Source organism: Ascidiella aspersa, chromosome 8, assembly GCF_963924565.1.
Source record: "Ascidiella aspersa chromosome 8, kaAscAspe10.2, whole genome shotgun sequence".
NCBI lineage: Eukaryota > Metazoa > Chordata > Ascidiacea > Phlebobranchia > Ascidiidae > Ascidiella > Ascidiella aspersa.
Window position 1 is genome coordinate 17,927,453 of NC_139454.1, and position 144,179 is coordinate 18,071,631.

At 37.7% G+C, this 144,179-nt stretch overlaps 5 protein-coding genes and 1 long non-coding RNA gene across 7 annotated transcripts in view; 2 read left to right on the forward strand and 4 right to left on the reverse strand.

The window, feature by feature from the left end:
- The first annotated feature begins 8,969 nt into the window (after positions 1–8,969).
- On the forward strand, positions 8,970–21,249 carry LOC146136634 (uncharacterized). Of its 2 annotated transcripts, none has more exons than XM_083395235.1 (11): positions 8,970–9,628; positions 10,178–10,504; positions 11,989–12,070; positions 13,248–13,532; positions 14,229–14,289; positions 14,577–14,707; positions 14,936–15,105; positions 16,630–16,837; positions 18,340–19,402; positions 19,518–19,614; positions 19,972–21,249. In XM_083395235.1, exons 1-11 carry the CDS (start codon positions 9,557–9,559, stop codon positions 19,975–19,977), a joined length of 2,502 nt encoding a protein of 833 aa, XP_083251361.1. In that variant the 5' UTR covers positions 8,970–9,556; the 3' UTR covers positions 19,978–21,249. The 2 variants fall into 2 exon arrangements, with proteins under 2 accessions (XP_083251361.1, XP_083251362.1); XM_083395236.1 differs by having other exon boundaries at positions 19,521–19,614.
- A 2,643-nt stretch (positions 21,250–23,892) lies between these two features.
- Positions 23,893–89,801, reverse strand: LOC146136635 (uncharacterized). The gene is made up of 58 exons (XM_083396227.1): positions 89,583–89,801; positions 88,890–89,091; positions 88,161–88,291; positions 87,453–87,527; positions 86,496–86,543; positions 86,191–86,346; positions 85,539–85,691; positions 84,878–84,988; positions 84,358–84,501; positions 81,130–81,286; positions 80,588–80,739; positions 80,150–80,259; positions 79,850–79,972; positions 67,684–67,798; positions 67,158–67,334; positions 66,241–66,851; positions 64,821–65,762; positions 64,522–64,635; positions 63,131–64,409; positions 61,815–61,970; positions 61,239–61,429; positions 59,676–59,814; positions 59,333–59,422; positions 58,952–59,076; positions 57,990–58,173; positions 57,357–57,531; positions 56,788–56,919; positions 55,172–55,367; positions 53,994–54,147; positions 53,339–53,491; positions 52,527–52,708; positions 51,053–51,287; positions 49,722–49,991; positions 49,617–49,685; positions 46,896–47,015; positions 46,165–46,289; positions 45,540–45,687; positions 41,467–41,602; positions 40,741–40,908; positions 40,163–40,341; positions 37,973–38,119; positions 36,917–37,039; positions 36,317–36,500; positions 36,088–36,257; positions 35,658–35,792; positions 33,675–35,410; positions 33,149–33,368; positions 32,183–32,371; positions 31,486–31,542; positions 30,594–30,873; positions 29,643–29,887; positions 28,428–28,547; positions 28,156–28,241; positions 27,312–27,993; positions 26,770–26,862; positions 25,884–26,066; positions 24,898–25,071; positions 23,893–24,189 (listed from the first exon to the last, which is right to left on the reverse strand). Exons 1-58 carry the CDS (start codon positions 89,799–89,801, stop codon positions 24,061–24,063), a joined length of 13,299 nt encoding a protein of 4,432 aa, XP_083252353.1. The 3' UTR covers positions 23,893–24,060.
- A 1,848-nt stretch (positions 89,802–91,649) lies between these two features.
- LOC146136636 (uncharacterized) lies at positions 91,650–94,101 on the reverse strand. Its single transcript, XM_083395306.1, has 3 exons — positions 93,585–94,101; positions 93,146–93,203; positions 91,650–92,617 (listed from the first exon to the last, which is right to left on the reverse strand). Exons 1-3 carry the CDS (start codon positions 93,691–93,693, stop codon positions 92,413–92,415), a joined length of 372 nt encoding a protein of 123 aa, XP_083251432.1. The 5' UTR covers positions 93,694–94,101; the 3' UTR covers positions 91,650–92,412.
- A 7,255-nt stretch (positions 94,102–101,356) lies between these two features.
- Positions 101,357–105,284, forward strand: LOC146136637 (uncharacterized). Its single transcript, XR_014501566.1, has 3 exons — positions 101,357–101,485; positions 104,520–104,727; positions 105,154–105,284. It is a non-coding gene; the product is annotated as an uncharacterized LOC146136637 (long non-coding RNA).
- LOC146136638 (cold shock domain-containing protein E1-like) lies at positions 102,083–131,253 on the reverse strand. The gene is made up of 28 exons (XM_083395185.1): positions 131,117–131,253; positions 128,960–129,042; positions 128,413–128,495; positions 126,647–126,765; positions 126,115–126,212; positions 124,755–124,859; positions 123,571–123,841; positions 123,039–123,328; positions 121,609–121,709; positions 120,383–120,509; positions 117,450–117,536; positions 116,954–117,088; positions 116,013–116,219; positions 115,339–115,446; positions 114,337–114,503; positions 113,749–113,877; positions 112,851–113,025; positions 111,955–112,177; positions 111,596–111,668; positions 110,726–110,903; positions 107,482–107,659; positions 107,094–107,180; positions 106,684–106,770; positions 106,015–106,106; positions 105,810–105,905; positions 105,137–105,287; positions 104,447–104,607; positions 102,083–104,156 (listed from the first exon to the last, which is right to left on the reverse strand). Exons 3-28 carry the CDS (start codon positions 128,418–128,420, stop codon positions 104,079–104,081), a joined length of 3,531 nt encoding a protein of 1,176 aa, XP_083251311.1. The 5' UTR covers positions 128,421–128,495; positions 128,960–129,042; positions 131,117–131,253; the 3' UTR covers positions 102,083–104,078.
- Positions 131,254–142,447: 11,194 nt separating this feature from the next.
- Positions 142,448–144,179, reverse strand: part of LOC146136639 (aromatic-L-amino-acid decarboxylase-like) — an 8,982-nt gene continuing 7,250 nt past the window's right edge. The window contains exons 7-11 of the mRNA XM_083395217.1: positions 144,140–144,179; positions 143,836–143,903; positions 143,420–143,510; positions 143,002–143,223; positions 142,448–142,721 (exon numbers count right to left, since the gene is read on the reverse strand). The exon at positions 144,140–144,179 is cut by the window's right edge and continues 55 nt beyond it. Coding sequence (XP_083251343.1) covers positions 142,521–142,721; positions 143,002–143,223; positions 143,420–143,510; positions 143,836–143,903; positions 144,140–144,179 — 622 coding nt within the window. The 3' untranslated portion in view covers positions 142,448–142,520. The remainder of the gene's footprint in view (positions 142,722–143,001; positions 143,224–143,419; positions 143,511–143,835; positions 143,904–144,139) is intronic.

Genomic DNA, 144,179 nt, shown 5'->3' on the forward strand with positions numbered 1-144,179 from the left:
CCCCCGGAACACATATTTTGATTGCAGACGAAGCACATGACACTAAACCTCACAGTTTAAAAATAACTCCTATTTAGTCTTAATCACAATGTGTTAAGCGGAACGAAGAACAAGATAAACTGAAGTTTCCCTTTTTCGTTCGTTGTCAGCATGTGTCAATGTAATAATTACTGTTGGCATAAGAGTGGTCGCCTATAGAAGTGACTAGATATACAAGTGTTTATTTATCCGTAATCGATTCGGCTTTATATCTTTATCTTCCACGATGTGGTTGGTCTGTTATTTCGGAAAAATTAGTCAGACAAAAGCGCATTATGACCCAAAATGCAGCAACAGTAAGACGCAGGAAGAATTATGACAAAGTAAATGTAATAAGCATCTTGAAAGAAATACTATTTTATCAACCGTAACTCGTAATACTACATTAGGCAGTTACAAAAAACAATAAAAACTCCTTCATAACAATCATCCAAATTTACAGGTATAAATGTTTTATTACCTGAACGCCTTAGAATAAAACACGCCCGGGCATTCATTATGCGTTTTATTGCATTTATTTATTATGTCTTTTCCCGCACAGCAGACTGCATGGTAATTGCGAATTCTTAGAGTGACTATAGAAATTTGGCCGGACGAATGTAATTTGCCTTATATTAAAATGCCGCAACCATATAACTTCATTATGCCTTCCCGCGTAAATAATTATGGTGTTTTAATGAGTTGTGCTGTGCCCTTAAATGACCCATTAAATATAATATTACTGCGATACCAATGGAAAAAAATGAAGAAATAGTGTCCGCTAACCAGAAACATTGTTGCAACTACGTGAAACACTGTAGTATCTGGCCTTGTCATATAACAGTTTTGTAGTGACTTAAATTAATAACTTGGCGCACTTTACTTTTCTTTTTAAATAACTTGAAATAACTTATTTTTTTAAGTAAAGTGACTTAACTTAAACCATTATGTAGAAAGGATTTACTTGAACTTAAGGCAATTTGGCAAACGACATAAATTAAAAGAAAGTGCTTTAGTACAATAAAATTTGGTGAAATTGGGTTGTTTACTTAACATAAAAAATGTTTGTTTGCTACTTGTTTTGTTTTTGTCGTTTTAAAAGTGAAATATTCCTAGAGATGGAAGAAGTTCGCCATGTTGTTTTAGGTTAAATCTTTGCGTAATAAAGCTAGATTTTCTATCGGTGGTCTAGGTTTGTGATTTATAGGCAATGAGTTGACTTGGAATGATATCCTAAACATCACAACTTAGTCTCGATACAATATTATACATTATACGAGATGTATTTGGTGTCAAGATCAGTTTATTGAACAGCATTTGTGTAGCCTATGTCTGCTTGCAACGTCCCTGTTTTGGCCTGTGTTATATGTATATAAACCTAATATACTGAGCAATATTTATGTATGGATGTCATTTCGCCATCCTTTTCTGCTGACACCACTACAGTAAGAACGAATGTGTACAATTGTTTGCATGCGTTAAAAATGGTTGTACATATAAGGTCGGAATAAAATGGCGGGAAGTATCATTCATATCATACGGGCAGCTGCCATGGGAGAATTTAAAGTGTATGTTTCCCTATATACTGCCTCACCTATACGTAGTTCCGCTTGTTTGCATTCACGGCCTCACCAAAGACTTTAATTACAAGCTTCATTAACATAGTAGCGTTTATGGTCAACATTTCGTCATAACCACAAACCGTTCCCGATGCTTAATGGCGTTCGCGTGTTTGCTAACAATGCCGGCATCGGGAAACATGAAGGGAACTGGGCTGTCGCGACATTCACACAGTCTCTGCGGCGACGTGAATTGTGTTGTTTACAAGCGCGTCGATTCTTCTGGTAATCAGCCGATTGTTTACGTCGGATTCGCGTTGGACATGTGAGTTGCTGCCGAATAATCGAGAATATTGGCGACATCGAGTGCACGTTACCTATACCGGGCGCCTCCAGCCTGATTAGAAACGGCGCCGATTTTTTTGGTGCTGACATTTTGTTGTTGTACATACCCTTGTACATGGGCGCCAAAATAAGAAAAGCCTGGCGTGTGATTTATGTGCATGTGTGTGACTGTGTGTGTTTTGACGAATTGAAGGGAAAATATAAGCGCGGCTCTACAAAGGGGCGATTAGACTTGCTCCGGCCTGAAGTTAGGTCAACTTTTATATCCTACTGCACTTTCTGGTAATAAACCTTGCGTTAATTGCTTGTGTTTAAGTATTCCTAATCGCGTTTACATATAACTTGAAAATATCGAAAAAATTTATTGGGAGATTACTTTCACAAAGCATACATAGGATCTACATTTTAAGAAGTTTATTGAGTAGTGCATAAACTAATATTTTAACGTTTTGTGCATACTATAGAACAGGGGTTTCCAACCTGGGAGCCATGACCCCATGTATTAAATTTAATAAAAATACTAGTACAGCAGTAAGTACTTATGATAAAAGTTATCTATGTTATATTTATATTATTTTAACTACCGGTTACTGCATAAACCATTTTTTTCATTAAAATGACGTTTATTATTTTTTTCAAAAGATTGAAAAAATTAAGTGGGGGCATTGATTTCTCAAAATTGGGGGCCACGGTGTAAAAAAAGTTTGGGAACTCCTGCTATAGAACAATTTTAAGACACGGGAATTTCAAACATGAAGTACTGCGACAGCATGTATGGCTTTGTACGCTTGTTTAATTTCTCGTAGTGATACCCTATTTCAGTGGTTCCCAACATTTTGGCTCTTGCTAATCCATTTGGGTTGTTAGAAACTTTGCGATCCTCTATTGACTTTTGAGAATTAAACATAACTAGAGTTTTTTACAATGATATTCATTGTTAAAGCGTTGCCACTCTGGGTTTGGAAAGAACGTAAGGATGCACGACAGGAGGCAGCGGTTAAAGCCTTAACTCTTCATTCGTTGACGATTTGGTTCCGAATCGACAAAATTGATCGTGTACTTTGTATTAAATTTAACGTAAATAACCTCAATTAAACGAACAACTTTAAAACCACTTTATACTGTTGGATTTTCTTTTGATACAAGGCCATTGTGGAGACAAGCCTATATTTTAAGGCAATCGGTGCTTCTCAATCAATTAAATCAAACCAAGTGTAATGGTGACGTGATAAATATAATTACTTTACCGGCCCCTGCAACACAATTTATTAAATTTGTATGTGTTTTTGCTTCCTCTATTGCTAATTTTGAACTTCTACACTTTTGCCACTTGTGTTCCTTTTTTCACATATATGGGCTCTTGACCCCCAGGTTCCAATGATCTAAATGTTTCTGACAGTTTGGGTATTTTACAACTTTGCGTTGCTGATGTGTTTCGAAATCTAAAAACCTCCTACAAAAAAAAATTTGCTTTCATTGCGTGTGTAAAGGCCTAGCCAGCGCTACCCGAGGTTATATCCCCATTTATTGGTATGTTTTAGCTTTGTATTGCCTTCAAACACGATATGTCCCCGGCAAAAATCAGCTGCTAAACGGGGTCGTTGTCATGAATATTGAATTGGACGGGCATGGCTTACGCGTGGGCATGAAATATGCAAAGGGGATGGTTGGGCTGACCATTACTGATGGGCGACTTTCGAGAGATGCTCCCCCGTCTCTCGTCCCTCAAAAGACGACATTAAACATTAAAGCAGCGCATTTCAGGCTTTGTCGCAGTCAGACGATCTTTTTAATTTTCCACTTTTGTTTCGCATCCCATTTACTCCAATTGTATATTTGCAATCAAGAATCACGGTTCAGCGCAGTGTACGATTAAGTCTGTTATAGAGTTGGTTGTTATAATATAGTTTTACAAGACTTAAATCTTATAGAGATGGTTAAACTATCAATTTCAGCATTTTTGTACGTTGAAGCAGGATAAATCAAATCTAAGAAATCTTGGTTTAAAACAGTAATAAAGCCTTTCAACAATGCGCTTTTAAATAGGTTTTACATTTTTGCTCGACTTCATCAGAGAACTAAAACCGTTTAATTTAAAACACTTGATTTAGCGTGGAAATAATCCTTATTCCCGTTTACGGAGGAATTGTCGACATCAGTATCTTTACTTGCATATCCGCTACCGTTGTACTGAGCCGTTAATGACCACACGGAGTACGAGGTTAAGAACGACGGTGAACGTACGTCGTTGTTTAACGCGTGTTCTTTAAACGCGTTTCCGCTCCTTCCAAACGGGAAGTTTTACGGCGCTTTTCGCTCTGTGACATCATAATTACGCGACGTGCTGACGTGTCGGCCGGCAGCTGCAATTTGCCGCGCTGAAAAAATAAATCGGATATCTGGTTGCTTTGGCGATCGCCGGCGAAAACATCCCGCGCGTCTATAAAGCGTGTAACTGTATAAGCGTTCGATTCTATGGGATTTAAACGGCCGTCGTTGCTCTTCCATTGCCTGTCCTTGTTCGTTCTCCCCGCGTCATATCAGCACGTGCGCCTAATCCGGTTAAAACAGCAAAGAATAACAGGCATCATCAGGCTGTCGCGGATGGAACAGATGCGCCGAATAGTCGACTCCGCTGCTGCCAGGTCTGCGGCCGCTCGTTACACAAATCACCGGCACTAATGTTCGCTTTGTTTCGACTGTTTGTTCTGCGTGCAACCGCATGGGCAGTTTAAGCAGGACAACGACAACTCCGTGAGTTTTATGGACCAGTCGATAACTGTAGCACGATTATTCGAGCGTATAATGCATGTGGCTTTAAGAGTTGACCTTCTGTGTACGATCGCTGGATCCTACGAACAACAAATGAGAAACTTACTATGAGGTTACCATCATTCATGCGCTCCTAAGTTGCAATAGCTCCAAACGTTTGCATTTGACATGATTTAAAACAGTTCTTTTGGTGCATGTTTTATTCTGGATCCGACTTGAACTTTATGTAAAATACTAAGGACACAGCGCGTAAAATGGCGACATGAAACTCTTCTTTGTTTTAACCTTATGGGGCGAATAGTCATCGTAAAACCATAAGTTTCACAAGCATCTTGTTACCTTTAATTGACCCATCTGTTAAATTTAAAAATTGTACATTACATGTAAAATAAATATATGCAGGTTTACAATAAAAAAATGTTCAAAATTGTTGCGCCTGAACCCCACTTTACATTATCTTTGCTAAAATTAAATATTACCTTTTAGATTTATAGTTGAAATACAAATAAAAAATTCTGCAGTGCAACTTCGTTTTAAAGCTGGTTCATCGTACAATTAAATCGCATAGCAGCTGCCGCGACAAGCCGTCGTGTTTGAATAGCCATTCTTTGATCGAGAGCGATAACAAATCACTCCGGTCCGCAAACCGAGTCATAGTAAGTCCGCGGCACTTTTTCGCTGATCAACGAAATCTTATTTTTCCGCATTGGCAGTGTTGGTTGTACTCACACTTGTTACAAGGGTTGCTGCCTTTTCCATTTCGACAGTTTAGGCATCAGAATATTTTAACGAAAAATGGCACTTCCACATAACAGGAGATATAATACAAGCTTCGAAACGCGATTGTAAGATCGAGTGCGTTCAATCTGGTATGGTCGTATTGGTCAACATTTTTTGTCTAAACTCTTTAAAAATGTAAAATTAAAGTACATTAAAAAAAAATATTTTGGCTACGACAATTGGTATTACTAGGCGGTCAACGCCGGTCACCCATCCAAGTACTAACCAATCACAAATTGGCTTAACTTTCTAAATCGGACAAGATCGGGTGCATTCAACTTTCTTAAATTTCCACAACAAAAGTCAAAAGTTTTCATGACGGCCAAGTGTTGGCGAACTTCGATGCTCGATTAGCGAAAGGGAGCGAGCGCTTTTGAGCGGCCCGCCCCTCTTGCCTGAATATGGGACGCCGTATGCTGTTCGTCGCGTGCCCGGCGGGTGGCTAGCGCTTGCCGGCTGTCGGCGTACGCGTTTGGGCTTGGGCAAACAACGGCCGCTTGCCTTTCGCGCGCGCCCACACCGCGCCATGCCTTGTAGCACTTTTTGCCGCACGCGCGATATCGCGTCGGCGATCATTAACCAACGCTCGTTAAAGGTACGCGGCACCTCCTTTGCGAAGACGAAATGCGTCCCAGCTGCCGTTTCTGCAGCACCGCTTTTTATTTCCTTTTTTATTTTATTTTGGCGAAAAGGCAGCTGCCGACAGCGGCGATTTCAATAGCGGCGGACATTTTTTTGGGAGGCGAAGTTGTAATAGGCGAAGCGCGCTATTGCCATACGCATTAATGTAATCGCGTCGGGTCGCCGTCGCGCCTGACGATCACGTTCGCCATTGCCCGTCGTGTATCCCGGCTGGCGTATTGCGAAAACACAACGCCATTTCTGTTAACGGGACACTGCGGGCCGGTGTATGTTGCATTGGCGATTGACTGGCCAAGGCATTGCAAGCACACTGTTTGCGTCGCCAACTATTAAAATGCAACGATACCTGTTGAACCTGCCGCATTGACATCCAGAATCAATTTTAGACTCATTTATCGGGCCAAGGGTTGCTAATTGACCATAGCGACGAATGTAAAGATGGACACTATTATCAGCAATAGTGCCTTTATGAAGAGCAATTCGCCCCGGGGATTGAGCAAACAACCGTATAATATACATCCTTCCAAATTGCCAGGCTTATTCTTGCACACGTATTACTGATTACACGGTACAACCTGGTTTTTAAGTCTATTTTCGAAAGCATAGCGGAACGCAGCCGACATTGTTTATGTTTACCTAGATAATGACAATGGAATAAAAAATTGTCAAGCTAACTGCGTGATTTGTGTTCCATTCACACAAAAATGTTGTCGACTGTGGAAACGTTCGATTGTATTTAGGGTAGAACACGGCCAGCAGATAAACTTTAATGGGTATCTTAGTTCCGGTCGTTAATTAAATGGTTTTATCGTTGTAATACCAAGACTGATGATACTTAAAATAAACTCGTGCCACAAACCAACATCGATATGCTACTGCAAGCCCGATATCTAAATTGCGGATACTTCAGACTTTGTGATGATTCGGTAGATACACAGTTTAATCGAGTAAAATTGATTTTTTTACACCGGTTATGGCAGACAAACGTACGTTTATTTCGTGTTTTGAAGGTAATTATTTTTATAGTCACTTGGTTACCTTCTGCCAAAGGTCATTGTTAAGTCCTGATTTTGCGTGACACTTCATATTACTCGGTGTTGTGGCGCATATAAACACCGACGCTTGTATATTTTCAATTGCCGAGAAACAAAAGCTTCGTCGGCGAACGGCGGCGAACTGCAACATGTGACACCTGTGTTGCCCCGAACGAAAACTTTTTGTTGACACTGCGCGGCAAATCCGTAAATATTTTATTTTCGCCTTTGCCACAATTGCAAAACATAGCCGGTCGCGGAATGTCGTGTCCCGAATAATCTCCCAAAACAACACGAGTTTACTGGGGATCGCGTATCGGCCCACGCGCCGCGATAAAAGCGTCTGAAAGAAATAAAACAGGTTGCGTCCACGGCCCTGCGGTCGACTTCCTGTGTGTAGCAGGTTCGCAAAAAAGCAAGAAAAATAAAACGCGCGATACTAGAGGCGCGGCGTGAGATTCTACCTCCGGTCGAACCAAAACGCAGACTTTTCAGTCGCCATTGTTTCTGTTTGTTTGCTAATAACGGTGGCGCGCGCGCAAGTGCTATAGGGGGCTAGACTGTCGTTGTTGCTGCGGCGACGGCAGAACTTTTTTTATTTGGCCACTCCGCCACGAGACTGCCACGGGTTTGCGGCAAGGCGTCTGGAGACCGAAACAAAGCCCACCGGCAAAAATAAAAAGCTATCAGCAATCAGCGCCTCATTTATAACGACCTGCGCCGACGTTCTGCTCTGCACCTTTCTGCCTCTTGCAAGCGCGGTAGCTGGGTTGCTTGCTAGTTGTCAGTTGTGGATACTTCTTGTAGACAACGGATCACAGCGTTTTGCTTGTTACTTTCAGGCTTGGCAGTGTAACGAGTTGATCTAGCGTTTGCTGGAATGCACTGCGTTATCGTATTTAGATAAATCATAAAACATATAGTTGTATGTTTGTCAAGAGATCAAGTTAAATACAGAAACGGGTTTATTATGAATTGTAGCGAATTGGCGCCCTTTTAGGATTAACTATATTCATGTTTCAAAATGAGTTTAGTTTGAAATAAATTTTGTATTTACCGATTGTATTAAGATATTACTTTGAACAGGTATATGATTAGGCATTTTTTGGTTTTAAAATCAAACATGAAAGTCAGATAAAGTACATCTAAACAGAGTGGAGCAAATACAGAGTGTCAAAGTTATCTTGTTACGCTGACAAGTCGCGCCTTTTTTGTTTTACTATTCTTGCCCCTCACCTTGTGGGCGCGAGAAATTTTGTCATGCCGTACACCCCAGTGACTGATTGCCGACGACTCAATAGACAGGCCGGCGTCAATAAACAATGCAAATTGGGCGAATGTAAAGAAGGCGTGGCTTGGAAAAAAGGAGAGAGGCGGGCATTAGATGGTCGCATTCGCCGGCGACGCGAGCCGGGCACATTCGGCCTTCTGGTCCCTTGACAAGTCGGGGCGTTTCTCCAAGGTTCTTGGTTGGTTCGTAAACTGGGCGGCATATTTAGATTACTCGTGACTGTTGATTGCGGCCATCGCCGCTTCAGAGGGCAAACCTTTAGCAGCGCCGCCCTGTTTTATGGTCCAGGATTTATTGGATGCCTTCAGTGAGTTTACTGTAGATTTCAATCGTCAGTGGCAGTTTACACGGTTTATCATTTCGTAATTTTTCAAGGCAGATCAACTGTCCAATTCCAGGATTTTTTATGTAAGCCAAGATTTGAGAAAGCAGATTTAATGTTATCGGACTGCCTACATTTTTCTTTATTTATATTAAAGCCGCGTTTTCAGAATTTTTGTGTTTACAAGAACGAGACTTTCTAATGGTTTTTAGATGCCTTTAAAATTTTGGATTTTTATTAATGTTACGCGTCAGATTCAACAAGTCGTCCTAAAAGTTTTGCCGGAACTTGTGTTTGTCATTACATTTTGTTAATCCGTATAAAAACGAAATTGTGTGACAAGCAATCGACGTACCAATTACTATAGCTTTGAAACAATGACTAAAAACCGTTAAAAACAGCGCCGCGGATGGCGATTGTGTGTATAAGGAGGGCGGTTTGTTTTCTCAATTGTTGTCTCCTATTGTTTCAGCCCTTCGGTTGCTCGCCATTGTAAGTCGCTGCAGGCTTCGCTCGCTAACACAACACTTCTTCTATGTTCCCAGGACACGCCAGATAGCAACGCAAGATAATCGTGCGGCTGGAGAGAGTAAACAATTATAAGTGATTTTTCCTCGACTCTTTAGTATAACCTCTCTAGCCTTAAAAGTGAGGAGTGTGCGCCTGGCAGCTGTCGCCACCTGATAGCACGCTACAAGTCGCCGAGTGTTTCTTGGACATAATTCCCAGCGGCTTTGAGCCAGATCCCTTTGCACAGGCGTAAAGAACTTTACATATTTTCCGCTCGCCGCACATGTCCGGCATGGAATCGCGAGTTCTCGCTTTCGCCTTCGGATTATGTTTGCTCTGCACTTTCTGCAGATCGGTGAGTAGTTTGCCTTCTTGGTTCTTGTTTAGTTTTAATGTATAGATAAGTAAAGCTTTGAAGATCGGTAGTTTATTTGTTACCCATCTCTTGGCTAAATCGTACAATTGGTAAAAGTTTTTATGAATTATTGATATTGGAAAGTTTTGTTGATTTACGTAGTCAATGTCCCAAATTTCATTTCTCTAGACAAGACATTAACGCGGCTTTATGCTAAGCAGTAAGCATAAGTGTGAATACCCATTTAGCAAGACCTTAGCATGATAACAACGCCTAATCCAACTACGCACACAAAAGTAACACGTGTTTTCGATTACTTTTAAATAGAGCTTAAATATCCAATCGTGATCAAATGGTGACGAATTACGTCCCAAATATCCCCATATTTTGTTCAAGAGTGCTAAAAATGTTTGTGTCAAAAACAGAAATGTTAAGTACGCGTTTCGGGCGATTTTCATAAAGCACAACTTAACATATTGTTATATTCTACACACCAAACTTTAATATGGAACATGATCTTCTCTAAACAAATCGTATCACTGTATACAGACAAGCGGCAGCCAAGTTTTAGGAACCTTCGAGCTTCGACTGGACCGATTCATCAACGATCAGGGTCTGGATGAGCGGGGACGTTGCTGCTCCACGGATGAGCCCCACTTCGATTCCGGGAGCCCCACGGCGCCCCAGTGCACCCGGCCGTGCCTGACTGCCTTCTGGGTGTGCCTGACCCACTTTCAGCGGCGCGTCGACCTCAAACGCGAGTGCACCTTCGGGGAAGTCCGCACCCCGGTCCTGGGTGAGAACAGCTTTGTGCCCAAGGCCTCGCCTTTCTTGAAAAACCAGCCGATCCAGTTCAACCTTTCCTACCGATGGCCGGTAAGTTTAATTTCTCGCATTTATGACCCTGGATTATAGCTATCATGGAAAGGTACTATTGAACACGTGTTTCAAACTAAAGCCAGTTTTCTTTGTTATATACCAAAATAGCCAACTATTGCCCACTAAAGCTGAAATTGAAGTTATATATGCATACGGTATAACGAACAAGGCCAACTTATGAGTTAAATTACTTTGAATTAAACATGAACATAAAATTACTTCAATATATAGCTGATTTTGTTAGTGATGGCTTTTGGGTCAGTCAATCTTTTTTCCACGGGTATTGCGTCTGCTTTTCATCTTAAACCTAGTTGTTAACCTTTTTTAAATCGAGAAATTAATTAAATCGGTGTAATTGCTCACCCCATGTTGCGCCGTTTATTCCTCTAATAGAAATCAATAGCTCTTTAATTTATTTTAGTCATTTATAGCAAATGTTTAGTTACTATAAGCAAAATTGTGCTAAGCTAGTGGTCCTCAACAAGCAACATAAATAAATACGGCTATAAAGTCGACTGAATGAAAAGGTGTCCATCGCCACCAACACTATACCATGCTTCGTTGTCGACATTCTAGTCCAAAAATAACACTTCCCCCTAATTCGTGTAATACAAATCAAGCTCTTAAGATTAGTTAGGCGTGGAATGTCACTGTTGGCGTTTCCACAAGGTTAAGTACGAGAGAATTAATAGTTAGGCATCGAATCCAGAAGAGGTAGTCTCAGGAGTGTTCTTAAGAAACGCTACAAGCAACCGTTACCGGGTCTGGGCGCAATAATACCCGGTTAATCCATGGACAAAGACTGGTGGCTTGTTTTCGTCGCAGTCCACCCTCGCCGATGAATATTTCATAGCTGTGTTCGTGTGTACAGAGCTCAGTTGGAGGCGTCGCGTGCGCTTATAGGCAAACTATTCCAATCTTCTTACTGGCTAAGGGTTCCAAATGGCCTTTCCACTTTCAGGAGGGTTATTGAGAGAAAAATGCAAACCGTGCAACCAATAAAATGTTTCGAATTAAATTAATCACGCAAACCTTAAACAAACAGTTGGTTCCAGGCGCCTGTTCAACAAATATAATTTTATGTTTTTACGATTAAGTTTTTAAATTTTACGCCTCGAGTGCAAATCTTTAGATTTTGCTTGCTACCAATTTTTGCCAATATTTTATACTATGGTTAACTAATTCTTTAGCAAAGACATCGAAATACAAAGTATGTGGAAAGTCAAAAATGGCACTTGTAACTACAATGATTAGTACAAATAACTTTATAATTTGCACCATTTGTATTAAGTAACACATTCTAGACAACAGTGAAGAATGTTGTGTGCTAAACTGACAAACATTTACTTCTCGTTGTTAAACATTTTACTTCGTAGTCCACTAACGCATTAAACGTTGTGTTGTTATCTCGTTAAATATTTACCAAAATTTCCGTGTTTGCATTGTTTAAACTCTAAAACCTGTTTGAAATGTTCTTACAGAAGCACTTTTCGTTGTTGGTCGAAATTATCCACATCGGCAATCGAACAAGCAGCCCGTTCGCCATTGGAAGTCGAAGGAGATGTAAGTGATAGAACTTTTTATTGGCTGTCCTAGAGGTTAAGCGTATATAACATATTTCATTAACCAAAAGCGATCCACGTTATTTCTTAATTTACATATTTAATTTATATTACTGGATTTAGGCAACTATGTCTTCAATACAAAAGCAACCCACAACGTTTCAAAATGAACATCAAATCCAAACAATGGACCTTTTTTGTTGTTGAAGAATATCGTTCGTAGGAATGTACTCTCCTTATTCAGCAAACGCATATGTGTAGAAGGTTAACGCATTCGTTGCGTTGATGTAATAAAAGGCACGCGGGAATTCGAATGTTCCTTGCAGTGGATCGCAAAACGCGGCTAGAAACGCTTTCGAATCGATTGAGTAATTAAATGCGCCCAAAACGTCCCTCGACGACCATTATTTGCTGATAAAATGTAGCTCCGCCTCGTCCAAAACCCGTGCCACAATAAGGCCGGAATGCCGTGTAAGCGCTTCCCTGAACATTGACTGCAAGTTCACCCAAGGCGAGGTAAGCGATGGGACAACGACAGCCATTGCGGCTACTCGAAATCGATTTGTCCGAGTCGAAGCACAATGATGCCATATGCCCGTCTAATTCAATAATAGATTTTTGCCCGCACCCTCCAGCTGGTCTATGGGGAAAATCGCGGCCGGCGCTTTTGTTTGTCAAAGTGCCGCCACCGCCGCTGCCGATTTAAGAGCGCCGCATAATCTCATAGCGGGACGTTGTGGCGCTCTTGCCGGTTTACGACTTGTTCGTATACTTATTGGTTCGCGAGCGATTTTCAATGCGGCTGCGCGATTGCATATTTCTCAAAAGTTAAATTTCCTATTTCTCCCAAATGTATCTAAGTAAGAACCAAACGGGCGGTCTTTACATAATATTAATATTAGCCCGTTTACTAAATTGGAGAGCAAAGCGATGTCAATGATGAGCAATTATTTTGTTAAACAAACATGTCTGTCTTTCTAAACCTTATGATATCCTTCGACACAAAAACATAAAAACAGCGTTGCCCAAACGCCAAACGTAGTTGATTTGTCACCTCCGCTATAAATAATGCTTTTGGATCGCACGAAAGCAATTGTTCAACTAGAGTATAACGTGAATACCAAAACTTTAATGAAATCACGATCCATACTATTCATTCTTCCCTTCCCTGTCCACAGCCTCTGGCCAAGTGGTCATTTCCAGTCTGGTGAAGAGCGGCATGGAACTGCCCAAAAAGGGAGACGAGGAGGACACCTGGACTGTGGGCGATCCATATATTCACCGCTCAAGCGTCCTGCATTACGCCTACAGGGTCCGGTGCCACCAGAACCAGTACGGCGATGATTGCGGCATCTACTGTAAGCCCCGGGACGACGCCTTTGGCCACTTCACGTGCGATGACCAGGGCACTAAGGTCTGTCTGCCCGGCTGGACAGGCGTCAAGGATAATCAATGCAAAAAGCGTAAGTTGGCCTCCACTTACGTGTTTGGGGTTTATTCTAGTTAAAGCTTCGTGTCTTTAAAGCCTTATGTTTAACGCCTCGTTCGGGTTTGTGTCGGTCTCTCGCTTTGTTTAGTTTTCAAACAACAAGCGGTGTTTTGTTTACAAAGTTGTAAAATAATCCGCAATATCTCGCGTCATATACCAATCGGATTTCAAAATGAAACCTGTTTGAAAGTCACTTTTCTTTCTCGCGGGTATACTTCGGTCTTCATTGAAAATCTATCACATCACAATGTAACGCGATATTAGAATCACGTGCGTGGGTCGATACAAAACCAGTCTAATCCAAGTATACGAAATCGCCTTAAGGCTTCTATTTAATCCTGTTGTGAACTAACGCCAGTGCGACACCCGCTTTTGACGCGGCGTGATTCGACAAATATCAAGGCACCGGCAAACCGACAGGCCACGAGTTGTTTTTATCATCTCCCTGTTTAATCGGCTTTATTCCGCTCCAGTTCGCACCCTACCATTGCTTTCCACTGCTGCAGTGGTTCCTTGATTCGCCGCCTCTGCCTTGTAGCAGCTTCGTTTTGTCCCATTTCGATTGGCACCGGGGGACTCGTTATTCTGACACAAGGCGGCCTTGCTTGTCTCTGTGTCCCAGATCCTCAGTCTCGCGACTAATGCTTTATTCTCTCTCTTGTTTCTGCAGCGATCTGCGCCAAAGGATGCCACCCCGAGCACGGCACGTGCCAGAAGCCCAACGAGTGCAGGTAAGCGTAAAAGCGTGCCACATTACCACGTGTTTAAGCGTTTAAAACTATGTTTCCTGAAGCTGTCCCCATTTTAAGTGTTAAGTAGGAGGTGCCTTTAGTAGGAGGTGCCTTTCCAGCCCATGAATACAGATTTATAAATTTCCTACCCCTCATGTGCAACTTTTCTATTTAATGTTTAAGATTGTTATGTTTTTGTTCTGGGCGTGGTATGTCCACAGTTGTTTTACTTGACTTTCTCGATTGTGCGATTAACTGACCTCCGGACTTTTCTCCCCACCCTACAGTTGCAAGCATGGTTGGACAGGAAGCTTGTGCGATCGCTGTGAAACGCTCCCGGGATGCGCCAACGGCAAGTGCACCGAACCGTGGCAGTGCAACTGTCAGGAAAGCTGGGGTGGCACCTACTGCAACCAGGGTAAGATTTCTATGCTGGCCACAAAAAATGCCTTAACCCACGATCAAAAATATCTTCAAGGGAGTAACGGGGCCTATGTTACGCCTTGAAGTTCTTAAGTAGATTGTAATTGTTCTGTTGTAGTTTGTAAAGAATCGTTCTGGTGGGATTGCAATTTACCTCAACGTTGTGTGACATTTTTTCATTCTTAACTATTGATGAGTAACATGCGATTCAATTCTGCTTCAGATCTGATTTACTGCACCCGGCATAAGCCCTGCTACAATGGTGCCATTTGCGTGAACAAGCCATTGGGCAGTTACACTTGCCAGTGTCGACCTGGATTTGAAGGGAAAGATTGCGAAAACGAGGTTAACGAATGCGCTTCGAGTCCTTGCAACAACGGCACCGAGTGTGTGGTAAGCGAAACTTGAACGTTTTTTTTTTTCGAAACTTGAACGTTTTTCACTTTGATTTAATGTGATGTCCGCTTGTTTGTGTGGTAAAAATTTGCGATAAGTAACCTCAGGTTGTGTTGGTGCCGAATGGTCCCCATGACATGAATTTACAAATGATCATAGGTCGTTATTGGTTGGTATACTTATAACACGTTACATTTAAAGACACGCATAAACAGACTAGGCTTATAAATATGTTTTTTAAAATCAGTTCGGGTCAATTGCACATTTCCCTTTGTGGCCAACCTTGTGAAAGCGCACTCTTTCCGAAATCACTTGAAGCCCTAAACTAACCCTTTAAATCGCAAAGAAACGCAAATTCGCCAATGGCGGCCGCCGGGTGTTTTATGATATCTTTCACCCCTGTGCTCGTGCAGACAGAGACAGATAGTGGGAGATAAAAGCGATAGCGGACAGCTGCCGCTTGCTATTGCCTTACCGGCAAATCTCTTGCGACAGTGAAAACCCGGCGCCCTTTCTAGCATTCCTTCCCGTTTTCCCACGATCGTTTTCGTGGGCAGTATACTAGTAAAAGCGATTGGGCGGCGATTTAAATGACTGCTCATTTTCTTCGCACCTCTCGTCGCCTGTGGCTTAACACGGGTCGCAAAAGGGCCCCGACCCTTCTTTGGGAGGTATTGTCATTTTTGCAGGACTTAAGTCTCGCCTATGCGCTTTATCGCCCTGGCCAGCCAGTTTACGTAAGTTTAGACTTCAAAACGTGATTATTTGAAGATCTATGCGATGCAAGCATAATGACGGCATTTTGAACTTCTGTTTGTTCGCACCCCATCTTAAAACTGCAAAATGTCGTAATGTAAATGGTTTTCTTTCTTCAAGTTTCATAGCGAATTGTATTTCTAATGAAAGTTTGATAAGATAGTTTTGTCCACACTAACTTTGTTTAAATTGCTTCGGCAATTTTATAGTTTTATTGCCAAAAACAGTGTTCTTCAGAAGCACTAAGGGTCTACATTAAAAGGCCCATTTACTCTTCCGTCGACCGCTTTGATTGGAAAAAAGTATACAGGCGCCATTTATTTTTGTTTCCTCTCGTTTCGGCGGTTTCCCTTTCCTTTAGCGTTGGGTTTCCCTCTTTGTCCCTGCGGATGGTGGGTCGACCAGGCGACCCTAGAAATGACGTCACAGCCTGTGTGTGCGTATATGCGTGTGGGTGTCGAATAGCCTGGTGTTGTCTGCGTCATTTCAGATCCCAGGCATATAGTAGTCCAATAATACGGCTCAGGTTTGCTATTCTGGTATTAACATTAGTCAAGTTAGTTCCTAATTGAAATAACTACCAACGTTTTTTAGCGGTTTATTAACAAAAATACCGTACAGAAAAGATTTGCCTTATCGAAAGCTTCTTAGTCAAGAAATGTCCAATCATTTTGCTCTTCCCATTATTATATACTTATTATATATTTAAATTTACGTTCCGTATTGCCCCTCATTAACGTTGTCTATGACTTTGCTTTGTGCTAGGACCTGATCAATGCGTATCAGTGCATCTGCCCGAACGGCATGTACGGCGAGAACTGTGACGCCGCCTTGAAATGCGCCGACCTTCCATGCAAGAACGGGGGTACTTGCCTCAAGGAACGCGCTGGCTACCGGTGTATGTGCGCTCCCGGATGGAGCGGCCGTCGTTGCCAGAAAGTGGACCCTTGTCACAGCCAGCCCTGCCAAAACGGTGAGTTGAGTTAGTTTGCGTCTACGTCGCTTTATTAACATTCTCGCTTTCTATTCTGTATGAAGATATTTTTTGTTGTAACGTTGACAGGGCTGTTGTACCAATTGCTCTAATAAATGTCTCGCCTTACATATCAGTTAAAATGTAATTATTTGTTAGATGGAAATTTTAATCAAGCAGTTTAGGATTTTTAATGGACCCATTTTTAATTTTGGTCTTTATCTGATATGGTTTACAATCTGTTTTACTAGCTAAATTAACGAATCCCGCGTAACCTGCATCTGCGCTGAAGCGACAGCATTTTGTTTGCTTGTTAAGCGCTACACGCGAGGTCCTTTATGTTAGCTACTTTTTGAACCATTTTGTGAAATAAAACTCTCGACAGTTCGCTGTAATGCGATCCCAACTTGCACTTTTTCGCGCCCGAATTGCACCAGAAAGAAAAACAAGACGGGTATACAAAGGCAACAGGGAGAAATAAGATTGCAGGGGCCCCCACTTAACTTCGGTCACTTTCCATTCTGAGCGGTTGGCATTTGTAAAGAGTCCAACAAAGTCTTTTGTGCGTCGTGAGCCTATGTTGATGACGCCGGACTGGAGTGGGTACGATAGGACACACGACCCGCGCTAAGTCGGGGGGACAAAACTCCCGGCGTCCATTGTGGCCGTTCGGGTTACATTTTCCCACGTTCGCTTCTTTATACCGGGCTGGGTCAGGCCCCAGTCCATCACAGGTACAGCGAATATAAACCTAATGGAAGTTTTTTGTAAGCGCCCAGCGCCGCCTTTTGTTCTTTGCGCCGGCGTGGGTTTATCCAGTTTGGATTTACACGGCCTACCAATTAGCGCGCTTTTGTCTTTGGTCCGGGCGCGCAGGCCCCTATTCGGCGCAACGGGATACCCTCAATTCAGGTGGGCGCCCGTGAGAAAGTTGATACGTCATCGTCGCCCGATTGCTTGCTTTGGCCGCGCTCCATAAAGAAACTGCCGATTTGTGGTTGGTCGGCCTATTTGTTTTGCCCTGTGTTTATTATTGCCGGCCCGTGATTAAATGAACGACGAATGAAAGAACGACCTCGTTTTCGTGCGCGAAACAAAATTTTGGCGTGTCTTGTTTTCGTCGCAAAGATTTAATCGAACGAGTTCCAGTCAGCAGCGCCCAGAAAAGTCACGAACAGACAATTTCGCCAATGCTTTTAACGCAAAATAATCCACGTTGACCGTCGTTGCATGTTTAACTGTTTTAGAAATCCGATCCCTTGTTTAAGGCCACTTATAAAGCTGAACATCTGTGCCTAGCTGTTTTGTCTATAAATAAGTTGTCTCAAAATTCCACCTTGCTGTTTATATACCGGGTCCAAGAAACTTATCTGACTTGCTCTATCGAGAAAAGCTATCGTCTATTGATTTTGTGTAACTTTTTACTATCACTTCGCTTCCAATAAGCTCATCAACTCTTCAGGCGCCCGTGTTTACTAAACAATTGTATGTTTTTATTCCAGGTGGATCGTGCAACTCCCTCCCGGATGGCGTGTACGAGTGTAGATGTCGGACTGGATTTACAGGATCCCTTTGCGAAGTCAGAGTCGGCGACTGCTCTGTGTTTCCCTGCGTTAACGGGGGATCCTGTCGTCTGGGCAGCGACGGCTACAGATGCCGCTGTGCCCCCGGATACGGCGGTGACCGTTGCGACGTAAACATCAATGATTGCGCTGCGTCGCCTTGCCGAAATGACGGCGGCTGCACAGACCTTGTGAACGGCTACAGGTGCCTATGTTCGCCCGGCTTTACCGGCAGGAACTGCGAAGTATACGCCGACGACTGCAGAGCCTCGAAGCCTTGCCTGAACGGGGGTAGTTGCGTCGACGGCGAAAAAATGGCTGTGTGCCTTTGCCAGGCAGGCTTTGCCGGGATGCACTGCGAAATCGCCAGCGCAAAGCAGAGCGACAGCTTCTCGGCCACGCAATGGGTGCTCATATGCCTCGGGGCCGGCATTCTGGTGCTTATTCTGATAGTGGCGGCCACTTGCCTTCTTTATCAGCGAAAGCGAAATGCGCTTTTCGGCCTGAAGTGCGCCGAAGACTCCCCACGAAGGCGCAGCAGCATCTACAGGGTTCAGCCGCCTCCTGGCCACATCGTCCCCACGACAACAACGCCGGACTCGAGCTGCGACAGCTGCACTAGCACTCTCTGCGAGAACTGCTCTGACTTCGGCAGTCCGCTGAAGGCCTACTGCGAATCCAGTTTGAAAGACATCAAGAATCCGCGACACTCGAGGAGTTTCTTCCTCGAGGAAAAATCCGTCGCCTCCACCTCCGCTCTTCCCAAAGCTCCGCTAAGGCACGACAAGAGAAGGAACAGTCGCTGCAGCGGCGTTGTTATGCGTCACGACTCATCCTCCTCCTCGGCCGTCCATGAACTTCCGTCTTCTCCCCCAACACGTCACAATGCCAGCATTCATTGCGTCACAAACCGACATTCTTCATCGCACTCCCACTCAGGAGCTAACGGTCTTCCAACGTACGAAGAGGCGTGCAAGGAGCAAGACACGCTGTTACAAAAGAGGTAGTTGTTTGTTTCCCACAATTTTGCTAATAACACAAGCCAAAATAAAGTTCCAATTGAAATACATTTGTATTAGCCTTCAGATCAATCTTACTTTACCGTTTCATTTTTGCAGCAGCAACGTGGTCGACCTTTCCGCCGCATCAGCGCTCACCGAGAAACGACTTTCGCGATACTCCCGGACTGATGATGTCACTACCTACTCGTGTGACGTAAGTTTAATTTTCCGTTTATTGCACAGTGTCGATATTTTTATAAGTAAATAAGTTTTTCATGCTTAATTTCTAAATGAAAACCCTTTTTATACTTCCGGAACTTTGATGGTTCAGGGTCGATGGATTAATTTGTTTTCAAAAAAACTTAATTAATAGATCCCTTTTTCACCGAATGAAATGTAGAATCGGTAAACTTTTCCCTGTTTTATCTATTTCTGTACTAAAGCTATTTTTTCACTTTTGTTATCATCTTTAACTGTTGATTATTGTATACCTTATACAATGATGTTCTTACTTTAATTACTTTTATTTGATGACTTAAAGTAAACTGATCATTATACTCTTCTGTTGCAGATTTGAGTTGATTCGACTTCTTGTTTCTGGCCTGTAAGAAGCCCAGCAAGATTTCAGCTTAACGCTTTCATCACCAAACCGCACTTAAAGGGAAGCTGCGGCTGCAAAACCAGCATGCGGAGAGTTTAGAAGGCAAAGGGAAGCCACACGAGGAATCGTGGCGTGTTATTGTGTTGCCAGAAAACCCACAATTTCTGCGGCATCAAAATTAAAACAAGCACTGATCTTATATCGTTTGTTTCTTGTTTGTTCGTTCTTCTTTTTCTAATTACCACTTACTGTATTCTCGATATTATATATGTTATTATAATTATATATAGCACTGTTAGCGCTTTAAAAGTAACAATGTTTTGCTACACACCCCACATATATATAAGCTCATAAATAAATATATATATGTACACACTGTTTAAGCAGCTAGATCTCCTTCCGCCAACGGGGCTGGTCGGACTGTTTTCTAATAAGTTTTGTAATACTACATTTGAAATGGTTTGGATACAAATGTGTATCTATAAAGAAACTTATGGTGCAAACGACATGCTTGACTTTCATCACCCTAGTACGAAAAGCAAATAGATTAAAGGTTGCCAATCATTTTTGCGCGTGCCTAAGGATCAGGGTTTCGCATGTTAGTTAACGAAAGGAATTTATAAAAACGTTTTATATTCTGAAAATATACATTTCAACCTATTATGTTTTCAAAGAAAAATGACAAGTCAAACTTTCCTGTTTAGGCAAGGACCACCAAGGCACTCATCATTGTGAAACATGATTTTTTACCCTTAAAATAAAATTGCTTGAAAAGGATTTCGGGGTGACAATTGTCAGTCAACCGAAAGCGATCCTTTACTGATGTATACACTGCCGAAAGCCCATCGTGCCAAACAGAGTATTTTTATTTTCCTCTGCTGATTTTTCATTGCGTATATTTGCTGCTGCTTACGAAACGTGACTCTCGCGATAGAGGGTTCGTTTTTCACCGCATTTTGCCGTTGCCCCTTTGTTGTCGTTTTTTGCCATCGTTTTTTTTTCCTTTTTGTCACGTTTTTCGCGATTTCTTTTTCCTATTTAGTTGTCTTGCTTTCCTATTTTGATTTCCAGCGCGGAAATTGTGAAGGCCAAAGCGTGTGTTAAGTACTACGGCACTTTTCCGTAGCGAAAGAGCAAGCGTCCAATACATGGTTATGTTGTTGCAAATATTGCGTTCGTTTGCCCGTTTATTTGCAGATGTTTCCTTTTTTCCCGGATCGCAACCGTACAAACACAGTTAAAATAAAACAAAACACGATCTTCTTTGGAACGTGCTGCTCTTTTAGGCCTACAGATGGTCAGTTATAAAAAATTATGATTTTTATCGAGATAGTGTCACAAATGCATAGCTTGGTTAATCTGCAAATTTTGAAGTGTTTTTACCTTTTTTTACCGCGGAGCCCCAATTTTTTTTGATGAGCTAGGTTCGAACAGCCCAGTATAGGTTCTAAAAATGTGCTTAATTGAAGGCCAAATCGATTTATAGCGAATGCAACAAAAGCCTTGGTTTCAGTTAAATTCTTAGTTTAAAAAATTCATTCCATTAGAATGATTAGATGGTGATTTAGGGATAGGCTAATATAGAGCTATTTTGACTAAAATTTGCCAAACAGTGACCGCCTCAAAATTAATACTCAGGAACAGCTTTTTTTAGATAATATATTTCTGATCTATTCGACATTAGACTGATTTATTTCATCTAATTCAGTATAGTTGACAAAAACACGACATATTTGTTTCAATTTAATACTTTGCTTATCGTAATGCATTACAATCTCTACTAAGAGAAAATTATATTTGAAAATTATGAACGATCTTATGAATTTTCGATTAGGAAAAACTTTATTAATATCAGTAAAAAAACGTCACTAAGCGAAGTTGGTTAGTTGACTTTTAGAGCTAAGCAATTTCACTGCCTTTGTAGAGATTTAGTTTAATGTCATTTATTCATCATCAGAATTTGGACAAGGGTTGTTGCACGCCATTTCAAAAACTTCTTAATACAGCTGCCGTAGATCCTTTTGCTTATTTTCTTTCAAGATAACAATGTGAACTTTTAATGTTGCGACAGACCTTGCATGTTCCATCTTCGTTTTATTGTTGACACTTTCGGAAAAAGACATTTTTAAACTGTCAATTTCGTTAAGCCGTGACGTAAACAGACGTAAAACATATACCCTCGCACATTTTGTCTTTATTATACGACTTGCTGTCACAACAACACCAGCAGTGAAATTTCTTTTGGTCGTTGTTACAAGTGTTGAGAATTTTGTTCCAATGCTGCACATAAAAAAGCGAAATACTTTTGCATAGCTCCTTCTATTTTTTGAATTTTGTAGTTTGATACCGAGTAGCTAAAATGTAAGCAGGTTGCACAGTCGTGACGTATGACGATTGCCAAACATGCGGCGCTACGTTATGTAACGTTGAAAGGCGGAGGAGCAATATTGTTTTATATTTAATCAATATGTTTGCGCTCTGTTTGGCGTTTAGCCCACTGTTGCTTTCAGTGTTAACGCAGTGAGGTTGATACATAGTCGCTTATTTGACGCATTACGAGTATTTCATATACCCTACTTCATCGAGATTCACCGTAACATTAACCTTAGGTTACGTGTTAAATTGTTGTTATAATAATTTATTTTAATACACAGAGCCTTTAATATTATTGGCGTTTAATTACAAACCATCTGTTATCTGTTCTGTTTGTATAAACATATGTCAGTAAACATTTTGGGCGATTAATTGCATTTTTGTCGTTTGTATGTCCGATCAAAAAGAAATAGCAATTAGATGAATAAATATAAAAGTAATAATACATACATGAATTCATTTTACTAATTTTTTTCCGGACCTAAATACCTAGGCATCTTGTATGTGTGTTTGGCGACCTGTCTACAGTATCTGTTAGTTAGCTGTGGGTTCTATTTAATTAGGGGAAACGGCCGAGTATTTCCTCTGGAGTAGGCATAATATCGAGTTTACGTAACACCACAATATCCTCAGCGTTCTCCCTAACACTGTAGTCTTATGCTTTGGAAAGATGAAATGTTGTATAATATGCTAAAGTAAGACCTGTCCCATATTCACCTGTGATTATTGAAAAAAAAAACGTTTTGAGAAATGTCGCTCAAGTGCTAACTTTCAGCGTTTTGTTTTACGGGGGTCATAAAAATTATTACACATGTCGTCCCAAAATTGCGCATAACATGACGTTAAACAATGAAACATATGTACATTGTACACACATATATGTGTGCTTACAACTGAGATTTAGACCTTCTGAAGCTGCTTTTTGACCAACGATTACGGCTTACATATCATTAGTATACCGAAAAGCCATTGCAGACTCGCCGAATCTGTCGATCAATGATGCAAGCAGAGCAGACTAAAAAAACAACTAGCCTGCAGTGAGGTTCGAACTGACGACCTCCGGTCAAGCCGGGACCGTCGCTCTGCCAACTGAGCTATGCAGGCTCAGAAGGGAACGAGTCGAGAAACAACCATACGCCAATGCTTGCTCAATCTGTTAGCACAAGCAACTTCATAATAAAGGGGATCGCCAGTATCAATGAAACATATGTACACATTTTTAGGGTGATGTTGTTGTTGGTCTTTAAGTACTAACCCAACAACCGTACAGTAGTTGCACAAAACACCTGGGGGTCCATGGACCCCGTTTGAGAACTACCGCGGTATAGGAAATGCGTGCAAACAGAATTTAAAAACGCGTTAATCACGTCAGAATTTACTTCACCCTTGCAAAACTTTCCTTCAAACTTGGGTGAACCTTTTACGATAAACACTGATTTGTAGTATTACTTTATACACAGATACCACCCAATAAAATTCTCAGCCGTGCAAGTTCATATATAATATATATTTTGACGAAGTAAAAATGACGAATATAACATCTACAGCCATTTGATAATAAAGTGTGAAGGTACAAATATAAAAATAGAACATTTCAAAGGGATTACACTTTTGAGTATTATAAAAATAAAACTTTAAGGCGTAAAATAGAAACCAAAATAAGTACAACAAAACACAATGCGGGCATTACTGCCTTAATTTTCGATTCACTTGGGAACGATGACATGTCGATGACCTCACACTACTGCTGTCCGTATCATCGTCGTTTTCCCTGAGAAGAAATGCAACGGGAGCCAGGCCCCTTCTGTTTCCTGCCTGTGAACAAAGTCAAACGTTGAAAGTAGGATTAGGCATATCTTTCTTGAGTTATTATTAACTTTAATTAAATAGGGGTCGTTATTAAATAAACCTGAAATGTAGGCCTACATGGGTGGAGGAGGGTACGGTAGTTGGTAAACAATAAACTTGTTGTTAATATGTGAGGTGTAGTTCGAAAACAAAATCAATACAGTCAGGCTATATTAGTGATAACATGTGACACAGTACAGCCGGTTTTGAAGCAGGTAATGAGGATGAAAGGAGGCGAGGTACCCACACATCGAGCACGGACTTATACGACGTACACATTTCGTATCTAAACTGATCACAGTTAACTGCAAAAGGGCGATAATTTTTCTTGATGGATTCTGTATATTGAGTGCAGTTGGATTAAAGTTTATTATATATTTTAAGTATGATTATACGTCTTGTTGTTATATGTGGATGTTTAGGCTAAATTTTTGCTAAGCCCGTTATATATTTTATAAAAACTGTTTATTTTGTTACGTTAGTTTTTAAATAAGGGACCTATTCTAGCTTTGGCAAAAAATGGCTCTAAATTTTTACGACGATCTCAAGAAAGTTTAGCTAATAATATTAGACATAAATTGCGGCACGATTTTTTCCATTTCTACTTTTCACATTTTTTAAGCCAAATAGCGTTAATATATCGTAAAAGACTATACAATACATCGATTGGCGAACCTGGACGTCACAAAAGCCGTCGGGTCGCGGTGACCCGAGAACAATGACCTTTGACCCCTTGTTGAGACTGACTTCTTCTTCGTGTGACTTGTACGGGCTGTCCACTGCCGGATCGTAATCGTACAGTACTCTCGCGCTGCGGATTGGACTGCTAAAGTCCGGACTTGGTCGATTCTAGAAAGTTTGATTACGAAATATATTGATGATTATTGTTGAATATTTAAAATAAAACAGGACTATCAATTCAAAATATCTATGTCACTGCGCATAACTGCATTTAAGTATTCTTTTGATACATAGTGTTTTTTATGTAACACACATTTTGGTCCAAAAGACATTTGCTTCAAATGTCACGTAAAGCAAACCAGAATGAGTGCCTTATTTAATAAAGTATTCAAAATAAGGTAATTTATTTTTATTCAAAGCTGAAATCTTACGTCATTGGCTATAGGAAATAGAAATCCCAGTTACAATTTATTAAATTTGCAGGTCAACATTTTAACTGCATGGTATAACGAGTTGATTTTAATTGTGGTTTGTGTAACATAAATGTAAAGTCGACTTTGGTTAAGAATTATTTTGCTGATAAGTCTTAACTAAAGTCTTATTAAATCTAGTTGGCTTAAATCGCTTTAAAACCTGAAAGTGTAGCCTATGTTAACATTGCAGACAGAGACGCCGCAGAAAATTTTTCAGGAGGGGGGCTATATGAATATATACACATAATTTAATTTAAATATTACACTAATAAACAATAATAATAATCACATTTCGAAATTCCAGAAAGGCAAGTGCCCCCCTTGCCCAACGGGGCGCCCATGATTGCACATGCAGCGGGGCGTCCATGATTGCACAAGCAGTGGGGCGTCCATGATTGCACAAGCAGTTTTGAAAACAACCTAATTCAAGACGTATATCAGTGAACCTACCGTGGCTGCAAATGTAGGGGTCTGGGGGCTGTAGGGAATTAAATGTGGGGTTTCAACTGTTCTGTTGTAGCTGCTGGAAAAGTCCGGACTGTGTCGCGAGGCATTCGATAGGCTCGGGGAGCCGATGCCCACCGTCGGAGAGAACATCACCTCTGCTGCACAGGATAAAGTGCCCACGGAGCTTACAGTCTTGACCTCTATGACGAGGTTGCGCGTTAGGTCAAGGTCACCGAGTATAGCCTGCAGGCGATAAAAAGTGTATATCGTTATTTCGCAAAACAATGGGTAATTTTAACACACTTTTTATTTATAATTAACACAAGTAAAATGTTTGGGACAGAAACTGCGGGATGTTAGAGCGTTACTGTGGTAACAGGAGGCAAATTAAGACTGATTTTTTAAAGAAGGCTAAGACTTTTTTCTCGAAAAATCAAATTTACCCAATACATCCTGCCACTGTAATTTTTCGACAGTTTGTTATCTCCGTGAATAATACTAAACAAATCAATGACCCAATTATATAATTTTGTAAAGTGTATACTACAAATTGGCCTTTAGTGGGTGTTTGAACTTCTTATATGTTAAAAAGCGAACTTTATCGACTTATATAAAAGTGTTGCGCACACGTTGAGCACCTGTCTATAGAAATAACTATATCATTGTGACGCAGGAGACGAAAGTATTTTATCATTAGGGCGATTATTTTTTGACTTGTTATAAAAATTTAAACCTTGTTCAAAATTTGTTATCGAATAAAAATGCACACACATCGTTTACAAAATAAATACCAAACTTTATTCAGTTTTTCGAAAACATGGTCATTCAGTTAAAAATTATCAAAAAAAATTAGTTTGAGTAATATTCAACGACAATTTAACTGTAATATATCTTCACTAGAGCAATGTTTATAAATGAATAAAAGACCATATGGCATTTACAGTACCTTGTTTGTATAGGCACCGGAAACTTGAACACGTCTCTCTTGGTCAATCGAGATCTCGTAACCAATCACAGGGACGCCGTTGCTACGCGATATCTGCACGAAAACACATCGTTTGACTTACTGTTTGTGCCACGACAATCGGAAAAAGTTATCAAAAATAAGGAAAATTTTTGTTACGTTGACACTCCATAAACTAAAGCATAATGAAATAAAAAATAAATAAAACTAAGGTATTTGCACGGAACAAGCATCGTATCTGGATTGTTTTATTAGGTATTTGGTGTTTTGGTTGCGAGATTAAAACTTGCGATTTAGCCAGTTTGTCTTAAATACGATTTTTCGCAGTGTTATTTGAGCTTCATACATTCGAAAAACGCGATTTAAAATAAAATGAAACGCGATTAAATAGCTCCGAGGTATAAAGTTCAAAATTTTCGGGTTTTGTTGAATACGATAGGTTGAAGTATTTCGACACTGAGGACCGAAACAAGGTTCAAAAAAATATTTATGCGATGAACAATGCCACAAGCAAAGTGTCCTACCATGTCAAGAACGGGGGGCGTCCAGCTGATAATCATGCTTTTCTGACCCATGGTCTTCTCTATCACCAAAAATGTCGGCGACTTGGGTGACGTCAGATGACGTGGAGGCGACATCAGATGACGTGACGGCGACGTCGACGCGTTCATGGGCGATGTGTGCTGGGAGTTTTGGCGCGGCGGGCTCACAAAGTGGCCGGGGGCGGAAATATCGGATGGGGAACGTTGAGGTTTGTCACCGCGACGTGGCGGTAGAGAGGAGGAGCGTCTCGAAGCAGGGGGTTTTCCCGGTGCCGATACAGGGGTACTCGAACGAATTGCGTCACTGTAGGCCGCCAGGGGCAGCACCGGGCTTATGCTTCTGCTTGGTCTCGGCAAAGACTGTTTATCGGCACGGTGACCTGATTGCGTCGTCGGTTTCGAATATCTCTTGGAATCACGATCGCTCGCGTCACTCGACTTTGAAGTACCCGAAGGTCGTTTTTTGGGCATTTTCTTCTGCCTGTTCTTACGGGCGTCGGCCTTGTTGGCCAGATGGGCCTTGGCGCCGGTCTCGCTGGTGGTCAGGGAAAAGGCCGACTCGGAACCGTGATAGGAGAGCGATGCAGCCGAAGCGTCCCGGATGTCTTGGAGGGAAAAAGCGCTCGATTTGCTCTCGTCCGATGTTCTGCTTACTTTTGAAGCTCTGCGATTAGATGTGTCATGTCGACATTTTTTACCAAATGTTTTGCACGTAACAGTTTTTATGTTTTTTTATGATAGTTTTAAGACGTTAACACCACTTTTGCTTCAACACTGTACAGCAGGCTACATATAGTTTAGTTATGTAGAATAGGATGAAATATACCGTTCCATTTTGTCAGCTACAATAAGATGAGCTTGCTCAAGTTTCTTGTAAAGGTCGACGATTTTTTCGGGACTTGATGATGGACTCTAAATTAGCAAGAGTTACTTCAGTTTACTAAAAAAGAATTCTTTGGATAAGCATATGCTTTTTTAAAACTAAAGTTGCCTGAGGTTTAAGTAAACTGACTAAGTTTATTCATCGTATACTCACATTATTTTTTTTAAGCATTTGATCAACTTGAGTAAACTACTAGTAACAAGTGCGTAATAAACCTTTTTCTTTCTTGACTTTTCTTGAACAAAGGCTTGCATGCCTTCCACCTGTTCAGCAGCCACTAGGTACGCCAGAGGAACATATCCGATTTTTCCACGGATTTCGGCAAGTTGGTATAACTGGAACGAAAAAGAGGATGTCTTAGGATTCTGTAGTTTTCAGCATGTATTTAAAAAGTATATATACAAAGAAGTTAGAAAATTGAAATAAGTCAAGGGAAAACTCTGAAATTTGATGCAGTTTAGACTATTGTGAACTCTTTTTGGTTTTGTTTAAATATTGATCTCGTGGAATATTAGATATTTTTTGTTTGTCCATTATGTGGCAAACTCCAAGTTTGACTTGTATGACCATTGACCATACATTGTTGCAATATCATGGTGCACGTTTTAAAATCTATGAAGGGTTAATAAGTGTCCTGTATTTGAATGATTATATCCTTGAAGTAAAATATCATTTATTTTGTTCCGAATTATCGCAATAATTCTAACAAAGGAAAAAAGTAGTATAGTGGTCATAATTATCATTCTAGTCGCCAAAAAGCAGCAGCCCAACTGAAAATATGCATCTTTGCAATATACTACTATTGAAAAACTGTGTAAGTTATCTATGCCTAAACTTCGACATTGCAATGGCACCCATTATTGGTTGGCATCATGGAGTTCAATTTAAATCAATACGTAAAGTTTTTTTGTAATATACTTTAAAATGAACTAAAAATCGTGCACGCTGTGAAGTTCAAACAGTATGTTACACGTTTTCTAAACCGATGCCTGCAGAATAAGCTAACGTTTTGTTCCTTATTAGAAATGGGGGTCTGTGGTGCCTAAAAACTTCTTAAATAAGATAAAAATGTTATTCGACTAACATTCGGACGATAAAATAATTGCATATGTAAATCTAAAAAAATGTGCCGACAAGCTAAAATAATGTTTACTCATGTCAAACAAAATGCACATCCTGACATGTGTACCTTTATTTTAGACGAAATGAGCGCAAATTTGGTCGTGAACATTTTTGGACGTTTTGCAAAAAAAACATAAGGTGAACGGTGTAACTTCTTCTTATAGAAGAAAGAAGCTGTTCCGGAACTTATTTATTTATCCGACGTTTCGGCTACGTCCAATAAATTTAAGGTAATGGAAGAGCTTTTTCTACTATACTATGGTAGCAACAGCATATTTAACTTCCATCTAATTTCTAACCAAACAAACCTTTCCGTCGCCCCGCTTGTCCGGGTTGCCAATGGCAACCACAGTGTCACCGGCCACGAGGGGTAGGTCCGGGAGCAGGGAGTGGGTAATCGGTCCCCCTGGGGATTCCCCTGGTGTCAGCGTGGGTGCGTAGTCCCTCTTGGCGACGAATATCCGATGAGAGGGCAGCGGGAGGATGGATTGAGGGGGCTTTTCGGTGAGGGCCCGAAGCAGGGCCGAGGATGGGCGCCGGGGGGACAGGAACGCTAAGATGCAAAGGGTACACATATAAGGTTGGTTCACACTAGACGTGTTTTGCTTCTGGTGCAAAACGCTATAAACGTCGTCCAACTCACACTTAACGCGTTGCCAGCGTTAACGGCAAATTTCCTCGCTCCTAACCGAAAGCGTCAAAGTTGGAATATTTCAACTTTTCGCAACCAAAAGCGTTTGTTACACAACGTTAACGCGAGACGCGTCCAGTGTGAACCAAGCTTAACGGAAAAAAAGTCCCAAGCAAATGGTTCCACTGAGCTTAAATTTTAAATTTGTTGTCGTCTAGTGCGCAAATCGCTTATTTAGTTAAAATATAGCTGCATATCGCTGATTGCTTTCTTATCGTGTTTTTGCTCGAGTTTTTCTTGCATGTTGCTTCCTTTGTTATTTTTAACCTTTTTTAACTGTTATAGTTTTCGGTTTTATTCACCCTGAAGAAGGCGATTTAAATAGGTTGCTAAAACGTTGGTTAACAATTACAAATCCTTTTTTGTTGATTATTACCATGTCTGGTAGCAACAGTTTATGTAAAGCTGCATGTTTGAGAGACAACAATTAATAATAAACGCTTGATTTTTGTAGTCGAAACAATGTTTTTCAATGCCGGGTAAGTTTATACAAACATTGCTGTTAAAAATTTAGTTTACAGCGTGTAGAAAATCCAAAGGCTAGTAGCTAATATACATCCCAAATAACCTGCGTTTTCGGTGTCCTTTCCTCTCCGTTGAGATTTAGTTGACACTCGACTAGATTCGGACCAATCGCTTTCCGCCAAGTCATCGCGGATCAGGGATCCCGCCTTTTCCAGGATGCCTTCCATCGATGACGTCAACGACACGTCATGCAACCCGTGAACGTCGATGTCGTCACCAGTGACGTCGTCGTCACCATTCTTTGTTTTTCGCAATTTTAAAACAAGCTTGGCGAGCAGCTGATCACGTTCGCGACACTTTCGCCTCAGCTTGGAAACTTTCGCCTGTTAGTTGTACAGTTATACGTCATCAATGACAAATGCTTCGTCTATTGACGACAAATTTAGACAAAATGATGGCGGCTTTTATGTAAAAGAATTAAATAAATTACATGATCTGGAACTATTAGATGTTTCAAGTTTGATAATAAAGTGAGTTATATTCCTTGAATTTTGCTATCGTCGCAAGATAAATCTGGCGTTCAACAGAGAAGATCTTAAAATTAGGTTTAGAATTATGCAAAATTAGGTTTAGAATTAGAGATTGCAAAAGCTTATTTTTGAAAAAAGCATTGATAAATTAATTGACTTGTGGCCACACCGGCAAACAGCTGATAATAATTGTAAGTTGTGAACTTTTGAACACATTTTCTGTGTTTAACGCATTACGCATTCATGCTTGCCAATAAAAACAACCTCATGCTGCCATAAGATTTCAGGTACAGTGTGCAAGGCAATTTTAAATATTCTAAATAGAGAGCAATTGCAAATATTCAAAAGACCAAAATTGACGTGCAAAATTAAAGTGCAACCTCTGCATCGCATTTGATCAAATGCTATATGGCTATACTTTTCAACATGCATGGCTATGAAAAGGCGTGCAATTAAGCTTGATACCTTCTCCGGAGTCAGCGCCTGCTCAGCATTGTGTTTCTTTACAACGAGATCGGTAAACTACATAAACACACGCGCCGGCTGGGTTATAACTTAAAAGAAATCACCAAAGCCAAAAAGAAATCTGCGGCAAGTTTAAGACCAAGGCAGCCGAGGATTTATGAAAAAGCCTTCTTTTAATTTTTAAATTTGTTTGCAATAAAAACTAAACTTGTCCTATTTTATATTGTTTGAATGTATAATAGAATATTATGTATTCGTTTGAGGAATATTTTATAAAAGTTGATATTATGTAAAATGCATATTTCCACACACAATAGAATAAGCCCACATTATTTTTCATATTTTGCAAAGCCATATTTTGAATAAACACTAGTTGAGGACAACATGAATTCGCAAAGGTCAATGCAATTCTAATAGATTTTAGTGCAACATGATTTAATAAAGTATAAAGGAACTATTTTTTTCCAGGCGAAGATCTTATTATGTAGTTAGTAAAATTTTACGTGGATGTTTTAACATTTCTAGATCAATCTAACATGGCGGTTAAACGTTAAATTCTTTTTTCTTCAAGGTGTAAGTTGGTGTTGGCCAGATAAGGTAGTTTCGCTTTTAAATCATAAAGTAACCCATATGCATAAAACACACCAGGCCAAATATTAACCTAACGTACTTAAAGTGATGTTAACAATATACTCACGTTGCTCGCCACAAATTCAAAACTGTCCCGGATGCTTCGAAGTTGCTCGCTAATAGGTGAATCCAGTTTCGGTTCGATAACATTTTTTGATTGACCAGGTGATGACTTTTTCTCTGACGCCCTCGTGACGTCACTGTGAGATGACGTCAATGAGGAAGGCTGCAGCTCTCGAAGAGGTGAAGCAGGGTTCTAAATATGTTAAAACAATTTTATTTCTAATTCGATTGGTATTGTTCACTCCAAGGCTAATATGTTAAAGTGAGTAAAGGGTCAAACCACGGACCACGCCTCCTACAGTGCTCAGTGAGCTGTCATAGAAATGCACATGACCTAATGGTCCTTAACAAGCAAACAAGACGATGTTTGAAAACCAGGGCTGCGAAGTCGAAAAAAATAACCCTAATCCGACTCTGGCGAAAACAATGAAATCGACTCAGATTCCCAATCCCGAGTTCGACTCCGGCCAAATGTGTGATTTCGGAAAGTCCTGAGTCCGGCCCTTACTACACAGACTGTATTGTGCCCATTTGAGTAGCTAAATCAGGTGGATGTTCAGCAATCCACTCAAGGGGCATATATTTAATTCACCCACCCACGATACGGTATAAATATATTTCACCCACCCACGATGCATAGTTGGAATATTTGTCACAATATGCCATACCAGCTTTTCACTTCGTGGCCAATTTTCGAATTTTGTACTGCGCATGCGACCATCGGACAGAAGACTCTGGTAGTCTTACTCGAGTTCCGAGTCTGACTTAGCAGCCCTGATGAAAACCTAAAAATGTGCTCTAACTGGACACGATATGACGATGTTGACTTCTAATTTTCGATTTCATTTTAAAAAGACAAACTTTTGATGGTTCGCTGTAGTAGTTTCCAGTTGCGACAAAAGTAATCTCGAAAAGTTATGCTCTCCACTTTCCACTTTTACTTTTCTTTTAGAGTCAAACTTTTACTCACCTTGCTCTCTTGCTCTTGCTTCAAGCTGAGCAGGTTTTCCTTTAGCTTTTCATTTTCTTCTTCGACTTCCTCTTTATCGAGTAAATGCGCCTGCAGCAAAGCGCTTCTCTGGCGCGCCTCTTCTGCTTTCCGATTGGCTGCCTGGGTTTGCGTACGCAGCGTCTCCAGATCACGTGACGTTCTCCTGACGTCGTCCTGCTTCTTTTTCAGCTCTTCGTAGCTTAAGGCAAAACGTTTTACTTACAAAATGTTAAGGGCACGTTGATTACCCATAATTTGATAGCCTTTACAAAGGGCTGGATGTGTATCACATCTCAAACCAGCTTAATGTATGGGCCACGCCGTGCTGTTAATTTAATTTTTTTCTTGGTTTGTAATGATATATTTTTATCTTTCTATCTCAGCAATATGTCTCAGGAAATCAGAACCTGTACATTTCTAAAACACTGGTCAAAATGTATAAAACCTATTGCTTATTAAAGCATAATTGGAAAATGACACAGATATTTTCGTTATTCCAACTGACTTGTTTTCGACTCCCTTCAGACGTTCCAGTTCTCCTTCTAGCGCCACCAAGCGACGATCGATGTTCCTTTTTTCCCTGTCGGATTGCGTAACCTCCGCGAACCACTTTCGCGCCTCTTCGCGTGCTTTCGCCACCTCCTGGATCAAGGTCGGGCGGTCGTCAGGCAAGAGTGACACCGGCAGTTGAGATCCGGTTTCTGCTGGTTTTATCGGCGAACTGTCGCGGGACAAATGAGTTGTCTCGTCGTCGGTAGTCGGTCTACGATTTTCCAACTTAACCGGAGCCGGGGAGCCATCTTTGCTTGTTGGCTTTGCAACGAAAGATGGTGTTTTATTTACCTCGATTGAACCGCTCGAATCCGACGAAGAAGTGGAAGCGTAACCAGTTGTATTTAATATCTGGTTATCCGTCGTAGGTTCCTTCATGTCTGCTTTGGAAGACAACGGCGTAACAGATGTACTGGACGACGGTTTGTGATTTTGTGCTGAGTTGTACATTTCTTTGGGGTTTGCTTTCGCCTTCCGTTGTAATGCTGCTTCTCTTTCAGGTGTTACCAGCTTTTCGTCCGGTGTTCTCATACTTGGATTGTTAGCTTGGGAATCTGACAGCGACTCGCTGGATGATGATAATGATGAGGTTTGACGTTCGGGTGTTCTGCTAGATGATCTGATAACGTTTTCGCTTGTATCTCGAAAAGGAGAAGAAGTTTTCATTTGTCGAGCCAAGGCAGGAGCAGATGCAAATGTTGAATCTATAGTGAGATTCAAAGTTGGGTCGTTCGAAGGTAGAGAAACGATGGTAATTGGGTCTTCTTTGTTTTCATCGGAATCTTTCTTGCTGCCATCTTCTAGTTCGGAGCCAGATACAGATCCAAACGAAATGTCGATATCCGTTGAATGGAATGAAGCCTGAGCAAGTTGAATTTGTTTCGGTGTGGAATGACCCGACTTCAAAGGGTTGTCTTGAATTTTTGACTCGCCATTGTCATTGAAAGATGAGGTAGATTTAGACGGCGATATAGATGGTTGCTTTGAGTTTGACAACTCGATATGTTGCTCACGCCCTTTTGCTGCACTCGTGGATGACTCAGCAGAAGACGATAACAACTTAGGACCATCTTTCCAGGATTTTTTTTCTTGAGGAAAACCTTGCTGCAATTCATCCTGATCCTTCGGTGTTTCGAAAATCGTTTTAGAAGCCTTCTTGCTTTTCCGCTTAGAATGTCTACTTGAACTTGAGCGACCCGATCCCGAGCTTGAAGAGCTTACGTCGCTTTTAGCTTTATCTGTCACAACAACTTGCTCTTTATCTTCCTGTGCATCTGACAAAGAGCAGTTGCTCCTGGTTTCCGCCCTTCTTGGAACCGGGCTCCTCAACACGGGGGCATGTCGGGGGGTGTCCAAAACCTCCCCCATGTCATCAACCGCTTGTTTTGCCTCTTTGATTCCGTCTCTTAGCGGACTGCGCGCCTTCTCGTCCGCGTCACCATCAATCGATGACGTATATCTGACGTATGAAGGCGACGCGATTGAATCACCGCTGCCGTTGTGCAAGTCTTCCTTTTTTTGTGGCCGCATCCTGGGCGTTGAAGATCGGGACGGCGGGCGTGACCTCATTGTGAATGACGTACCGGTGGGAGAACGCAGCGGGGTCATCGGTGACGTAGGCACGTCGTTGACATCACTTAGTGCAAATTTCAGGTTGTCGATACGTTCTCGCAGGGCTAGGTTTTCTCTCTGTTAAAAAAAAACTGTTGTATTTCTAAAAGTAACCGATAAAACTAACTTTGACATAAAATACTTTTTGCACTTATTTCTGTTAAATTCTACCAACAATTTTAGGTGTATGAATGAACTTCAACATATTTAAAGCGATAGATATTTTCTTGTTACAACAAAAATTGTTTTGCGATGAAAAATACTTTTGAGAAACCATAAACGTCGCTACATGAAAATATCGAAATCATCACAACTGAATTTTCACCTGTAAGGTCTCTATGTCCCATAGTAGCCGTTCGATCTCCTTGTTTTTCTTCTGAATTTCCCTCCGCAGATTTTCGATCTCCGTTTCGCTGTCCTCTAATTGTTGGCTCTTGCTTTTAAGGTTTGACTGCTTCAACTGAATTTAAAAAACCTATAGGTTTTAGTTAGCTGAGAAAGCTGTACCTTGCTACTTTGCAAAACTATAGAAGGAACATAAAAAAAATGGTAAGTTTAATTAAACAACGTAATATATCTTCAACGTAAAGGTCGAAAGTAGTAAAGTTATAATTTTTGTGCAAATTAGCATCAAAAGCGCCTTATAAATTACACATTCAGCCACACAAATCTATAGGTACAAAAACAAAAAAACTGTACAAAATATGTAGTGAAATTATTCGTTTATTAAAAAATCTTCCGCAAACTTGACTTACCTCGATCATCTCCTGAGAGTCCTCCACCTGTTTCTCCAGATCTTTAACCTCCTCCAGAAGCTGAAACTCACGCTCTTTGTTCCTCTTCTCCATCCGTTCGGCTTCTTCGCGATGCGCCCGCTTCACGCAGTCCAACTGATGCTGGAGCTCATCTACCATGACGTCACGATCTATGACGTGTCCGTTGGTTAGCTACAAATTCAAACTATATTACCAGCAACACGTCTACCTTTTATGTCTTCATCTTGTTCTTTTATCTTGCTTTTAAGGTCCTCCGCTTCCTCTTCTAGTTCAAGCAGCCGAGCGTATTTTTTTCTTCCTCTTCCAGATTCTGATCCGCTCTCATCCGAGCTGCTTTCATCTTCGTCTTCTTCCTCCTGATAAACTTGCAACTTTTCCCGGAGTTCTTGCGTCTTTGAATTGTCAAAATAATTAAAATCGAAGCAAAAATGCTAATTGTGTTTTATCGTGTTGTACAGTAAATGCAGTTTTCTCGATCTATTGTAAATTAACACAAGTCTATATAACTAATTGGTGATATGTCACAACATTTGGCGTATACTTTGGTCTAGAATAAAAAGATGTATAACTACGAATAAATTTTAAAAATATCAGAAAAGCACTATTATATCTGTGTTTTAACTGTAAAATTTATGCCACACTTGTACTAACTATAGTACAAAAAACAGTCCATGTTTTTGAGGAATCTAACAAGGTTGAAATAGAACTGTGACCAAGAAATGTGTCTAAACAGTGTTTGTTACGCAGAAAGGGTGACAAAAAGCCTCTACCAAACGAACATGCAATACAGCGAAACAAAGGGACCAACTTCGCGATTAAGTGCATCCGTTTGTTGCCTCAGCTTTTCCATTTCTTCGTATTCGATCTTTTTTTTGATCGCCTGAAGTTGCGATTGGAGGGTGCCGCAACGCTTGTTGCTCAACTCCAGGTCCTGGCATGGAAAGGAAGCGAAAGAGGTGCGTGAAGTGTAGAAGAAGTAGATAGGAAAGAATTACAGTGACACGCGGTGAATTTTAGCTTTTGATAACACGGTTATCAAAATCTATGGTAACTTTAAAGACAAAAATGTAAATGTTTAAAGGGGGCGTTTATCGCCAAGCATTCATTCGATAGAGGCTTACAATTTTGTAATAAGTAACTCGAGCTATAGTTTTACCATTTAATTAATATAAAGACAATTTTCTGGTACTTTAAGGTGTATTATTTATAAGCCTTTTTTATTTAATGACAAAGGGGTGATTGAATACAAAATATAAACTCTGATTTTCCAAATTAAACCGGTGTGTTTTTTTCAATAATTTGGAACGCCACGAAAATGTAACCTCTATTACAAATTAATCACTTTAGTCTGTCAAAGTGGAGCGTGAGATATTTGTGGTTCTACATAAGCGTGAGATATTTTGTAGTACGCCATAATGCAAAACAGTTATGTCGTAAGTTCAATGAAAATGGAAAATCTACCAGAAAAAGCAAGCAAATTGCCAACGAATGGGAATAATACTTCATTTATTATCATGACGACATTTATTATAATTGATCGTCGCAAAGACGCGACGGACCCGATAGCCGATATAGGTAGAAATATAAATTGGAATCATAACGTCTATATGACTATACCAAGGTTACATTTAACACACCACTTAGGTATTATTTCTAAATTATTTCATAAGCGAACTGATTTCTATAAAGTGGAAACATGTCAATGATATACAGGGAATTACAGAATTACAGTCTGATTTAAAGAAACGTGTAAAACATATGGCGCCTTGACACTTCGCAGTTCCTTAGCCCTAATGTGCCTTACACGTGAATATTGTGGTTTGCACTTTAGTTTAAAAGTTGCGTGACATTCTTGCCAACCTACCTGTTTTAGGTCGGTACGCTCGCGATCCGAGAATATACGATTGTTCCTCTCCAACAGCGCCACCTGGCCGCGAAGTGCGCTGATTTCACGCTCCATTGCTTCCTTGTCATCTTGCGTCATCGCAGCGCCAGCGCCCTCTAGCAACTCCTATACAATTTGTTTTTTTAATGCAATCTCCTATACAACAGTGAAAATAAATCTATGGGTTTATTCGACGACACAATAGTGCTTTACACAACTCAAATATAACCATCGGCTTTCTCCTCGTAAATCAAATGAGGGATATGAGAAGCATATAAATCTAATCGAAACGGTAAAATTTACATGAAACCTATGCTTTGGAATTGATTTAACGTTGAACATTATTTTGACTATAAAATTTCTTCATATATCAATTACACTTCTATGCAACAAGTTTCATAGCACTGCTAAGCCTACCCTACCCTATTCCTGTATAGTTTATTGGGGGGTAATTATAACTTAAACTAAAGCTGTAAGCGCATGAAGCGCTTATTGTATACAAACCTACTAAAATTCAAGAAAAAAATATACGGAAAGTGGCGATCAGACGATATTTAAGGCTAAATTACTTTAACGATCGCAAACCCTGCCATCCTCTGTTACACTGAGCAGGCTAAACTCTACTTATATCAGACTCGATTTAAACAATGCCATCACTAAGCTGAATTTCAGCGAAACGTCCAGATCGGTGTAGTAATCAACATCACTGGTCATTATTTTCCCGCGCTGCCGCTTGTTTCTGTCGCAACCTAAGAGTAAGCAACCACAAAACGTAAAGCGACCGGCCGATGTTGTTATCTTAGACTTCGAAGCCGCGCGGGGATCATTGTGAATGGAATAAGCGTCTCGCGACAATTCGCAAGGAAAACACTCGGCGCGCTGAACTGCTTTTATTTCGACTTGGAGCGAGTTGCCAGCCGTGGCAGTTTTCGACACTTTTGTCGATATTGTAGTGAATGTGGTAATGAGAGACTGATCTGAAGTTGTGCCTGACGTGTTTTATGGAATGTTGGATGGAGCTTTGGAACAAGACAACACATGTTCGGGTTTGGGTGTCACTGAGTAATGTATACAAACTCCGACCACGCACAATGTGACAATTAATTAGTATATTAGGAATGCTTCTGGTATTAGATGTTTTACTGGGATGCAAAGAGATATAAAACTTACACAACCACAGAATATCGTAAAGTTGAATTACTATATTGGAAAATTAATAGTTTATTTCGCCGTGCGACAGTATTCGTCTCGGTTACTAAGCTTTGAAATCTGGCTATTTTACACGGTTGGTGGACTATGAAAGATTAGTAAAGAGCAGTGGTAGGCAAATATTTTTACACGTGTCACATGAGAGACAAAGAATTTCTTGAAGGACCGGGTAAATAGGGATATCTGAAATACAAATCATTTTAAGTGTGGGCTATTTCTTTTTACAGAAAAGCTGTAAATGACATTGTTTTTACAAACTGGTCGGGATATAGGGCAGGCGAAATCAAAGTAGAAACATGAGAAGGATTAGATTTGTGGGAAAAATTATGAAACATGAGCCAAGTACAGTGGGCCGTAGTTTACCAAGGTCTGATTTAAAATAAACATAACTTTGTTATCTCTTGTTCAAACAAGGGATGTTTTCAAATACACCTTTCACTAATTCTTAGTGCGAAACTAATTTCGCAAAGTATTATACTTTTTATATTTAATTTAATCCATCTTTTATTAAAGGGTCATTGTGTTTGTCTTATTTGGGAAAGCACAACACGCTGAATACCCTTCATATTTTGCGAAAGCTGCATACTTTCCTTCTCTCGTCGTGATAAAAGACACAATGTGGATTGTTCTAATAAATTGTACATCGTCACCTTCAGGTTTAGTCTATCATACCCCTTCTATAATTTGGACCTAATCTGCTCAAGCACTATTGCAACTGCTAAATGCCTTTTACCAAGTGCTACAAGGCACGCACAAAACAAAGACTATTAAATATCTTAATGTTAGCCAAAATATGACTTTTTCACCTTTTAAAAAATAACAACGCCTTTGTTTGGTTGTTCACGAGGGTGCGGTAAAGCTAAATACATAAGCGCAATCACTCAAATATATTCGCTAAAAGGACCTAGCGAAATTCGCCCAACCCATATTTCAAAAATAGGCAAAACGATAAGAACGAACCTTATTTCGTTTTTTGAGCTTCTCGATCATGAGTTGATAGCCGAGTATTTCTGCCTGGAGCGACTTGATTTGATCTCCCAGGGTTGCACCCAATCTGGTTGCCACGGAAACGGACGGCGGCTCGGAATCTGGGGTCACAGTGCCCCCGTTCTGGTCCGTGATCGGGGCTGGAATATCATCTGCAGAATATGAACTGATTTATTAAACATGGTATGTGTGGTCGTTTACTGGTGGGTGAAAAGCCAAACAACTATCAACTTTTCATTATTTAACCTCTATGAGCTACTGCCGAAACGTTTGCAACAGAGAAATGTTGATTTCATCGAAAATAATGGCTTTAGTATTTTAATTTAAATTACTAAAAAAACGTGTATTGTCTTTTAAAGTCCTATATTGTTTTCAAAAAATAATTTTCACAGAGTAGTCTTGTTAATGGTTAAAATGGATAAGCACTCCAAGTTTTACATAGATTTTTCAGCAAATTTCTCCTGTTTATTTCTGTTTATAAATGGGCCCAGTTAAAATTGATAGGGAAACTATTTCACTTGCAATGTTTAAGTAAACATTAGGCTCCTCACCTTCATTAAACTTGTCCTCTTGTGGGGCCACGCTTGCTTTAATGATTGTACGTTGCAAGAGAGCATCCCCTGCAAGACCGTCAGCCTCTGTAGTGCCCACTAGCGGTGCTGTTATTTGGGAAATAGTGGAGGACGATTTTGAGCTGTCCAAATCTGAGATGTCATTGTCTGCGCGACAATTGTAACTTTAGAGTTAATAACATCCAGCTAAAGTTTAAAGCGGTTGTTTACTGCTATATGCTATAGGAATGGTGTTTTTTGTCTATTGTTAAATGAACCGTACCATAACAGCTTTTGCCATAAAACCTGAATAAATTTATAAATAGTTTAGTTTTTTTCATTTTACGTAATAAATATATTGAAACTACAATCCTGTGAAGATTTTTTGGGCAATTTTAATTTGCTACGTAATATAAAGAATCTTTTTTTTTTGACATCTTGTGTAATAATTTCTGAAATCCTACAGCGACGACCTGATAAAATTTAAAATATCCCGCCATTCAGAAATATTTTATTCTAGCGAGTTTATATCTTGAGCAACAGCAAAAATTGTTTATACCTTAAGAAAGCTTGATTAGAACGCTACACAGAGTAACGTCTTTACACGGTTTAATATCACAATGGACTTTGATTGAGTTAAATACATAATTAACTGTTTGGAGCTTCATTCGAAATAACGAAAGTTATTTTTAATATAACAATATAACACTCTGTGTTTTTTTATACCTGTGTCTTCCAAACCTTTCGTCGCTTGGTGTCGCGCACGTCTCTCCGCCTTCCATTCCTTGATGACGTCATCGAATGGTATCGTTTGTGTGCATGCGTTGGTGTAGCCCACTTTCATCGCGACTCCATCAGTGTTCTGTACACGGCAGTCAAGTCACATTTACAGCATAGTTTTGAGAACAGTTGTTTAGCAATATACAAAACGTCTTTTAAAACAGCTTTACAAATTAATCCAACAACAATAAGGGTTAGATTGAAGGGAAAGCGCGCTTCCCACCAGGTGCGAATTCAGGATTTTTGTTCGAGCAGGGTTATGAATTTAGAATTAACCTTACGTAATAACAATGCGTAAAACGTTACGTCAGAGCGTGACGTCACTGAGCGAAACATAAAACTTTATAAAGAAGTAGCCTTGGGAACAGAGGTGGGAAATTATTTTTGACACGGGGTTGCATAATAATACGAAAATGTTTTGGCTGGCCGGGTCAAAATTAGGATATCAAATATAAAAGTTTCACTCCTTTTATATACAAAAGCTGCAAATAGCTTTGTTTTGACAAGTTGTAGGTGTGCCTTACAAGGGAAAATTTAAGGAAAAAACGTTAGACGTACTTTGGTTCTAACATGTTTATGAAAAATAAACCGTGGATTAAATTGCTTTGCCGGCCGGACCCTGGCTGCGGGGCGTACTTTGCAAAAGTCTACCTAAGAGCCTTAAACAGTTCGTTTATTTTATTAAAGTTTGTCGTAGAGGTGTTACTTTCAATATAAAAGCTAGAACAAATACGTTATCGAGTTGCACACTACAAAATCGCCTTTAGTGAAGTTTAATTAAAGAGGTTGTAAAAGACACACAACGCATAGGGGCTAAACGATTTTAGTAAAATGGGTTAATAGAAAAACAATGGGCGCAGGGCGCGAAAAGTATTCTATTCACGTAGTTAAAATAGGCCAAAAATACAGTGGGTGCATTATGGCCACCAACTTAACCTACAATATCTATATGCCAAATTTTAAATGACAAACGCTGTTATATTCATTTTGCGCGTTGTTCAGGATTTCTAAATGTAAAGATTTGTGGATTACTTCCGTCAAGATCATCGAACAACTGAAAGGTACTGCCCACCCCCAAAAAGGACAACTGATGTAATTACCTTAAACTTACAACTGAAAACGGAAATGGGAGGTAAATATGGTGATGTGTCGAGGCTTTAACTAACTTACTATTAGTTATTGTACTTTTAAGTTAGATTACTTTTCCACGACGTTAGCTTTACCTAACGACTTCCGCTAATATGCTCAAGGAAACCTTATATCAAAAAAACTACTTCTGTCTGTTACCTCATAAAGTCTTTGTAGTTTCTTACTTTAAATAAGTTTAACATCAAACTATTCGTTGTCAACTCACTTCTATCCTAGAAGGTACAGCAACACAGGTAATACAATAACCTAAAAGCAACCCATGTTTTGAAAAAGATCTTGATTACCCAAAAAGTTTACGCTGTACAGCACTTGACCCACGTCGCCAAAACACAAAACACTAGTATGAGCATAGCTCGAAACAGTTTCGCTTCCACATACCATAGTAACATAAGCGATGGGCTTATAAAAAGAGTTCCCACATCATAATAGAAACAGACTTACAAGTTGGCCAAGCGGCGAAACACAATAAGCCTATGTAAGCAAAGCCGGTTTTGTCCGCCTTTCGTGTTCGGCAATAATTGTTCACGCTGTTTAAAATCGATGTTGGTCGCAGAAAGGGCGTGCGAACATAATAAAAAATATTTTACAGTTACTGACGACAGTCGGTAACATACCCAAAATGATATTAAGATTGTTATTACTTCAATTAAAAACATTAAATAAGCAAGCATTGAACTGCTTTATAACACATTTTAATTTTAGCCTAAAAATACCCTAGATGGGTCATGTAAACGACGGAGTAAAAACACAGTGGACAGAAGAACTATTCGGACTTCTACACTTATGTGAGTGTGATAAACTCATATCTTGCACGCAACCGGAGTTTTTTTTAAAGTTTTTTTCCTGTTTTGTTTTAACATTAAAGAAAGCAGGCTTTGGAAAATGAGGAAGCTAAATAAAATTAGCGGTGTGAGCAAGACGTTTCACCAGTAAACATTTCCAATATGCAATAATTTTCAAACCATATTACGCCAAATAGGTGTTGTTTGGTTTCAATATCAGATTACAAGTGAGCTCACTATATGTTGACTGCAAATACAAATAAAACAACATACATCACAATCCGATAAATTTTGATTGTGCTTTTCTAAGAAACTCAACTGTCATTTCAAAATTGTCTCCACACTATAATCTCAAACCTAAATTACAGGAAATCCTAACGTCGTAGCCTGTAAAATCGCCGGCCAACTATATCGGCAAACACGTCAGGCTTTGTGGCTGTAACAGACGCACACTATTCGGAACACTGTGTAATTTCACCTAAAGGGCAAGGGCCAGTCCGGGCATGGCGTTAGGTTACGCTTTTATGAGACTGGAACAGCAGGTAACTGACAACGTCAGATAGCGACATTTGAAGCAAAGTAAATTAAGGAATGGATCATGGGAATTCGGTTAAACGCCAACGTATATTGGACTGGTGAAACAACAATAGGTAAATATATTTTAAAAACGCTAATTTTATCAAGCCACAATTTAACAACTACCCAGCAGATGGCACGTTGTACGACTTGATTTTGAAGCGCATTTTTAAAGGAACAAGGCTGAATGCGGTTGTCACAGGAGAGACGCTCCTAATGTTTGGTTAGGGAAGGGATTGTTTGACAACTTTGGAACCACGCCTGAACCTTAGGGAGACCAATTGATCAAACCCGAAATAAAAGCGGCTTCGAATTGCGATGATGGTTCTTTGACGTACGAATTCTAGGCAGGTAAAGCAGAATATTGTAATAGGGTCCGCTGGAGGCAAATTTAAATTTAATCCTCGATATAGTAGAAAGCCAACTATGGCTGAACAGAATTCATCATAACTAGGGCCATTTTTATTTTAACCTAAAAAAAAATGTTAACTTTATTTTTATCAAATTGAAACTTTATTTTAACCTAACGAAATTGCTTGTTTGTAGAGGCCATGGTTCTTCCCTGAATTGATGCCAGTTACCCAAACATAATATTTTGTCGATTTCAGACCCAAACGTAATATTTTGTCGCAAAGTCAAGGTGTTTTATGAATTATAAAAAGTGCATCAGGTTTTTTGGCAATAGATTTAGCTTGCTTAGGCATTTTTGTATTACAGAATGTCAGTAGGCTATTTCTAAAATCCAAATTGTTGATCTTCGAAAAAAAAACACGTTTGTGAAGATAAAGTGTTTTATAAGAATTATTTAAATACGAAACAATAAATAAAAAAATGGACAATTTGCGATAAAAGTTACTGCTGATCCAAGTGGGCATTGTGACATTTTGCCTGCTTTTACGGGTTAATATGGTTTAATTGTGTCGCAGTTCCTGATTTACAATGCTTCCACGACGATTTTTACAAAAATTACTCTCAAGAAACACACTTTGTCAAAAGCCATAATTTGACAAATTTTGACTTTATTAAAAAATTTTAACTTTATTGTAAATTTTAACTTTATTTTGACCTATAAATTTCTTAGAAACAGTCCCCTAGGTGCTGAAAACAACTTTATTCTTTGATTCGTGGACAGACGAGGTCCTTAAAAAATTTTAACTTTAGTGACTTTTGCGGGCCCTAATCATAACAAAGGCTACACAAAAAACAACTTCCAGTTTTTCGACTTTGTCCACAGAAATTTCGTTTTTACTTAATTTTACCACATAATTCTGCCTTTATACAATTGTCGACGCATGCGTTAATATACATTAGCTTGAATCGCATCTAGACCTTATTCTGACGAGTTTTAGACTTATTTCGATTTTAGAGGGTACTACACTATAGGAATGAGCCCTATTTTAATCTTATTCCGAACTTAATTTTATTCCATCGTGATGTTGTTCTTATTTTGGTCTTATGGTTGGAGTCAGAATATATATCTTGTTCTGAACTGGCCTATTGACGTGTTCCAACCTCTTTTATCTGTTCACCGTCCTGTCGAATCATCTTCTGGCATTCCTGGTCGAGGTCAATTAGTCGACACTGGAGGTCGTGGTTGTCCAGCTCGGCCCTCTGCAGTTGCTGACGTAACTCCTCAGCAAGCTTTTGTACTTCCTGGTATCTACGCGAATCCGAGAGAACGCGATTCAAATAAAATAGGAACACGAGGCGAATGTAACTGTATGGTAAAGTTTGAATATGTAGACGGAGCAAGCGCAGTTAAAAAAGTAACACATTTTGTTATGTCCATAGTTTGTAAATATTATATGATAGAATGTCAAGTTGGCGAATAAAGTTTTTTTTCCTTTTCTATCGGTGATAATTATTTCCATTTGAACCAAGTTTATTAGGTTTTGTGAACCTTCAATCCTATTTGATCACGAATTCGTGATGCTGATTCAAGGGTTTAAAGTCGCATCGTCAAAGTATTATTATTTGAATAAAAGCACGTGTGATGATTATTCCTTCGCAAGTGTGAGCAAAGGGTTTAGAGTTGGGGATTGGTTATTGTGTACACACCATAAACAACAAAATGATAATATAACATAGTATTGTTTCCAATCTTTTGATAGTTCGTTTAAACGTAAAACAAAGAAACCTGTGACGCCATTGGTCTTCAGCGTTCTCCATTTCTTTCAATTGGGCTTGGGATTCGTCAAGGTCTTCGTTTTTCTTCTTAAGGACGTTAACCAAGGTTGCGTTGGCGGAACTCAGCGCGTCAACCTGTAGAAGCGACTAATCGGTTACAATTTGTATTGCTTGATTTGTTTGAACAACAGTTTGCAGTTTGCCTGTTCTTCAATTGAACAAATATAGTTTTTTCGCATAGCCCAAACGTATATCACTTTTTAAATCCAAGTGTTATACAACGCTGGTAAATAAATTCTACATTGAAATTTAAGGTATAAAAAAGTTCCTTGAAATTGCCCTTTTGTTTAAATTATAGAATGATTTTACTGAAACGATGAACGAAATCGTTTTTGGAACGACAATTTTCAGAAAACGTCACAAAGTTACGTAATGAAGGGAAGTTATAAAGCACGAGAACCTTTAAAATGATAGGCTTATCGTTTGATGTCGTGCACAATAAGAAAACTAAAATGGACAAGCACATAGTTTTTTTAGACAAGACTTCGTAAGGAATGACGTAGGTTACCGGTACGGCGTCTTGACAGTATTTTCCGTCCTTATCACTGCTTCAAACACTTTTTTTTAATTTTGAACAAACAAAAAAAAAGCAATTTTCTTATGAAAATATTTATAAAACATTCAAGTATATAGCGAAGCGTTTATACCGCTTCGGCATACAATATTAACGAAGGTAAATACCTGGCTCTGAAAGTTGTCGTGTATATCGCCAAAGAATTCTTTTTGCATTGCTTCATTCTGATTTGTTAGCTCCTGGACTTGTTCGCGCAACGCTGAGGCCTCTTCTTCCATTTCCTGAACCTACATAATGAACGCAGCTTCAAAATACCGCGGTTAGCCTATTCTACACTGCCTCAAACAACAGGAAAAACACAAAAATTATATTAAAACGTGATCTGTGACAAAGCGTGTTTTATACGTAACGAACCTCACGTGAAGTTCGCTTATCTATTTTTAAACGCAAAAACTGTGCAAACCAAGCGTAACCGGGCGGTTTATATGACAATGAAGTGCAGTAATATCCGCTGGAATATTTCACAACGAAAAAGTTAAATAATAATTTTTTTAATCTAAACGTAACTTTGTTGGAATAAAATTTCTTGAATGTTTATTCTGCGGTTCCAAATCGATGTTTTATGTGAAGGATTAACGTTATGAGCGGTTTATGGTCAGATTTTTTATTTTTACGATGTCTTGAAAGAAACCAATGAGAGCTAAAGTGACTGCTTGTGGTGTTGCGCAAAGCACCTGTTCGTATACGAGATGCTATAATGTTTAATAATAATAATCGCGAGCTCTAGATATATTTACCAAACGTAAATATATACTATTTAAACTGCAATAAAATTATCCGGGTGTCTTAAACCTCTTACACTAAAACTAGTATAAAACCGGAGGTAATCAGATAATTTCGTGCATAGTAAAAACACATGCCTCAAGAGAGGAATTCTAATCAAAACACCTTTTTACATTGACAAACGAACACTTATCAGGAAACACGCTTATGTCTATCATTAACCTGCTTAATGTCCAATTGTGATTATAACACTAAGTTACGCTCGTCCGCAACACACACTAAGTTGCACATGTTCGACTGCTATACTTTTGCTATCTATTCTGCGAAACAACCTTGCTATTCCGCGTTGTAACTACGCCAAAGTCATAACTCGGAAACAAAGCGGCGCCACCGAGAAAGTTCGAATCTGAGTCAACACGCCGTAGCATCTTGTTTGCTTCGGTTCCGTGCGCAACAACGCAGGATTCCGAGATTGTTTTATTAGTGAAGAATGTCTAGTTTACAAGGATAGACCGCCCGAGTGGTATTGTCGCAAGATTTCTCGATTGCCAAATGACATCTGCCCGACAGCCCTGTCCTTACACGTAACCTTAACGGTTAATTTAATACAAAAGTAGCGTTCGAGCGATTTTAAAGCAATGATAAATTGATTTTTTTAATAATTTTTTTTAGTCATTTAAAGTATTTATCCAAAAAATTATAATTTAAAACGTCATCTAGCTCTTTTTGTAGTGTTTGACAGCCTCATAGACGAACCTAATGTGCATCAGTAAAACTTTATGGCCGACATTAAAGATTTGAAACAAAGGTTTTATTTGAATTTCTAAAAAATCAACATCTAAATGTCATGTGATTGGAATTGTTACCAAACCAAGTTAGAGTGTCCAGTCCTACATCAAGAATATAGATTCTTGAAATAATTGAAGGAATAAAGCAAAGTTGTGACAAATAGAAATCTTTATAGTGAACGAGAAGAGTTATTTGCCTCAGTCATAATGATTTGTTTGCGAATTCACCGACGAGAATAGGATGGCTGTTTGACGAATACCAACGGTCGCTTGCCTTGTGTTGACTCGTGACAAATAAACTGTTGAAATATATTGCCTCTTCGATATCGGTAGTAAAGCGAAGTAACGCGGGCAAGATGTGACCAGTCTATTTCGTTATGTTACTAATACTCGTCTTTTTACCGCCACCCTATGCGTTGGTACTGTTTGACGAAATGGCCCATCAACACCACAGCGAATCCAAATTCTAACATGGAGTGAAAACGCATTCTTTTTTTTATAATTTGTTGCCAAAAATGCAATGCAATGTGGCTAAATTTTGAAGCATTTCTGCACAAAAAAATAGAACATTTTCTCACCGGTCTGTTATCCGGGTTGTTTGCGACAGTTGTGTAGTATTTTGATTTAATAATAGTATAGGCGGATACTTTATAGTATAGGCAACAGACATATCGAATCATCACTGATAAAATATCGCAAACTCAACGAGTAAATCCACCAGGTAAATCAAACCTGCAGTTGTAATTAAAAGCCGCCGAATAAAACAGTTTGTTACGAAACAGTATATATCTAATATATGTATATACTTTAAACTGCTCAACCGATATAATAGTGTCTGTGTTTACCTTACTAGAATGAATCTCACTATCTTTTCCCTAGTTTATTTAATTACTGATGTTAGCGGTATCGTAGAATCTGCATGACCTTTTTTCTCAAGATACATTTGAACAGATATGAATCACATAATGATTTTTGCATAATTATGTACTTGACTTTAAAGACAGTTTACCGAGGACTAGAGTTTAAAGTGTGTGGCATAAATAGCTGCATCAGAAACAAACACAACTCAAACTTTAAAACCCGAATCCTTCATTCGAATTAAGGAACTGACGATGCCAGTATAGGCGAAATATATAGTCCTTTAACAAAATGTGTGATCCTGGTTTTATACAGGTTTTTGAACTTTGAGTTTTATTTGCATATTAAACGTCAGCGGAACAGTGACCGACAAGCAAAAACCTTCTGGCAATGGATTTGGATTTCCTAAAGATGCCCTTAAATATATATATATATATTATTATATCAGAGTATACATACCTGCATCAGAAGTTTGGCGGCCGCAGTTTCCGATGCCAAGAGTCGCTCTTCCGTTCCCCTCTCCTCTTCCTCCGTAGTTTCTTCCCTATTTTCTCCCGCTCCAACCACCTGTACCACTCTCGCCGTATCCACGTCGCACTCCTCGACGTAACGACCCGTGTCGTCATCGCAACCTACGTCACTGGAATGACGTAATTTCCTATCGCCTTCGCTTTCAACGATACTTCCAAGTTCCAGCTTGGGAACGATTCGGGCGGAATCATCATCATTGTTGCAAATGTTGGTGTTCTTGTTGTTGCTCATCTCTTGGATGCTGTCCTCCAGAGAGGCTATCTTCGTGCGGAGAGCCTCATTTTCGGAGCGAAGGGAGTCATCCTGAACGAGAATGGTAAAAATAGATGATCATTTCACCAATTACCGATGTTGATTTATATAAGGATGTCCCATTTCGAGTGGCGGTATCGGTAGCATGGTCGGCAAAAAAATGAACTTCTATACTGTTTACACAAAAAGAACTTGTTCTGATTAAGTTTGAGATTCTGATTCCGAAAATGGCCTTAAAATAATAAGAAAATAGTTACTGTATACTGCAGCTGTGGCCAACTGTTTCATTGCGATCGACTGAAATGTTTATTAGAGACTCTCGATCGACTAGTTTCGTAAAAGAGTCGCGAGAACACTTATTAAACATTTTGAGCGTTAATTGCATTCCACGCCAGCGATGAAGGTTAATTTGTTACGTCAAAGAACGCTTTATTAGGCTTTTCCAAAAAAACAGTTAGTCATTTTAATTTTAATATTCCGCTTGTGTACGATAGCTACCGTAATGACGTAACACAAATATGGGGCGATCGACCAGGTAGTAGCGGCGATCGACCGGTCGATCGACGTGTTGGCTACCCTGGCATAGCATGGAGCTTCACACCAGAATACATCAATTTTGCAGAAGTTTATAGACATAAATGTTGTATTAAAGTAATTACTGGGTGCAAACTCCAACACCGCTATCATATTTTTACTATATGGCTTGGTTCCCAACCGGGGTGTCATTTCTAACTATTAAGGGTGCCGAGACATATTTCAAATTATTTTGCATTTCACGTTTTGCTCTATTGGTAAGCTTCTTGATATAGTTTTTGGGGGACGATTGGGATTTAGCAAATCAAGAATGTTGTTTCAACCTTGTACAATGTGCACAGTTATTGTATGCTGTTTCGAACTCGTTTATTGTACCATTACGCAGCTACTATCTTAGGGATAGTCATAGTAAGGGTTCGGCGAACTATTAATTATTTCTCAAGGGTGCTGCAAGCCAAAAAAAGGTTGACACCACTACTCTAACATATCTAAAGCTGCAATAGAAACTAAGGTTTTTACAAAACAATTTTGAAATTGTATTAAACCAGGCCTTTTAACGATGCGACCAATAAACTTACCTGTAACTTTGCCGCCGAAACGTCCGCCGACCCAAGACCGTCAGTTACGTCACTGCAAGTGACGTCATAGCGATTGTCGTCAGCCATGTCATTCCAGACGAGTGATCCCCGAGCGATGTCGTTCTGCATCCTGATGATCTCTTCTTCCAAAATCTCTTTGTCCCTCCGGAGAGCCTCAATCATTATCTGGGACTGACCACGCTCTTCACGGAGCGACGAAAGATCCGTTTCTAATCTGAAGAAGATTAACCGAATTAATCTTAGCGTCGAAAAACAATCACACAAGTTTCGGTGTTTTTAAGATATTTGGGATCCTTCTCAAGCTTTTTCGTTGTTTTTTGGATGTTATATAATATGGCGAAAATAAACATCTAACACTAAGCATTGATCCTACAATAAACCAAAATAACTATATATACTACCAATTGTACCATCTTTGTGATGTTTAGGTGTTGGGAAATCGGCGTTTCTATATTTTATGATCCTTACTGATGAGTTCCTTCGATAAAATCGTAAAACAGCTCATTTTAGACTAGCAGTTCATACTACATGATACGCGATTGAAAAACAAACATTCATTGGCCTTTAAAAAGCTTGAAAAGGGACAAATGTAGCGACCGTGAACAGTGGTTGTCAAGTCTTTGATGCTCCCCACTTTAATCAGCGATTAACAATTTGTGACATCAGCTATTAACGATAAGTCATTATAAAAAGCACATATGTGAGAAATTGACAAATAGCTAAATATTCAAGCATTATTTTACACAAACACTCCAGTTCATATAATCTACCTTGTTTTAAAGTACGAGAAACTCGCCTGATGTTAAGCTGCTAATTTCAGTAATACTTTTGTTCTCCTGAATTTTATTTGATAACAAAGGTACACGAAGAAATAGCGCGCTTTTAACCGCATTTAAACAACTTTCCGAAAACAATCGCATAACAAAATCGACAGTTTTACGCAGGTCGCAGTCTAACGATAAATGATTGACATGTGTTTGCTTATCGCGTTTCGGAAGTGGCACACCATAAGCAAGTAGTTCACCGACCGCTAATTGCCGCGCGCGCCCTTTTCGAGCAAATAATAAACAAATTGTTTTCTCTCGTGGCCTTAGGTTTATTGTTTTATTGTAGAAAGCAAATCGCCTGCGTTGAATTCTGCTTCGCTTATATTTGGAAAATGACTGTAGACCACAATGCGAAACTGTATATTTGTTATTCATGTAATGAATCGGAGATTGTGAAAGTGTGATATATAAAGCGTAAACGCGCAAATAACTATGAGTTAATGAGCTTGACGACCACAATCAATTAGCAATACACTTTTCGTAACGCTTAAATTAACAACTAACCGAAAAAAAAAACTAATTGTGAGATAACTCTTTCCATGTCACTTTTCGTTTTCATTTAACAAGGCACTACTTTTTTTCTTTATTATAAGCACATGATAAGTGTATATAAATTAGTAACCAACCTTAATAATTCGCTATCTCGGGACTGAACAGGATCAGGCGTTTGGAGATGACTTTCCTCGACACTCTTCTCATTGTTCTGCTCCTCCTGCTCTCGTTTTTCCTCCAGGAGTTGAGAGATTTCAAGTTCCTTCTCCTCGAGATCTGACTCGAGACGTACGCACTCGTCTCTCAGCGAAATCACCTGCAGAAAAATAATGTCAGTACATTCTAACCATGTCAGTACATTCCAAATAAACGAATAGATATTTATTCGGTTTTTAAGCCCTTATAAAACGAACTTACTGGGGCTTTCCAACACTTTATCAATTCTAACCTGTTGTACGACCGACCTTTTCGTTAACATGTGCATACATATGAATTACCGATCCTATAGGACGCAGCAACTGGCCAACTGATTTTAGAAACCTACCTTTGTCACATAAAAGCCGTAGAAATGTTACAAAACCTTGAAAAAAATAAACGATTTTGCAAAAAATGAAAAAGAATGAAAAATTAAATAGCAAATGAATAAAAAAGTGTTCACCTGAAATTACAGCTAAGTTTTTGTTTGTTGTGTATTACATTTATCGGCAAAATTTACATTTGTCATATAATTATAAAATAAACAACACGAGTCTGACACGAATAAGAGTCCGAGTCCGGCCCGGGGAAGTCCGACTTAGCAGCCCTGGTTTAAACTAATGATGGGTAACCGAAAAACTCCCTAAAGTGATTTCATTTAACTATGCGAATTATTAACTAGTTTACCTTCAATGAAAACTTCTAGAATTTCCATTATTTTTTAAGCTTGGTAAACGCCACAATGCTTTACCTGGGTATTTAGCTCATCTATAGTGGCTTGCATCTGGTTCGCGGTTTGGTTGAGATCCTCGACAACATGGGACAGGTCCTCGTTCTTAATCCGTACCTCCTCCGTCTCCTCTCTTGAGTTCGCGAGACTCGTGTTCATCAGTTCTCTCTCCATCTACAAAAGGATAAACACCAGTTGATCACAAATCCTACCTTATTTTTGCTAAATGGAAACGTGAAAGCAATTTCATGTTACAGCGATAGCATTAAATTTTTACTTTATTGCGTACATGGATTTAAAAAGAATACCATATTACTAAAATTGAGACAAACCCCATATGTTATTGTAAAGCGAATACTTCAAATACTTAAAAAAAGTTTATTAAAAATAAAATTTACAAGGTCAAATACTATTAGGCTACGTAAACTGATTTGTTTAAAATGCACTTCTCTCAAAAATATAACTAGAAATAAAAAAAATCGAACTGTTCTTTTGAGAAAAGGGAAGAATATTTAGCAATACTAATTATTATTTTAAATATAAACGCATAATGCGCTATATTTCAACATAACGATTGTCTAACATCATAAAATCTTGGTTTAAATAATGAAGCAATTCGTTTGAAAAGCGTGGAATGCGAACAACAAATATTCGACTTTCAAAGAATTTCTCTGACCTCCATCGCGTCCATATGCGAGGCAAACTCCGACTCATCTTTCCTCACGTTATCCAGTTCTTCCTGAAGTTCGAGGTTGCGCTTTTCGAGCAAAAGGATCTCTTCGTTTAGCTCCTCGCTGCTCATTTCGGCTCTTTGCGCTTCCGAGAGTGACCTACAAGGAATGAAAAAAATTTTTACTTTAAAATGGAAGCACAAAAATTGTCACTTGAAAGTTTTCCTGAAAGCCCGAATGTCGGCAATGAAAAAACTAAATCAAAATGTAATCCAATGGTTCCCAAACATTTTGTTACAGCATAAAGAAAATAAACAGTGGCATCCGTACAAGTAATCAAAAAAGTGATTACTATCGAAGAGTGATTTACTGGAATTTCACAATAATGGATATTAAAAAAACACGCATCAACTGTGCACAAATATAGGAATATATTTCTCGCATGATTGCACTTTAATTACAAACTATAGTGAATCACGAATCCCTACCAACATAGCACTATTTTGAAGATTAAATAATTAATAAGGCCCAGGTTGGAAACCATTAGTTAAACGACACAACCCGCTGGTCATATTAAATTTGATACAATAGCTTCTCGGAAGACAAAAATCGGTCAAAAAAATTAACATTTTTTTAACAGCGTTTTTTTCTAAAGCTTAGAAAGTGCGGTTTGGACCCTATGTTGAAATAGGTAACTGTACCTATGAAATTAAATTACATTATACTCTATGATAGCATCGAGCGGACGACTCACAAAGTTGCAAAAGACAATTAGAGGCCAACATAGCTTTAAATATAGGAGCACGGCCTCAGTTTAACTGCAGCACTGTTTTTCAAACTTTTTTAGCTTGCGACACAATAAAAAGACGTAAGTATTTCGCGGCACACTGTTAAAAGAACCACAATAGAGTAATTTTATAATCACCCATAACACAACAAAACTATATGCAAATGTCAGAATATTATAAATTTGTAAAGGATAGTGCGTCTTTAAGTCTAAAATGCTTGCGTGTATGCCTATTGAAAATGCAAATAACCTATTTTCCAAAATTACAAAAAGTTTCGCGGGACACTTGACAATCTCTTGAGCCACACAGTTTGTTAATCAGTGAACTGCAGGAAGGACAGGCTGTAGTGACAAATATTATCAATAACAATGGATAAAACAAACAAGGTTGCTTGCCTGTTGATTCCTTCCTTTAGTTCCTCCAGCTCTGCCCTGTGTAGCTCTTCTCTTTCCGCCATGATGTCATCCGCGCTATCCATGGTGCTCCTCAGGGCCGTTTCTGTTTCCTCCAGCGCACTCAGTCGAGCGCTCAACTTCCCGATCCGATCCTCGCGATCGCTTAGCTGCGAGTGGAGGCTCGCGATGCTGTTCTCTGAAGAGGAAGAAAGATCAATTTTAGCGACTGACAAAAGTCATTATGCAGGTGAACCTACAATAGGTTGAAATAGGACATACTCTTCCGTAAAAGTCGTTTTCGCCTCACAGTTAAATGTGCGGCATAAATCCCCTATTTACTTTTTCTGCTACACTTGCGCGTTACGCAGCGTTATTTCAAATAATAATAATGGTCTGGTGAAAACACACTGTAAGGTGAGCCGAAAGACTCTTGCACTTAACATCACATCACCCACTTAGTCACAAACGTGCGGTCGTACATACCTTACAGTTAACGAACCGAGCTAGACGCCAAACAAGCATCCGGTAAATTTTGCCGACAAAATGACGCGAATGCATGCAGCCGGGTACCCCAAATAGATGATTAAAGAATCCGGACGTAAACCATGGACTCAAACGGATGGTTTAGTGGTAATACCGTACACTCCAATTTTCTCGGAGGTTATCCAGCGAATGTTAGGGGATTTTGGAATGTCAGTAGTCATACCACCATAGCCGACCCTGGGTAGGCTGCTTTCGCGACCCAAAGACCAATATATTCGATACGAAGGGTGTAGTGCAAGGTCTCTTCAACAGGGGTGCTCGTACCCATTGGGGGTGCGAGAACTGATCCAAGCGAGTGTGGGGATGCTGAATCCGGCACAGAAAATGTATTGCTGTAAATTATTTCTCTGCTCCGTTAAATGTAAAACTAACTCACATTTTGGTATCGTGTTGTTGCGTTATCTGTTACTTGTATAAAAATAAAATTAGAATGGTTTTGTTATTTAAGCAATTCTAGAAAGGGGTGCGAGAATTATTTGGTGATTTGAAAGGGGTGCAGCAAGAAAAAAGTTAAGAACCAATGGACTTTAGGGAATTCCTATATGTTCCGCCGTGCAATTGGTGATACAGGGCGTACATTCAATACTTCGAAAGAAATAACACCAAAAAGTCCGTCAACGATATGCATCATGCGACCAGTCAAAGTCATGACATCAGTTTTGAATGTGCGTTAATTATCACTCGAGAGGCAAAACACCATTGCGAGGTCTTTTTAGAATCATGGGCGATAGACGATCATGGTAATACAATGAAAATTAAGCGCCGTACGCTTCTTGTTCCATAGTGTTTGGTGCTACGGAAAATATGGTTGGCAAGAGTGACTGGTGATTTATTTGGAATTTTGTCATACAACATACTTAAAATATTACGGACGAGTGCCTTCTAAAATATAATATTATACAATTCAGAGTAAACCAGAAGCTGCTTTTATTACTCGCATACATTGCTGGAGTAAAAATCACTCTACACAAAAGTGTTTAGTATTACCGCTCTCTCTATAGTTGCTATTAGGGCTTGCTCGGTTGTACAGAACTATATAAACCACTTAAGATCGAAGTATATCCTCAGCTTGCCTTTAATGTGCATCGTTTCTTGAAACTGGTCAGTTGACGTTTGCATTCGGTCGATTGTTTCTTTCAGGGCAAGAATATCACCGTCTCGCATTCGTAACGTCTCGTTGAGCTTCGACTCACTTTCGCGTTGCGCTATCAATGAAATTTACCACAAGATAATGATCAGTCTAAATCAGTGGTTAACAAAGTGTTTTAGTCTGCGGCAAGCTAAAATATTAAAAAACAAATTCTTATAATTAGACTACACGACAAGGTAGTTCCTCTTACAATTTAAGAACCACTGTCCTAAATACTTATTCGTATCCTATCAAACATCCGCCAACCTAATGTACTTGGAATATAAGTTTTGTATTTAATTTATTATGTTTTACCCATATTTACCAAATTTACCTTGGTATATAGCATAAAGATACTTGGCTACCTTAAAACAGTTGGAAACAACTACTTTGGCAAATTTAGGAACAAAATTTTTAAGATTAATTTTTTGACGGAACCAGTGGTTTTAGTCAACTTTTCCGTTTATCTATAAGTGCATCGGTTTCGCAGATATTGTGTATAATTATACGCACCCAACAAGCTATCCTCGAGCGATTTTAGTGATGCATTGTGTTCTTGTGCTGAGCATTCTTGTTCAGTTCGCAGCGACGACAGTTCGGAATCTTTTTCGCTTAAGAGTAACTTTGAAGCGGCGAGTTCCGACTCAATATGACGCGTTCTGCTTAAGTTCAGTTCGTTTTCGGTAACCTGAGCAAAAGTGTGAAATTTAGATGTATTTTTGGATTTCTTAATTATCTATACCTGCCATGTGGCATTTTGCATTGATTAACAATATTAGCACAGTTTTATATAAACCGAAAGTTCCGAATCTATATATTTTTTACTCGACGCAAAATTATAAAGAGAACTTTATGTCGGTATACCCATTCACGACAAACTAATAGAGACTGACAAAATTTAAAATATAAATATAAAATGTGACAGGAGATGTTTCGGATTATGGGTCAAATGGGTATCAACAATCCTAAAAATACACCCGTTAGGAAAATTCAAACGAGGCGATTACAAGCTACAACTTGCCTTGAAAATTAGTTTGCGTCCCAATTTTCAATTCATGGGTGACGTGTAGCTTTGTCCAATTACTGACAGTCAAAATTCTAAGCTGAGCGAATTTAACGTGGACTTAATAACACCCCTTTCCATACCCTTTCTCCAAGTTTGTTTTCGAGATCGCTCAAGCTACGTTCGAGGCGCGACACTTGCGTCGCGAAATCGGCAGATCGCGCGTCGCGTGTCGCTTCCAGCTCACGGATCTTGACCAGCTTCTCCTCTACTTCAGAACCGAGGGACTGTATTTTCCCTTCCATCTTCTCGATATCTTCTTCTTTGCTAAAATCAATGGTTTACGATTGACGTATGGCAGGTAGTTTTTCACGCTGCTTTATCAACAGAAGTGTTTCTCAACCTTTTTCGCGACGACCCAAATACTAAGCGGAAGTATAACAGCGGAGTCTTGGCGACCCAATTATCTCACTGAACGTTTTGCAAGCCATAATTAAATAATCAAAACACAAATAAGACAGTAACATAAACCATTTGAAATTTAATGCTATGTTTTCCTATTGCTTCCCAATTTTTCTAAATTTATGAGAAATCTTCTCAGAACCGATCAATAAATTTAACCATATAAAAATACTGCATTAGGAGACCACATTTTGCCGCGACCCACAGGTTTTAAAACACTACAGCTTTTAAAAGGTGTCAAGCTCCCTTTTAAACAAGGAGTTTTCGTAAAAAATGATACGGCATTAACATGGTTATTTTTCCGGTATTAGATCATCACCGATCAGTGAAGCGACTTAAAAAACGATAAAGAATCTTGACATATAAAATTCAAATTGTGACAAATTTTAAGCTAAATATATTTTTTCAGCATTAATTTCTCAGTGTTGTATGAAGTAGACTTATGCATTCTAGCATTTGTTTTAGTGTTTTACTAACGCCCGGTCGAACAAAAATCAGTTTTTTTTTCGGGTTTACGCAAAACTTATTTAAAATATGTGTGTTATACATTTTGCGTAGTCACACTTTCAGAATGACACTATACAAAATATAGTGCAAAACTGAAAAAGGAAAAACAGAGATAAAAAGGGAAATTTCAGTTTACCTTCTGATGCTCTCTTTTGAATTTGCTTCATTCATAACAAGAAGCTTCTGCAAGTCTTCCGAAGCCCTATTTTTCTTCATTAGGCTTTGGTTCGTCTCCTGGAGTTTCTCTTCCAGATCAAGAGCCTTTAAAAATTAGACAGAGTATCGGACAGAGGCAAGCATTCAACGTGAGCAACTTAAACACATTTTTTATTCATGAGTAACTTTTAATGGGCAAATCTCCAAACAGGTGAGTTACTAATTGAGCTTGCATTTCTTGTTTTACAAATAGCCGAACGCCCGGTTGTTGTTTTAAAACCGTTTGCATCTTATAAGAGGCAAAATGTAACCGACATTTTAGACTGGGTTAAACTTAGAGTAATGCTCGATCTGGACTGACCTCCCTTTCAAGGTCTCGATTCCTCCCTTCGAGAGATCTTACTAGGTCCCTGGAGTCTTCAAGTTCGCTAGTAAGACGGTCTATTTCCTCCTGAAAAAATTATTTTGGTAAATAAATCGAGCACCAAAAATTTGGAATTCATTAACTTATGTAAATTTTCTCTTTTAAAATACTGTCTTGAATTAGTTTGCGTTTTAACCGTAACCTCCAAAAGATAAAAAAAGGATGAATGAAATTTAGCTCATGTTATCCCAATTTTTCGTAGTGTTCACCATATAGCAGTTTCACCATTTACAAAGACCTTTGATAGTCTGCGTATATTGTCATTAACATGAAATCTTACCTTTCCCTCGGCATAGTCATCGCACAGGAAGGTGACCACTTTATCAAAAGGTGCTGTTTCCCATTCTGATATCGAACCTCGCGGAGTCCGATCATTTGACTTTTGTTTTTGCAACGAAGCGGGTGATGATTGCGATAATCTGGCAATATTTTCACCCAACATTATTGAGTTGTCATTCACTAAGTTGTTTGTACTAAAACGATGTAGCAAGCAATGGTTTCGTGGTTTCCCAAATAGATCATTCTATAAGCCTGAGTAGCTCAGTTGGTGTAGCTAAGGTTCAAAGGTCGTGGGTTCGAATATTACCGCAAGCTAGATTTTTCTAGGCTGTTGGATATATTCGGTCAGTCTCTTAAACGCTCCCAGTGTATAACAGTAAGTGTTCCGTTATAGTAGACCAAAAGGACGAATTCCGAAAAACTATATCGATGTACACGTTTATATGTGTGTTGTAAATTTCATAAAATTCTTCAAAATTTGAAACATTTAAGACATATATAAGCTCTTTAAAATGCAGTGAAATGTTTTGAAAGGCAACGTTTTAACCCATGGAAGCATTAAACAACCAGTTTACCTCAAGTTTCAAGATCCAATTTTTGCGATATGTATCAAACTTAAAGCCACCATAGTAAAACAAAGGAATATTGTAAGACATATGTCTGGTAGCTTACTTCCTAAGTTCGCATCGTTTGATTTATTCATTGCAATTGAGTTTTACATTTTACTCAACAGCGTTTAGCTATAAGCTCACAAAACTCGTTAAAAAGTAGGTAAACCTACAAAAACTTGAACTTGAGTTACATAGAAGAATCTTATATTACAAGGTAAATTAGTTGTGTTCATATAATATTGTGTACCGGTACTGTATAGCTCGGTAGAGTAACCATCCACCAAAAAAGCCCCGTCACAGTAATATTCGCCAGACCTTGTCGATAAATCTACGTTATAATAATTAGATTGATTGATTAAAAAAAAACACAAATTATACGCTTCAAGAAGTACACTCGAAACAGTTCACTAAGTTGCTGTAAATATGATCCTTAATTTCTATGCAAAGTACAACTTTGCATCAAATATTTATAGTCTAGTCTTTTGTGATTGTGGTGCCAAACACTAGGGTATTTAAAATAGACTTGGATGACTAATAAATTTACTTTGGGGCTCAGCTAATTAGGTTTATATATAAAATAATATCCACTTGAAAATGCCTTAACTTATACAAAAAAGACTTAATTCTACTAAAATGTCTTATATAGTAGAAATTTATTACTATTTTTACAGTAGAGAAAATATTTTTTGATACCCAAGTATTTGTTGTTGAGATTTTGCGGTGACAAAGGGGTCCAACAAAGTTACCCAAGATATTTAAATTACAAATTTGTTAGACGAAAGTAAAGTGAAATGACCCCCATTGCGATGATAAGCAAAACAGCCAGGGTAAAACACCTAAAGTGCTGAAAACTAAGGTGTTTAATACATAAACAGTTGGGCCAGAGTCCTAAAGTTGCAGAAACTTGAAGCATATAATTATATAAACAATTAAAAAATCATTAAAACAAATACCTTTCTTCTTTCATTTGAAAAATCACGGTCTCAATGACTGGATGCTTGGGCAATTGAACGATTTCTTTTAGTTTTCTGACTTCCTCCATGAGTTTGGCGTTAGCTGCTTTCAGGTTCAAGTTTAAACCTTCCTCGTAGTCCAGCTTGTGCTTGCACGCCTTGACGAGACAATCCGAATCCTGCAGTTGGGCCTGTATCGTGACAAACCGCTATGTCAGTTTGTTTGTTACACCAAATGCGAAAAAGTGACAATAAACTGTGATCAATGCAAAGATAGCAGAATACTCTTGCAAAGCTAGTAATTTAGGTTAGACACTTTTTATAGATGTTCAAAGATATAGGCCTATATATATATTTCGCCAGCAAAGGCATCCTCAGTATATCTTAATTTGAATGAATATACATCTTAAAGTGTCTGACCTAAAATTACTAGCTTTTCTAGAATATTCTGCTATTATACTGATCAGGAATTGAGGTCGACATTTATTTTGCAAGGGTCACGGTGCATGATTTCCATTATCACATATTTAGTGCCACGATCAATGCAAAGACCGATAAAAGCACAGTCCACGATACCTCAAGTCGCTGGATGCTTCGCATGTCCTCCTCCTGTCTGATTATTCTTCCTTGCATCCGGACCTCCGGATCCGATTCGGTGCCGCTTTGAATGTGGCTTTCTGCCTCAGACAGCTTGGCGCGGAGCGCACGAACTGTTGCCTGACACTGGACCAACTCGTCCTAGAACGAGAATATTGCAGTTTATCAATAACGTCACAGCTTATATGTTGTGACCACTGTACTATCTGTACAAACCAAGATGTGTGGGCAAGGTGACAATTTTTTTTATATAAAAACAATCTACATTGTATACCCGACTGGGTTCTGGCAACATAAAAATTTGTAATTAAATTCTGTTTTAAAACTTTGAAACTGATAAGTAACAACGAAACATATACACACACAATACGGTACCGCTACGGCCGGAGGTCGTGAGTTCGAACCTCATTGCAGGGTTGTTGGTTTTCTAGCCTATACCTTGCTTCTTTTGTTGATCGACAGTTCGATTAGTCTGCTATGGCTTCCGGTGTACACAATTTAGACTAAATCGGCTAGCGAATTATAGAACAAACCAGAAAGTATAAAAACTTTGGGTAAGTTTAGGCCAAACATGCTTTGCAGTTACCGACAAGACGGGGGCTCTAAATACTAATGGCAAAGCTTAAAAGTTGCACAATTAGTGTTAAATACACAAAATAAAGTTTCACTCAGCAAAAGCTAAAAAGTAAAATCGCTACATTAAAAAATTATCAGTTTTATGGAAAGACACATGCAAATCTACTTAAAACATCATAAGGTAACATGCAATATCTTTCAATAAAACAATTAGAGTAAGCAACAACACTAATAACATTGTTGCATTCCTATATATATATATAGAACAAAAATCAAATTATTTAGGAAGAAATGTTATTATAAGGATTACCATTTGCGCCTAAAACACTCTTCTGGTGTAAAAATCTCTTATAAAATGCAATTCGTGTTACTTATTGATTTTGTTGTTGTTTTTAATAGTCTTTATGAATTATTTTTTTTTGCGCAAAAGGTTTTCTTTTAGTTAACCTATATTCGAAGTAAATCAAGCAAACTTTGCAAAAGCATCGTTCGCACACAATAGCATTCTTTAACTGCTTCCCGCAAACTAAGGTTATTTACAAACAGCAAGCACACCTGTCGTTATACGTCATCAATACGTCACTGCAAGCCAAAATCACTCAAACGGGTCACGTGATTAGGTGGGGGGGAGGGTCAGGGAGCAGGACGCCACCTAGCGTCGACCGCAGGTTGTCAAGTACGACGATGTAACGAGAAATGGCGGCCAAGCGGCGCCGAACGCGCCTGACCGGGGCGTCTACCTGGGTTCCTTGGGCCTTTAGAGACTCTTCCGCAATGCGCAATTGCGCCTCCAAGCGTTCGTTTTCTCCACGTAGCTGGTGGATGACGTCATTATCCTTATAGTTGCTCAACGCAGTTTCGAGCTCGCTCATTTTAGCTTCAAGGCGACGATTTTCCGAGCTTAAATCTACTGCTGATAACTCTGGCCGCGCTGCAGAGGCTGGCGTAAGGTTTACGACTAACAAATGGTGACTCGACTCGGTCGTACTCAGATTCTCAACCAGGGCGACTGAGCACTCGCTGGCTTCTGACAAGCTTCTAAGCTCCGGCGCCGAACTCGCAACGCTGGAGTCGCCGTCGAAATCGATTAGGTTCTCCATTGCGGTCGGGTCGGGGCCGGAATAGTCGGATGCCTCGGCATGCGTCAGGGTTTTGTCGTGTATTGCGGCGGCGGCACTTGACTGCTTGTTTAACGCAGCTGGCGAACTGCTCGTTGACTGTTTTTCTTTTTCCGTCAACAGCCCTTCAAGCGTGGAGCACCGATGTCGCAGCTCCTCGACTTCGCGCGACAACGCGTCGTGGTTGGTCGCGACACGCCCCATTGATTCCTGGTGTTGCGTGAAGGGTGAAACTACTTCGTCATACTGCACTGCTATGTTCTCCGTTGTACTGCTACTGGCGTGTTTGATATGAGCAAGTTCTTCCGAATCCAGCGCGCATTGGGTGGCCACGTCATGTGCCAACTTAATCATCGCCTCTTTGTAATTGCGAAGCTCTTCGTTAAGGCTTGTTATCATTTCTTCGCGCTCTGCTATTTGTGACTTTAAGTCGGAGATTTCGCTCGTCAAGTCGCCGACGCGCTGCTTTAAGGAATCGAACTTCGATCGAGCGTCATCCAAGTCGTGTTGATGGCCGGGCGCTGTATGTTCATCGTGTGGCTCTTTATCGTCGGGTGCTGTTAGTTTCTTCAGCAATCGCTTCAGGGTCTCGTTTTCTGTTTCCACAGCTCGTAACTGCTCCAGTGAAATGGCGCGCTCTGCGAGCAATGCTTCAAGCTTCGACTTGGTCGAGTCGATTTCTTGTTTTAGATGCGCATTTTCCTCACTGTCTTTATTGTCATTGTTATCTTGATTGAAATTGGTTTTCAGAGTTTGTTGCTGTTTGCCATTTGATGCCTGCGCCATCTTCGCTTCTGTTGTTAGGTCTTCGCATTTTTCAGTTTGATCTTTATTGGTGTTCGAATTTTCAAGTTGAAGGGCCAACCGATCATTTTCCACCCTGAAATACATAACGTAAACATATACCTAATTTAGTTTAAAATTACGGAAATATGTCACAGTTTACTGTAAACGATAAGCCCAAACGCTTAGTATACTTCTCAGTGATGTACCTCAGGCCGATTATTTCTTGTCTCAGTTCGTTTTCTACTTCTTGAAATGTTGTTTTTCGATCCGCAAGATCAGTATGAGACAATGATAGTACATGTTCGGCTTTTTCAAGTTTACTGCGAGAACAAACGTTGGAATTTTAACATTTGTATGTAATTAAGTATGGAGAAGACTTGGAATAATTTTATATTGCATAATGCATTACACTAAATCTGAATTCAAAAGGAACCGGTTTAGCGTTTTCAGTTTATGCGGTTCGAGTGACATTTTAGTTAATTTTACAGCAACTCCTTATTTTTACCTGGCAATTTGAGTTGATCGGAAGTCGGCTTCTGTTAACAAGATCCTCATCTCATCAAGTTTAAGGGAGTTTTCTGCTTCCAGGCACTTCTTTTCGTTCTCGACTTCATCTAACCGGATCTTGTGCTCCGAGTTTTCCCTTTGCAACGTCTGAACCGCTTCGTTTAATGTCAAAACTTGATCATCATTTTTGATTGATTCCTTTTGATGACGTTCTATATCTTGCTGAAGGACCTGTACTTCTTCATTCAGAGCCGAAACTTGTTTTGTTAAGTTGTCATTTCGCTCATCCTCTTCTTTAAGTTTCACTTGGTCGGAAAAGAGTCGATCGTTCAAATTCGCGACCTCGAGATTATGGCTCTGGAGAAGCTCGAACTTCTCTTCCTGGATTGCCTGGACTCGCTTGATAAGCTCCTCCCCAACAAGTTGCGTATCGTCCAAACTCTTCCGGATCACTGCTTCAGACCCTTCGAGTTGTTCCACCTTATTTTGAAGAGATTCGATCTCTAAGTCACTTTTCTTTTTCAACGCTTCAATTTCAGCGCGAAGAGCGGCGTTTTGATTGTTGACTTTTTCGATTTCTTCTTTAAACAAATGACTCTGGCCATCTTTAGAAGACGCCGTTTGGGCCATGATCAACTCCGCTTTTTCCTCTTGGACCTTTTGCATTCTCATAACGAGCTGGTCGCAAACAGCTTGCCCTTCCATTAGCTGAGATTTAAGTTCCTCTTCTACTTGTTTTGCAGATTCCAAGTCGAATTTTAAAGCTCCGTTTTCCTCTTGACTCTGGCTCAAAAGAAAGCTGATTTTTTCGTTTTCCTTCTTAGAGGAGGAAAGCTCCGCAACAGTCACCTCTCTTTCGGCACACAGGTTTTCCACTTGGCGCTTGAGGTTTACCAATTGTTCGTCGACGGCATCAGTCACATGATCTCGAAGCTGGTTACTGCGTAACAGTGTTTAAAAGCAATTATTAAGCGTTTTGGCTACCTAAATATGCTGTGGGTACCAGGCGTGGTATACTAAAAAGAAGCTATTCGGGTAATTAGTATAGGTATCCGAAACGTGGTATACAAATTTATAAGAACCGTAAGAGCTTATTTACAGTCTGGCTAGAAGCTATTGAGTTTAACTTTTTTATTTACCGAACGCGAAACGTCACTATCTATATGTGTTCTAATGAGTTTTGCAAAACCTTTTTAGTTTTTTTTATCTCTGCTAGTTTTTGCAATACCTTGATGTAAATCCACTATGGGAAACGACTATAATATAGTTTAAATTTTTTTGGCGAACATATCGCCCAATAGTCGATATCACTAAAAGTAATCAGAAACACGATACGCTTTGTTAGAAAAAATATTTTCCAACCATTGACAACAGTTTAAAATTCATCAAGCGTAAAAAATGAAAGTACCCTAACGAACCTCATTTGTCGATTTTCCTTCGTCAAGCTCTCGATACGTTCGTTGGAGTCTCGACCGCTCAACCAAAGGTGCTCGATCAGCTGGCAAACGCAGCCAAGCGTGGCCACCATCACGTGACTCTCGTCGACGTCACGCTTGAAGTCCTCCAGCCGACCGACACCCTCTAGTCGGGGGCTTTCCCCTTGCATTTCGATGAGTTCCTCCACACCCCAGCCGTCAACGGCGGCTACGTGCGTCCGAATGGCGTCTTCGATTTCCTGCTCGGACATAGGACGGACATCTAGCGCCACCTGAAGGCCAGGTGGTAGGTGAAGAAGTTCGACCCTAGGTGTCGCCGCCAAGTCGCCGAGCACAAGGGCCGGGACCGGCGACACGCCGCGGCCTTCGGACTTGGTCTTGGGAATGGAGTCAATCATCTCACGACAGGTTTCGGCCACGGGCTTCAGCTGCTCGCGAAGCGCTCTTCCGATTCTCGCGTCCACTCCGCGAATGCTGGACTTAAGGCGCAAGGACTGCATCTCGGTCAGCAGTTTGCGCTGACGCGTCGCCATCTCGCCAGCCTCCAGCATCAGCTGCTCGTTGGCCTTTTCGAACGACTCCGAGAGGCGTTCCTGGGGCGTGGCATGCAAATGTGATTAGCATGGTTTGGTCGTGCAAGGTGAAGTGCGTGTGGCAAGAGGTTAGTACTTTGTAATCAAGGTTTGTTGGTGTGATTTTTTGTTTAGGCAAACACGATAAATCGGTGGTAAAATTTGTTCTACAAGCAACACGATTATGAGCAATAATTATGGCAAAGGTCTAAATATGAAACAAGAATTGAATATTCAAAGTGCTATGGATTGATTCGAATTAAAAAGCAATAACATGATTTACAAAGCAAGCAAACCACTGGGTGGGGTAATCACGCCCCCAAATACCTGCAGCTCGACGTGGTTGATTTCCATCTGTTCTTTTTCCGCCAGATGGCGCTGACAAGACGATTCCCACATGCCTTTCTTCTTGGTTACGTCATCAAGTTGGACTTGCAAGAGATCGTACGACGCCACCTTATCTTTATGATTTTCCAGTTGAGATTTTAGGGTCTCGATGTGATCCTGATAAAGAAATTAAACTATAATGAAAATTAACCAAATTAACGATCGACTATTATTTATATTAGATAAATTCAAAAACTATTTTTTTTAAGTGCGATGGTAGCATTTTTGATACTAACTTGTTTATGATTTTAAAGAACGCGTTACACACAAAAACTTTAGTTATGCTATCTGTGATTTTTCGTTGTGTTTTATTCGTAGTATTGGGGTAATAAGTAAAACAGCCTTAGTGACAAACAACTTAAAGTTGGCAAATAATAAATGACATATTAGATAGTCTTACGTCATGTAAGAAATGAGTAGTAAAAAGCAACACATTTAGTAAATAAGAATATCTGTACAACTTTACCTGAAGATCAAATATGCGTTTGGTGAGTTTTTCCGACATGTTGGCGTTCAACTCCTGGTCGGTTTCCCACTTTTCCTTGTTTTCCAGCAGTTCTGATTTTTCACTTTGCAAAGACCTAAGCGGTATAGACAGACTTGGATAACTAGCCTGGATTTATTTTCACTTTTTAAAATTATATTAGAATTAGAGCATATCAGTTCTTTTAAATTAGACTAGAATTAGATCATTCTTGTTTTCTCAAATTAGAATTATAAAATTATCGAATTCTTACACCCAAAACGTAAACTAGAAATTGAACTAAAATTAAGTTCAATTATGTACAATCAGTTTAATTTAATCGAAATTTATTTTTTTAACAACAAAAATAGTAAATTTTTGTGTGCTAATGTTTATGTTTTAGCATGGCTTATCATTTGCAGATTGCAAAAATCACCTACACGTCGTTCCGACCAAAGGGTATTTATTTAAATTCTTTGTTTCAACTGAGAGATTAAAAATGCCGTTGGACAAAGTAGCATTTTTCGTAAAATCCGAATTAGATTAGAACTGGAATTAGAGCACAAAATCAATTCACGAACTAGATTAGAATGAGATTTAGCCACTTTTTGCTCTAATTCAGTGAATTAGAAAACTAGAATTATCAGTTGTCGAAGACTGGTTAATGTGTATAGAGCCGTTTACTTATACATACAGCGGTAGGCCGATCTCGACTAATTAAACAAATAAAATTGACGGTTTATTACTATAGGCGATTTGCATTACAAACTGGTTACGGTTTTTTTTTTGGCGTTGCAGATTTTGCGTGACCGGAAAAATTAAATTACAACGCAATGTGAAATTATAAAGCATATTTACTAATTTTACAGATTATAGTTTGTTAGTTTTTTCTAAAGCTTATAATACGCTATTTTATCCGAGAGTAACGTAATATGCAAGAGTGTTGAAGAGCCCAAAGCATTATGGATTGTTTTAGTTTGTTTACCCACGAAAAATCTCTTGATTTTGCAAAGTTTCTATAGGTGTAAATAATTTACATACAAGGTGGAAGCACATTATACTCTTTTATCAGTTAGAAAATCTGTTTAACCTGGGCAACGCTGGGTATTTTATCTAGTTTCTATATAAACGAGTAGGTTTTTGTGTCAGTGAGTGTGTGTGCTTGCTTCTGATGCGCTTTAGTGGGCTGCATGCCTTGGGGAACTTTGGGGTCTAAATCATCGCAGGCAAAGCGGCGACGTCAAACTGCGTACCCCAATAAAAGCGCGCCGTAAAAATGAAGTCAAGTACATTGCCTTGATAAAAATAAAATGTTATGTGGCAAAGTTTAGACTTATATGTTTAATGGCTTCTTCCGGTTTGTTAAACCACGTAAAAGATAGTCATGAGTTCGCAAAATATTGCGTTTATTGCAGCGTTTTCCTTAACATTTTTTCATAAAGTATTAAGATACTTACACAGACAACGTACAGCAACCCTAACAAAGTATGAACTACGCAAAATTTGGGGTGGATTTGCAAAATATCACGTTTATTGCAGCGGTCTAAACGCTAAGCAAATTTACTTTCAAAGGGGATTTTCTTTCGCTGGACGCAGTATGGTACCGGAGTTGGGTATTTGCTTGAATTACGCGCAAGTTGAACATATGCTGCTACGACTTAAGGTTTTAGGTTGGTTAGTGATTTCCGATCGACATATGCCACGCTGCCACGGGTTTCCGTTATGTAAAATATGCGAGACGTGTTTAGTCAAGGTTGTCTGTTTAGTTGTTTTATTCAAATAAAACACACAACGTTGCAATTTGGTTTGATGTTAAATTAAAACATGTTTTTAAATCATTGGCTATAACATGCGGCTTCAGCAACTTGCTGGTAACACGTTCATTGGTGATTAAATGGTCACAGCGCGTTCGCGCCTTTCCTTAGTGTCCTATTTATGACAAAAAATGCTCTTTAGGTTATATGCTAATTTTTCATTTTTTACACTTTTAGGGAATTTGCGGAGACAAAGAATTACAAAGACAAAGAAGGATCTTTAGAGCCACGCAAAATTCAAACAACGCGTGAAGCGTAGAAAATCACATGGTTTGAATTTGTATTTAGTGACATGTAGGCTATTACAAACGTTTAGGCATAAGTAAAATGTTATGCCGTTTGAAAATATATTTTCGCATTGTTTATGCCTTCGAAGATCTTTTTAACAATTTCCAACGTAATGTGCAATAGTGCAATAGTGACGAAGCCCACAGCATGATGGTTTGTTTTATTTTGTTTAACCAAACAAAATTCAGGTAGACTTCCCTACAATATGGTGGGATTCAAACTAAAATTAAATGCGAATAATTAAAATGTAATTTCTTTATTGAGCAATTTTAATCTAATTTGCCTAAAAATGCTCTAGGTTTTATTCAAATCTAATTTTAAAAATCCAAAATAAATCTTGTTGTCGGAGTCGGCTTTATTGCGGGGCTTAGAACTCGTGTTACGTTTGCACATTGCTCTGTCTCAACATTAGGCCGTTTGTACGGCAGACAAACCTAGCTAAATATGTTGAACATTCCAAGCTGACAAATCAAGTGAATAAATAGCAAAGCCCGTTTGTTAATGACCTAATATTGTGTCATTCGGTAATATTTAGCAGTAAAATATCAGGTGTATATAAAACCTTATTTTAATAGAAATGTCAGGTTTACATAAAATATTATTTTAATAGAAACATCAGGTTTACATAAACCTTATTTACTTTGTTACTATTTTAACTACGTAAGTGCGAAAAAAAAATTAAATGATCCTTCTAGATCCAGTTTGTTTACGTTTTGGTTCAGTCTTTTGCATTAGATCAGCGCTTCTTTACCGTTGCGCCTAAGGCTGCCGAGTGCGTCGGGAACGGAATATTGACATATATTTTTAACATTTTTCTATTTTTTATTTTCGGCAAAGTAATAAAAACTTGCAAGAAATTTCCCCCATCCAATGGGCGCTTTACAGTGTGTTTCTAGACAACCAGTGCCCCTGGTAGTGTGAGGGGGAAGGGGGACTTTCGAACCCTGAAAGTGAGACAACTATTCCTGCAGGTGGGATAATATTCGGGGGCTGAAAGGGGTTTTATATTGTTTTTTTAACTAAAGGTATGTGGAACTAACTCTCAGGGGTTTTAATTAAATTATTTAGGAAAGTAAAACCACCTAAAATGCAGGTGGGTTAAGGTTTTGGAACTAAATGGGGTTATATATGGATTTCAAACTGGGTCCGTGGACCCCTTGGAAATACGGGGGTCCATGAAAGTCTCTTTGAAATCTTAGTGTATTATTTGATAAATGGAATTAATATTTTAGGTAAATAATTTAATGTAAAACAAAACTTTGATGTCTTTCCTTGAATGTATCCAGCCGGCATTTCTGATTTTTTGGACCGATAAAACAGGTTTCTTATTTCTACTTTGTTTTTAATTCATGCCGACCCTGGTCAACGCGAACACCAAAGCATTTTAGGGCCCCCAAACAAAATATTTAAGAAACCCTGGCTTTAGTGTAGCGCTCTTAGAAAAGTGAGGTTTTACCACAAAAAAAATTGTTTGAGATTTATACTAGTGATATTCAACAAGTAGAGTGCAATATTTTTTTCTGTTATAAAATAATTTTATTTAATTTTTTAAAACCACATTTTTAATGAAAAGCTAGTATTTCCATGTAAATACATCACTAATAAAAAGAATTATTTTTTATAAGTGCATCGTCTTTTCTATACGTTTAAAGACAGAAAGCTTTAATGGTAAACGTAATCGGGAGTCGCCATTAGGCAACCGGTATGCCTCAGCGTTCAATACAAAAGCGCACACTGTTTCAACGCTGCTGTGAAACAACAAACAGTAAACAATGGCTTACGCTAAGCTAGTTTTTTCCTATTCCTGACACAAGGCATCCAGCCATTCAATGAGAATGGTTGTATTTTGTGAATCCTAATGCTTTCACCTTATATTTTCTATTGGCTTGTATGAAAAGAACCACAAGATTCAAAATGGTATTATGGTTATATCATTAAAATGCACACATCACACATATTGGATATAAAGGCTACAATTTAATACAACTCAAACGACAATATTTTCAACAAGCTAACTGATAAAGAGAAACATTAAGCGATGTTGATTATATGCCATAAATTAGCTTGAAGCTTTTCCAGTATTTAAAAGTATGTGAGGGTAATTCAGTCAGCTTTTGTGTGTTTATATGGTTTTCCCTAAATTCACCTATATTTGCTATATTTTTTGTATTTCTGGACTTAAATTGGACTCTCTGCTATGACATTCCCTTCTTTATTTCTGCTTGATGCAGGAATCTTACGTTTTTTAAGGTTCTTCAATCGCGCAGTGCATCTGTCTATCAATGTGGAATAAAGCAAGGGGTTTAATTCTATGAACCGTATCTAATCTAACCTAACAAAAGGTTTGGTAAGTGACGATTTTGCATGTTTATTTAGCAAAAAATTATTGTGGGTCAACATTATACAAAAAGTGATTAATGAAAAAGCTACCAAATGAAAAAAACAAAAATATTATTCCGCTTTCTTGTATTTCATAATTAACACATAAAGGTGATTTAACTAATTGTTTTACCAATTTAAGCTGGTTGATCCTTATCTGTATTTAATTTATGCAAAATGCACAAAAAAACAGTAATACATTAAGCCACAAATTGTTGCAAGGCATACAACAAAGACCTTTAATGTATTTATCTTCTTAAATTATATTACTCGTTTAAACTGAGTAACTCTCACCACTTTGTGAATCATCTCGCATTTGTTGAAAATAATTAGTTCCAATTTGGTGATAAGTTTGCTGCAACGCATTAATGACAACTGTTCACTTTGAAGTCATTATAAAGCTTTCTTTTGGCAAACTCCTTACGGGCATGCGAATTATTATAAGTGAAAGCTAATATCTCCAAATAACCTTAAACAGTAGCAAAAACAGACACTTTTAAATGAATCTTAATTTGAATAAAATAAATAGCATAGGGCCGCCTTACCAAGACAGAATCGTAGGTATTTTGTCCTTCTCGCCGGTGCAAGAATAATTTATGTAAATACCTTGTTGCGACATTTTGAGTTATTGTTTCTTATCTTTTGACCGAAGGTTTCTAAAAATTACCTTCCTTGGATCTAAAATGCAGCAAAAACATTGCAATTCAGTGTAATCTGTCGAACCAGATTTTTTAATATTTTTACAGGTTTTCAAATACTGCTCAATATTTACCTGTTAGTTGACAATATTTGTTTGTTGACAATATTTACCTGTTTGTTGACAATATTTTTAAAGAATAAATAGGTGGCCTAATCACATAAATAAACTTTCTCACTATAACTAAAATGCACAAAGTTAATTCAGAGCTTTTGCCTACTTTTTAATTTTACAAACACTTTGCCCTTAGAACACCACTGTACCCGTCTTATAATGTCACACGGTTCGACTCATGTTTAACTTTATCTTTTATTGAATTTTATTGAAAGGCAGGTGCTTCCTGTCATTTTGACGAAGAAAGCTTCTTCCGGCCACATTAAATGAGTCATATAAGGTCGAAGAATCCTTAGTTACTTCCTTGTTTTAATTTCCTCTGCTAATTTTCTTTTAATTTGCTCTGCTAAAAATAGGTTTATATTATTTAACTAAAGTTTCCTCACATTGTATTATTAAAAGTAAAACGAAATGTTTTAAATCTGGTATGCCCCACAAAACCTTGCTTAATATTCATTTATGAGTTTTAATGTGTTTAAATTTTTCTTTTTAATAATGAATATCTGATTATTTGAGGATATCAGTGGGCTAAATATTTAATGCATATATTTCTGTAATTAACTTTGATTATTAAAGATGTTTATTCTATGCAAACTATTTGGAAGTAATCTTGTACTTTGGAGCCATTAGATCAAAGATCATTGTTAACATTTTATGGTTTTACTAAACTCGGGTTTTACAAAAGATTTGTGGCTCTTTGGCTCATTTATTATTTTTGAAAAATCCGTGTTTATTAAGAACTGAATGTCATTTGGAGCGATAAACACTTAAAGAAATTTGGAACGATGTTAGAGGGTTCACTCAATTAATATCGGTTTATGTGCAATAAAATAATGTGTTTTGGGGAAACACCATAATTTCTAAAGTAAAGGGCAGTTTTTAATGAAATATATATAACTGCCTGTGAAACTCCAATATTGAACATCCACAATTAAAATTTCACCTCACACTTTTGTCACATGCTATCAAGATAATAACTATAGTTCAAAAAAAAACTTTTCTTTACATAGCCTTATAGGTTAATTAAAAACCCTTGAAATGCCGTAGCTATTTTCGATGTAAAATAAGTGTATTTAATCGGCCCTCTATGTTGGTTGTTGCACAGATTATTACTGCGCTGAACCGAAAAAATGCCTTTTTACTTTTGCTTTCTTCATGTGCATTCTGTAATTGTATTTTTTTTCAAGGAACACAAAGCTACAGAAAGTTGCTCGCTTTAGAATAGTAGTTTTATTTTGGAATATAATGGTGGTTGGTGGTAGTAAGACGTAATAAGAATATTAAACACCACACAGAAGTAGGTAGCACATCTGCGCCAAAAGCCAAGACTTGTAACAAAATTTGAAAGTTGAGTTTGGTTGAACGTATGACTGTATTTATTTTATACCCAAGTAAAAATGCCTGCTAAACTGATAAAATAACTTCTTTTTCCCTTTTCCTTCCCCATTTCCTCGCTGGAACAAATTTCCCCACCCATAGTTCGCTAAACCCTAAAGTTCAATACAATATAAAGTCGTGACGTAATAGAACAACTTACCTAAAAACACTCCTTATTTTTCAGGCTGATCGCGCAAAGCGTGGAAAATCTTAGCGCTTACTAAGTAAAAGTCAGTCAAGAACATTCTCCTGGTTTAAGGTTTAACCAAATAAAACTGACGCTTCAACTGTTCAAATATAACGCAGAAGGCATTTGTCTGATATTATACCAGGGCTACCATATTTTCAGCACCCAAAAAGAGGACATTGTTTTGCCTGCAAGTAAAACGAAAGTACAATTGCTACGTTTGAGAAAAACGTGCCATATCCAAGTAATGCATTCAGCTTCGAATTAATACGTCCTTTTGTGAAACAAGGATACTTTTGGCATAGCTCATCAGTAAACAGAGTTTTCCTCCTCGGCATTATAATTTATAGCTTATTTTGCTTTATGGTTGTCTAAATTTAAAGAATAATAAAGAAAAATGAAAGCATCTGCTACGAAACATCTGTATGCTATAGACTAGTGAGACGTGTCCCCCTTTGGTAATTTCCCTATGCACCCCCTCTCCCTCCCCTACGGAAAGTAATTCGGCATTTTGAATTAAATATCACTGAGACAACTTGAAAATATTAAAGTTTGTTGTCGGTTGCACGAAGCGCGAAAATAATTGAGCTTAACTGGCGCTAAACTGTAAAATTTAGGAGGCTTTTCACATTGGGCACATAACAAATTGCTCGTGCACGAGCTGATTTTCACAAACGTGTTTGTGAGGATATTTACTCCACAGTTGTAAGGGTGTAATGTCGAATGATATGGAAACATGCTATGGCACTTAAAGAGACGTTGTGCTAAAAAAGATAACCGAAGTAGAAACACACAAGATTCGCGCGGATCTTTATTAATAGACCTTTTTAGATGTGAGGTTCTGTTACCATTTTTCTGGCGCAAGCAATGTTGGCTAATATAATCAAGAATATAAAGGGCTGGTAGGGCATGACAACAGTGTTTTTTTTTAAATCAAAACAAACGTCTCTATTTTTACAACATTTTAACCAGGCACAGCAGGGTATTTGATTTACCATGGAAATGCAAAAGGCAAACCTCCTTTCATTCTTAGATGTTCAAGTCACAAGGACTAATGACGGTGTTTTATGTTCAAGAGTTTATCACAAGCCAACAAGTACAGGCAGGTATCTCAATTTTCGTTATCCTCACCCAATTTACGAAAAGAGAGTTATCGTGCGATCACTTAAAGACCAGGCCCGACGCTTATGTTCTAACAACAGTGAGCGAGAGATGGAACTTAAAAAGATACACGAAGCCATAAAGTCAAACGGTTACCCAAACTGGATGCTCCATGACCGACCGAATTCTGTTTCTACGATGGTCAGTTTTGTAAAAAAAGATGGGTTTGTTATGCTGCCCTACATACCAAAACTAACCGATGTGTTACGACGTATGCTGGAAGACTTCGGTATAGCGGTTGGTGTGCAGGGTACCAATACTCTCCGAAAGCTTCTGAGTCACCCTAAAGACCCCATCGTTTCCTTTGACCAACGAGGCGTGGTGTATTCGATCCCCTGTGCGGATTGTAGTTTGGTGTATATCGGCGAGACCGGAAGGTCGTTCAAGACTCGCCGAAAAGAACAATAAAGGAACGTAGCAAACAACGACGCAAAGAAGTCTGCACTCTCATACCATGCTGTTTCCCAAAGCCACCAAATTGAATTTGATACCGCTTCAATAATAGCACGAGAGTCAGGCTACAGAAAAAGATTATTTTTAGAATCTTGGAACATCCATAAGAAGGGTAACACCATGAACATCAAAACAGACGTGATGCTCTCGGCATGCTACAAGTACCTGGGCTGAAGGACGATAGGCAAAACGTTATCGCTAATTATATTCTTATCGTTTCGTTGCTCGCGTTTTTCTGCTTTTTTCATTGTGTTTCCATCTGTTGTACGAGCGTCCAGTGTCATTCACCCTGACTGCTTGCATAGGTTGCCGAAACGTTGGTATATTCGGTTGTTTTTTCCTTGCATTAGCCATTTTGTTACTTGTATATAGATAGGAATGTAACCACAAGCATGAAAATAATCAGCAGTAAGTTGAGTGTGATAAGAAACACAGAATATAGCCAAGAAGCGTCATTTTGCCAAGGCGAACAACAGTCTGGGCATGCAAACACTAGTTCCACCATAATAACCAAAAGTTCCTCTTTTATCGGTTGGTTTAGGAAAGTATTGTGGATAATTTGGGTAACGTCATGCCAAGAACGTAACGTCATGTTATCTAGGATGAAGTTATTGGCTAAATGCACAATTTTTTGTTTGTGGACTTGGTTAGTATTAAAAAACATACTAGAAAACGAAACATGAGAAACAAAATATCCTGAATTGAAATCTGCCAAAGGCAGAATGAAAGGTACAAATGAAAACAACCAAACACATGCAAATGACAGATAAATCCATTTCATCTCTAGGGTCCTAGCAATGTATGGTTTGCAAACTGTTGCAAGTTTAAACGCTGTCATGACAGCCATAGTACCCGAAGAGGCCATGGTAGCTACAACACACAACTCCCCAAGAATTGAACAAGTTGTGAAAGTTTACGAGCTATTAAAGAAATCAATTCGATTCTATGTAACTTAGCAAAGAGCACAGTTAATGTCGCCAGGCAATGTATATACTGAAAATAAGTTTTTCTTGTATTTATTAGTGACAGAAAATACCAGAAGAACTTATTTTCAGTACATAGTTGAAATATTGTCGGATGACGAAACAAATTTTAATATAAAAATCAACAAGAAGCTCATAAAGCTCGCTACAGTTAATATAGCTATTGATATCCCATTCAAAGAAAATCAAGCCATAAAGTTTAACTTAAAATGTAATGTTTTGTTGGAAATCGTCAATCCTTACAGTTACCAATCCCTTTATGAAAAAATTTGTCCCAAGTTAAATATGAAATATCACAACAAATACGTTTACTTAATCTTTAGCGCTACCTAGCGGTCGTTGATTTATGAAAAAAAAAGGTTTGTAAACCATGTTGCTTAGTATTTAGCGCAGCTAAAACGTACAGAAAATGCGAAAAAAAGTTTATTAAGTTTTTTTAAATTATGAACTGTATGTTTTTTTTAAAGATCTTTTCTTAAATTGTCTTTTGTCAACAAGCAATTTCGTGTGACAATAAATTAACAATATTTTAATTAGGCTCGTGGCAGGAAGAAGCAAGTCGGGTGGTTCCCCGCCAACTACGTTTACAGCAATGCGAATGAATGTACTCTATAAACTTGTCCTGTCGTAAGAGTGGTATTTTTTGCTTTCATACTGTAGTTTATATATATTTTTCGCCCAGTTGCAAGTTCATGGTCCAGATGAATATTTGCTATTTAGCGCAGCTAAAACTAAACGAAGTAAGGACAGGTATTTTAGCGGCCTGTTCTTTGGAGTCGTCAAAACGCTATGTATGGCCACACATGAAGAAACATTTTCGCATTTGGGTCGGACAATCCACGAATGTGCGACTTGCAAAGTGACATGACACAATTTTACTCCAATTGGACGATTCCAACCAGTTGGGGGAGATTTGAAAGTGTCCACGCAGATATTGTGGTACCGTTAAGCAACAGCAATGGCTACAGGTACATTCTCACCATCATAAATCGATTTTTTTAGATCGATGGAGGTTGCCCCTTCAAAAGACATAACAACCGAAACTGTGATAGAAGCTTGTCTACACAACTGAAAAATAATTTGCTTTCTTGTAATCCAAGCATTCATTTGGGGAATGAAATTGGCCATCGCAGCTCTGAAGGCTTCAACAGCGTTTCCCAAATAATCCATTCGAACAGCGAATGACAAACATGCGGAATCGCTTCTCAGGCTGGCAAAGTCGCCTACGCAGTTTTGCTAGGAGAAACACAAACATGCCACCCTTACAAAACAACACAAATAACCGTACCCCAACCCCAAACCCCTTCTAACATATTACAGTCTGCGGCAATGCCGCAAATTCGATCTCTGACAGCGCGAATAGCGACACACAGGCCTAAATTAAATGTTTGCTAAAAAACCCTAAAAGACAAATTCTAAGCTTGCCGAATTGTGCATGAAATGTATCGCCATGTATCTACTTATCGATGTTTTGCATTTAATCAATGTACGTTTGATTTGTTTGTGTCATAAAGGATTCGAGCAATCGAGAGTATTGTTGATAAAACAGACGGCCAAAAGCTGTCAAGAATTAATTGTTTCCTGTATTGCATTTTAAAATCGTTTGTGTACAAAACACCCATAGAAACGTTGCCCTGTTGAGTTGTAAATGTATTGTTTTCTTTTTACGCCACATTTGTTTTTCGCTCGCTACTTTTTGCATGCTATTTCTCTTTGTGTCCCACAGTTTCGACCATCTCCTAATAGGATCCCCGTAAACACAAAAACACATAACATGCAATGAAATTTATATTTATCGATAGTGTAGCGCCACGCAATGCAACCTTCAAGGTTAATACTCTTAGATTTAAATGTTTCTTGCAGTATGTTAAAGAACACAAAATTTACTCAGAATTAATATATCGCGTTTATTGCACCAGTTTTAACAGTATAGAAACGTAACTATAAACTAAAGTTAACTGAAACGTAACTATAACTAAAGTTGTTCATTTGACAGGTTAAACCTTTTTTTTCGACGGCAACAATTATTAAAACCAGGGTGGCTAATGTCATACACCAGTGCTCCGTAACGGCCGTAATGCCTTCCAAGGTTTATCGTGGTGTAATCGTATTATTATACTATTACAGAGTAAAGTCTAATACTTTAGAATTAAAACGAGGAACCGCCACCAAATCAGTCATTTTAATCAAATGCAATAATTAGTGCAACTTTACAAAACTCCCTAAGAATTTAAAACTTAAAATAAAAAGGAGATAAGTGCTTCCAAACTATACACCATTGGTTTTCAACTCTATAGTTGCTTTATATATCGTCCATATGTCTATTCGCGTTAGATCCATATGTCTATTTCGCGTGTATCTTTTTAGGTGTGCCGCAAAATGTTTAGGCCTATAACCCTGTTAGTGTGCCGCAAGTAAAAATGGGTAAAGCAGTTCTGGTTTACACATATACCGAAGTGCCAAATTTGCTTGTCCGGAGAAATTTAAATTTCTTCGGACAATCTGCTGGCGACTACTATAAGAAAGTAAAACAAGTTTGTTGTTAACCAACCCATAAGCTTTCTAAATCACTTTTGCAAAGGGTTGTTATTTGAAAGGCAGCGACAAAATTAAAAAAACTTCTTTTCTAAAGACGTGCACAAATATGACTGATGGCCAATTATCGACCATTTTAATCCAGGACTTTTAATAATTGAACATACACGAAAATACTGACCAAATTTTGTCGTTGAGTTTCTTTACTTTGTCTGCTGATTGGACGCTTTCGTTTTGTAATTCTTCCTCGAGGTTCCGAACTTGCTCTGTCAGACATGACTTAACGTCGCCGAGAGCCGAACATCTTGTAAATCAAATAAACACAAATAAAACCACGGCGCCTTACAATGCTTCGAACCAAATATATCATGGTTTAGAAAAACGTATAAAAAACAAATTAGGAACTGTCATACGTTAAAAAATTTGTTAGCAATTATTGTCGAATTGTGTTAAGCGTTGTTTTTAAAATTTAAATAAATACCTTTCTTTTAAATCCGATTGTTCGTTTTTCAAAGCAGTAACTTCCAATGTTAACTCCTTTAGATTTTCCTCAAGTTTCGGGGTTTTATCGAATTTACTTGCTTCAGAAATCTGAATGAATAATGTTTAATTAATAAACCAACACCAATTACGTCTAAATGTACTTTTAAAGTGATTGAAGTCAAAGTCAAAGTCTTTGACATCTTTGACATGACGGTTATGCTAGCTTGCCAAGATTTTAATAAAATTTGTCGTTAAATAGTGCCACCTGATATCCAGATTTATAATTAGACAAATACATCTACCAACAGAGATTGAAATAAAAAACAAGTAGTTGTTATTATAAACAATTTTTTTTCAATTGGTATACCTAAAATAGTCAAAATCATAAGTATAGCAGCGAGCTGTGCATTTTTATGACAAAACAGTATACATATACCTGAACCTGAAGTCGCGCGTTTTCGTCGGCCATGTTAGCGATCTTATCGACCAGCTGATTTGCGTCAGCCTCAGCGCTTGCCAGGTTGCTTCGCAACTTGCTATTCTGCATCTTCAACTCGTCCAACATCGACTTTTCTGCATCTAAAACAACTGCAACGTATACAGGTGGCCGTTACGCAAATTCCAACTATGAACTGTCGTCCTTGCTACTAGATTCTCATCAGGTTACATAGAAGTTTTAGCCTGTGGTTATTAAACATAGGTAGATTGGCGTTCCTCGTTCTACAAAACATATAAAGATGATTCGTGATATTTTTTAACCTAACCTCGCAGGAAAAGTGTGCAAACAAATGCCCTAGGAATCGCGTTGTTTTGTTAAGCAGGACGTAATCAGCAAATCAAGTAAACGACATACCCAACGACATAATTCTTTACGCGTTATAAATTTACATTAAATGAAGCGCTGTTTTTCGAATGTACTTCGGTTGCATGCTCTTACAACCGACTTAAGTTTGTGCTCAGCGTAACCTATGTGGTTACCTAAACTGTCTTCCAGTTTCCTTGCGTGTTCGGCCAGGTCTTTGTTCTGCGTGTTCGAGCATTGCAGCTTCGTTTTCGCGTCGCCGAGTTGGTCTTCCAGGTTGATAACCTGGCAGCGAAGTTGGGCCTCGGAAAGCTCCAGTTCGGCAATCCGGTCCTATGGAAGGAATAGTAACTGTGAAGGTCATTTGTGTCACCTATAGTTTATGGTGGCGTAAATCTGTCTAACAAACGCCTGAAAAAAGGGAATCTATATCAGCGATTGTGAGGGTTTTTTTGTCGCTATATGTAACAATACGCCTTAAGACAGCAAATCGAGCGTTTATGGATTAATCTCTTCAGCTTGGCGAGAATAACCTGTGAGGATAATATGTAAGATCCTATGGAAGGAATAGCAACTGTGAGGGCTCATATTGTGTCGATAAGTTTATGTTGGCGTAAATCTGTCTCACGAAGCGCCTGCGACAAATAACAAAAGAGCAAATCAATCGTTGGATTAATCTGTTGAACAAGAATAATATTGTTCGGATGATAATCATTCGAGCATTATTATGAGGGTTTTGACTCACCCACACTTTTGCCTTCAATTAACTATTACAGTATAGCGTACATAAGTCGATCAAAAAAGCTAGTGTTAGCCCAGTAATTTAGAAGCACGATACAAAAGTACATTAAGCACGGCACTTAAAGTTTTTAGAATTTTAAACAGCATCGCGACTGCATCTTTTTAAAATTTAAAGCGACCCTGAATAAAAAAATGAATAAACAGGACGCAATAGAAGTTCACTAGAAGTAGTCACCAGGCCTTATAAAGCACTTACGTCTGTTTTCTTGTTCGTTATAGGCATAGCTCTGGCAAAAGCAAGGTCATACAGCAAGAGCCATAATTTTTTTATTGATTAAAAATCAGTCATAGCGAATTAACGCTGTGATTGCCAACGATGCGAAAAACGGCGTGATTTCTGTAACGACAAATAATTCGTGAGCTTTTATGCTATACGACAGCTCTGCTGCTGAATTTATGTTCCATTGTACATTCTGGCTGCTGCATTCATCTACTCTAGATACTTCAATATTTCTATACTCGTCACTAGCGAAGGTCTTCTCACAATGACCGCATTTCCATTTGTTATGTTTAATTCGTTTTGCCATACCGTACTGAGTTATGCTTTTCCACCTTTTGTAATACTTGCGCTTATCCTACGGCAAATAATTGCGTCACTTCATGGCGGTGATTTCTTCCTACTGTTTGGTGTGTCTTGTGACGCGACGTAGGACAAGACGTTTCAAACATAGGGTTTATTTAAAGCTGCCGGAGTATGGACGTTTCAATCGTTTCATGTTGATCGATTCCTTGTTTAGGTAAGGTCGCTGAATGCGAAATTCGGCGAAAACAGAATCACACATTGCTTGTTAAAAACGGCCTGACCCACGACAGGTTTCCTACATACGAAATATGTCAGTCAAAAGAGAACCACCTTAAAGATATATATTCGGTCTAAAAACGTTTTACGAAAGTCTTGAATTGTTTGCCCCTGTTATTATATCAAACGGTATCACCAGGCCTATCGAGAGGGCACGTTGCAATTGAAAGATCTCTATAAAACAAAATTTGCTTTAACAAACTTTAAATTGTATTTTCTAATATAATAAAATATAAAAATTTTGTTATACTGATTACAGTATGATAAAACTTTATAACTATCATGCTTTTCACTCCATTGTAATGTACATTCAACCGGTAGAGATCGGCAAATGTGACAGCAAAAATAACTAATTCGACAAACAAACAATCGTAGGAATACAAACGACTGATTAGCTGGCAAAACTATCTGTGGCGCTATTGTTATATATCTCTGTGTAATAGCCTCTGTAACATCGACACTTGAAAAGCACCAGTCAAGCAACAGCGCACAGACACTTCAGCTTATTCACTGACAGCTACACATTTTCACTCTGCCGAAACAAAGCGCGTAAATTTAAAACACAATGGGAACGCTTCTGGCGTCAATCTTGAAACGTCGATTGTGTTAGTTTTATATGCGCGTAGAGCCGTAGTAGATAGTTTCGAATTCTATCGAAATTAAACACTGCATATATCTAAAATATAACTGGTTAAACCGTGTTTCTATTACTCGTGTGTTTATTTACAAAAAAAGAACATACCTTTTTAAAGTTTAAGTAGATTCAAAAAAAGTGATAATATGTGTATCTCTAAGTGGTTAACTAATGGTCCTAATCCATATCACTTCATATAGGTCAGGGGTTCTTAAACGTTTTTACCGCGGACCCTTGATTTTTTGACTTTGCGTGGACCACGGTAGGTAAGAAATTTCAGAGATGACGTCATAAATTGACGTGAAAATGCAAATAAACTTCAGAAATCTGCTGACTTCGGTCCAAAAATGTGTAAGTGAAATTAAGTCGAAATACATTAGGTGATAAAACGTTTTATTTTTAGTGTAACTTTTATTTGGAAAATGGATTACTTCTTAAATATACACTAACATTTCAATAAAGCCTTCTTGGACCCCCTAAAACTAGTTCACGGACCCCCGAAGGCCCGTGGGCCACAGTCCCTGTTTTAGTTGCAGTGTTCATTAAAAAACAAGAGAATTACACTTCGACCGGCGCAGTACCTAGCAGAAACAACAACATTAGAATATTGAAATAAACGTTGTTTGAAGCTAATGTAAGTAATTTCAGATTTTCCTTTTTTGCTTACCTGATCTCTTACTGTGAGATTGTAAGTTGATTTAATTAGCTGACTTTGCAGGGGTTTGAAAAACGCATTCATACAAAAACAGTCAACTTTGCTACAAGACTCTTATACCCATTTCAAAACAGCATATAAAATAAATAAAGTTGGAAGTACATTGTATTTTAGTCAATTGTTACTAAGGTCCATATTTAATAATACGCTACCAAATGATTTAACAAAAATTACCTTTGGTTAGCTTTCTTCAAGTTAAAATTATTTCAACATTATTGCCCAGACGGCTTATTTTGTGGCACATCGCTTGTTTACCTGTTTGGATAATGGTCCTTATCTCGAAGGTTTACTCCTTTATTAGGCTACCTTGAAAATTATTTTGTTCAAGCTACCACTACGAAGAAGCTATAATGTAGCCCCTAAATTAAATTATAAATGCTATGAGGTGCGAAAGTGTTTGAAGGTTTGAATTTAGGATAAAGCTATGAAGACCTATAATATTTCTAATAACTTACGTTTTTTATATCTCCTTCTTGTCGCTCGTTTTCTGCGAAGGGTGATTTAACGGTTTGCTGTCTCCAGTATAAAAGCTGCTCAGTCAGCCGGGCGATTTCAGCATCCTGAGTATATATTTCGTCACCAACTTTTTTACCGAGAATCTTTAAAATTATGTGACACATGTCGAAGGAAAATATGTAGGAAAAAAAAAAAAAAAAAAAAATGTTAGCAAAAAAAAGATTTTTTAATATAATATTTTTAGCTCCTTGTTTGAATTGTTTCTTATTTTGCATATAGCTTCATATTTATTCGTTTTTTCTATACAGCTTCATGAAAAATACATAGAAAACTTTTTATCACTGTTCAGATTGAGTTGAAATACAATACCTAAAACACGTTTCTTACATTCCCATTAACTAGCGTTAAATTAGAAACTAAAATTAAGGTTAAAGCATACTTATGAATTCATACACCATATAGTTAATATTCAACAGTCTTACGTGAATGACAACTGTAAAATGACAAAACGTATCTTGCCTTAACGTTGTTAAGTGTTTTAATTTTCTCCGCCCAGCTTTTTTCTGTTCTTTCACTCGATGGTGACGAGCCGCCACTTTCCAAAGCCTGGCTGGTTTTAAGCTGTGTGACCTGTGAATTATCCAACAAAAATTTTGACAAATTAAAATACGTAAAAAGGAGTAATTTTCTTTTTCATTAAATGTTCACCGCGTGGTGGAAAGGTCCCACTAAGCCAGTGGTTCTCAATTGGTGCCGCGGCACCCTGCGGTCCAATTCTAATGCTCAAGGGTGCCAAGAGAGATATTTAGGTATCTTTATAAACCTGATTTTTGCATAAATCTTACAACTTTTGTGTAGGATTAGAGTGAAATAAATTAAATTATTGTTTCGTACGTTGTATAGAGTTGATATGTGTTGTTCCAGTTCCGTTATTTGTGACAGTCTAATTAATTATCGTACGGAAAAATCTTGTAGGGTTGCTACAATTCATTTATTGTTTTTGAGGGGTGCCGCTAGCCACAAAAGCCTGAGAAACACTGCACTAAGCCAATCAGAGTAATGAAGCAAAAAAGCAAAATGGCATTATCTATCGTCCTCTAATTCAGGCTTTCTCAAACGCTCTGGCTGGGGGGGGCAAGGGACCTATTCGGGGGGCCACAAGAAAGATTCCAAATATTACCCAGTAAACAACAAACTTGTTTATTATGTTTACTTTTTCTTGCAGTTCCTTAATCTCCTTTTTCAGTTGTTTTCTTTCGTTTTGCCATTCCCCCTCACGTGGACTAACGTATCGAGCGGACAGTATTCTTGGGCTTTCCTGGCGTATTTTGTCCTGAAAGTTTATGCATTAAAATTCATAAGGCCGTTGCAAACAACAACATTTAGCCAAACTCGTTAATCTTACTTTGTCCAACAAAAGTTAGAAATAATTTTGGTAGCGCAACAACCCTATGATCAGGCAAGTTACATTACAAGCAAAGGTGTCGGCTTAAAACTGAAATTATTAAAAACCTAAAGAAATAATCCCAAAAATTTAGAATTCAATGTTATAATAAATGTAAAGCAAATAGTAACCAGAAAGCATTTAAAACATTTCACAAAAACGCTATAGCTATATAGACAATTTTAATTGTATATCTTACTGATGCCTTTTCATTTTTTTAGAATTTGTTTTATTTTTTCATTCTTTCTCACAAATCACGTTTTCCCAGGATGTGGCCATTAATTGTAAGAAACTTTTATCCTATGAAACAAGTGTTTAAGCTTTTACGGTACGCTATAAAACAAGCTAAAATACCAGATTGAGTCTGCGCAACGTCGGTAAATAATACCTGCAGTTCGCCATAAGCTTTGTCAAGCTTGACGTTCTCTCGGTAGAGTAGCTTAAATTGCGCTTCCAAAGTTTTCCTGTCTCCGGGAGTGTCTGGATCATTTGGACGATCTTCTGAAGAGGACGCTGAGTCAAAATCCTCATCGTGCGATAACCGCTGTTGTTAAAAACATCGTTTGAAAACAGCAATTTTGGTTATTTGGACACACAAATAGGGAAAACAGTACTTAAAAGTTTTTTTTTTATCTTTTAACCAGTTAGGTATTTTTATATATAAAAGTGTAAATATGAATCGCATATTCATACCCGGCATGCAGCTAAGTCGGGAAGCAATCGTTTTCTTGTAGCAGGACTCTGTGAAGAATTAAAGATATTTAAAGCATTACATATAGTACTCGATGGGTGTAGGAACTTGGGCAAAACTGATAAAATGCCGAAAATATAGTCTGCATACAAAGACTTTGCAGGAAGTGTATTATTTGTAAATTTCCGAAAATCGCAACGGTTGTTCATATTGAAAGACATAACTTCGTTGTCCGATTGTATAATACTTGGTACAGTGTTTAAGGGTATATACAAGAAGGCATATATAACCAGTGTTGTAATGACTTAAGTCAATGACTTGACTTAAGTGCACTTAAGTCACTGTTTTTAAATGACTTGACTTGACTTAAGTCTTTTGGGCAAAATGACTTGACTTGACTTAAGTCTTTTGGGCAAATGACTTGACTTGACTTAAGTCATTTGGACAAATGACTTGGGTTAAAATAAATTGTTTTAATTAAGCAATTATTTATAAAATTGCGTTATTTATCCCAATATTTGCACATAAAAGAATTTGCTTGTAATATGCTGCTTTTATGTTATTTTTTACTTGAGTTGCTCTTAATAATAGGAGGAGTTTGCCGGTTTTCATAATTTAAAGTTTTATTTTTTTAACAAGGGCTGGACTTGAAGCTGACTTCCTCGAATTATGACTTGACTGGGACTTGACTTGGGCAACTGATGACTTGGACTGGGACTTGACTTGTTATTTATTCAAAAAGACTTGACTTGGACTTAAGTTATTTTACGAATGACTTGACTGGGACTTAAGTTATTTCAAAATGACTTGTTTAAAACACTGTATATAACATATAATTCCAAATAAGAATTACATATAATTCCAAAGAGACGCGTTACACTAAGTATTAGCTAAGCTGAATTTGGAGTAGGATATACGAATAATCCTAACGATCAGACGCGGTACCAACGAGCACTTACCATTCTACCAGTAGTTCGCAGGTCTCCTGTGGAGTTATATCGTTTTAGGCTGCTTTTCTTGTATTCGGTGAGAACCTGAACATACCAAAAACATAGCTATGACAGGCTTAAAGTGCAGATTTTAATTTCGGCAAGCTTTAAGTTACTGTAAAATACATTATCTTGGTATAATCATGCATTCATGCCGGTTAATTTTCTGAATCGTTTGATAGCTTGTGTACAATAAGTAGTTTGTATCAGTACTCAAGTTGAAAAATTGTAAAAGCACTTTCGTTATTTATAGATTTAAAAAACACCAAGTATCAGTAATGAAGAAGTGTCGTATCAAGATTTCAGCCATTTAAGAATAATGTAATTCCAACCGTCGTCAAAAAGCTCATTGCACGCCGTTTGCAACTTGTAAATGCACTATTTTCTATTCACGAAAACATATAGCCTACACACCAAACCAATTTCGACAGTAAATCCAGTGATCTATTTTAGATTCTTATCTCGTAAGCTTACTCTACAGAAAAACTTTTAAACATGTTGACAAAAATCTTGGCAACTTTTTCCCCGGCAACCAAAATACTAAGCGTAAGTTTGACAGCTTAGATTTAGCAGTTTAGGCCCATTTCTGTTCACTGAACTTTTTTTCGGCAAACATAACAAAATACATTTGCAATAATATGTAAAAAAAACACTGCTCTACAACCAGCGATTACTCACAGCTCGTAGCTCGGATGATTTAAACGCTCCTTCCATTTGACCATCACCGTGAACTTGGTCGAATTTCGGCTGCTCGGAGCTTTTGTGACGTGCGCGCTGGTGAGCGGCCGATTTGGGACGTCGTGACATTTCTGTGAACAAGATATTAGATATAAAGTTCTCGGGCGATTTTCGTACGCCGGAAAGTAGTTTCTGCTAAAGCTTTTACGCATATCGTTGTTGAAGTTGTTTAAACAAATTACGCTTGAAGTGGGTATGGGGACTTCATCAGGAACTTGGCGCGCTTGGAGTTTTATAGCTTAATATCTCCGGAAGTAGTGCCGCTAATAGGCTAACATTTTCACACATTTCTTATATTTGCTTTAACAATCAAGCAAAGATATTTTATAGGCTGAGATTTTTACACATTTCTTATATTTGCTTTAACAATCAAGCAAAGATATTTTAGTGAATAATAGGTACTTATGTTATGAATATTAATATTTAGCAATATTATCACCTAATTGTTGTGCTTTTTTGCTGATTTTTTCACGATATAAACTACAAGTCGTACGACTCGATTATTTAGTTAAAAACCACCACTAATAAAATGCAACTTTCGTCTCAAAGAGGGCAAACTGCGATCAGAAGTTTGAATTTATTGAAAGCCCAACTCTAAATGTTAAAAAGCAAATCACGGTACAAGGATGAGGTTCAAGGTTGGAATGTGCCATTTCAAAATAAGATTACCTCTTGTCAGGGTTGTTTCGCCGAGCGCAGGCGTCCCGTGAATTTTTTTCGAGAACATGTGACTAGGGCTGAGAGATCTGCTTTTTTCCAATTGCAATGGCGGTACATCGACTGATTCCACCTGAAGATCTGCTGTGAGGTTGAATTCTTCTTCGCAGATGGTTGTTACGTCATCACTCGTGCTATCGTCATCAGTCGAACACTTCAAATCAATTAGGTGTCGAAAGGTCTTGCTTTTTGTGTTCGGCCTAACTATATATGACTATATGCAAACCTATTTTGTAAATATTACCACCTAAAAGTTTGTATTTAAATTTACAGTGCATGCATAGTAGCATACTATGTGTGAACTAATAAATTCTATAGAATGGTAGTTAAAATAAATGTTAATGCTGTCATGTAGGCGATATCAAAAACTTGTTTGAGCCTAGTTCGTAAGGTACCCTTTTAAATTGAAAGTTTTTGCCAATTTTAGTTTTTGCCAATTTAACAAATAATTGCAGTTGTTTTTCTTGCTTCACGATTATATTAAATCTAGCTACAGCTTTGCGCACAAGTTCGCTCGAAACCAACACGTGGTTTAATTGTTTTAAGACGTCATGACACGACCTAGCTGTGTGACGCCACCCTTAAAAAATTCATGGCCTGCTGAAACAAAAATCCTTGATCCGCCTCTACATGCCGTTTACATACTTCTTCGTCATTCTTTTCAAGGTGCTTCGCTGCTCGATGCACGAAGTCCTCAGCCAAAAAATCTCCGTCGAAAGCCTCATAAGAAGCGCTGACCGGCTGTGAAGATTCGTTAGCCGTTGATATCACTTCGCCGACGATTTCTGAACTGGATTCCGTTGATGGTTCTTCGCAATCGAGTTTCGGGCTCCCGTCTTGTTTGGCATTGTTGTTGTCCGACATGTCTTTGTTTACCTCCTCTGCGCTCCGTAAGTTATCGAAATTGTTGTCAGCATATGATGTACGACAAGCGTCGTACACCACGTTCTACAAATGATGCTGCGAAATAAAAACAATTCATATCAAATATCCTACCAATACAGGGCACCCATTGGGTTCACTCCAATGCTCCGCAACCTATTTTCACTGGTGGTTAACACACATTAACAACTCGTCTTGGTGGGCTTTACAATGCAACAAACGTTAAGGTCTTTACGAAATGGTATTCGCAAATGTAACCTGAAAGATTTATATACTATTGTAATACAAGTGTCTTCATAGCCACTATGACTATAGCAAGATGAATAGTATTTTTGTGCGCCCAATGCCTCGGTTTTCGAAAAGTTTTTTTTCAACTGAAACCAAATAAACGCATTTTTTCAACTTTACAGCACGATGCTTAGGATAACCTAACTTATGACGTAAATTATGGGGTCATATCCGAAAGATATCCATAGAAGCAAATATTAAAACACTTTTCGAGGATATTAGTCCAAAATCGCTCTAGCAAGTTTAGTCGACTTTACTGTTTTACCTAATAACCCTTTCAATGTTGCAATCACTGCATTGGAAAGCTAATCTTGGCTAAAAATAACCAATCAATGTGATATTAGATCGGCACCGCTGCAACCCTAGTATCGGGCGAACGCCGATAAAACCAATTGATATCGGGTATCGCCCTGATCCAAAATTATCTGGCATCTTTACTGGCGGCCGTGAGAAAAATGCATTGTTTATGCGGCCGTCAATAGCTAAAAGGTTGCACAACCCTGGTCTAATCGATTCTAACATACGAAAAATATAGGAAAGCACTGTTCTAAATAAACGACAATCTAGAATCTTTGACAACAGATTTTAAATAAGTATCTTTACATAAGCTCTTTATATTCTTCAGCTGACCAAAAACTTGCAGTAGGGCACTACGTCTACTATGAAAAGATACATCAATTTGCATTTGGGATAGCGGATCACAAAGATTAAACTGGGTTTGTGCTCATTTTTGTTATAATCTACTTTTTTACGTTTACCTTACGTCTGAAGATCACCAGACATGTCTCAAACACTTATCTTCTGAATAACGTTTGGCAAACCTTATATCGTTTGTTTAATTGCTCCGTATCGCGTAACAACGAGTCTATTGTGCTAACCTACCAACTGTAATTGTTTGGTAGGTATAGCGTAGAATGGGTAACAATTGGTTCGGAATATTTGAGATAAAGTGATATCGCATTACCCGCTGACGTAAAACAATGAACAAAATTGGTTAACGCCAGTTACCAAATAACACAGCGATATAGTGTCGGCGATATCGTTAAACATAAAGGCGTTCCACCAGGTTGTTTTAGTTTCACTTTTTAAAATTAAGTGTAATTAAAACTCACACCATGAGTAATTACAGTAAACTATCTTTATTAACATATTCATCAAGTAACATTGTATACTGAACAAAGTCATTGTCATTATATTATTGGACTGGGTTATGACGACAGAAAAAAAATGAGGTAATGGTCTCTAGCTATCTTTATAATTGGAGCTAACTAATTTTTTTAGGTGAACGTTTTGGGCTTATTTTGTCCAAACCTGAACTGTCTTTTTGAAAAACGTAGAACAGAGGCTTAACTAATATTTTGAACAAAGTTAACCTTAAATTGAGGTTGTCACACGTCAGTAAATTTACTATTTAAATCTGCAGAAGGGAGAATCGCACACATGTAATTAAATGGGTGGGATTTTAAATATATATCTGCACTAACTTTCTTACAAATACAAAAATAACGACTAACGAGTAATAATAACCTGGTGGAACACAAATATGTCATAAGTGTGTATTCTATTTACAACAATTTAGTTAACAAAAAAAAAAGTTTTTAAATGTAGTTTGACGTAAGCCAATATTTAGTACAGCGGTTAGTTTTGTAAAACAAATATTGCGACTGCAAATATCGTTGCATTTCGCCTAATAAAGCAAAACAATATTTCTATAGTCGAGAAATGCCTTGTAAGCACAGCTCGAAAATTTATAAAAGAATACAAGCACCAACAAGAGCAAAAGCGTGTTCCTATGTAACTAAAATAAGAATCCCCTAAAAATATTATGCTAAGGAGTAGACAGGATAGAGGAATGCGAATAATAGATTAGATTAAAGAGAAAAACAACATAGACAAAACAAAAGTGGTACTCTACATCGATATTATTTCTCCGAATTACTTTTTATGTCTAACTCCGGGATATACAACTGACAAACGCAAACCAAAGATAACACTGACAATTAATTATACACTATGGGGGACGAAATAAAGCACTGTACAGCACAGAAGGGACAATTTACAAGCTCTTTCGGGCGACATAACAACAAGAAAAACCAAGGGCAAATAACAGACACGTCAATATCGGGGAAAATATTACGCAACATTTGAGTAAAAACCAAATATAGCACAGCAAAAGTTTAATGCGTTCGTTGACAACACACAAGATACAGTTCTTTTCAGTGAATCTGTCTGATTTTGTGTTATTTGAAAATACTGCATTTGTATTTGCCGGCTGTCAAGCAAAATGTTATTTTTTGGCGGAATTCTATCGCTCGGGAATATTGCTCATTCCTTTTTCTTTACTGCTTTCAACAAGTGGTGGAAGATCAAGCACCGAGCCGTCGGAACTAGAGTCGGAGAGGTGGCGTACTCTTGACAAAAGGTCGGAATCGGGAGGCGACTGGGCGCGGCTTTCTGTGGCTGACGGCTGCCGTTCTGGGGCTTTCCAATCTACAGAACCGAGTGAGACCCTGAAAACAACGGCTCGTAAACGCAGTGAAGCAAGGTACGTCCTTAAAGAAGGCAAGAGGATTGTTTTATTGGTTCGCAAATAGAGATACAACTGATCACAACAGCAAATTCGAAATTAACCAATTTGCTGTGGGGCGCTGTTTAAAAATATATAATATATGCCAGTCAAACAAACTAGCTTTTTTGGAACCAGATTGCGAATTCAATACAGTTATTACATCACAACAGTTGAATTGCACAGGTTTGTTTGTATTATTTGTGTTGTTTTTTTAAATATTAGGATATAATTTCTATTCAAGCAAAGCAAGAATAAACCACATATTTCAATACAACAAAGTTGCGCTTTATAAAAAATAGTACCATTTGTTATTGTTGGTCTTTAATTTTCGTCTTTTTAACTTCAAAATGTTTAATTTGCCACTACAATTGAGTAAGTAGATTGCTAAAATCAGGTTTCTATATGGGGATAGTATTACTGGCATAAATCTGTACTATGTATGTACTATAAGAACAAGTAAACAACCTACCCATCATGTCCAATAATTGTGAATTTGTTAAACATCGTTGCCAGCCAAGATTTTGATTCTAAAAATAAAATAAGTTTAAAGCTAACGCAAAAAACTTTAGGGGTATCCAGGTTTGACCTTAAATTGCACTCGCCAATTAAGCAAGGAACAACCAATCAGCACTCACCCCGCTGCATAATTTTGCCCTTCAAAATGTTTTTTTACAAAGCAGTAACTAACATTTTTTATCAGAAATTATTAAACCTACACGTTACTAAGTTAACTTTAAAAATATCAACCCTATATGTTTAGTATAAACATATTCACTAAATAGCAATATTTTTTAGATACTCTAATATTCAAGAAAAGATAAAACGATTGTCACAAGTCACAATTAAATGTTATATGTTTTACACTTTTTTAAATCAAACAAGAACCTCTGGGGTAACACCTGGCATACCAGTTTCAATTGGCTTCTGGACTTCAGCAGCAGCAATTACTTGTTCGTTTTCTTCCCTATGGCAAACATGACTTGCAATGAATGAAGTCATACTCGGCACACTAGACATTTTGACAGGAAAAACTGGCAACCAGTACAAACAGAAATACTTAAAACATACAGCTTCTAAACCAGTACTGTAAAGCAATTCACAATGAAAAATGTTATATTCTTACAAAACACAGACAGTTGAATCTTACAAATTACCCAAAATACTCCCTATGATTTCCCTTGAACATTAAAAAAATTTTAGTCCTAAAATGCCCTTACCAAATACTTAAAAGCTATTAAATATCTCTATGAAAACTTATTTAGTTATGGTCAACGTAGGGTTGTTCAGACATTGAACATTTTTTTGTAAGTATTTTGTCGAACTTATTCTCATGGTTTAGATCAGTGGTTGGCAAACTTAGGGCTGTGGCTGCGGCTGCAAACAGAATTTGGGCCTTTTATTTATTTTTAGTGGGCGCAAGCTATTTATTATTATTTCAATTAAAAACTATTATTATTTTCAAAAAAAAACCTCGAGCTACCTAAAGTTTAATAGCTTTGTGAAAGCTGTATTTGGTGATGATCAAGGTAGGATTGTTTAGACTTTGAACATTTTTGTCTTTTGTTAAACTCTTTCTCATGGTTTAGACCAGTGGGTGGCAAAATGTGTAGCGGACTGAATTTGGGCCTTTGATCTAATTTTAAAGAGCTGCAACCTGCAAGCTATTCATTATAATTTCAAGTTTATAATGTGCTTGTGTTGTGTTGTGTATCGCGTGAAAGCCGTACAGGTACATTTCATTTGTAATTTTTTAAAGTTAGCATGGCTAAGATTTTTGGGCTCATTGTTGTATCACAGGGCCACCAGGCCATGTCCTTTCACCATACTAAAATTTTAGCCAAGTTTATGTATGTAAATACAAACTTGTTTGGTGGTCCACACAAACTTTTATCGTTTTTAATTAATTCTGTTCAGCCAAAGGGGCTATGCATCCTAGGCATGTTGAAACATGGGACTTATAACCGTTACACAGTGGTTTCCAAACTTTTCTAAAAATTTTGCATGGTGGAATCTTTGCATTATTTTGATATTTGGCGGCCCTATAAATATTTAGGGGTCAGTTGACCCATGTTTTTTTGTAGTACACTAGTGCACTCATGATTCTTTCGAATGGAACAGCTTTCTAAATAATGCCAACGATTCGCTGATAGCATTTATTACAGAAAAATATATGCTTCATGAACAGACATAATAAAAAAACACTATATTATTGAATAATAAAGCATAAGACTAATAATGTTTAAGTTTGGGGGAGACCCCCACTTTTCGTAAGTGACAATATCGTTGTTTGTTCGTTTTTGTCAGCGTTTAAACTCACCGTCCGAAGCTGCGTGTTTTTAAATGTAATTGGGCCACGCGTCTTAAACTGTGCGAAACCAAAATCAAACGCAAAACGCCTTTTTCGTCTTTTGTTTGGTCGACCGTAAACGCAGGATATTTTTTTCTCTCGCATTTCCTTATTCGTTCAAGTTGGCTGATTAGGAAGTGTGTGTTCGACAATTAACAACAATAAATCAAGCGGTCTCCGCCTTTTTCTCGCTTATAACGTTGAGTTAGGCGGTGCTGATGTTTCTCGCAGTGTGCCATTTCATATACTTTTCGACTATTTTAACTACGTAAGTGCGAAAAATTTTCGCGCTTCGCGCGAATGACTTTTATACGTCCGTTTTGTTTACATTTTAATGCTGTCTTTTGAACAGCGCTGTTTTACCGTTGCGCCGTAGAGGGCTGCCAAGTGCGTCGCGGACAAATGGAAAACGTATTAAAAAATATTGGACATATTTTTTTATTTTTTAGTTTCGGCAATGTAATAAAACTTGCAATAAATTTGCAATAAAAAAATAAGAAATGCCGTTTTACCAAAAAAAATCGCGCTCGCTAAGCTCGCCAGCTGTCCCCTTTCTTAAAAAGGTTGACAACACTGATTTTAGGACTATTTAAGTGGCGTTTTTATGTTGTGCTGGTGGAATAACACCCGGGAAAACGATCTTCGTTTAGTATTGCAGATGGCGAAAGACGTGCTTGTAATTTAGCCTAGTCCCGTACATGGATCTACCAAAATCAATCACATATATTTCACGGTCTTGTTTTCGATTTACTTGGTCAACGATTGCACACTAAGCGGTATTATTTATGACGTCATCACAATCGCTATTTTATGACGTAATATCCGTCACTATTTTATGACGTCATTAACGTCCGACGAAAAATCGGGGAATTCCCAAAGTTCAAAATTCGGGACCCCCCCCTTTTTAAATTCTGGATACGCCCCTGCTTTGCACATCAGTTTTTAGATTTAATTGGTTTAATATGTCAATCTAAGAAGTTTCATAGCCCCCCAACCTAAACACAAAAAAATGGATTATTTCTATCCTTGGAGCATAATGGTTGGAGGTTGTAGTAAGACGTAATAAGAATATCAAAGCCCATACAGAAGTAGGTATCATTTTGAACCTTTCGAATAACTCTTTATTCATTTTCAACAATACTTCTGTATGGGCTTTGATATTCTTATTATTTCTATCCTGCTTGCGGCAAAGGTTTTATGTGGTGGGCCTTCAATGGCTCTTAAAAGAGAATAGCAACAAAAAGTTCGCCAACCCCTGGTTGAGAGTTGAGACCAATAAAACAGAAATGGCAAAATGATTGGTAGGAGAATACTACTATTTTTTATGCTCATTGTTATTTTTTGGGAACTTTCTAATGATGATACTGTGCAAATTTTTCTGTAATGGAAGTAAACATCAGAAAACAGTTCTTCAAAATGAATATTAAAGTGATTACACAGAAATCATATAAAAACAAGTAAAACAAACTGGCAATAAAAAAACACAATAACCTCCGCAATACAAAACTTAAGTCAAATTTTTAATTCTGGAAACAATCAACACTGCACTTATTCCTAGAAGGCTAGCAAGATGCTTTATACATTATGAATGCTAAGAAATCAGTGTTTTATTTCACAAAAGTTGCTGTGGGTACACCTTGCTGAATGACCATGAATTGTAGACTGGGGGGAACACAAGCCAGTATGTGATGATAGTATTAAAAATAAAAAAAACGGGTCTCCAGCCAATTAACTATTTGATCATAATCGTTTTACTAGTTGACCCCAAAACTAGAAATCCCAGGAAAAGTTGGCTTGATGTGTGATGTTTTTTTAATAATAGATGGAAATGATTCTGGGTATCATTTATTGAAAATCTTATTCAACTGGAGATTGCTAACATAACCCAGTTTTTCAATTATTAACCAGCGGTACTTAAACATTGTGTTGTAGGCAACTTATAAAGCTAAACTAATAACTTTTAGTTATTGGACAATCAAAGCTAATTATTTTGGCAGCAAAACTACAACAGAATACAAAGTGATATACTGATTAATGTGCTCCAACTAAAATATTTGGATAAAACATCAAAATCTAAGACGATTGTGTAGTGCCAGTGAGTATCTTAACAATATCGGAATGCACACTGTGGAGCTCGAGGAAGTTAGTTGGATATATATTGTTATTTCAACAAAAGGGCGTAGCAAGTTAGCATAAAGCAGATACCACTTCCAAATATCAGTGCCGTTTACATTTACACAGTACTCAAGTCGATTAAAAAGGTTACTGTGCAAGTGGATTGCTTATCTTAAATACATAAGCTCAACTGCTGACAACATAGACATGATTACGAGAAAACTCTAATTAACATGTAACACTAGGGCAGGGGTACCAAAGGGAAGTACGCAGCTCGAACTTCCGAGGCATTATATCTCCGGAAGTGAACAAGATATCGATCAAAAATTTTTACACATTACTCAAAGCAATCCGATTTTTTTTGAAAAAAATTATACACACATTTTGATTTTAAGGCCGAATATAAAAAAAAACGCAAAAAAAAAAATGATTATGGAATTTTTCAGACATATATTGCTAAATTACATTTTTGTAACTCTATTAAACGTTAACCAGGTATTTCGCACACAAATCGCAAAAAGAAATTAAACGCCAATTGTTTTGTTTGTCACTTCTTGTGGGATATTTATTGCGACCTTATTGATAAAATTCGCTCACACGATGGTCAATTTCACTCAGGGAAAATTAAGATATTAAATTTAAGATTTTTTTGCATTCTAGACCTTGTTTCGTAAATTGTTCAGTCAATACCTCCGGAGGCACAACCGATTTCTGTGCCCCCAAATACTGTATTTTACACTCTAGTTCAGCGTTTCTCAATCGGTGCGCCACGGCGCAGTGGTGCGCCATGGAAGGCTGCCAGGTTCGCCGTGAGCAAAAGGAAAAAAATAATTTAGGTCCTATTATATAAAAAAAATATATTTTTTTACTTTCCTGTTAAGCTTAGCTCATCGATTCTACAAGCCTTTCTAGTAGAAAACGCAATAAGACCTACAAAGCAACAATATCTAAATGACATAAAGAATCTATAATAGGCTACCATAGTAGGCCTATTAAGAACAGTGTTTTTTTCCAAAAACGGTCCCCCAAATTTCTCCAGCAGTTTCCCAAATTTTGGACTTGCAACTTTTTGGTATTTAAATGAAACACTTGCGGTCTCTTAAAACTACTTAGCGGTCACCCAAAAACCTGATTAAGAACACCAACGTAATAACGCCTTATTCGCAGTAATAACCACGACAGCATAAGATCTAAAATAGTCTAGATAAGACCTAAAAGTATCAAAATAAGTCCAAAATTAATCGAAATAAGACTTAAATGGACATAATAACGTTTTTAGTCTTAAAGGCTGCGAGTCCCTTTAAAGATATGCAACTATAAAACCTATATAATAACAGAATTGCAGGTAATTTAAGAGAAATAATGGTACACCTAAAAAATTTGCGCTCGCTTCGCTCGCAAGGTGCACCGCCACCCTTTCATAGGTCTCTAGGTGCGCCCCCAAGTAAAAGAGGTTAATAAACACTGCTCTAGTTCCAGTGAATAATTGTGGACAGTTTGTATCAGATTTACAGAAACACTATATTGAATGCCTTTATTTGTGCATTTTGTTCCCAACTTTGTGATTGGTTGATGTTGATTGCTGACAGCAAGTAGATTCATATTCTATTCTTAATCTCTTGAAGACGGACGGTGCACTAAATAGCGCATTGTTATAAGACAATGAGGTTTCTTACTAAATAATAACAAATGTTTGTGGATAATTGTTCTTTTTTTTAATGCAAAGAGCGTAAAGGCATAATGTAATTTACAATTCCAAAATAAAACTGTACTGTTAAATCTGTTCGAAAAGCTGCTCTGTGGCCCAAGGATCTTTGTACCCCTTGATGTTCAATCTCGTATCGCCAAGGGGTATGAGTACCCCCGGTCGGGAACCCCTGCACTAGGGTGATAGTAACATTGCTCTGACGCGGAATGCACACAGCAAATAAATCTGCCACCAACACGAAACTCGCAAAATAATACAGACGTATAGCAATTTGACTAGCTGGTAATACGTAATACACTATACCAGTGCTTCTTAAACTTTTTTAGTTTCGTTCACCCCTAGCATCTATGTCCAGATTTCATTCACCCTTGTCTCATGATATGATAAAACTATCTCGCCTATATATAACAGCACAAAATGACTTAGATTGTTTTGATTTTTGTTAAGATCAGCTCAAGCTTAGTTTACCATTGAAAATCTACAATTTCTCGAGTCCAGAAATATGAAGCAACAAAAGCACAAAACAAAGTCACCAAATTGTTGTACTTATACTAGGGATACCGTATTTTTAGCACCCAAAAAGAGGACAATTTTTTGCCTTCATGTAAAACGAAAATAGAATTGTTACATTTGAGAAATACATGCCATATCCACAACTTTTTTTCAGCAGCGGCACCCTTTTTTAATTTTCCTATGACTTGCACCCCTAAGAAAAGTAATTCTAAATTTTTAATTCAATATCACTGAGACAACTTGAAAATAGTAAAGTTTGTGGTCGGTCGTGCGAAGCGCGAAAAAAATTGGATTTAATTGGTTAAATTGGCGGTAAACTGTAAAATCAGGAGGCTTTTCGCAAAACATTTCGTCCCTCTGTTGCTAGCCTGTTATCCAATTATATAAAATATGGATGAAAAATAGTTCAAACGGTGGATGATGACATTTATCGTTTATCTATAAGTTAGAAAAATTATAATTAAATAGGGCCGTTATACCTTCGATGATATGAAAACATGCAATGACACTCAAAGACACTTTGTACTCAACAAAGTAAACAAAATTAGATAACAGAAGATTCGCAAATTTTTTTTGGCAGTTTTAATGTTAAAGTTGGCAAAAACAGAGTTTGTACAGTGCTGTAGGAGTGGTGTACAACCAAAACGATACCATTAGAATCATAGCAAAAAATTAAAGTATTAACTTAGAGCTCGCCTCCCCCCCTACGAATTGCTTGGATCCCCCCCTAGAAACCCTTTTTAAACCAGAAATTTAGCATCTTTCATGGCTTAAGTATTTTTTGAAAGTAAATACAATGTCTCGTCTAAAAGTCTTAATAAAAGTATAAGCAACTAACTCGAAATGCGAAAAAGGGGACATTCGGGCATTTTTGAGCGTCCTCGGAGGACCATTCAGTTTACTTGAGAAAAGGGGACAAATCCTCCTAAAAGAGGACATATGGTAAGTCTAATTTATACACTCAGTGCAAACCACTTAACTATTACAGCAAGCAAACAAACACCTAAAAACAACAGTTCAGTAGTCGATTTACTTCAGAAAGTTGTTTACTATAACTATAGGATGCTCCTTTCGGTCACCCTTATTCACCCCTTTTGGTTGGTTCACCCCTGCAAAAATTTTATTCACCCTGGGATGAGCCATTCACCACTTTAAGAAACACTGCACTATACTGCCACTCATAATAATTCTTTTAACCGCTGTACAGTGTACAGTCAATTAATTACTTAGTTTAAGAATAAATTAATGAAAAAAACAATAGAAAGTAACGCAAAACAAAGAAGTTGGAGAAAAACTGTCTTTTAACTGGAAGCCAACCAAACCGACATAATATCTCTCTCAACGAGCAAGACTGCGCAGCTACTTCTGCCTGGCGTTTTTCTCCAGTTGTGCGGCATTTGACATTTTGCCTGCAAAAAAAAACCTGAAAAAATTTGCTGCCCTAGCCTAGACGATATGAACATGGGTCAAGATTGCGAGAAATGCATGTGTTTTTTTAAAGTTCCTAAAACGATTTACTTCTAACTCAACAACAAAGAAAGCATGGTTACGAAACAAAACCAGGCGCCGACTGCGTGATCAACTCGTGCTCGTGGGAAATAAATAGCATGATAGAAGAGAACACGCTCGCCGGTTTATTGCGCAACAGGTCGCGTCAACTCACAAAGATGTTTGCGTCAGTGGCTCGTTGCGTTGGTTAATTTAATGCTAAAACGTTGTAAACAAAAGTCCACTTTCGTAGTTTGCACCGGTACTGCATGTTTTCAAAAACAAAGAAAAAGTTTAAAATTATTTATCTAGTCAGGCAACAGGTTGGACGTTAAGCGCTTGAAAATGTTGTAACCGCCATGTTCAAATGGTTTAGAAACGTTGACGCAGAGTAGGGGTTGTTTTCTAAACATTTTGTCACCATATAACGATGACGAACAATTTGATTTCGATTTTCCCGCCTGTAACTTGCTAAACAAGCTCTTTACTTTCCAGGCGGTCTTTTGTTTGGCAGTTAAAAGTAGGCCTACTGTCTATGGACTTTGACCACTTGCTAAACGTCATTAGAAGGGAAACACACACGCGTCCAGAGCCACAGCAAGTTTTGCACAGAAACGACGGTCGTGCTATTTATCATTGTAAGCGCTAGTTTAGTCATCTTCATTTAGAAATATCTGTAATACGGCGAAAAGCGTTTGTTCCTGGGAATTTTGTACTAACCCCTGATTTAGCTAAAACTTTTTTGGCCTACGGCACACTCAAATGAAAACCAACTTGCGGCAACTTATTTGCAAAACCATACGGTTAGAACTTCCCTGTAACATAAACTACGCGGCTGTAGTAAGTAAATATCATGCTGTTATTATATCAGTTATCTTCTGGCTAGTGTACATCTCGTATGTTTTTTTTCTATATTGCAATTTGTGATACAAACAAGTTATTATTAATTTACAAAAAGTTGCTCGGTACACTTTAGAATCTTTCTAGGCCAGGGTCTAGGAACACCGGTGTATCACAGCACGCAGTATGTTATGCCATGTGTATGAACATAATCTGTTTCCAACAGCTAGTTGCTTCTGTATGGTGAAGAACCAGACATTTTTCGGCGAATTATTTGAAACAAATGTAAAAAAATAATAATCAAGCAAATCTAAAATGGATAAATTAAAGCATTGTCTGGAATAATAAAATATTGTAATGAAATTACGAGTATAATAGCTATTTTGCCCGACAACTCCCCAACTGGGAAAGTGTACAGTATGGAAACTAAGTGAGGAATGAAAAACAACTTGTGTTAGAACAGCTTTTTAATGGAGTTTTTTAATTTTAACCAACGAAACAAAAAACGTGCTGAAAAAAGATCAGCGCCGTTGACACGACGGGTATAAATGAATACATTTGCGCATTTTTGCGAAAAACCAAAACAACAAAGTAACTCCAAAACGCATTAATTGACAGTGACAACAAAACAAAATTTGTATAATATTACAAAGGTGAAAAAAATAGCACCACATATTCCAAAAATGCATACACACACTCACGCGTGAAAAAGCGGCGGATATTAGTGGCGAGGCAAACACCGGAATCAGGCGAGAATAGTGTTGCACTTGAACCGAAACGTAGAAAAGGTAACTAAACAGCAATTGAAAACTTATTGATGCTATATGGGTCGCTGTGGTACTTACAGCACACGCTGGCTGAGCGACTTAAATGTGACACAGTGAATGTAAAAAAAAGTATAAGCTTGGTTTTAACTGATAGTAAATAAAAATAACAAATATAGCTTGCTGCTGATAAGTGGCGAAGTGTTTAAGATTGAATTAAAATGGCACGGTTTGGTTTTGTTGGGATTTTTGCCGGCATAAAAGCAAACGGCTTTGTAACAGCGGCGGTCGCTTCGTTTTTAATAGTTCCTGCAGTTTGCGCACTTACATTTCATTGTCGGTCGTTTCGCCAAAGTAATAAAGTATCGATAAAAATAAAACCTTGGGGTCATATACTGGTAAGCGTTACGCCTTGCCGTGATGCACAAGCGGTTTGCATAAAAAAAACAGGTCTGTCATGAAAGCCTGCACGTGGCTGAGAGCGGATTTGCTGCTAGAGTGTGTTTGAGATCAAAGGATTCGTGGATTTTTGTTAATGCTAAAACGTAAAGCTTATATGCTCATGTATGTTACACAGCCGCAAAGCAATTGACGAAGCACGAATCAGACACTATACGTTTATAAAAACGATTGTAATGCACAATGCTGTGTAAATTAGTTTAGTAATTGTTTTCTAGTTTAATTAAATAAATACGCGAGTAGTTACACAAATTGAAAAAATCGTTTACGTGGATTTGGTGAGTTTTGGGCAGGTATCTTTAATATGCATATTTTTAGTTATAAATGGCTATTAAGTATTTTGCGTTAGAAATTTAGAGTTTAATATAAGGCAAAAAGTAATTGGAATTAGACAGAAATACTGTGGCCGGCGATCAAAATATAGCATCACCCTGGGGATTTAAATATTTTCAAGTTTATAGGGACGACCTCACGTAACAAGACTAAGATTTGTAACAAGCGCAGCGGCGCTGGCGTTGGCTCACGTTGGAATGAAGACAATGGCGGTGACTCGTGTTGAAAATGGTGTCTTACCCGGGCATAGCAGAGTATTTGTTCGCCACGCAAGTACAAAAACACACAGATTATCCATTCGAAAGGCATGCATCGTATTACGTTTTTTTTTGGTCCGCTACGGGATGCAAAAAAAAAAACAGAAACGCCGCGAGCATGTGGATCTATGCAGACGTGGCGACACTTGTAATAAAATAGGTTTGGAACGAAAATTGCATTAATACTAGGGCGGTGAGAAACATCAAGCAACTAAAAATGGCACATTGTAAATAAACAAAAAGTTTAAACCCAAATTACGACGTGCTGAATAGACTTAGCGGGCCGCGCGAACGAAATATGGCAGAAAAGTATAGGGAAAAGCGAAAATAAAGTCGGCTATAAATTCTGCTTATTTGTATATGCATATATGTACTGCAGGTTACAATACAACAACACAAGGTGCGAAGCGGTAAACTAAAAAAAAAGACTGTTTTGAAGAAATAAAACGGGAACTAACTGCATGAAACGCAAATAGGATTATTTTTGTGCTGGACGATGCGTGAAAAGAGCCTCGCTTTCTGGCAGTAGCAGCAAAAATACGCAAAAAGTCCCCATGCTTGCGACCGACAGCGGTAGTTTACGCATCGGTGGCTTCAGTCGGAATGCTGTTGTTGTCTGTCGCTGCAGAGTTGACATTGCGAGCCAGGGCGAAGCCCTAAACAGATACAAGTGGCAATTTGCTATCACAACTTTTTAAATCAATCTATCACACAAAATTTGACTTTGATTAATGATGCACTGAATATATGATAATAAAAATCACCTTGACCCTTGCAGGATAAATGTCGACCCCATAATTCCTGATCAGTAATAGTTCAAAATACGCTAGCACAGCTTGTAATTCAGGTCAGACACAATTAAAAGATATATATATATATATATATTTTGCCAACAAAGGCATCGTCAGTATATCTGAATTCGAATGAAGATGCTGGCCGGACTTACCGTCGCACTCTCGGTGGGTCCGCGCGGCATCCGCACCACGCTAACGACAGGGCCTGTTGTTGTGTTGTCGCAGGTGCTCCTCAGTCGCAGACGCTCTGGTCGCTGTTGCTTGGCTTGGTGGCTTGGGTCGGCCAATCGCACGCGGGACGCGGAGAACTTGCCTGTGTGCAGGAAAGCGCGACAGAGCATTTCGAAGTGTGTTTCCTTAAGAGGATTGTGCTACACACAAGGACAGCGACGAACTAGTTTTACACGGAGGGTATTTCCGCCGCGGAAATGTGGTGCGTTTCAGACAATACGGATTTTTCTTTTGCGTTTTTTTTTAGTTCGAAGCACATGTTTCTAGTTCGGCAATCAGATTAACGTACATTTTGTAAACTTCTACACATGTTTTCCAATGTAAGTCACTAAAATTTTTCGGGTATAAAAGTGCCCCTTCTATCAGGAGAACGTTTTATTTTAGTTGCAGTGACGTAGCATTAAAAGCGAACTTGGTTGGCAAGCGACAGTTGTTTTACCTATTGCCAAGTAAATCGCAACACTTTGACTAGGAAGTAAATATAAAATTTTGGCATTTGTGTCATGTCAATTATAAGATTAATAACCAGTGTTTTTCTGTATTTTCTTTATTTTTTGAAAAACCAGTGTTTTCTGTATTTTCTTTATTTTTATGTTTAAACGACAACCCACCGCTTCGCTGGTTGTAGATGACCGAGAATTCAACGGTCGAGCCGGCCGAGATCTGTTGACTTGAATCGCGAACCTCTGACATGTGGAAGAACAGCTTGCCGTTTCCACCGCTCGACTCGCCTCCCTTCACCTCGTAGTTGATGAAGCCGAACTAAAAAAAAAAACAGAAATTGTTACCAAGATGTTCCCTTATCGTTACTTACTTGAGGTGGAATTTCGAAACACAGTGTTTCAATATAAATAGGTTACAAACGAACCCGTATTGCCTTTTTACCTTTTAGATCTTACAATAATTAGCCTTGCTTACATCTTTGCCCTAATGACAGGTTTATAAGGCCTGGAAAACAATATTTGTATTATGGCCTACTGACATATGTCAACCGTGGCCCACACAGTTTAAAAACAAAAAAAAAACTCAAAACCACGGACAATAACGAATTACCAAAAGCGAAACAATAAAAACAAGATTTTGGGATTCAACATATACTAGCCAACTTTGGGGTCATTACAACGGGTATAAAGATAAAAAAATGTTTTTGTTTACTTTAACTGAATCGACCACGTTCTGGATTTTAGAAAGCCGCTAAGTTAGTGAGAACAACAAATCACGACTTGTCATTAATTTGTCAATGTAGCATGAAGCAACCGACTATAGAGGTGGATATATACTCACGTCGCCCTTGATGCTGTCAACAGTAGCGCGGACCGTCTCTCTGCTGACACGGACGTTGACCGCCCTCTGCGCATTTGTGGCAGGGTCATTGCTCACCTGAAAAGTGAAGGCAAATAAACGATGTTAACGCAATAAAGTGTCATTCAAATTATTGCTATGATAAAAATTAGAGAACATAGGGTACTGGCATCAAATGGATGTCAACCTGGAATGTGACTTTGTCGCCAATCTGAATAAAGTCGCGCCTGTCGCTGAGGCTCAGCGGACTGAACAAGATGGTTTTGATCGTGGTTTCATCTGCAAAAAAGGGATAACGTTTGGTAAAATCCCCAGTCGCAGTACCTGAACGGATAACGATACCAAACTAAAAATAAACGAGAAACATAAAGCTTTGCAAATCTAAATTAAACATGGCAGAAGTTTCGGGCATTGTTGATGTGTGAAACGCCGGTGCTAGCTTTTCGCGGTAAAATTGTTTGTAGCGTTGTCTTGGGACGTTGTGTTACGCAACCTACTGATTAGAAATAGATTATACAGCTAAGGCCCAATCATTGGCTTAACTAGGCTGGACATATGATGACGAAGGGTTTGCTATGTTTTGTCAACCAAGATAATCAAAGAAAAAGAAAAACAGACGACTCAGCGATGACAACTGAAAGCTGCGTAGACCAAACAGTAAATTGCACAACGGAGAATTCTACAACTTTCTTTGAATTAGATATTATTGGGTCAGTTCTTTTGACTTTGTAATTAAAAGTTGGTCTATGTTATCTTCATTTCTGCGCTCCTAAATTTGTCTAGCAACATGACCACGAAAAGCCCTGTTTAAACAAATAAAACCCTTCAGTAAATACACGAAAAAAGTCCAGGTTACCTGTTTGATTTGTTTCCTTGTACTCGATGAGGCCTTGATAACTGCTCTGACCCGGATTGACAGACTTGAGTGGTTTAAGCACTTTGCCTGTAAACCAAACACGATCTTTCAAAAGGACTATGTTAATATTGCTTAACAATTTCCACTGCTATTTTTCAGTAAATTAAAAAAAGGTTTTAATAAAAAAACTTAGTTTTATTTAAAACTTTTTTTAAAGACCGCTTTAAATTTAAAATTGTTTTTTGCAGCACTTTTACACTATAATTTACAACACCAATTTTTGTATCTATATAGCGTGTGTAAGGCTGTCGAAAGTCAAAGTTTAGGGTTGATTCGAAAGAACTACTAAAATCGACAATTTGGAAGAATATAGTTGCTTTGAGTTATGAAATCCTCGAACATTCCAATACCTTTTACTATATTTTCGTCCAATACTTCACCACAAGTCGACTCAGCTAAGGCGAGTATTTCCACTTTTGTAGCGTACGCCTTCTCCTCTGAAACGAGTAAAGCGAAGGTATAGTATAACTGATCAGTATAACGCATCAAAATCGTGTTAGCCAGAAAGTTGGCCAAAAAATTGCAGCACTGGCCTCATAGCCTATTGCACATTATAGTTGTATAACGATCAAAAATTAAATAAGATAAACAATGAAAAACCTTGATACTAAGGGTTTATAAAATCAACTTGAATGTTTAAATGTGTCTTTTTGTTAGACGCACGATTCGGCGGATATTACATACCAAAGCTAACGATTTTCAAACTTTTTCAACTTGCGGCGCACTATAAGTACAGACCTTTCAGCTCGCAAACGTAGGAGACCGGCGTGGCGACCTTGTAATGTTCCACTGGGCTCTGCATTTCGCTGTAGTGGAAGAAAATCTCCGAACCGTGGTCTCGAGTCTCGATGAAACCGAAGGTCTCCTTCAGCGTGCTCACCCAACCGAGAAGGCGATCACGTGACTCCGAAGAAGGCTTGGAGAAAAGAGCCAGGCCGTTTAGATTAGAATATACTCTAATAAATACCCGGCGTTGCCAATGTTAAATTTAGTAGTTACCAGTTTAACCTAACTCAGTGGTTACCAACCTGGGGGTCGCATAGAGTTGTCTGGGCCGTGTAGTATTTCCATAAAGAAAATAAGTCAAACGATGTCGCATAAAACTAAATGGACGCTCAAAGTGTAACTTTAGCTTGTTGTGCAAACTTAAATCCGGACATTTTCGCCAAATTTTGATGCAATTCGCCCAGACTACATTTTTTCCCAATTTAAATTTTGCCAATTTTGAAATGTGTATATATTGAATGTGGTTTATGCTTCATAAATATAATTGTAGGAGTCGCGTAAGTTTTTAAAAACTTAAAAGGGGCGCGAGGAACCACTGATCTAACTGGTAGCTGAGAACTACTGGAATTATCCCGGCGACGCAATTTAAAAAGCATGATAATATATGAAACATATCCGAACTGTTCGTGGTTAAACAATACGTAAACGTCAATTATGCTGTGGGCTATTTTATTACTACTGAATATTACGTTTATGTTCAATAACATTATGTGTAAATTTGCTAGACACATATCGACCTTGATAAAAAAACGAATGCGGCAATTACCATGTAAGTAACTAAAAATAATGTTATGGATAGCGTTTTATCATCGTCAAAGGGCTAAATAATGCGAGATTACCTTTATAATGACATACCGTTTTTACATATAACTAAACCAGGGTTCCCAAACTTTTCTAAAAAATTTGCTAGGTGGACTCTTTGCCATTATTTTGATATTTCGCGGCCCTACAAACATTCAAGGGTCAATTGACCCATGTTTTTTTGTAGTACACTATCACTAGTGCAGCCACGATTCTTTCCAATGTGTAACAACTTTCTACTGAAATGCGAACGCTGATAGCAAGTAGTATATCATAACAGATGCTTTATGATGTCACAAGAGACATCATAAAAAACGCTATATTATCAAATAATGAAGCATAACTAAAGACTATAATGATGACAGATATAATGTTTAAAAACATTCGCTAAAGCGTATTGTTTAAAAAGCTTAAGACTATTTCTTATCGCGGACCGTTTGAAACTGTGGTACGGACCCCAGTTGGACCCTAGTTTGGGAACCGCGGCTGACCTAAACGTTGCATTATAATTGCCGTTGCCACACACAGTAAATATAGTTTATAACATCACGCAAATAATGACTAAGCCGGTCTCACATATTTTACGTAGCGAGCGAAACCCTAGCAAAAATCAATTAGGCAAAAACGCTCAATGCCGCTAACGAACTGCGTGCAAAGTAAAATTATTCCGTTTAAAAATAAAATTTGCGTGTAGCCTATTTTCGAAACAAAAAAGGCGCTGATTGTCCCTTAACTATTTGTCGCTGATTGTATGTGTGTAAAGAAAACCGTGACATATTCAGTCGGGAATCGTCAAGAAACGTGAAACAGATCGGCCCACAATAAACGTCCAAAATGCCCGTTTTGACGTCAACGCACCATAAGCGAGCTGTGTGACACACACACACACAAATCTCTTTACTAATATATATAAATGAAAGCAGCCTCATTGTGTTGTCCAGTCCTTGAATGGTATATAATAGATATTACTGACATCCATTGTGTTTATTTTGAAGGAGTGACTTTATCAAACAAACAAAGGACAAAACTAAGACAAACTTTCCTAAATTAATATAAGAATATGAATGGAAGGCGGGGTGCCAACAACAGAGGGTTTTCTTTTTGCAGAAATACGTTCATTAATTCTTTGTTGGTCATTACCTGGAACGGGCTAACATCCGAATTAAATCATCGCGATAGCCGGAATTAAAATGACCTGTTATTAATGGCAACTAAGAAACAAAAGCTTGTGTCTTCAGCCCCGGAAAAGCAGCATCAATGAGTAGCTCTTTAAACAAAGTCGATAGCTGTGTTGTAAAGCGTAATAAACCGACAATAAAATCGCTTCTAACCTCTTAAGAATGCTACCACTAGCTCAGGGTGGTAAAATAGCGGTCCAGCGACCTAATTGATTTTGTCCCTCATTGTTTGAGACATTAATTATCCTATTCCTACCATTAGGGTTTGTTTAATTAGAGATAAGTGATGAGGAACGTATAACATGTTTGATTATATGGGTATAATTATTATTCTTTTACAATTATTTAAAAAGTTTCCGTATCACTTATCAGGTGCGAATAGAGGGTAGTAGGCAAGAAAACAATAATTTTGTTATGTTTTAACGCACTTTCGAAAGTTTTGGTAAAAAGTTGAATGTCCTTGGTTTAGTTTTTCGCCTGAAGTTAACGATTGCACAAGATTTCGACGCACGTCGCACGTATTCGCTTTGCATAATTGGTTGTGTCTAATTATTTTTTATGACGTCATTACAAATAACTATTTTATGACGTGATACCCGTCACTTTTTAAGACGTCATTATTCATCAACGATAGACGGAAAATAGAGGAATTTCTTAAGTTGAAATTTCGGGTATGTTTTAATTTTTATATTATCTCTCTTTTTTCTGAATTATTCAAGTGGGAAACAATGTTGCAACAGAGCATTCAAATGTGTATCAATGCTGTTACATTTTATCGAGTGTCGCAAAACGGGTTTTATTTAGAAAGGCATTTAGACTGGAGCTATGATTCGGCCATTTACTGAAAATAAGAATCGTGACGTCATAAAAACGTCTGGTTTACTGAACCAAATATCATTAACACAAAAGTTTGACCATGCTCGTACTGCTAAATTTTCAGTTTATATTGCTTGTTTTTTCTTCTTTGTCAATTTTTCGTTTAACAAATAATGCACGACGACCCCCAAGACAACCTCTTGCGACGCCCAGGATGGAAACTACTGAGGAATATTCAAAACCTAATTATAAATACTACACAACCATATGAATATTTTGGTGTAATTGCTAAACGAACATAATGTACAACTTAAACAAAGGTAACTTGTGACCAGTGATAGAGGATAAAACCAAAAATCACGTGAATTTAGTTTTTTTAAGTGTATAGCAAAAACACCCACCTTCGGTGCAGGTTCGCGCTCAATTGAGATGTCCATCTTCTCGATTTGGTCGGTAACGTTGGAGCTGGTTGTATTTTTACCACTGACGTTGTTAGCCAACGGTTCGTTGACGGCGACTGGGCTCTTGGTTTCTTTTAAATCGGTGCCTCCAGTTTCAAGGTTCACCGGTAGCGTAGTCCTGTGTGCGCAATGCGTGCTGCTGTTACCAGGTTTAGTTTTATACTTAGTTTGAATGTGGCAACGTTTCGTACGACATAGCAATGAATGTATATATTTAAGACAGGATATAAGGGTCATCGTCCGTGAACGGATTTTGGCAATCTGTCGTTTTAATGGGGTCGTAACTCTGGCAAGAACGAGCATTACGGAACTATTTAGAGCTTAAAATTAATTTTTGCAAGTCCGAAAGAGAAGAAATTATAACCTGGCAAAAAATCGTCACACATCTTATACTATGGTGCTATCGGCATCAAGCCGATGTCTAACGCGCAATGTTTGACGGATAAGATGGATGTAATCCATGTACCGCGGGATTGGACGTACAGTTAAATTAATTATTAATGCATACTTTATGTTTTACATTTTTCGTATTGTTTGTAAAGGATTGCGTTGTATAAAAGTTTGCAATCAGTATGGAATTGCAAGTCACAGTATTGGACATGTATGCCTGTATGCCATTTTGCCCCAAACACTAAGGTAATTGGCTAAAGATATTACAACGCCGCCACATGCACAATGCACAATGCACATACATAAAAGCATCGCTATTGTGCACACTAAGAACTTCTTAAAGTTCTTGTAGTCCAGTTCTGGAACCTATTGCTAGATATGAAATCATCAAAGTTTTCGCTTTGCTGAATATGTTCGTACCTTGTATCTCGAGCGGCTGGCGATTGTTTCTTCACGGGCACGCTGTCAAGCTTGAATGCAGACGGCAGTTGAACTGCAAAATGTAGGGCAAGGGTAACAGAACAACACGCTAAATTCGTTTTTTTGAGCATTTTCTCTTTCAGAGCACTATGAGCAGTGTGTATGTGTGTTTACTATTCAGTACATTTTACTGGTTCAATTTGAACAATGCCTTCTCCAACAAGTAAGCTAACAAGTAAAAACTGTTTTAGACATTTTTGGATACATTTGTAAACTCCAAACGCTGCATAGATGTTCAATTCATGTTACCACATTATAAAAACTGAACAAAAAATCACAGAAAAGAACAATATTTAAACCGTCTTTTTGTGGCGTCCAATTATCGGGTCCGGATGATGCAGAGGAAGTCTCCTCGAAGAGCGGCGCGAGCTTAAGAGAGGAGGAGGAAAGAGAAGAGGAAAAGGTCCTCCTGGCCGCTCCAGCTCCGATCTGCTGGTCGTCGGCGCTTCGACGGGTGACGAGGCGGATGTCGACCGCGTTCTGGGCGTTGGTTCTCTTCACCTCGCAAATCTTAAACTCGACCTGGCAAATTTACCAAAGTTGTAAATCTATGACTTTTTAAACAGCAACACGCCGGAGAAACTCATTAACAAATTCAACCGAACATTCTCGTTTACAGATGACGATACAAAATTAGGCGAACGAGCAAATTATTTCAATCATCTTAACATATGACACACCAAGTGGAAATTTAACGATCAGAGTCAAATCGTGAACCAATCCCTGTAAGTCGCCCAATTATGTAAACTACAACGCACATACTTAAAAATACCTTATGGATTGGGAAAAAAGCGTTCTTTTAACCAGAAATTTATTTTACAGTATCCCTCCTTTTAAACCATTACACAAAAACATTGTCGTTTAAAAAACAATCAGAAACAATGGAGTTTTTTTACACCACACTAATATAGTGTTTTTGTACTCGAACAGTTCCTAAATTAAACGCAACACAGTAGACTTCATAGTGATACTGACCTCTAAACACTAGTAACTATATATTAACAACAGCTTGTCTATAAATAATGGTTAATATCCACAGCTCCAAACTGTTCAGACTTATCAGACAGTAAAACTAAGTGGCCGGTGAGCAATATATAATTTCCAAAGGAACCAAAACCAACACATTCAATTAAAATACGATACAGAGAGTTAGACAGATTAAACAAAAAAAATAAGGCCTAACTATGTTTACTACCTTGTCCCCTTGCTTAAGAGATAGGGCGTCCATCCACTCGCGAAAGTCCTTGGTTGAGAATGGGATTCGGGCAATGGAATCTGCGTCTTCGTCGTCACTAGGTGCGCTATGGAGAGTGTAGACGATAATGCCAGGGTTGGGACCCAGGGCCGGGCTGAACAGGCAGTCGTTGGGGCTGCGTGAAATAAACGAGTCTACGGTTTAAGGCAGTGGTTCTCAACTTTTATGGCTTGCCCTCAAAAATAATAAATAGATTATCGGCACCCGCTGGAATTTTCGTTGACTATTTTACTTAAATATCACTATAAATGGATCTGGAACAACCCAATCAACTTAAAACAAGTAGGTGATTTGATATAATCTCTAATCGCACATAAATAGTTGTATCAATAAGCTTAACAATTGAGCAAAAATCAGATTCTTAAAAATTCTAAAATACCTATCGGCACCTTTGAGCATTAGAAATGGCACACCAGGCCGCCACGGCACCCCGGTTGAGAACCACTGGTTTTAAGGTGTCTCACCGAAGTCCAGTTAATAAAGTATTACCTTATTCCTGCTCATCAGTTTTATGCCGGAGATTGGTTTATCCGAACAGACACTATAGATCGGGGTGTTCACAAAAGGAAGTGCACAAAAAATGATTGCGGCCTTAAATCAGGGAGATTTGTAGTTTATTTTGGTATTCACAACGTGCTGGCATTGCTGAAGTAAGTTAATTAAATTAATATATCTGTTAACGTCATTAATGTGTCCATTGCTCGCTTTTTTGCAAATTCAAAGATACTGTAAAATTCGAATGATTTAACTGTAAATCTGTATGAAATGGATCGTTCATCTTTCTTTTTGAAAAAGAATAAATAACTGACGGCACGTTACCTATACAAAATATACACACCTTTTAGCGGGTACGTTCGGCGAAGGACCGCCAGGAATTGTTTCCACGATTCCCTGATAAATGTCGTCGGTAACGGTGTGAAAGATAACGCTGCCTTTGGAGAGCAGGCGAATTCTGGTTGCGTGCATTCTATTAAAAAAAATTATATTTCGATTACTTTTTGGCATTACCACGCTTCATTGTGCAGGAAGTCAAACTTCGCTAAACTTTAACACGGTTTTTGTCTGACAACCACTGGCCCCCGTCAACACGTAGAAAGCACAAATTAAAAAAAAAGTTTTAAAAGCAGATTAAAATGAGATATTACGAGTTCGAGTTAAAAGTAGAAACCCGCCAATAATACTTTTTTGGACCGATAACAATAATCGATTTTTTTTGGCAATCGATACGCAATGGCGATTTTTTTATATAAACATTAAATAGGAGGCAAATTTGCAACCAAAAAACATAGAAAATCTGTTTTATCCAGGAAAAAGTAATAGTTTCATAGTAACTGCCCAATTTTTTATTATTATCGTTGAGCCAATACATATCGATATATCAGTAATGCCAAGAACAATAGACAGGTCCACGTTCGCCGCAAATTACCTCTGTTTCTCAGCGACTGGATCCAGCAGCACGGTGAACTCAACCTCGTCGGACATCCGGATGTGGTGAGTAGGATCGAGCAGCTCACAGCAGTGAAAGAAGAGACGCGAATCGCGCTCCACGCACTTGATGAAGCCGAAGCCTTCCTTCACAGCAGCCACGATGCCCTGGTTGGTAGGAAATAGTTTTAGTTTGGTGAAAAATGCGAAAAGGAAAAGTACCACAAAACCCAAATTTGATGTTAAGGTTTTGTTGACCCAAGTCATTTCGTCCATTAAAGGGAGCACCCAGCTCGAATTTTCACACTGTAATATCTCCGGAAGTATAAAAGATAAAGCTATCTAACTTGGCCAGCAATGAGACATTAATGAAAAATATTATTAAAGTATTCATATTCATGAATGATAATATTCGTCATATTCGGCCTATTGTAGTGGGTTTGTACAAATACGCCGATGGTTTGTCAAAACGTGAAACTGAGGAGGACATTAAAAAACAAAAGGGCTCTAATGGCGATGATAAGCAAACTGTGTTTAGACTGCTGTGTGCGGAAGTTAGGATATAAGAAATAAGTTTTTTGATTGTGACAAACTTCGGACGAACAGAAGGCCTTTACCTGATACAAAACAACAACGCTTGCTTCAAACATTTTTCAGAATCTCGATTTACGGACAACTTGCTTACAGAGGGGATTAGTGTCACCCTAACACCTTTGGTTAATGTTATGTCTGCTTGTATTCTCTAAAACCTATTAAACCAATCTAGTATCCAGTGAACTTTTAGTTAAATTATGGTGTTTTAGAATGGCAATATTTCGTTTCACGAGAGCTGTGCACAAATGTTTAAATCAACAAACCCGCCTTGCAACTAAGATAATAATTTGTTCGAATCTAGTTATTATTGGTGGCGCAACAAAACTGTATAACGTCAAGTTTGTAAGCCTATTTCATCAAACAAGTCAAAATTATGACAAGTGTTGTTTAATGCGGTATTAAACAGTACCTGTTCCCGTTTCTCCTTGCTGGCCGCGAGAGTTTCGTCCAGTAGAAGAGTGACGCCTGCTGCCCTCTGCTGGCCGTTGCGCTTGTCCGTTATTGTCAAGAACGAAACCTAAGAGGAAGTTAATAACAAGCCTTACGCTAAATTGCGATAGATATTAACGATATCAATAAATATTATTGCCGAGCTAAGTTGGATGCTCTGGAGAAAGCCTTTTTATGCAGTGTAACATTAATAAAAAACTAACCAAGCAATTTAAATGTGCAATAACAGTGCATAAGAAGACACTTAGCAGTTAAAGTTTTTAAGTGACAATTTACTTTTATCGCAAAATAATGTTAAACCTAACAGTTCGACCCCGAGCACATATAGTCCTGTTGTTTCGTTTACGTTTTAAATATCTTTCGTAAGTACACTTAGCAGTAAGCACGAATATGTAATGTAGCTTGATAATGAATTTCCAAGCCAAAAAGGTCGAGTAAATCGACATCATCTTACTAAAAATCATAATCAGTTAATGAGCTGATGATGATGCGAGTATGTATCAAAACTTGTTTTATCGACATGATGTCGGTTTACTCGACCTTTTGGCTTTGAGTTCAAAATTATCAAAATATCCTTCTTATGCACCAACAAAGGCGGTATAGAATATCGAGCAAAATAAAAATGGAACAAACCTTGTCTCCTTGACGAAGCGTGTGCAAGCAGTTGGCGGCCCGGTCCTTCTCGCCGAAGCGAATGCGGCAGGTCTCACCCTTGGGGTTCACGTAGCAAAGCACGCCGGCCAGTGATAGCGAGGGTTGCTGGGGTGGAGAGCCGTTCACCGTCGCCACGACCGCTTCCTTTTGATTGGGCGAGGTCGCGTCTCCCCCGGCAATAGTCGACTGAAAGGGAAACAAGGGGTAAATGGAGCGAGTGCTGGCATAAACCGTTTTTTGGTGACTTTTGCGAAAGGGGATGAAAAAAACGAGTTTTCGCTTTAACTTCCAAACTGAACAAAGAGTCTAGGCCCCAAGGCTATAGGCGAAAAGCGATTTGTTGAATGTTGTCTTTGCTGTGCCGCGTGTTATTGCTAACTCTCGCAATGTTCGCCTACACACGACGATATTACACGGAATTTATTACTTTTGCAAAAAATGCAAAGTTGGGCATAAAAGCGAGTTAAACAATTAACATATATTTGTGGCAAATTTTATTTTATTCAGAATGCATGTTGTACAGTAACTGATGAATCCCAGTTTATATGGCAAAATATTAATTTATGTAAATTTTGAAAATTATTTTTGAAAATGATGCTTTTATACCTATTTTTTGAACAGTTTAAACATCGCCTGATGTAACAGCATCTTTCTTTCACATTTCATTGTCCGCGGGATAGTTCTTTTATGCGAAAGTGTTACAGCTAAAATTGCAGGTTACTTCTTCTGTACGAATTCCAGGACAAAAAACTAATCCATTTTTATACAAAGCATAATTCGATTTTAACAGCAATCGTGCACGAAAGAAAAAACTACAACTGATGACATATTTGCCTTCGATAGACGTAACTAAAACTAAACAATTGTAGCACTTTTCAAAAAGTTTCAGTAAGCCAAAAGAAGACGACCTCCCAAATTACCTCATTGACCGCCTTGTTTGGAGCCTTAGTGGGCAGTGGCTTTTCGATCGAGCCAATAAAGAGTTCGTCGGATATCTGTTCGAGTTGGACGGAACCGATTGGGAGCAGACGAATGTCGGTGGCGACGTCTTTGTTCTATAAAGCGGGTCGTGAGTTACACTGAATATTCAGGGCAGTTGGTTGTTTATTTATTATATTGGTAAAATGTTTTTAGGTTAGACAGTAATGCCGCTGTTATGCAGAAACGATAGCAGCCAAAAATATAAATTAGGTTCGTTATATATACAGTACAGTAAAGGTTTAAGGAAAATTATACAACGGAGATAAATTTAATGGAAAAAGAAACAGCAAACTGTTCGTTCAATCAGCAAGGTGATAGCAGGTCTAAGCAATAAAAACATAATTTTACAGATTTATAAAGGGAAATAAAAAAATACACATCTGACGGAAAACATTAGCAAACGAAAAGATAACAGTCGTGCTGTCGACCACTTACGTTTCGTTCCTGTACGCTAAATTCGACGTGGTCGCCAACATGGAGGTCGGGTACGTTGGACGACACCTCACTGTAGTGAAAAAAGATCTGTAGAAACAAACCTGGTTTAAGTCTACACACAAGGTAACAGTTCCCTATGCCCAAATAACATTTCTCAGTGGAAAAGGTCACCTTGTCGAAAACCAGAGTTTTCGTCGGACAGTCGTTTCGTTTACAAACCTTTTACCCCATTTAGTGCTATTAAGTGTTTTCGACTTTTTATTACTTACGTAATTTTATTACGCTACGTATATGTATTTTACCTACGACGAAGTATAGTTAGGCGAAATAAATATGTTCCTTTGGAAAATCCTTACTCTGTGTTTCACTCGGGGTTTTAAACTTTAAGTTTTGTTTTCTGTTCTCTACAAAGCATACAGGCAATCGAATCCGATACAATTTTATCGTTACTATCGTCAAAAGTTACTCATATTTGATAGAAAAAACTTCACAATGTTTAGATCATAATATTATGACAAAAATATAATGTTCGGGGGCTAACCATGATTGAAAAGGCAACTTACATGCTCAAATCCGCGCCAAACCGTTCGCGGGAGATTCCCGGCACTACGATGTGCTATTAAATATAAACTCCGATCCTATCCGATATGATTAAAATTAAGACATAACCGCTTCTTCAATGAATATTTATTCGACTTAACTGATAAGAGTTTATCTAGCAAACTAACTACATTGATTTAAAGTATTTTTGTGTATTTGTTTAATCTGAATGCCAGTTGTGTCGTTTGGTGCGACGCCACGTTAACTGTTCAACGTCGAAATAGCGTGCTGCCGCGTTAAAAGCTTGACAGATGTTTGGGCAACGAAAATAGCCGGTGCCGACCAAATTTCGCGATGAATAAAACATTACTCAACTCTCAATGCTTTCCCGTTAGGGTGCGGTTGGATTTCCAGCGCATATAAAACATTAAGTAAGATTTTGTACTATGAGGACCTGTGTATAATATTTTACAGGTAAACAAACAAGTTTACATTAATGGCTATCAAGTTTGTAAATCACATCGACAGCTTTCTTTTCACGTATTCTTTGGTATTTTAGTGCGTAGAGGGGATAAACGTGTGATTTTTAGTGCAACCAAGTCAAAAAACGCGGAAGTAGTTTATTGCGAGTCGAGGACCACAACAAAGGAAGTTAAAAATGGTGAAAAAATATGGCAATTATAACGTTTTAACATACGGTGATCAAAACAATTAACAACCAAATATTTTCTTGGTGTGGTATTTGGAACAGTCACGCCGAAATGTTTCATCACAATAAACCAGGTTCTTACAAGACTAGAAAAAAATATACATCTTATTCCATATATTTGGATAATACTCTTCAGCTAAACAAGTCACAAAAAACGAGAACAGCATGTGGCTCGCGAGTTTTCCCAAAGAGTTGACAAAATTCGAATATATAACTGTAAATTATTAGGGATGTATGGTAAGTACCATTTTGTTCATTCAGATACCGATACAAGATACTTTGGACTAAAACTATCGCGATCCGATTCTATTCCAATGACGGCATAACTTAGCTTTAACAAACAAAATTGATTAAATTGAAACGTTCAATTTAATTTTTCTAGGTTATTAGAGATAAATATGCTCTTATGTTCAGTTTTTTTTTATTACGCTGAAACAACCAAATAGAAAAGACGGATGAGAATAAAAAATAGCACCTATCAAGAAGCGACAGGTTGGGCTAAAGGCCAGCCCACTTAACTAAAAGATTTTCTGAATTTAAAGCACAGATATACTCAGAGTGTTTTACAGACTTGATCATAAAAACAAACATGGAAAGCGTCGGTAATGTCTTTGCATACTTAGAACGGTATATAACGAAGCGTTTATGTTCAGTTACCTCAGTGCTTTTCAACCCGTGGGATGGTACGCACTTGTGCGGATGAAAAAAATTGTAATGCGGATGACAAACGTCGTGCGGTTGAAAATCGTGCATTTTATCATTTTTATATATGTGTAAAACAGTAACCGAATAAGCTTGCTCGCTTGCAGATTAAGCTATCTATTTTATATCGGTCTAGGCTTTGGCTAACGGTTTTAATACACAAACCCTTTCATTAAAAATAAACTGAAGGTAAAAACTCAAGGTTGCTAAATAAAACTTTCACAACTTACTATGCTTGTTTCGTGCGGATGAAAATTTTCCGAAATAAAAGAGTGCGGATGGAAAATTAAAGGTTGAAAAGCACTGAGTTACCTCTAGTTGTTAACCTGCTACAGCTGCAACTTATTAAAAAAATACTCTTTAAGGTAGAAATCGCTGCGTTGCATCACAGACATTGCCTGAAAATTGTAAATTTAGCTTGGTGTCGGATCGGCACCGATACTGCCAATTGGCATCAGGTATTATCTCCTATTCGATGCTATCGGGCTCCCCAACTGTAAATGTATTGGTAGGAGTTTTAAGAAAATGCGCAATAACGAACAAAACGACTACAAACACTTGGGATTCTATTTAGAACTTTCAAACGTTAACTTATTTACGCTATTGTGTTCTAAATGGCGGAGGACCCAGATCAGCGATTCCCAAACTGTGTACCAAGGCTCACTAGTGTGCCTCGAGAGATTGTCAAGTGTGCCGCAAAACTTTTGTAATTTCGGTAAAGAAAGTATTTGTATTACCAAAAGGCATACACGCAAGCACTTTAGACTTAAATACGCACATTACAATAACATTGAGACATTTGCATATAGTTTTGTTGTGTTTAGGGCGATTGTAAAATTATTCTATTGTTGTTCTGTTGAAAAGTGTGCCGCGAAATATTTAAGATTTTGTAGTGCACCGCGAGCCTAAAAAGTTTGGGAACCACTGGGCCCCAGAGTGTGCAATCTGGTCTATTTAAATAAAGTTTTGTTTTTTCCTTTACCTCCTTGACGACGTCGGAACGTTCGATGAAGCCGAACGAGTCCTTCATGGCGGTCACTATGCCCATGAATCGCTTCGGCGGCGCCCTCTCCACCAGCGTGATCTTGCGCGCTCGCATCACGCCCGTTCTGCAACGTCACAAAGGAAAAGAACGGTCACGCTCGGTCGGTCGCGCGTGTCGTGACGTCATTTTCGATAGCGCGAAAGCGGGAGCTATTTCCATAACAGCGGCTATTTCCACCTGGTTCTCATGGCGTCACCCGCTGAGGCAGCCTTAGTAGTAAAACGTTTCAGGTAGAAGACAAATACATTCGATGGTAAACAATTGCAACAAAATGACATTAAATGGTATGCTTTGTATGTAGCTACACGTTTTTTAATATGTGAAAAACTTCTGGTATGGACAAGTCAGCTTAACCAGCAAAGTGACAATTGTTTTTTTAAATAGCAGGTTGGTAAAACATCAATCCGTGTTTGGATTTTCGTACTATGGCAATATATGTCTTCTAGTTTTCTTCAATCAGCTAGGACACCGGTTCTCAAACGGGTTGCCATTTCTAATTATCTTTGGTGCCGCGACATATTTGGGAAACTTTAAGAATATGGTTCTTGCTAAACTCTTAATGTTTTGTGTAAGATTAGAGTGGAATAAATCCAATTATAACTTCCTACGATGTGTAAAGTTGATGCGTGTTGTTCCAGTTCCGTTTATTGTGACATTCTAGGAAAAAAACTTATAGGGAGTGGCGTAATTTACGTACTATTCCTGAGGGGTGCCGCTAGCCATAAAAGGCGGAGAAACACTGAGCTAGGAAAATGATTTGCGTCCAAAACAGCCTACGTCACGTTGCTTGGGTCGGGAGCCTGGGTTGGTCACATCGCAAGCGCGACGAGATGTGGTCGGCTGTGTCGGCAATAAAGCGGTTTTCCAACCTGTGTTTTTATGTTTTCACGACCATGGAAGCACATCAGCGTGGAAGAAATCGACAAAATATGTCCTTTTTAAATAAAATTGAAAAAAGTGTCCTAAAACGAGGCAATAAAATCGGGACATTTCTTATTTAGCCTGAAGTCGAACAGTAAGTTGTTGGCCAATCGGACAAACGTCTAGGGGAATTAATACGATAATTTTGTCTACAAATTGAAAACATACAAATTACTCTTTCAACGACGCGTTTCCTGTTTGACAAATAATAAATAAAACTACATTTATTTTTAAGGCCTTACCGCTTTTCTGTGGCAATGTTGAATGACACCTTGTCGCCCGGTTGGAGCACCAAATTCGGGTTGGTCAGGTCGTTGGCCGAATAATGAAGAAAAAAGAATTCCTTTAAAAAACAATTAAAAGTAGCTTGACCAGTTGATAAATTTGAAAACACCAGTAATAACACCAAAAGGTTGAATCTTGAGAATAATTGCTGGATTTTTTGGAGTCAACTGAATCTAATGCAATACAATGTTAGGTACGTTTGGGAAAATGCAGCAAATATATTAATCTTGGAGTTTGTGTTCCGTCAAATATATTCGCTGTCATCGCATAAAGCAGTAACAAGATATCTTGACACACCCTGCAACGTATCCTGGTATTCATACAACGGCAGCAAAAAACACGGGTGGTTGAACAACAATACTGGTGAAGAAATGGTCAATTTGCTACTAAAACACCTAATTTTGGTTGCTAGAATAAGTTCCTAGAATTCAGTACGACGTTGTGTTATATCAAATTCTCAAAAGTAAATTGTAATAAGTAACGTCAAAGCATCCAGCACAGTTTTCCTAAATAAAAAGAAAAACTTATTCGTCGATGCCTTGGCGGTAAGTTATTGGGTTGGACACCAAGCCATTTTCTTGTATCGTATGAAAAACTGTTAAACGCATTGTAGGTAGGTACTTTCCAAATCAATATTATAAACCAATTCCCCCTATAGCAATCCAATTCATTTTAGTTTGGTCATAAAAATTGCCCTGGATTATTTGTTGGCATATGGACCAATAGTAATTTAATTACCACTTGCTAAAAATATTTATTAAACGGCGAAGGTTAACCAATCTTAAAGGAAAGTGTGAAATTGCCAGTGTTAACAGGAAACTGTCTGAAATCCCGAAAAAGCGTTAATAAAATGACGAAAAACAAACAAAACGGTTTATCGGGGTCGATTTAAGAGCAAACAAATCAATTATCCAGTTGCAATTAATAGTACATTTACTACATACCAATGATCCATATAACAATTAAAACATGTTTTGTTAGGTCAGAAAAATTGCACCTTGAATCACTTTTCAACAGATGGACCTTTATTCACCTTAAAAAATATTTATTAAACGGCGAAAAATATTATTTAAAAGGTAAACCAAGCTTAAACGAAAGGGTGAAATTTTCAGTGTTTACAGGAAACTATCTGAAATTCAGAAAAAGCGTTCATAAATTGACGAAAAACCGGCATATCGGTGGGGTCAAAATAGGTCCAAGCAAACTAATATTCCAGGTGTTATTCTAACGTAAGCTTAAATAAGGTGCCACCCCGAAAAAAAAATATTTTTGACGACAAAGCAAGTAAGCAAAAATTCATAATTTAAAAAAAAAATTTTTTCGTTCAACTCGGAACGACCACTTTCGTAACAAAAACATCAAAGTAAAAAAAGAAAATACATCGTACCCCCATTCTCTCGTAGGAAAGGCTGCCCAGCTTCCGGGATACGACTGGCTCGCCTTTCTCGCTCGGCTTGTACCCATGCCCGGCCACCCCGGTGGTTCCCCCTGGCACAGCGTTAAACAGGGCCTGGCCCGGAACCAATGACAGGGGCGGCGCCGGGTTGGTGACCTCGCCAAGGATGCGCTCCTCGCTGAGCACTTCAAAGACGACGGTGCCCTTCTGCAGTTGGACGACTTGGACGGCCACGGGCTTGCCGGTTCTGTTATCCATCGAAACCTCAAACTCGACTTCATCTGGCGATATTATAAAAGGGTAATTGCATCTAATCTCGCGTTAAACGTAAATGGTGGTGTTTCTTATCTAATGTTATGTCGTAAGACAATAGTTTTTTTATCTCTACTTCATGCGTCACGGTTTTGTGGTCATAGAAAACAGTTCTCTGTAAAAGTTTTCAGTACAATTAACTTTAAAATGTTTTTAAACCAATCACACAGACAAACACAAAACATCAAAAAAGGTGGGAGCGCTGCTTTACCGCTAATGTGAAGGTGCTGGGCCTCGCCGTGATACTGGCTGTAGTGAAAGAACAGGCGGCCCTCACGATCGGCGCACTTAATAAAGCCGTAAGACACAAGTAGCTTCTCAACGACGCCGGTCTCCCGGCTCCGGTAGCCGTTGCTGAGGCCGGGCGTGGCGGCGGGTGAGATGGCGCCGGGCGAGGTGGCGCCAGAGACGCTGGCGGCGGCGGTGGGATTGGAAAACGGCGGGAAGTTGAGGATCGGGTTCGAGTCGAAGCTGGCGGATCGCTGAAAAAAAAAAAACAATAGTCGAAACTTGATTGACAGGCGAACTAGCCAGAATGCTGGAGCCCTTGTGAGAAGTTGGTTTGAATATTGTTGTGAATTTTTACAGCGGTCACAGCCATCAGGCTTTGACATGTTGTCACGTATATAGGCTTTTATTTTTTTACAGCTTCTCCGATTTTTGATTCCTGAAATAAGTTGTTTATAAATTTGATTGACTAGCCACATTTTCGTTTTGTTTTTTAATTAGAAGAAAAAAACTGTCCGATTGTCCTAAAGTCTGGGTTGCAGCAAGCTGCTCCACGTTCTGCACCATTTAAAAATATTTAGCAACAAGGACCCTAAAAAAAATTTTTCTTGTTAATTTGGAGAATGACTTAATTTATTCAGATTAATAGCGAAATATCGACTACTTTTCTCAGAATTTTTTTTAATTGTAATTTTTATGGCATGTTATAAACAGAAAATGTAAAATTACATGTTGTTAAAAGCTCGATAAAGTACACATCATGGTAGATTGTGCCTTGTGAATAAGTAAACTTTTCAGTTTTAAATGCGTCCAGGACCCAATTTCGCTAGATGAACCACGTAAAAGCTTAATTCCATAATTACGGACAATCAAGTATTCCTATTACAGAGAAGCATGTTTATTATTTGTCTCAGCAGATGGCAACCCTGATTACATAGAATCAAATTGAGGCTTCTGCATTACCAAAAAAGTATCTACAAACAATAAATGTATTAAAAATAGACACCCTGCCTTAAAAGTGTAATTCTCAGCTTTTAAAAAGGTTGCAACCCAAAATTTACCGAATTTATAAAACCTTGCAAACAAAATAGAAATGTTCATATGATGAATGATGATGCAACTATTCATAAAACCTACAATATATAATGTATTATTGAAATATGTTACCTGCAAAGCTCTATGCTGGTGCAAGGCTGAAGGGCGAATGGTGCCATTGGTTTGAGGAAACATGCCGCAACTGGTAGTTCTGGACAGAGTCCGACGATTTACCATCTAATATATGATAAGCAAGGTGTCAGTAAGTAAAAAAAAACTATAGGGTTCAACCATTCAAGACAGGGGTGGAAAACCTACATAGTATTACAGGCAAGAAAAATTTTACAACACTTTAGACCAGTGTTTCTTAATCTTTTTTACTTGGGGACGCACCTAGAGACATTTGAAACTGTGGCGGCGCACTTGCGAGCGAAGCAAGTGCGAAATACTTGAGGTGTAGCAGTATTTCGTTAAATTGCTTGCAATTTTTTATTATATAGGCTTCATAGTTGCATATCTTTAAAGAGACTCCAGCCTTGTGACCAAAATAAGAACAACGCCAACTTCGGAATAAAAGACAGTTAGGAATAGGTGTAAATAGGAGTAATATACACCTAAGAGTCGTTATAATGACGAAATCGGAATTAGACCTAAATGGCCTAAATAAGGCCTATACAACCTTTTATTCAACCCCAAAGACCATCTATAACTATCAATAACTCCCAGAATATTTTCAACCCTAACCCAATTGCTAACACCACCAACTACCTGCCCATAATCCCAAACAGAGGCAGAAAATCCGGGGTCAAAACAGCAGCGACCAAATTTTGATAGAAAACTGCCAATGCCAAACAGGGGTCCCCCAATCATCCCATACCCTTTCGCTACAGTCCTGGGCGTAATTTTGTCTATTTAAGTCTTATTCAGATTAATTTGGGACTTATTTTGACATGTTTAGGCCTTATCTAGACTATTTTAGATTATACTCTGTCGTGGTCATTAGCCTACTGCGAATTTGGCGTTATTATGTCGGTAGTCGTAGTACCATGGTATTATAGATTATCTGACTTAGATGCTGTTGCTTTGTAGGTCTTATTGTGTTTTCTACTTAAAAGTACTGTGGAATCAATGAGCTAAGCTGAACAGAAACGTATAAATACATGTTTTATATATTAAATTATTTTTTCCTTTTGCTTGTGAGACAGTGGAAAAAAAATCAAAACAAGTTAATGAAGTGATACAATCAATAAACTGTAAATTATTGTGACTGTGCTTTGTTTTATGCCCCTCCCCATATCCATTCCTCAAACTTTTTGTACCCCAATGAATTCTACTTGTACTTGTAAAGGCACAGATGTGATTTAAAAAACATTGTTCTTTCATGACAAAGCAACGTTGTTCTTTCATGCCAATTTTATAGTTTTTAGTAATCCCACAATATTAAACCTTTATAGTTGATTTCTTTGTTAAATATTTATTTTAATAAACATACCTGTCTTTCCTTGGCTTCCTGTTGATGCTGTTGTAGAGCTGCAATTCCACCAGTCACCAAAACTTTTTGCTGCTCTGACAATGATAAGTGGTTGGAATCTGCATTTATTAAAAATTATGAGACATGATTCCAACCGTTTAATTGAGCATTGACTAGGTTTTAATGTTACAACTATCAGTAAACTTTGAGTGTTAAAGTCTCTTTTGATAACCCTGTTTAACCCATTTTTTAAATTACTGTTAAATTAAAGGTCAGATTTAACAGAACTGAGTTACTGTCAGATAGTAGGTTGTAAAACTATATATTCATATTATAATTAAATATTTATTGAAAATTGTATTTATTAAACAAAAACATATTGCACAAATACTAAAAATATTTATAAATATCAAGACATTATTACTCCAAATAATAAAATCACAGCGAGCAAATCAGTCAAAAATACTATTGTCGATCCATAAGATTGACAAACTATAAATGATTCTTAAATCTTGATTAGTTAAAAAAATACGAAAAATGAGCCTGAGCTTACTGTGAAACAAAGAGGCTTGAGGTCGAAAGGGTTCCGCATTCAGCAAGTTGCTTAATGAGGTGTTTATTGGCATATTATTTTGTGTAAGACTGCTTGGCGATGACCACAAAAAAGGTGCTCTAAAGAATACAACAATTAGAAATGGAATTTGGTAGAATAACTAAAAAAAAACACAGTAATCATTAGAAATGTTCAAAGTAGAATATCAAATAGTTAGGATTCAAATTTTGAGGTATTTAATACCAAATTTGCTGTTTAATTCTGAAATTGCAACGTATAAAACTACTTTTAAAACACATAGGTTTAATGTGAAGATTGTGTCTGATTCGCTTTAGTTCCAAATGCAGCACCAATGCTACGGTCAAACATTTATAGTGCTTGCTTGAACGTGGCCATTCCATGATGGATACTACCCTTTGCCTAATCAATCAAATGTTTTTGGGTGAGCGGCTAACAAGTAATGAAAGTTGCTAAGCATAGGGATTTATTGTTTCTTATTGTTAGGCATGTTGGTATTGGACAAAATACATCATGGGGTTACCAAAGGTCAACTTTGGTCCTGTGATACTGTTCTGGTATACACACATAACTGAGTGTCAATCATTAGTAACAAAGTAATTGCATCTGTAAAGTTGTATTTTTTACAGCAAATTTATTGAATTTGAATGCTTACTGTCTACAAAAAGTTATAATGTTTAGAAAACAGAAAAAAATGACAAGAAAAGCAGTGCGTATGTTGCATGGCACTTACTATATGGCCCCAAAAATGCATACATATGTTAGCAAACTTGTTTAGGTGTCTAAACGGTATAATAACCTTCCCCTATTTAGATTCAAAATTAGGGATTCTTCTTTGAACATCCATGCTAACATATACACAATTCAGCAATACTAGGTATTTATCAAATAAAAATAGCAAAATGTGTGAGCAGCAAACAAGTTCAGTAGTTTTAAATCTAATTCTACGTTTTGAATTATGAAGTACATAATGAAAACTACACTGTAAATTCTCGAAAAAGTTTAAAATAGAACACTTTACTAATAACTAGGGCGATTATTTTTTGACTTTGCAAAAAGTGTCAAATTTTGTTAAAATTAACATATTAAGTCAAAATTGTTTACAAATATAACAAAAACTGTAGTGAGCTTTATGAAATTATTTTATCAAATCTAGTGTTAAAAAACTATATTTTAACTATATTATATACTTTATTTGAGAAAAATACGGCATATGCGAGCCGGCAGAATTAAGAACTTGTTTTTGAAAATATTTGTGAGTGTGAATCTATGATTTGGAAAAATATATTGAACAGTATTGGTGTGTCTTTTTTCAAGTGATTTGCAATTATTCCAGAACTGGAACTTTCCTATTTTAAAAATATGCTAGGTTGGTTTTTATTTAAATGGGTTTTACCCCTTGGCACCTCTAAATACAACTAATGAGTGAAGAAAGCTCTATTTCATAGTTGCTTTATCTTTAAATAACCAAAAACGAATATAAAAAAATGATAAAAACAAATATGTGTTCTATTTTAAATTATTTGCCAACAAACAAAGTTACTGATGAGACCAAGATACTAATGCAGCACCTCATTAACAACAATGCATTGTTTAATTAATAAAGTAGGTCAAAATTTTGATGAAAAAAATAATTTTAAGTACAAATTTGTCATTTTTAAAATTTTATTTTTTAAATTTATAGGTTAAAATTTAACCTTTTTAGGTAGAAAAATAATCGCCCTACTGATGACTGATGGACACCTCACCTCTTCATTGTGCAATGCAGTAGAAATAAGACAGATAAATTGCTCAAAAGTGCAGTGAAAAGTGTGCGAAATCCAGATGGTTGCTAAAAACAACATCACACGGTGCAAAATGTGGAAGAAAAAATTATGCAGCTTTTAAAGTAAAAATATGAGTAATATTAAAATCAGAGATTAATCGATATTAGGTTTTTGAACCTATACTGAGTCTTTTTTCCTTTTATATATATACACCTCGGATAAAATAATAAATGTGCAAACCAAACTCAATGTTCAATTCGAAAGGCGTGAAAAAGAAAACATAAAGAAAAAATTTGCAAGAACAAATTTTCGAAAAAGAATTTATGAAATAGTTTGATAGTAAATATCGGCCAATATTATCATTAAACCAATCTATATTAGATCATCTCTAACTAAAATGCCCAGGTGATTCATAATAGCTAAGTTTTAAACATTTATGTTATAAAAAGATGCATAAATCAAACATTAAGTAATATTCTTAAAAAAAACTTTCTCCAAAGAAAAGTTTATCATGTATACATCGATATACCTTTTAAATCATTCTTGTTTCAATCAGCTTATAATAAATAACACCTTAAAATCTTTCAGTTTGGTTTGGTGGAACACGAGATTCTGCACAAAAATAGACAAAATAATGTACTAACTATTGTTCTTTCTCAAAACCAATAGTAAAGAGTGTTAAAAATACATTTTAGGGTATTGACTTCTGTGTGACATGCCAAAAAAAGTAAATCGTTGAAAATTTTATTTAAACTTTGTATAGTCTCGCGATAGCTATGTTTTATGAAATATTAGCTAACTTTACAGAATTTAAATATCATTTTTATTTTTTAGGATTAATTTTGGAGTTTTATAAAAAAAAATTTAAAAAAACTTTGTCTTGGGATGTTACCTCAGTTGGAATTTTTTTTAGGTTATTAAACACCCAACTACTTTTTAAGATGTAGCTTTATTTGATTTTTAAGATTTAGGTTAAATTGAAAATTTCGTGATTTAAACAAATATTTTTTTTTTTTACAAAAACATATTACAAACTTGTTAATATAAGATTAAATTAAATTAAGTTAATTAAGATTTAAGGTAACTAAATTTAAGTCAGTTATGACATTTTTTTTAAATGTTAAGTAAAATCAGACACAAAACTATATATCATGCCAATTTTTAGGTATGCAATCCCTGTTGCGTTCCAGAACTTGGCTTCCAAATAAAGATGTTGAATAAAGGTTAACAGGTAATAAAATGCATTTCAAAAAGGTAATTTTGTTCTTATAGTGTAACTCCACAAATTAAAAATGCACCAGATTGGAAACTTTGGATATTAAATGGTGGAGATGTTTATACAGCTAAAAAATGACAGGGTGCAATAACTATGACCATGGCTGCTGAGAGTACAATTCGAGGGATAGAGGCCAAACTCTTCAATATGAAAACTGTCAGGAAAAGGCTATTTACCCGGACACCGAAGTAGTTCAAATTGACATATAATCACCAACGAGTGAGTAAAAGAACAATCCGGTCAAATAGCCTATATAGGTCAGGTTGGAAAGAAAGGCCAGTTTCCCACTCGGGGCGGTCATAGCTGCACATTTCATGTAAAACCAACATTAAATGCGGTCAGTAGCGAAAACTCGCTTAAACATGCAAAAACTTATGTCGCGCTAACAGTTTTCAGTATAGTACTCCATTTTCAGCAGTGCAAAAATTTTACAAAATACTGTTATTACAGCCGCGCAATTTCAAGATGCAAAATTGTCTCCCCGCGCAAAATCCAAAGTTTCCAATCTGGCCTATAGGCACTCCCTGAGGCCATTTACCCAGCAAACAAAGTAATTTAAAGCGGTTAAAAAAAAATCAAAATTATGTAATATAAAAAACTCTGTATTGGTACAAGCGTAAAAGAGCGACTCTGTTAAATTTCCACTTCCAAATCCTAATAATCAACCACAAACACACAATTTGGAATTTTGGCTATGGTCAAAATGTCTTTGACACCTGTGGAAAGTATGGCAAGTGCACCCGCGAGTTTTAATCAACCTTTCAAAAGTGCACCCGAAAAATTCTGAACTGCACTGCACCCCAAATTTGTAAGACGCTTGTGCGGCATACATTTACAGTGCATTAAAAAATCATTAAGTGCATCCGAGGTGCACTTTTTTTACCTTTGTTGCACCCGGTCACCGGGATTTTTTCGGCCGTGCACCCGCGAGATCTCGTCGAGATCTGCCATACTTTCCAGACTGGGACTTTGATAGCCAATCAGTAACAAATCAAATATTAATAATGGTTTTAAATACTTAAAGATAATAATTTCCATTAATTAAGTATAATTTTTGGGCACTCTTTTACTTATGTACGTGAAAATTAATAAAAAAAAAACTTTCTTCAAATGCCTCATACCACAACGCATATTGTTTGGGTTAGCGTTTGGTTGAGGGTGGGTCAAGTTATTATTAATAATAAACATAATATTACTTGACCCACCCTCACCCAAACGCTAACCCGCACCCTAACCCAAACAATATGCGTTGTGGTATGCGGTGTTATTTTGTTTTTTGCAAAACTTTTCACGTGCATAAGTAAAAGAGCGCCAATTTTTTATATTTGTAAATAAGTATTGAAGTGGGACAACCATTTGATACTTTCCAGGCAACATCTACACGTGTTTAAAATAGTTTACGGACCTTACCTTTTACTACATATAGTGGCGGTTTGATTGGTTGCGAAAGGCTTCAATGAAAAGTTAAAATGGCGAATCGACACGGAAAATTACAAAAAAGAGCAGCTAACTTGAAGTGGAATTATGGCGAAACGAATCTAAAGGGGAATGTTTCGCCGTTATCCAAAATATGAACTTCGCTACAGCGAAGAACTTGCCTGCCAAACAGTTCGACAAATATTAATGCATGCCTTTTTATATTTACTTGAACGTATTGCAAAACATATTTATTTATTCCTCCTAATTTTGATTGTAAGACGATATTGTTTACACAGTTTTAAAAAAGACAATGAACAACAATGACCTTTATGATAAACAATTATAATTACAGCTAGTATCACATTTTTTTACGTCTGGGGATTATCCTAAATGGAAATAACAATTTAATTTTTCAATTTTGTTGCAATAGATATACAAACTTATAAAAAGTTCAATTATGCAAAGACTTAAATACTGCATTATTTTATGCTAACGTAGTTTCAACCACTTTTTGAACGAGAGGTTTGAAACACATAGATAAGATTTTATTAAACGAACTATTCGACGAAAACAAAAAATGTTCTGAAATATTTATCGTTCTTTGGGGGAGCGAAAGACCGTAAGGTTCATCGAGTCAGCTTCCCCCTTGGTTGATACACTAACGAAAAGGCATAAGCCTGGTATCAGTAAACTGTGGGTCGGGGCACAACTGTGGACCTTTCAGCTATTTTTAGTGGGCCGCAAGCTGTTTTTTTAATATTTCTGTTGCACCAGGTAGCTCTGGGCGGCGTGATATCCATACAACGCCGTGCATTAATTGTACTGTATTTAAAAGTTATTGTGGAAGAGATTTTTTGGAGCAATATTCTTATCCCTTTGTGCCTAATTTCAATGAAGAGTTTTGGAACACACTGTATTTTTTCTAATAAATGTGCTTAATTTTGAGTTATATGAACTTATTGTTGAAGACTAAGTTAATTTGAGAAGGTTTTTTTTTTATCAGTTCGGCCTTTTTGCCAAAGTGAAACCTTTATCTATTATGGACTATATACCCTCTCCAGACTATATTTTGTGCCAGGATAAACTGTTTAGGTTTATTTCTTAACGCCTTTGAGCTAACTTCTTTGAGTTTTGGATTTTTTTTTTACAATTTTACAAATTTTGTTTACAAATTACAAAATTTTGTTTTAGCAAAGCAATTGTTTTGTCCAGGGGTATGCAAACTTTCATACTGCCGGGCCGAATATGTGTATTCGGATTAAACCACGGGCCTATTGCATATTTCTCTTCGACTACCTGTTAGTAACAACCACGAAATAAAACAGTTTCGTTTTTAGTTTATTGCGAATCAACGAAAAATATTTAAACATCACCTTCAAAGCTGGCTTGCTTTCCCAATCACCCTATCCAGGTTCATTCGAATTGAAACCCGAAGTCCATTCTCCAGGTGTACATTAGTCAGTTCTGATCGATGAGTGGATTTCATGAACAACAGTTGGGAAAAAAATGCGCTGTTAACTTTCACGCAACTTGTACGTACACTCTACGGAACAACATTCTAATCAAATTTTGTCGTTTTATTTTGTTAACAGGTCACCTTATTTGGAATCACTTTTGCTTTCTGCTTTCGTCAACCATCGAATTTTTATAGAATTTTTACTCAAAATTATGAACAACCTATAGTAGGCTAATAAGTAATAACTAGGGCCCGCAAAAGTCAATAAAGTTAAAATTTTTTAAGGAGCTCGTCTGTCCACGAATCAAAGAATAAAGTTGTTTTCAGCACCTAGGGGACTGTTTCTAAGAAGTTTATAGGTTAAAATAAAGTTAAAATTTACAATAAAGTCAAAATTTTCTAATAAAGTCAAAATTTGTCAAATTATTGCTTTTGACAAAGTTTTTTGTGTTTCTTGAAAGTTATTTTGTAAAAATCGTCATGACAGCATTGTAAATCAGGAACTGCGACACAATTAAACCATATCAACCCATAAAAGCGGGAAATATGTAACAATGCCCACTTTGATCAGCAGTAACTTTTATCGCAAATTGTCCATTTTTTTTATTCATGGTTACACATTTAAATAATTCTTATAAAACACTTCCTCTTCATAAACGTGGTCTTTTCAAAGATCAACATTTTGGATCTTAGGAATAGCCTACTGACATTCTGTAATACAAAAATGCCTAAAAAAAAAATGGCCCTATAGTAATAACTGTTACCAGCCTACTGCAGCTATTCGTCCATGGTTGTTTAAATTGAAACAATAGCACAACAAAGAAAATCGTTTAAGGCAATTTTAATCTTGGAGAAATTATAATTTTCTTTACCGTCAAAATGACCATTGATGGAAATTTATTAAGGTTAATCGCTTCCAATCTCGTACAGCGGTTATTCTAATAAACTAAAATTTTACATGTTATAGCTAAGGTGACCTAGACTTTGGACACCAAGGAAGCTTTAATATTTCAACAATTACCTAAAAGAGTTACCTGGATGTTTTGTGGTGCGGGCCATAATTTTGGTTCCGCGGGCCGCAGGTTGCACGCCCCCGGTTTTGTCACCTAAACATGATTAAATTTACTTTTCAATCTGATTTTTTATAATTAACACTATAGGGATGGCCGATATTATCAGATTAGATGTATTGATATCGGTAGCTATAGCCTGCTCGTTTGATACTATTGAATCGTTGCCGATCAGATAACAAATTAATTAGAGCATTTCAGCTATAGTTTGAGTTCGAACTGTGATTCTTAACCACTTAAAAATATATTTTTTAGAAAATGGGTAATGGTAACTAAGTTGTCCATCGCTAAAACTATGTATTGCTTAATAATGCGCGTTTACATTTTACAAATTTAAAAATGTCGATTGCTTGAGCGTAGTAATGACGTCTTATTGTATTGGATCGGAGGTATACGTTGCTCCAGCAAACTCAAGCAACTAAATCGTTTAAAATGTTTATTTGATATACGACATCCGATAATAGCACGGTAAAACCAAGAATTGTATTTTTTAAAGCTACTAGAAAGATATTTTCAAAAGTTGGCACAAAGCGCATAAAGAAATTGTAATTACAGAGTAATCCGCCCTGGATCACAGCAAATGGTGTTTGAATAATAATATGAATAAATAACATAATTTTAAAGATTATTATTTATTGTTATTACGAATTTAAACTTTTTTTGGATTATTACAAACAACCTAGTTTCCTAACGAAAAGGCGATTTTTTGTTTTGATATCAATGGCGTTACTGCTAAAAATCTTCTTGAGACAAAATATTTTTCGCACAATTTACGCGGGCCGCTCATAGCAGGGCGAATCCCGGATTTTTTGCCAGGCATTTTTGAAGATGACGTCAGAAAGTTATATCTAGCGTGACCTCACTAATGTTTAAGCGTCAAAACTTTTAATTTAGGCGCCGACTTAACGCAATATTGAGCACATAAAATCTTTCGCACATTGCTCGATGTAATAGAGTTTTGAAGAAGATCTGTATTTTCGTTAAAAATGTTATTTGACAGAAATATCATTTTTGACGGCACTAATAAAGTCAACCCGACAATAAATGTAATTAGACCGTTATATCCCGTTTTTATTATATTTAAAAGTCATAAATAACATTCATGCAATGTCAGAAAATGTAGTTGTATGTAAGGTTTATTTAAGGATGGGCAACGTATAGCCCGCGGGCCGGATCCAGCCTGCCACGTAAATCATCATCGTGTCCACCGCAACTTTCAAAGCTAGGCACAAAGCAATATTTTGGCTATAATACCAAAAATCTTTTTTCGCGCTTTGCGAAGCTTATTTGACTTTCATGGTTTCTTGTGGGAACCTTTAGAGCCCAAGGGCGCCACTTATATCATGAATCTCTCAACAATAAAAGTTTACGCCAACCTATAGTTTGCTTGAACTTAAATTTCAAGCGCTTTACGTGAATAGCGCGTAATAAGATATAATATTGGGAGTATTTTGGCGCTAATCAAATTGCACCTAAAAACAGAAACTACGAAAGTATTAAGTTACAGATTTCTCAGTGTGACCATGTGTCCTAGAGCAGTGCTTCCTATACAGTGGGCCAGCAATGAGTCGCGAAGTTTTGTATAAGATCGGGAAATTATTTCATTATGATTACGTAACATTTGTGCAACGTTGTAACAAATACGTAACTATTAGATGTGTTGTGTCGCATTAACTATTTCAGTTCGTACACCTGTAGTAAAGATGCAGGTGTTATGAACAGTAACTGTTAATCTTATTTCCAATAAGTTGCAATTTAAATTATTGCTAATCAATTGGTCATATATTACTGTGGGTCGCACAATAAAACTTGCATTAAAAGTGTGTCGCGAACTGAAAAAGGTTGGGAAGCACTGTCCTAGAGAATATACTGCAATTTCTGCGTAATCGAAGCGTCTGTGCACTTCGACGTATTTACCATATGACCATTAACACTTTACAAGTCCAACCAAAAATCTTAAAGACAAGCGTACTGTTGTGGGGCTTTACCATAACTTTTCACAAAAATTCCGTACAGCAATCAACGCCCCGGTCTTTGTTTTCATAAATGTAAGAAGTAGACCTTTTTCAATTGCAGAAAATGCTGAATAAGGCGCTGATTGAGAGAAATTACATCTTCGTGCCTAAAAGTATACGTTTCAACAAGAACATTATCAGTCAATTTTACGGCCTACTGAAGACCTTGCTGAGTTTGGTTTTGGCCCGCTACTGAGAAAAGGTTGCATTTTTCATATATCGTCCGTTTTGAGAACCACTAACCTACTGTACACCATATTGTTTTTTGTAGCGAAGATGGCGGGAGAATGCCTGTTAAAGATGTGCGTTTCACTGAAAATAAACTACCATTTATATTTTTGTATGCTTTATTGGTCCGAAAATGCTACAAACGTCCCAAAAGTATTACTGTAGCAAACTTATATTGTTGTCAAAACGTATGAGGGTTAATGCTAAGTACAAAGGTTTTTGTTTAACGAAAAACGAGAAAGTAATAACTTTTATGACCCCAATTAGGATGCCAAACTGGGTAGGCAATAAAATTGAATTTCATAGCCCGCCGAAACCATTCGTTTATAGCTTTGGCCCGCGACCAGTATAAACTTGCCCATGTGGGGCACGAGTTTGATTGTTGAACTCCTGACTTCAGTTTTAAGTTGACTGGAAGGTTGCGTGCGTATAACTCGTTATCCAACCACAATGCTTCTAGTGATTAATAATTGTATTATTTGATAAGCGAACACCCAGTTCAAACTATAGTCAGCGGACAAGTTAGCATATATGCAGAGATGCTACTTGCAAATGTCAAAGTTGCGAACAGCACAAGACGCTAACAAAGAAGAAGTCGGTTTACAAGCGGAATGCCGTCTTAAGTACACAACTGCAAGCCAGTAAGTACTTTACACTTTTGTGCGAGTAGACAATAAATCTGTGGCAAGCCGATACAGCGTAAATTGCACCGTAAACACAAAAGCTCTTAGTAGGCAATTAGTCGTGCGCTCTACACCCACTCCTAAATGTCAAATGGGTTGGCAAACATTAATAAAAAGTCTGTTTTGTAAGAGTTGAATCCAGTACGGTGGTAAAATCGATAATTTAAATACCAAAAACCATTAGGTCCATGTTTTGTCCGTCATCAAAATACCAATGTTTAAATGACTTTAAAGTTAGTTTTAGTGCGGGCGAACGGTACGGTCGTAAATAGTTAAGTACATCATTGTACGACTTTCGGAAAGCTTGGATGCGGCAAAATTACTTAGTTGTCACCAATAAATGTCTTGACCAAGAAATGCTGAACCAGCAAATATTTGCAGCGAAGGTTTTCTTAAATTAAGACCCGTATATATAAACAGGTAATCTGACCGAATTACTCATAGTTAAACGTTATGAACATGTCGACTAAGAAGGTTTTATAAGTTATGCAAAAATTTACAAGTTTTTTACGGAAATTGTTATGTCACATTAACATAACTAAAATCACTTTGCATTTGATTTTTTATATTTAGCATTAGGGATGACCGACTATATCAGACCACATGTCAAGTGTTGATATCGGTAGGATATCGTCCAACATTAAAGTGTTATTGGCGCCGATCGGATAATAAAGATTGCTATAACTGACTTCCTACCTAGATTTTTTTTAGTTTTTATTTAGAAAATTTTTATTAACAATAATAGTAACTATAAGTTGTCCATCGCTAAAGAGTTTTTTGCTTAACAGCGCGGAAAGCATTACCTTTACACTTCATAATTTTTCGAATTTTGTTTGTTTGAGCGGACGGTAGTAATGACGTCAATTGGTTTTGAATAAGTGTTACTTTTTTTTACAACATATCGGGATAGAAATGAAATACAAAGTATCGGACAACCCTATTTACCAATATAAAAAAGGCAAAAAACTTTTATATCGTAGCTTTAACAGAGCTAAAACAATTAGCTTTAGTTAAAAAAAAAATCTTGGTATATACGACATTCGATAAAAGCAAGCAGTTAATTACGCATTTTGAGTGGTGTAGGTAGTAAATTTTTCTACGAATAATTGCGTAATAACTAATGCCTATAATCGAAAAGATTCTCTTTAATAATTTAAACTTTTCATTAGGTTGTCATCGTGAAGGTGTGTAGCCGTCATTACCTTAAGATTTAAATCAAAAAACTCAGTTTCAACTTCAATGGCACTTTCCCTGCTGTTTCTAATCCTTTTTGCTACGAATTTTCTGGAAAATGTGTCTTCACAAGGCATTGCGGAGGAATTTGAACTAATGGTAGAACACAAGAAGATATTTCTCAATAAAACGTTGATCAAAGTAAACGATCAAATTACGTTGATGGCTAACTACACGGAGGATCAAATGTCATGCTTGTCGAAGGTACTGTTGTTAGGCATATTTTTGGCATGTTTAGGTGTTTATAGAATAAACAGTTGTTTATAGAAATAAACAGCATGGCTGTTGTTTATAGAATAAACAGCATGGCTGTGCATCGAGTATGCTCGAATAAACGCAAATGTTAAATATATTTGTGAGTCGTATTTGTTCAAATAGAAAAAAGACTACAAAAGTTTATATAACGCATTCACTTTTTATAGCACTGTACCAATTAAAATAGTTGACACTTTAAATAAGTTTTTATTTTAAACAAACATTTAATTAGGAAATGCGACAGAGCGTCGAGAATTCTAGTTCTTAAAGTTAACAGGCCTAAAGCTTCTTTTGTTGTTTGTTTGTTAAGTGATATTATAACTGAATTTTGTTTATGGCACCTGCCCCCCCCCCCCCCCCCCTGGAATTTTAAAATGCGATTATTAGTATTATTTATAAGTGTTACTTATGAAGTTTAAAAATATTATACATTATCCATTGTCCCCAGTGGCGTATCCAGGGAGGCGGGAGTTCTTACCCCCTTTTTGTAAGGGATATTATCGTTTTTTGTTCGTTGTCATCGTAACAAACTGTTCGAAGCGGCGTGCTTTTTAAGTAATTTGGTCACGCGTCTTAATTTAAGGCAAAACCAAAATCCAGCTTTATTTGTTTAGGTTGACTGATTAGCAAGTGTGTATTCGACAATTGATAACGCTAAGTTAAACCTTCTTTTTTTGTCGCTAAAAAAACGTCGAATTATACGCAGTATGTTCCTCGCTATTCGGTTTCTGCGCTAATATTCGATGTTGGTGTAAAATCGACATTTGTTTAACTGAAGCAGATTCTTAAAAGGAGGTATAATGGTGACTGTCGTGCGCGTTTTAAAGTCTCCATTTTTAAGTAATGATGGTTAACGCAAAATTATGCTCTTTAAGCATACTCTAAGACCACGTGCTAAGTGTGCAATGGACACAACTTATTTCCCCTCAACCGCAGCTTGTAATTTAGCTGACTTGGCACATAGCTCGGCGCAAATGTTGCGCCAATCGTGGCATAATAACACCCGGAAAAAACGATCTTCGTGTAGTATTGCAGGTGGTGAAAGACGTGCTTGTAATTTAGCGCTCGTTTCGTTCATGGAACTTGGAAACTGCGCTGCTGATAGTCGAATTATGTGTGATTCTACCACAATTAATCACACTTATTTCACGGTCTTGGTTTGTCTTTTTGCCTGAAGTTAACGAATGCACACCGTGATTTCGCAGCTGGCACCTGACAGGATTGTCGATGACGCACGTGGTCGCTTTTGCTGGACGTACTTGGCTGTTTCTCATTAGTTTTTTTCTCACGTCTTGCAATCACCATTCTATGATGTCATACTGTCACTGTTTTATGACGTCATTATTCAATAACGTCAGACGAAAAATAGGGGAATTCCCTAAGTTGAAATTCAGCACCCCCCCTATTTTTGATTTTCTGGTTACGCCCCTGATTAACCCCCCCCCCCTCTGCGGGCGCCACTGCATGTGATTACTACCGGGATTGACGATATAGGTTAACCGGTGGTTCCCAAACTTTATGGCTCGAGGCACACTAAAATGTCTTAAATATGTTGCGGCACACTTTTCACAGAACAGCAATAAAGTCGTTTTAAAATCGCCCTTAACACACGACAACCTAAATGTAAATGTCTCAATATGATTAGTTTGTAATAGGTATAGTGCGTATTTAAGTGCTTCGGTGTTTGCCTATTGGTAATATAGAGATACCTTAATTTCCGAGATTATAAAAAGTTTCGCGGCACACTTGGCAATCTTTCGAGGCACGCTAGTGTGCCGCGGCACACTTGGCAATCTCTCGAGGCACACTAGTGTGCCGCGGCACACAGTTTGGGAATCACTGAGTCTTGAAGACTAATTCTCATTGCGGACCCTCTGAAACTGCTGTACGGACCCCAGTTGGTTCACGGACCCTATTTTGGGAACCTCTGCTATAGAAAGACTAACCAGACAAGCTTCTGTAAGAAATAAGAACATAGCCTGCCACACAGTAACACAATTATATTAGGGCTGGCCTACAAAACTCACACCTTTGCTTTAATAAAGGGACTTTTTACATGTGTAGTTTGGTTGCAATATTTCTGGCGCAATGCTTGCAATAATATTAAAGAAGGAAGGTCTGGTCAGGTAATTTGTTGGAGAACCTTCTTTAAACCAGCAATACAGCATGTTTTATGGCCAGTATTTTTTTAGAAATAAATAAAACGTCTCGCCTAAAAGTCTTGTTAAACATATAAGCTACAAACTTGAAATGCGAAAAAAGAGGACATTTGGGCATTTTTGAACGTCCTCGGAGGACCATTCACTTTTCTTGAGAAAAAAGGACAAATTCTTCTAAAAGATGACATATGGTAGGCCTCGCATATACAAGCCGTAGTTTGTTAAACGGTAAGTCTTGCTTTATGTTTTTTATGTTTAATAATTCCCAAAGACAAGCAACGTGTTCACTAGATTCTGCAACTTGCTTTCAGGAAATCTATTACCCATGGGACCTAAACTTTTTTCTAAGATATTCCGTCCTTAGCAGGGATTTAACTCTACTTCTAGGTTTATTAAACTTTTCAGGTTTACTTATTAAGGCTGGCTTTGAACAAAAGTTGTAACCTCTAGAAATCTGAGTCTTTAACACAGGAACATATTATAGTATGGATTAATGCCGTATTTAAAATAACACTTTGCACACGTACGCCATCTACACCTAATTCTCTTTATAATAAATTATAGCTGCAATTTCTTGCGCAGCAATATTTTACTGTATTTTTACATATTGATAAAACTTTTTTTTTCGTTTCGTAATAAATATATAGCTTTATTAATTTAACCGCCCAACAAATTTTATCTAATTATGGCAGATCATCAATGGTTTTTCGATTATTGGCTTAAGTTGTTATAACTTGTTGAATTACATAACATTTTAAAACATGTTGAAAACTATAATATGTTTCTTTCTTACCAATGAAAGTGGGCGGTTTAGAACAAGGCCTTGTGGCAAAATATGTCCAGGGGGTCAAATCCGACCCACAAAGCAATTTAATATGATCCGAGGATTGTTTTCTGCAATGCACTTTTATTCGGTATTTCCTCCGGTAATTTAAGAACACGTCTGTAATTCCATTTTTGCCTGTTATTTTAAGAAAATGTTCACTATGGAGTCAGCAAGGCGTATAAAAATAACGTATTTTTTTCATATTTGATTGTAATTATAGGCCTATATCATGTGTATGTATAGGTACCACTATTTTTAAGGACACATCCAGTCCAAACTCTATTTTTCGGATGTTTTAGTGCTAACATGAAAATGGTGCTAAAAACGCGAATCTCATCTGTCTTTCTCGAATTTTCAAACTTTTTTAGGAATTACAAAGAAAAGGCTCGCTCTGTACTGTCGCGGACTTTTATAGATTTTACAAATGTAACACTTATAATTACGTTTTTTGCTCATCAATGTGTTACTTCTTTAAATATAAGTAATTTTAGTATAACAGCCTTTTTCCATTCTTCGATATACGCTACAGTTCACATTTTGTGAATCAAATTTATAATTGAATGCCATTTTTGTCATTGTATCGATCAAAATAGTTCGCCGAAAACCGGAAAAAATAGTTTCGATATTAACTGTTTACGGTCCTCTTAAAATTTCTTTGTATTTCCTTACGACAGTGGATTAGTGGACACTACATTTTGGGCTCCGAAATATCATTGATAAAACCTAACAATTGTACGAAGGATCATTTTATATTTAGCAAACCGATCCATGCAAACTTACCAAGAAATCAGATGAATATTTCATGGGTTGTCAGAGTATATGGATGATGGCCTTTCTTTTCGACTTTGATGCAAAGAATGAAAAGCAATGTTACATAATATCTATACGCGCTTATCGCCTCGATGTCTATTTGGTTAAAGACCAAAATACCATTTAGAAATATGACTTTCGGCGAGTCTGCTAATTAGTAAATTGTAACTGAAATCAAAAGACAAGTAACAAAACCCCGGGACACATCGCGACACACTTGGCATGTTTTCGAGTTATTACCAGTGTACCGCGGCACTTCAACATTAATACGTAATGGTAATTATCAGAATTTATACAATTTCTTTAACCACGCAAAATTAAGCTAGGTTTTTCAAATAACTGCGGTATTGCAGGGTAATTACTTTACGTTATAGAGACAACCCTTGGTAGCCAAAAAATATGTTTTATTACAAATTTAAGGCAATCTAGAATTCAACTGGTAAATAATGTTTATTACAAAAACGACACATCAAACATTTAATTTAAACATAAATCTTCAATATTTTCTTTATATCACCACATATATATTTATATATACATTGTTTGAACTTCACGTAGAACAACGTAATCAAATTAAGTTACGTGGATAATCCGGTCATACAAACAACCAATAAAGCAAGTGAAACTTGGTTTGTAGTTTGATTAAGATATCCATAGATGTCAGTTTCCTTTGCAAGTATAAACGCGATTTGCACAGTCCTGAATAACTTTCCAACAGCCAAGCAGGGATTCTTTAGTGGTGTTGATATTTCCTGGTGATACTCGTAGTATGTAAATGCCTCTTACGAAAGATGGTGTAATGTAGGTTGTTTTGTCCGCCATCACTTCTTTGTATAGACGCTCGTTCAAGTCGTTAAGTTCCTAGCATAAATTGTATTGTGACAGAGGTTTACCAAACATATTAGTTGAAATAAGCCAATTAAAGGTTCACCTTAATACGTAGTAACTTGCATCTACATTTTAAAAGATAGTTACTAAAAATGTAAAATTGTTGTCTTGCAAAACTATTGGAATCTTGTAAAAACAAGATAAATACGGTACTATATTGTGACAAAACAACAAAATCACTAGAGAAAAAGATTAAGTTTTTTATTTAGGCCATATTTCACAATTAAAAAAGATAAATCGATTTTGTACAAACCTCTTTTTTTAAATCCTTGTTAAACAGTCGAAAGCAAACCAACCCCATTGTCACTGGATATAGAACCTCGAACCTTTGATCCTCATCTATAAGTGATTGAAAATATTTGGCCTCTGCAATTGACCGTCTCACGTTAGTGCGCAAGCCTTCTAAACCAACCATGCGCATCACAAACCAAAGCTTGATTGCTCGGAATCGTCTTCCCAAAGGAATTTGCCAATTCTATACAAAAAAATTTAAAGTTACAAATAAAGATTAATAAAACAGGCTTAAATGTTAAAGATGCTTTACATCATTTAAACTACTTAAGTTCGGAACAGCGGTTTTATATTTGTATAGACATACACTTCCATGGAAATAGTGAACTATACACTTTATCAAAATTATTTGAAAAACAAATATCAAACTAACTACTTACCATGTAGTCAATGGCTTTATTTTGATTTTCGTGACGAAGGTAGTGAGGATTGACGTTAAACGAATTAGTTAATTCGACGCTCCTTTTCACCCTGAAAAAGTGCAAAATAATTTTGGTAAGAAATTAAAAGTACAAACGAATAACTTTTCTCCTCGTCTAATAGGCCCAGTAAACATCAATTACAAAAAGAACAGTGGGATTTACTTTTCTCTACTCTATTTCGATAATAATAACACGCGTATAGAGCAAAAGTCACAGCAAAAAAACATGAAAACGAGGCGTGTTTTTATTTACACCATGAACATTTGTTGTTTCCTAAAAAGGCTCATAAAAACGGAATTAAAAAAAAACAACAAATACGGACGATTTAATTTACTTTTGGACCAATATGAATGAACATATAGTACAAAACTTACCAGAGCGCAGAGCAGTCGAAATTGACCATCATAAGTTTGTGCGGATTGAAATTGAAAGAGTCACTGTACTGCATATAAAATTTGTTAAAAAAAGTTACTGGACAGCGGAAAAATATTACTGCAACTCGTAAAAAAACATGTTGTAAGAACATTTACAGAAACTATAGATGGAACAAAATAAATCATCCCAAATCTCTTTTTATTCTAAAACAAATCTGCTGGTGAAACTAACTGTTAATAAATTACAGGTTACAATGATGATGGCACACCCGTCGACGTGATAAAAGGATTAAAAGCAAATTACCTCAATTCCATCGGCAATGTAACGCATCTCTGGACAGAGC

Excerpts from the sequence above, each read along its gene's own strand:
- LOC146136638 (XM_083395185.1), bottom strand. Across the intron at positions 114,504-115,338 it reads GCAAGGAGAAACGGGAACAG|GGCATCGTGGCTGCTGTGAA; the intron begins GTACTGTTTAAT and ends CCTACCAACCAG. Across the intron at positions 106,771-107,093 it reads GGACGAAAATATAGTAAAAG|GCAAAGTGCTTAAACCACTC; the intron begins GTATTGGAATGT and ends TTTGGTTTACAG.
- LOC146136634 (XM_083395235.1), top strand. The coding sequence starts at position 9,557 with ATGTCCGGCATGGAATCGCGAGTTCTCGCTTTCGCCTTCGGATTATGT. Across the intron at positions 9,629-10,177 it reads TCTGCACTTTCTGCAGATCG|ACAAGCGGCAGCCAAGTTTT; the intron begins GTGAGTAGTTTG and ends CACTGTATACAG. Across the intron at positions 14,290-14,576 it reads CAGAAGCCCAACGAGTGCAG|TTGCAAGCATGGTTGGACAG; the intron begins GTAAGCGTAAAA and ends CCCACCCTACAG.
- LOC146136636 (XM_083395306.1), bottom strand. The coding sequence starts at position 93,693 with ATGTCTAGTGTGCCGAGTATGACTTCATTCATTGCAAGTCATGTTTGC. Across the intron at positions 93,204-93,584 it reads CCAGAAGCCAATTGAAACTG|AATCAAAATCTTGGCTGGCA; the intron begins GTATGCCAGGTG and ends TTTTATTTTTAG. Across the intron at positions 92,618-93,145 it reads ACAATTATTGGACATGATGG|GGTCTCACTCGGTTCTGTAG; the intron begins GTAGGTTGTTTA and ends CGTTGTTTTCAG.
- LOC146136635 (XM_083396227.1), bottom strand. The coding sequence starts at position 89,801 with ATGTCGGACAACAACAATGCCAAACAAGACGGGAGCCCGAAACTCGAT. Across the intron at positions 33,369-33,674 it reads CTGAAGGGAGTCGAAAACAA|CTACGAAGAGCTGAAAAAGA; the intron begins GTCAGTTGGAAT and ends TTTTGCCTTAAG. Across the intron at positions 29,888-30,593 it reads AAAGGACACCGAAAACGCAG|CGTTCCTGTCCCCCCGGCGC; the intron begins GTTATTTGGGAT and ends TTTGCATCTTAG.